At 53.7% G+C, this 104,627-nt stretch overlaps 6 protein-coding genes across 24 annotated transcripts in view; 3 read left to right on the top strand and 3 right to left on the bottom strand.

The window, feature by feature from the left end:
• Positions 1–16,470: 16,470 nt before the first annotated feature.
• On the bottom strand, positions 16,471–23,543 carry FSCN3 (fascin actin-bundling protein 3). Its single transcript, XM_081958661.1, has 8 exons — positions 23,250–23,543; positions 21,811–22,511; positions 21,505–21,631; positions 20,829–20,996; positions 19,946–20,105; positions 17,803–17,973; positions 17,290–17,505; positions 16,471–17,132 (listed from the first exon to the last, which is right to left on the bottom strand). The coding sequence occupies exons 1-7, from the start codon at positions 23,346–23,348 to the stop codon at positions 17,300–17,302; spliced, it is 1,632 nt and encodes a 543-aa protein (XP_081814787.1). The 5' UTR covers positions 23,349–23,543; the 3' UTR covers positions 16,471–17,132; positions 17,290–17,299.
• Positions 23,544–24,705: 1,162 nt separating this feature from the next.
• GCC1 (GRIP and coiled-coil domain containing 1) lies at positions 24,706–27,007 on the top strand. The gene is made up of 2 exons (XM_081958305.1): positions 24,706–25,308; positions 25,388–27,007. The coding sequence occupies exons 1-2, from the start codon at positions 24,730–24,732 to the stop codon at positions 26,690–26,692; spliced, it is 1,884 nt and encodes a 627-aa protein (XP_081814431.1). The 5' UTR covers positions 24,706–24,729; the 3' UTR covers positions 26,693–27,007.
• Positions 27,008–28,107: 1,100 nt separating this feature from the next.
• Positions 28,108–33,413, top strand: LOC309394704 (uncharacterized protein). Its single transcript, XM_081958206.1, has 8 exons — positions 28,108–28,247; positions 29,716–29,759; positions 30,343–30,406; positions 31,581–31,721; positions 32,013–32,096; positions 32,587–32,642; positions 32,740–32,871; positions 32,960–33,413. Exons 1-8 carry the CDS (start codon positions 28,203–28,205, stop codon positions 33,096–33,098), a joined length of 705 nt encoding a protein of 234 aa, XP_081814332.1. The 5' UTR covers positions 28,108–28,202; the 3' UTR covers positions 33,099–33,413.
• Positions 33,414–33,550: 137 nt separating this feature from the next.
• DENND6B (DENN domain containing 6B) lies at positions 33,551–44,773 on the bottom strand. The gene is made up of 21 exons (XM_081958205.1): positions 44,647–44,773; positions 44,533–44,571; positions 44,404–44,446; positions 44,189–44,298; positions 44,006–44,086; positions 43,740–43,845; positions 43,464–43,543; positions 43,284–43,346; positions 42,696–42,751; positions 42,253–42,375; positions 41,976–42,071; positions 41,801–41,895; positions 41,528–41,593; positions 41,304–41,368; positions 40,730–40,819; positions 40,522–40,575; positions 40,282–40,391; positions 39,813–39,915; positions 39,509–39,583; positions 36,590–36,699; positions 33,551–33,765 (listed from the first exon to the last, which is right to left on the bottom strand). Exons 1-21 carry the CDS (start codon positions 44,770–44,772, stop codon positions 33,600–33,602), a joined length of 1,857 nt encoding a protein of 618 aa, XP_081814331.1. The 5' UTR covers position 44,773; the 3' UTR covers positions 33,551–33,599.
• PPP6R2 (protein phosphatase 6 regulatory subunit 2) lies at positions 44,656–99,544 on the top strand. Of its 15 annotated transcripts, none has more exons than XR_014175771.1 (24): positions 44,656–44,949; positions 55,094–55,345; positions 58,894–59,080; positions 60,326–60,463; positions 61,075–61,140; positions 61,894–62,006; positions 62,755–62,868; positions 64,324–64,450; positions 66,210–66,362; positions 66,599–66,799; positions 67,686–67,750; positions 68,352–68,467; positions 76,514–76,599; positions 76,752–76,832; positions 77,845–77,942; positions 78,471–78,528; positions 79,671–79,810; positions 81,960–82,126; positions 83,744–83,906; positions 84,861–84,949; positions 85,695–85,902; positions 91,798–92,087; positions 95,652–95,804; positions 97,543–99,544. XR_014175771.1 is itself a non-coding variant. In XM_081958194.1 (22 exons), the coding sequence occupies exons 1-22, from the start codon at positions 44,792–44,794 to the stop codon at positions 91,847–91,849; spliced, it is 2,832 nt and encodes a 943-aa protein (XP_081814320.1). In that variant the 5' UTR covers positions 44,656–44,791; the 3' UTR covers positions 91,850–92,973. The 15 variants fall into 15 exon arrangements, 11 of the variants coding, with proteins under 11 accessions (XP_081814320.1, XP_081814327.1, XP_081814328.1 ...); XR_014175772.1 differs by having other exon boundaries at positions 91,798–92,327; XR_014175773.1 differs by lacking the exons at positions 95,652–95,804; positions 97,543–99,544 and adding an exon at positions 92,504–92,973.
• A 4,617-nt stretch (positions 99,545–104,161) lies between these two features.
• SBF1 (SET binding factor 1) overlaps positions 104,162–104,627 on the bottom strand; it is a 75,405-nt gene continuing 74,939 nt past the window's right edge. For all 5 annotated transcript variants that reach the window (XM_081958172.1, XM_081958174.1, XM_081958175.1 and 2 more), the window contains one exon: positions 104,162–104,627. This exon is cut by the window's right edge and continues 621 nt beyond it. The gene's annotated coding sequence lies outside the window, so the exon portion shown is untranslated.

Below are 104,627 nucleotides of genomic sequence, written 5' to 3'. Positions count from 1 at the left end.
TTCCGGGTCACCCTGCCAGAAGGACACGTAGGCAGCGAGCAGCACGTGGGAGACGGGCCACGTGGGAGGCGCGCCTGCGCCAAAGCCGACCGGAGGGAAGGGGGGGTTTCCTGCGGTGCACGTGGCTAGCGCGGGGGAAGGAGGCGGGTTGGCTCACTTCCCCTTCACGGCGGAGGCTGCCCTGGGGGAGCGGCGAGGAAGGGGGGGAATGTCCCCCCCCCGGCTCCCTCCTCCCGGGCCGTAGAGTAAGTGCGGAGCGATGACCCCCCCCGACCCTCCCTGGAGGCTCCGCCCTGCCCCTTTCCCCCCGTTTCGCTGGCTGTGCCTCCCCCTCCTCTCCCTGCAGCTGCGAGGGACCCTCGGGGGGCCCCAGGGTCCCTCGCAGGGCCCCGTGCTGGATCCCCCTGCAGTCGCGGTGGGGGGAGGGGGTTCGCACTGCTTCCATGGTTGCAGATCGGGGGCCTGTTGGCTTTCCTGCTCTTCGTGAGCCGCCCAGGGTCTCCGGGAGTGGAGTCGAAGTGCCAGTTTCCATTTTTTTAAAAATGGATGGATGAATTTTTTTTAATGTTGTCTTTTATGTTTAAAAATAAAATAAAAACATGTGGGAATGCCAGTTTCCCAGAGGAAGAAATGCTCCCGATGGCGCTAGTGGCAGCTGCCGACGCGCCTTCAGCAGCGCTTGCCGGCTGCCCCGTGTGGCTGGCGCGGCTGTTGGCCCTGCGGCGCCCCGAGGAGGGAGGGGGCAAAGAGATCGCTATGGGGGCGAGGCGAGGCGGGTCTTCGGGGGGTCCACATCGCAACCCTCCCCGCCGCCTGTTTCCGAGGAAAGCCCTGAACGGCACAACTCCAGGCTACCCGATGAACCGCCTGTGCCGCTGGGGCGGGGGCGCCATCCTCCCGCGGGTGATGCCGCCGGCCAAAGAAGTCCGAGCGTGCGGGATGCAGAAGAAGCGCCTCCCCTGGGAACATCCTATCCTGGGAGGGGGGGGGTGTCTGCTCTGCCAGTTGGGACCGAGTTTGGAGGGGGGGGGATTTCCACCCTGGAGGCGGCTGCTGAATTGACAGGAGTCTCCCACTCTCTTGCTCTCTTCTCTGCGCTCCACCCAACCATCTTTTCGTCCTATTGATATTTGCTTTCTATCTCATTCCCTAATCTATTATTTTACTACTGTTTTTGTCTTTTAATTAATTTATTTTTTATTGTAAGCCATATATAGTAGCCCCACCGGGAGCTAGGCACAAATAAACCTAACGAATAGACGAACCTCTTGGCTGAAGAGGCTTCTCTTCCCCAGTTCTTAAGCCAATGCAAATTGGGACCAGTATTGCTTCAAGAGGCAGCCCCCCCCCTCCCCAACGCAGTCTAGGACCGGCCTGGTGGTCTTGTTCCCAACAGTAAATCTCTGTAACCCAAATTGACCTGGAATCCTGGGTGCTCTCTCCAAGCCATTTCCTTACCCAACAGGGTAACATCATCAGTGTTCTGCAAGCCACTAGCAGCAAGAGGACACCACAGGAATCCTGCCCCTCCTTTCAAATGCCACCAGTCTGCAGAAACGTCTTGGGGCGCGGGGAGGAGGGACAGGGACATGGAGTGGGTGCGGGGGCCTAGGCTTTTCACAGGAGCGTGATACTGGCTCCCTAGCTCCGTTGGGGCGAGAGACTAGCACCATTCGCTCATCTGGGGATCATATCTGGGAGAGAACTGGCTGAACCTTCTGGCATCAGCCCCACAAAGCTTTCGGGAAGCCCCTTTCCTGCCCCCCACTCCCAAAGGCTGATTCCTAGTCTAAGGCAGTCTCCTAAACGCTCCAGTGGCTGGGGAGGCAAAGGCTGCTGACCAGGGAGGCCAGGCTGTGCCCCAGGAAGGAGGAGGTCTGCTGCTGTGACCTTCTTTCGTGGTCTCTCGCCGGCGCAGGAAGAGCAACGGTTGGGATGTTCTCTCCGTCCATCGGGCTCCCCGCTGCCCGCATTCCCTGCTGCGGCCACGGAAGCGACTTTCCTCCTTCCTTGGAATCCAACCGCCTCCGTGGTTGCTGGGCTGCGGGATGAAGACCGACCTCCACGGCAAGGTCCCGCGCTGGAGTCCGAGCTGGAGTCCGGCGACGCCAAATCGAAAAGCGGGTGGTCCCCAGACCCGCCAGGCTGGGAAACGTGAGCCGCAGATCGGACAGGATTCTCTGGCTTCTTGTCCAGTTCAGCGGGCCCCATCGGGGCCAGGGGAGGCCGGTCGGGGAAGCTGGTGGCTTGAACTGGCTTTCGACACATGAACACCTCCTTGCTGGATGACAGGCTGGAGCGGATTGAAAGGGGGCCGGCTTAGAAATCCCCACCCCCAAAATTGTGGCTCCTAAGAGAACTAGTGGTGGTGGGGGGGGGAAGAGCTGTGGAGCAACCGTTCTGAAAAGGAGACTCAAGGCGATCCCGGGCCAACAGAAAGGAGTGCTTATATAGGCAGCGCAAGTGGGTCTGGCAGGATACTCCCACTTCCCCAGGAAGGCTGAGGAGTGTCTCGGTACACTCTTGTTTCCCCTCTCCTGGGTCCAGGGCAACGGCAGCTGGAACAATAGGGCCAGAGGAAGGAAGGGGAGCTGTCCCCGCAGCTCCACTGAGACAATTGGGAATTCTTCCATTCTGGCTTCGGGGGGCCAAGGGGCAGTGCTCGAGAATTGGGCGCAGCCATTCCCCCCTCCCCAGCAAAGATCAACAAGAGCGTAGCTGCACCGATCCTCTTCCGTTCTTCTTTGCGCAGCTCCAGCGCTTTATAATAAAACGCGAACCACCCCCACTCCCCCATCTGGCGCCCAAAGAGCTTCCGAGGATGCTAGACGGGAGGAAGGCTCAGTTGTACTGCAACGATATCCTCCGGGCAAGTTTCTCCTCTCCCTGCGGCCAGGAAGCGCCTCCAAGGAGGGCAAGCGAGCCACCCGCCGCTTCACTTGGGTACCGGCTGCTGACGTTGGAGGGGGAGGCTCGTCTGACTGTTGCAAGGAAGAGCAACAGCATCTGGACCAGATTTGCAGACTAAGGAAAAGTTTTCCCGCTAGGAAGATCTGTCCAACGATGCAACTTCTCTCTGGGGAGGCGATGGGTCCTCTGTTCCGGGAGGCTTTTAAGGAGGGCTAGGCAATCCCTCTCCGGGGTGGTGTGATTTTCCCACATACTGCAAATTAAATTACCTTTGCGGTGATTTCAAGTGTACCACTGGATGAAAGTAAGAGATCAGGGGTTCCTTCTGATTCGGTGTCCCCTGGAAGCCCAAAAGCAGGGGACTCCTGTCGTTCGCGTTATCCGGTCAATGGGAAGTCTCCACAGAGAGTGAATCACTTGGAGGGTAGCTTCCCACCCCCCACCCCCAGTTTGCTGGCCTTTCCTACCGCTTGTGGTGGAAAAGTGTGAGTCTCCACCAGGGTGAAAGAATCGCCTTCCCAGTACCTGCCCTTGATCTTCCCACTCCCCAACAGCACAGGCTCCATTTCCTCAGGAAGACCCCAAAGCGCAGAATTGCAGCTGTAGGCACTGTGCCAAGCAGAAGGGAGGGGTCTCTTCTTTCCTCAATCAGAGCGTATCCCTTGGGTCTCTGCTTGCCCTGCTCGCTCCCTTCCCAAGAGCCTGGATTCAGTCCTCTCCCAGTCCTCTTCTTTCTTTCTTTCTTTCTTTCTTTCTTTCTTCCTTCCTTCCTTCCTTCCTTCCTTCCTTCCTTCCTTCCTTCTTTCCTTCCTTTCTTTCGGCTCCCGGACTCCCCCTCACTTCTCTGTTGGTTTCCCGTGCTTCACTCTTCTCTGCCTGCCAGATTCCGCCCACTTTCCCCTGCCAGGAATCCTCCAGGAGAGCACCCATCCGAGTTTGCTTACAGAGCGCACTTCTTTCCCCCACTGCTGGCTAAAGAGGCCGGCAGAAGGAGAGCTGAGCTGCAGCCTAAGGGGGAAAGGCTGCCTGAGGCGAGGGCCTTGTCTTTTAGGTGTGGGTTTTACGTCAGCTTTGCTGAGCCCGCCGCCCAGAGAGAGAGAGAAGCAGGGAGGCGCCTCCTGCTGGGCGCCCTAGAGACGCCTCAACGCCCGCCCGCCCGCCGGCGATTTTAGATCCCACCCTAGGAGAGGGGATGTTTCCAGCCCCATCTCGGGTTTGGATGCGGCGCAGGCTCAGCTCCTCTGAGGGAGACCACGGGAGCCTAAGGACAGAGCAACTTGGTCCTCCGACAGGCGAGGGAGAAGGCGCTCCAAGCGGTTGCCAACTGTGCTGGGCATCCTTGTGCGCGCTGGGCTCCCACGCTGTGCGGCTCCTCCGCTGCCCCCACGGCAAAAGAAGTGTGGGGGCTCCGAAGCTCGTGGTTGGTTGGGCCTACAACCTTCCCTCCGCACTCGTGTGGGTCCAAGGCGAGACAGAGACTGGAAGGTGCTGCGACTCTCGGCGGCCGTTGGGGATGGCGAGGCGGGAGGGTTCCATGGTTAATGTGTAATTGGGGCCAGATGGTCGCCTGGGAGGCAGCTTGTTCGGTGGAGATCCCTGGCGGGAGGGGCGGGAGGGGGCAGTAATGAGGGTCAATTGCTGGGCACCCGGGGCCGCAAGAGAGACTCCTGGCCCCACTATTTGCTCATCAAATATTTTCTCGGCCGGCTTGGCAGCGAGTTGATCCGTCGGCCGAGCCCGAAGCCATCTGGGCAAGTTCAACGGGGGCAGAACGCCCCCGCGCCAAATCAAAATTACCTCTGTTTGCACAAAGCAACCGCGGGTAGAGCTCGACAATAAAGGAACCTCGTCTTGGCTCTCCTGGGCCACCGCCGCGTTGAGGTCTCCGCGACAGTGCGGGGTGGCGCGGGTGAGTGTAGAGGGGGAACCCTGCCTCTCGGCCGCCCCAAGGGAGCGCACGCCGGAAGGTGGGTAAGGGCCAAAGGGCTGGCATCTGGTGGGCTCTCTGGGTCTTTGGCAGGCGAGGGGAGGCAGGAGGAAGGCCGTCTCCAGAAGCGACTGCTCCTGTTCAGGTGAGGCCTTCGGCCCTCGGGAGAAGGAAAGCCGCTGCGGCCGCAGCGCCTCAAAGAGCCGCGGATAAAGATGCCGGCGGGCCACGAAGGAGAAGGCGGCGGGGTTGCTGTCCGAGCCGCGCTGGTGCTGAAATGCCAACCGCCGCTCGCCCGGCGGAGCACCTCTGGGTGGCAGCAGGAGAGCAGTCTGGAGGCTTGGCGCAGAGCAGGAGGAAGGGAGGGAGGGGGCGCCTGGGGGCTTGAGGAGGCGGAGGCGCTCCCCTCACCTTCATCCAGAGGGAAGGCTCACCAACTGAAGTCCCAGGACCTCATCCTGTGAGGCGGGGAGGTCAAACTTTGCTCAGGATGGTGCCTCTCCACCTGCCTCTCCGCGTCCCATTTTCCCCTCGCAGCCTGGTTTGTTCTCCAGGGACTTCAGGGGCTCCCATCCCAAGCAGACGCTCCCGGTGAAGACGTCAGAGTGTCTCCCTTGGCTCCGTGGGAAGAAAGGGAGTTCAGAAAGGACCAGCACAGGTCAGTGGGCACGCTGGGGGGGGGGGGGAGAGATAAAAGTGCAAAGCTGGTGGAGACTATGGGCGACAGTGGTGCCCAACTGGTATCTAGGTACCACATCAGGAAAAGGCAAGAGGGACGCCAGTTTCTTGGTGCCCTCACCCTCAGACTCCTGGCAGCATGTGGGGACATGCCTGGAGTATTGATTCACCCTTCCTCTTGAAGGCCCAGCACCGATGGCCCAGTGGCATCTGGATGCCGTCCCACCCTGTGGTAAGCAATGTTTCTCTGACCAGTTGAAGCCCTTTGCTGTGCAGAAAAATGGGGAGCCTGCTTTGGCCTCTGGTAGGAGCAGCAGGGCTGATGCTCATGGCAGCCAGGAGGCAGATCAGGGAGGGGGGCTTTGGGGACAGATGGCTTCTCCCATCATTTCTTCACCCAGCAGTGAGTTTACTTTCTGGAGGAAGGATAGAGCAAGCGAGAATAGATAAATATCAAGGATTGGTAGAGGCAACAGCTGTCCAAGGTCTCTCAGGGCAGGACCTTCCCAAACCTGGCCGGACACATGGAGAGGAGCAGCTTGTCACCACAGCTGGGGCTTCAGAGGGGACCGATTCAGCTGCAGTTTGCACTGGCATTTAGGGACAGGTCCAACGCTGACCCCACAGCAACATAGCTTCATTCTCCAGGGGAAAGGCAAAGAACCCAGCCTGAACTACCATGCTTCAGTAGGCAGAGGAGAGTGTGGGAGAAGCCTGCATTTGGCTCTGGATGACCTCTGAGCTGGGCAGCATCTTTGGCCCAAGCGGGCTGGGGATGTGGTCTGACCTGGCTGCTCTCCTGCTGCTTGCAGAGCTCAGGAGAGTGAATCAGCTGGGTGGACTCTTTGTGACTGGATGCCCTCTGCCTGATGCCAAGAGGAGGAAGATTGTGGAGCTGTCCCTCTGTGGGCTGCGGGCTGCTGACATCTCACACCAGCTGAAGGTAGCACCGTGTAAGGGTGGGGGAGGAGGGCCAGGGTCCTCATGGGGGAGGGGGGGAGGCAGTGCAGACATAAAAGGAGAGAAGAGGCTGCAGAGAAGAAGAAGGCCAGATGGGGCAGCAACAGCGGGGGGGGGGGAGTGGTGGTACAACCCTCTTCTCTTCTGCCTGGTCCGAGTCTTCCTCCCCATTTCCTTCCTTTGACCTTCCCAATATGCCTCTGGGCAAAGGAACACTCAGGCCTGCCTCCTTCTCTTGACATGATCCAGGTCTCCAATGGGTGTGTCAGCAAGATTCTCAGCCGCTACTACAAGGTGGGCATTGTCCAGCCAAAGACAAGGGCAGGAAGTCGGCCCCAGATCACCACTCCTCAGCTGGTAGCTGGGATTGCCAAGCTGAAGCAGCAGCGGCCGTCGCTCTTTGCCCGGGAGATCAGGGAAAAACTGGAGGCAGCAGGCACCTGCGCTGCAAACGGCATACCCAGTGTGAGTTGTGGAGGGTGAATTGCTAGCTCGCTCTCTCTCTCTCTCTCTCTCTCTCTCTCTCTCTCTCTCTCTCTCTCTCTCTCTCTTTGTGTCCGTGTGTGTGCAACCAAGAGCAGGCATATGCAGTCATGCATCTATTTTGGGCAAAGAAAGAGGGAGCTGAACCCAGCTGCCTTTTTCTCCCCAGAAAACTTGCTTCACCTTCTCCCACCGATCACAGGCACCATCCTCCCCTTCCTCCTTCTATGCACTGCTGAAGCCAAGGTTGCTCCTGAGTGACAGTTCCTTTTGCCAGCACTGGCTGGGTGCCACTTTCGCTGGTCTTGCTCTCCACTGAAGAGGGAGCTAACCCCCCTCCCTTTCTGGAACAAGCTGATTGCTTTTAAGGAAAAGGGGGGGCAATGCTGGGGTGGGAGTGACAGAGCCTGCCTGGAGTGTGGAAAGTGCCCACCCGGTGAGGCTCAGTGGCTCTGCCAGTGTCTGCCTGGCTGCCACTTGTCCTCAAGGAGGGTCTTTGCCTGGTGTCTGATGATCCCCGTGAGGCTTCCTGAGCCCCAGAGAATTCAGCAAGTGGTTTGCAGCCAAGTAGAATTCTCTCCCTGGAGACCCAACACGCTTGGCAACATAGGGGTGGGGTGGGGGTGGGTTACAAAGAAATGCCTCAAGACAGTCGCAACCATTTATGGCCATTTTCTTCCTTCCTTCCATCTCCCTCTTTCTTTTTTTCCTCCCTTCTCTTTCATTCACTCACTGACTCACTCACTCACTCAGTCTCCATCCTTCCTATCCATCCCCCCATCCACATTCATTTTCAGACATTCATTGCCTTTAAAATCCACCAATGTACTGGTAGACACCCATGCACACACGCACACACACACAAACACCCACCCACACGCATTCACACGATATCCTTCCCATCCTTATTGCCAAAATTTCTTCCTTCTCCAGAAGGAAACTGGACTTTGGGGGCAACTTAGGACACTAGGCTGGATGAGAGTGACAGTACAACCCCACTCCCACATTTCCCCAGGGGCTCCTCCTTTCACCCCACCCCCACCCCAGCCATCAGAGGGATCTGCGGCGGGGGTGTGGAGCTGCCTTTTTGAGCTCTGAGTCCAGGCCTTCTGCTCGTGCTGCCTGGAGTGGAGCCCCATCACTCTGGGTGCAGCAGCTTCCTTCTGCCCGCTCCTGCTAAAGGTTGAGGGGCTCCAAAGTAAATTCCAGCAGCCACCAGCACCTGCCTTAACAGAATCTGGGTTTGTTATCCACTCCATTTTCTTCTGCTCCTCCAGGTCTCTTCCATCAACCGCATCCTCAGACACCTGGAAGCCCCAGGTGGGTCCCCCTTCCTGATGAAGCTCCCACAGCCAGGTAAGGGGGGGGAGACTTTGTTTGGGGGAGGAATCTTCTTTATCCTCCCTATGCAAAGGGGACTGTCTCCTCCTCCACCCCCATCACCCCATGACAGCCCTGAGGGGCACTGTCTCCCTGTGGGATCTGCTCCACAACCCAACCTGGAGGAGCTCCTGCTGGTCTTGAGGGACAGGAGCACTGGGAGTCCTCCCGCCTCGCACAAGAACTGCCCCACTGGCCCTCTTCTTGCTTGACCAAGAAAGGGCCAGGTCTCAGTTTTGGGTCTGACCATGTAAAACTTCTTGAGCCTCTTATTTGGAGTGGCAAGGAAATGTGGGCCCCACTTCATGAGTCACTGGGAGGGCACAGAGGCAATGAGGACCTCCAGTAAATGATGGTCCTGGAATGGCTTGAGTCCTGAAGGAATCTATCCCGAGGGCTAAAATCTCCCTTCCAGGAGCTCCCAGTCTGGATTCTCCCTCCCTCCCGTTTTGAGTGAGCAGCCTGGAGGCCCCGCTGCCACCTCTTTCTGCCTGGTCAGTGGCAGAGAGAGAATCTTGGCTCGCTCCTGGCAATGGGAAGGCAGTCCTGCCTGTGTAGCTTGCAGGTGTGGGATGACTCTTTCTTCCATTCTTGGACTAATCTCAACAGAGATGAGCAAATGTAAACTGTGTCAGAGAAAAACTATTTTTTTTCCAATCACTTGCACATTCAGAGGCAAATTTTCCATCTTACATTAGACACTAAAATGCAAAACTGCTGATAATCAGCAAATCACCACTAAAAAAATCAGAAATTTTGTTTTGCTCCAGACGAGCCACAAGGTGGTACTGATCTGCTATAGATCAGAGGGGAAAACTCTTTTTAAAGAAATGGGGATGGAATTCAAACTATCGCCCGTAGACTACAAGATTCTAGGGAAATATTGTAAGTTTATGAATACTGAGAAATATACCGTAAGACGGAGTTGATCCCAGCAGATTAAACAAAGATGAAATCCAATATTTATAGCAAGCTGTTTCAGGAAACAATTGGCTGTCCCCGGGGACTCTGGGCTTTTCCCCATTTGTACCCCGTGCTTCCCATGGTGCCTCCAGAGCTCTTCTTTGCCTTTAAAAGTCTCCAAACTCCACCCCCCCCCCCCAAAATCAATGGCTGGGATCCTTCAGGGGGGTTGTGACAAGATGCTGAAGAGGCAATTTTGCCAATTCTTGGGCAGATCCATCCTTTGCAACCACACAAACACACACACACACACACACACACACACCCCATCACCAGATCCATCTGTGTCCTCATCGTATGGAACCTGGTTTTAAGTCTATGTGTTTATGTATCATTTTCTCCAGCCACATGTGGATTATAGCCCAGTATCTTTTAGCTTCAGTACAAGTCCACCACATGTGGTAATATGTGCCCGGCGTCTGATGACATTTCCAGCATTTTTCGGATTTATTCTTAGACATTCTTGCTATTCTCGTTGGGGCTAAGTGCCACCTGTAAAACATCTTATACAAATTCTCTTTATATGCAGTTGACATTGTCATTTTATAGTTTTGAGTCCACAGTTTTTGCCATTTTTCTAAATCAATCTCATGTCCAAAGTTTTCCCCCCAAGCTAACATAGTTTCTTTGACTTGTTCTTCCTGTAATTTCACTTCTAATAGGTAGGCATAGAGTTTTTAAATTACTTTTTCATCATTACCTGTTAAGATTTTATCTAGTTGTCATTTTATCATAAAAACCCTCCTTTTTTCGATCTTCATTGTATCTAGAATGTATTTGCACATCTGAATACCAATTAACTTCAATACCTTCCTGTTTCAAGTCTTGTATAGATTTGAGTTCACCCTCTGTATTTAATAATTCAGTATATCTAACTGTTTGTTCCTTTTTATATTTTATTGAATATAATAAAGCTTCAGTGGTTGATATCCAGACTGGAATTTTTAAATAATGTAACCTCTTGACCGTCTCCCAGTTTAATAACAAACCCTCTCTTATATAATGCCTTCTAAAATAACCATGTGCTTTAGTTCCCTTATACCATAAAAATGCATGCCATCCCAACAACAAGTCATGACCCTCTAAGTTCAAAAGCCTAGCATTTCTTAACATTATCCATTCCTTGATCCACATCAGACTAGTTGCCTGATAATATAGCTCCCAGTCAGGTAAGCCCAACCCTCCTCTTGATTTAGCATCTTGCAGCGCTTTGCGTTTTATTCTTGCTTTTTCCCCCTGCCATATAAATTTCAATACCATTTTATTTAGATCTTCAAAATAGCCTTTCCTCAACCTAATTGGGATTGTCTGGAACAAGTATAGGATTCTAGATAAAATGTTCATTTTAATTGTTGAGATTCTCCCAATCATTGATAGTTGAAGATTTTCCCATTTCACCAAATCTGTTGCAATTTGTTGTTTCAATCTAAGATAATTGTTTTCTTTAAGGGTACTACATCTAGTTGTTAAGGAAATCCCCAAGTATTTAATCTTATTTGTAATTTGCATTTCCAAAATTTCCACCAATTCTTCTTTTTGTTTTGATGGTATATTTTTTGTCAAAATCTTTGTTTTATCTTTATTTATTTTCAAGCCTGCAACTTTTCCATACTCCTCGATTTTTCCTATCAATTTAGGTGCAGATTCAAGTGGCTCCTCAAGAATGAAGACTAAGTCATCTGCAAATGCTTGCAACTTATATTCTTCTTTTTAAATAGTCATTCCCTTTGTTTCTTCCTCTTCTCTGATCCTACTATTTAAAACTTCTAACGTAAAGACAAAGTAGCGGTGATAGTGGGCAGCCTTGTCTCGTACCTCTTTTTATTTCAATAGGATCTGTCAGTTCTCCATTTATCATTATCTTAGCTGTTTGCTTGTGATATATCATTTGCATAGCTTGAATTAAATTCTTGCCAAAGTTCATTTGTTCCATTTGTTGTATCATAAATAACCAGTTCACATTATCAAAGGCTTTCTGCACGTTGAGGAACATCAAAGCCATTTGCTTTTTAGGATGGGCCTCATAATATTCCAAGGTGTCCAAAATCGTTCTTATATTATCTCTAATTTGTCTCTTTGGTAGAAAACCATTTTGGCCGGGTGGATAAACCCATTTAAATATTTTTTTCAGTTTCTCTGCCAGTATAGATGCAAATAACTTATAATCTGAGTTTAACAAGGAAATAGGTCTATAGTTCTTAATTTGCGTATGGTCTGCCTCCTCTTTAGGTAGCAATGTAATGTATGCTTCCAGCCATGAGTTAGGTATTTTACTTTCAATCATTAGTTCGTTCCTAACTTATAACAGTGGAAGAGCCAAGGATTCCTCTAGTGTTTTGCAAAATTCCACAGGTAAGCCATCTGGTCCCCGGGCCCTCCAATTATTTTGTCTTTTAAGAGCTTCAGTTAACTCCATCAGTGTTATTTTACCTTCTAATATAGTTCTAATATCGTTTGATATTTGGGGGAGATTGGCATTTTGTAAGTATTGTTTAACTTCTTCCTCTTTTATATTATCTTGTTCATACAACTTAGCATAATAGTCCTGTATAATTTTCTTCTTTTCCGTATTTCCATAGTGCATTTGTCCTTATTCATCTCTTAGTTGTTGTATTTTCTTGGCCTCTCTCTCCTTTCTCAGTTTATATGTCAACCATCTACCTGGTTTGTTTGCATTTTCAAAATATTTCTGTTTAGCTCCTCTAATTTTTTGTGCCAGTTCCTCCTTTTCCAGTAAGTCCATTTTGTGTTTAACTAAGTCCTTAGATATTTGTCTTTTCTTTGAATTTCTCATTCTTGTATAGTCTATTATCAAACCTCTAGAAAAGACCTTCATTGTGTCCCAAAGGTTCTGCAAGGACGTATCTTCTTTTTTATTTTCTTTAAAGAAGAAAGTCAATTCTTTTTCCATTTTCTTTACAAAGTCTTTCTCTTTCAATATCATGTTGTTTAGGGTCCATCTAGATCTTGTTCTTTGCAGTCTCCATCTTATTGTCATTGGATTGTGGTCCGCCCAAATGCTTGGTTCAATTTCCACATCTTGTGCACTGCCAAATAAATCCGTTGAAGCCCAAATCATATCAATCCTAGAGAGTGATAAGTGTCTATTTGAATAGAAGGTATATTGTTTTTTGGTAGGATTTCTTTCTCTCCAGACATCTTTTAGATTTATTTCATCCATCATCCTGAAGAAGGATTTCGGGAGTGTTTTTCTATTTGATTTTATTGTTTTGTGGGTTTTATGATCCATGTTCTGATTTATAATGCCATTAAAGTCTCCCATCATACAAATATCAGCATAGTCTAAGTCAAAAATTTTCTAGTGGAGTTTTTTATAAAATTCATCCTGTTTTTCATTAGGTGCGTAGATTGCAATTAAGAGTATTTTCCTTGCATTATCCATAATTTCCACCATTAAAATTATTCCATCTTCATCTGTGTAAATTTGTTTCGCTGGAATTTTATCTTTAATATAAAAGGTCACTCCTCTTTTCTTACAGTCTGCCAAGGAAGTAAATTTTTTCCAAGTTTTGGTTGTACTAATAAGTGACCATTTCTTTGTTGAATATGTACTTCTTGTAAGCAAATTATGTCTAATTTTATCCTATGGAATCCATAGGTGCAACCAGGGCCATGGCCATGCACCTGAAGCATTGTTGCCTGTGATAAGCGGAGTTTCCTTGGTTGTAAAGGCACCCACTGTTGCCCTGCCTCTTCCCCACCCCCCACAGATCCCCTCTTGGCAGGAGAAGGGGAGAGGAGGGATTCGGCAGAGGCTCCCACCTGCTCATCTTCCTCCCGGTCAGCAGGGGCGGCTGGGCTTCCCAAAACTCGGCGCAGGACTGTCTTCTCTAAGGAGCAGCTGGAGGCCATGGAGAGTGGTGAGTCAGAAAGGCATCGAAGGAGGGGGATCCAGGGAGGGGGCAAAGGTTTGAGGGGAGCACTTTAGAAAGCCATCTTCTTTTGCTTGATTTCTAATGCTGCCATTGAAGCTCTCCCATAATAGGTAACAAAACACAGCAGACTAAAATAAGGAAATTGATTACTGCAAAGCCACAAAATAAAAGTCATTAAAATAATGGCTTTAGGCTAGATTAAAATAAATGTCCTGATGCCCTCTGACATCCCCAACCTCAAAGAACTGGGCCCTCTCACCTGGAGGTAAAGGCTTCTTTGATAAAGGCTCTTTTCACATGCCCAGGTGCTTCTGGAGATGGGGGAAGAAGATCTGGCAGGGTCTCTCAAACCAGATTAGTTGAATTTTGGGGAAGGGGGGGTAACGGCACTTGGTCATCCAGAAGCAGCACCTCAAAGGCAATTTTGGTCCTGTCATCTCAGGAAGAGCTTCATAGACATGTAAAATAGAGCAGCAGCCCTGAGATCATTTAAGGCAGGGGGTCTCCAAGCTTGGCAGCTTTAAGACTTGAGGACTGGCTGGGAGTTGAAGTCCACAAGCCTTAAAGTGGCCAAGCTTGGAGACCCCCTGCTTTTAAGGCATGGATGATGCAGATGGGAGAGAAGGAATCTTGCAAGGGATGCCATCACATCACATTTCTGTGGAGCCAAGAGTGATGTGGCCTCTGCAAACCTCTGGCCTCGGCCTTTGCAGCCGCTGGGCAGGACAAGGGCCCCTGGCTTGCTCGGGCCCCTGGCTGTTCTTTGACCTGCTCACTCCCTCTTCCAGCTTTCCAGAGAAGCCAGTACCCAGAAGCAGCCGCCCGGGCAAAACTGGCTGGGCAGTCTGGATTGCCTGAAGCCACCCTGAGGGTGAGTCAAGGAAGGCCCCTCCTGCACTGCTGAACTGGACAAGGGTCTCCTTTGGTTTGTGGGGGGGGGGCACATTTCCCAAGCAGGAAGAAGCCCTCATCTGATCCCCTTTGTCTTTATTTGGATTAGGTTTGGTTCTCCAATCGGAGAGCGAGATGGCGACGGGAAGCCACACGGGCACAGCAGGCGGGTTCTGGGCTGACACCTGCAACCCCAGGTACTTACTTAGGATTGCAACAAAGACCCACCAATCCTAGAAAGAGGCTGGTGCAGGACCCTACCCATAGGCCTGTGCCCCTGTCTGGAAAGAGAAGGTGGCACATGGACGGAGGACATGTCAGTTGCCACCAGCTGGCCAACAGCAACTGTTAGGAGCCTTAATGCCCACCCCAGGTGCTGCCACTGTCTGAGTCAATGCCCGTCTTGGAGGACAGTGGGTGGGAGGCCGCTTTTACTCTTTGCCCCATCACAGCCTTCAGTGGGACAGCACAGCTCCTTCTCCTCCTCCATCTCTTCCCAGGGGCTGCGTGTGAATGGCGGCTGCCCACCACGGCACCAAGTCTGCAGCCTCCTTGTAGCCCTCTGTGGCTAAGTAGGTGGGCACGAGCCACACCTGCTCCTCCAGCTGTGGATTGCTGACCCTGACGGGGCTGCCCTGGCACCCTCCCACCGATGGCCCTGGGCAAAAGCCTCTGACGGCTGGGTCACCGGCCGCTGCGAGGAGGTCCGGCCAAAGAAGAGAGAAGCCGAGTCTCTATTGGGTGCCGTTGAATGAAAGAGCGACGCGGAGCAACCGAAAGGCCGACCGTCTGAGAGGTTGTGGAGTTGAGGCGGGACAGCGGCGAGAGGCCTGAGCACGTTTTGGGAAAGCGGGGTGGGGTTAAAAGGGGGGGAGCATTTCTACCCCTGCAGCGGACGGAGGTGCCCGGCTTCCACCATCTGCCAACAGGGGTGGGGCGGGCGATCAAAGGCGGCGCGCTCCAGTAGAGGGAAGAGCCGCGCGAGAGCCGCAACCTCCCGGCGTCCGCCTCAGCTCCGGCTCTCCGTCCGCGACAAGGAGCCAGCCGCCGTCCTCCGCCGCCTGAGCAGGGGAAGCCCCTCGAAGAGGCCGCAAAGCAGGCTCGCCGCCCGAGCGCAGCGCTCCGCCGCCTTCTCTCCCGGAAGCAGCAGCCGGCCCAACTCCGCGGGGAGCGTTCGCACCTCTTGGACTGACCGCGAAGCTGGGCGGAGTCCCGCCTTCCCAGACCGCCCGCAGCCGCTCCCGGCTCCCAGGAAAGCCCTCGCACGCGGGTCCCCGCAGCGATTCCCCGGTGGGGCGCCTGAAGCGTTGGCATTTTAGCAGCTCGCTTCCTCCCTTCCAAAAGGAGGCCAGGCCTGTGCGCAGCGTCGCCCCTGCGGGCTGGGGGAAGCGGCGACCTTGGCGCGCGGGGGCTCTCGGCCGGCCTCGCGCCCTCCCTGCAAGGAGCTTCGGTGAGCAGGTCCTCCCAGGGCAGTCTTGACTTGAAGGGAGCCGCTTGGGCTTCTAAGGGACAGAATGAAAGCTACGGAGCTCATTTGATTTTTTTCTTCCAGAGAGGGAAGGGCAGACTGGGCTGTTCCAGGTTTCTGCCTCCCGATGGGAGAAGCCAAAACTTCCCTCCTCTGGCCTGGGGGTAGCAGGGAAAGCAAACCCATCCCAAGAGAGCCTCCGAGGAATTGTGGACAAAAAAACCCTCCATTCTTTGATTTTGAAGGCCTGGAGGAACATTTGCAGGAAGGTAAAATTGTAGGTTAATTTGGGTGCATACGGAATGATGTTTTCTGCTTATAGTGCAGAAAAGGCCATTTGGTCACCCGGAATATTCCAGAATTAGTAAAAATGGGGACTCTTGAATGAAAGTTCACTTAGAAAAGGGGAGTGAAGTCCGTTTATGCCCAACTAAAATCCCGCCTGATGGGGTTTTCCCAAAGGATGGAGCCCTGCACCGAAGGTGGGGCGGGCAGTTGCTGTGCAGTGTCCAGAAAGGGGTTGGGGGGAGATGAAGGGGGGAGGAGGAAAGGAGGCAGGCCCATTGGAAGGCCCATTGGAAGAGAAGCAGGAGGAGGCCCACCCAAAGGAGGGACAGAGGGAGGGTGGGGCAGCTCAAGACAAGAGGCGGTGGCTGCTGCATGGAGAGACAGGGAAAGAGGTTGGAGGGGCCTGAGGAAAGACAAACATGGGGAAATGACGGCAATGGTGGGAGACCCCCAGAGGAAGGAGAGCAACCCAGAGGGAATGAGAGGCCTGGATGGGGCCACTGGGAAGGCAAAGTCATGGGGTTTCTTAAGGCATGGAAACTGAGGGTGGGGAGGATCAGATTCTGCCAAACAGAAAAAACAAGCTAAAGGGGAGGGGGAGTGGACAACTGCCCCTAATCCCCTTCCCATGGGAAAAGGGGGAGAAAATGGGCCCCGCCCTTTCCAATAGTGCTCGTAGCCCTTGACCCTCCTTCCCAGGCCAGGAGAGAGGCCCAGCGGCTTCCTGGATGCCCTTCTCACCGCCCCGCCCCCCCCCCAAGCGCTGGGGAAGGCAAAGCCTAGGCGTCTGGGTAGGAGGCAGGGGGCCCTGCCCACACAGGATCCTTCCTTTCCTCCTCTGGACCAGCAGCACCCAAGCAGGCTGTAAAGCTGGGCTGGGAAGCGCAAGGCCTGGGGGCTTCCCAGTGTGGCCCTGCTTCCCAGGCAGAGCAACCAGCCTGGTTTGAATTCATTTACAGCCCCCTGGAAGCCCACCCACCCCCATGTAATCCCGGGGCAGAGGCCTCTGCCCCACTCCCCAAAGTCAGGAGGCAAAAAAGAAAACACAACAGGGGCCCAAAAGGGGTGAAGCCACTTCATTGGTGCAAAGAGCTCACAAGTGGCTCCCCACGGGATTTCGGAGGCACGTGGAGGGGGCCCCCTTGGCTCATGGGGAGAGCAACAAGCTCCTCCTCAGCCGCCAGGCAGCCTCCACTGAAGCATCAGGACAAATAGTGGCGGAGCGCCTAGAGGGTGTTCCCCGATAGACAGACAGCCGCTCGGCCGGGGCACTTCTTTCAGACAAGGCCTGTGGACAAGGAGGGAAAGTAAGCAATGCCCCACGGGTGAGGGAAGAGGGAAAGCAGGAGCTGCCCTGGAGGCCCCCCAGAGCAAGGTAGGCGGGCCACCGCTTCCTCTCCCTCCATCCCCACCCCCGTCCCAGGAACGTCCCTGGCCTTCCTTACCTTTCTTAGACTAGAACTCCCAAAGGCAGTCTGGGGCGACCTGCTCACTGTCAGCCACCAGGCAACCATCCCGGTCTCCCCGCACGTAGTAGCCATTGGGGGCTACGATGGCCAGCAGGTTGTTCCCCTGGATCTCCAGGTAGAAGTTCAAGGCAAACTTCCCCCAGGGACTGAAGGTCCTCTCTGGGGTCAGGGACCAAAAGCTCTTTCCTCGGCCTGTGGGAGAGAGCGGGGGGGGGGAGGGAGGGAGGGAGGGGAAGGGGCTGGTCTCCTGTCTCTCCCATCAGCAGCCTCTGGCTTCAAGGTGGGGGAGGCGGCAGGAAGGAGTGTATTTCTGAGACGCTTGTCCTGCGAGGGCTCCAAAAGAGACCAGGAGGGTTTCTGTGAGGAGGTGATCAGCCGGGGAGCAGCCAGACAGAAGGGAGCCCCCGAGGCTGGCCTGGCTTCTTTGGGGAGGAAGCCCCCCCCCGAGGGTTTCCCTGTGAAGCGGAGGGGGGACCCACCGCCACTTACTTTGGAGGTGGTAGACGCCGTGCTTGCAAGGCAGGATCTCCACAGGCTCCGGCTCCAGAAGATTGCCCTGCAGGGTCTCTCGGCAGGGGGAGCTGCCCACGTAGCCGTAGTGCCCACGCAGCACCAGGAAGGAGCGATTGGCAAAGCGCAGCACAAACTCCTCATTGGGCCCTGCGGCAGAAAAGGACTGCGGAGGCTCCCTCTGGCCTTCGGGGGGGGGGGGGGCGAGGGGAGGGGAGGGGGGGCTGGCACAGTGCCTGGGGGGGAGGGGGGGGGCTGGCACAGTGCCGGGGGGGAGGGGGGCACCCGGAAGCTCCCAGCAGCTCAGCTGCTGGTGCTGCATGTGGGCATCAAAAACACCCCCTCCCTCTCCGGCCTACACAGAATCCCCCCCCCCCCCCTCAGAAGATGGCTCCAAAATTTGCTAATGAAACAACAAATCACTTTATGGACAGCAAAGTGGGTGGCATATCAATTTAATAAATACAAACATTGTAAAAAAAAAACACCATTTCTTGTGCTGATGTTTGACTCTGCTTTCTTAATGTATACCTGAATTTTTAATACGGGTAGTCCTCGACCTACGACCACCATTGAGCCCAAATTACCACTGTTAAGGGAGACAGTCATTCAATGTGAGGTTTGCCCCACTTTACAATCTTGTTAAGTGAATCATTGCAGTTGTTAAGTTAGTAACCTGATTGTTAAGTGAATCTGACTTTCCCCAAGGACTTTGCTTGTCAGGAGGTCACAAAAGGGAATCAAGTGACCCCGGGGGCACGGCGACCGTCATATATGCGAGTAGCTGCCCAAGATTCTCGCTAAGAAATTCAAATTCAGCGGCTGGAGGGTCGTGCAGGGAGCCAGAGGGCAGAGTGGTGTTTGATTGATGGCTGCTGCGTGAGGCGATCTGTGCTGTGATTGGCCGCTGCGGGTGCGGTTCCCTGTTTTCCCGCCTTTTTACCACAGGGCGCTCGCCGGGCTCCCTTTGCCGCCGCCGCTGGCGCTGGGAGTGTGGCGGCATGGAAGACCTGCTTATTCAGGCAAAGCTAGGAGTTCCTGTCAGCGCCTATTCTGGCTTCCCTTGGATGCCTGCTGCCCAAATTCCCTGGCTCCCCCTGAAGTTCGATCGCGCAACGCTGAGATGCAGCAGCGCTTGTCGGGGTGGGGAGTCACAAGTCTCTCTTTTCTGTGCTGTTATAACTTTGAACGGTCACTAAACAAACCATGGTAAGTCAAGTCCATTAGAAGCTCAGGTGTTGCTGGAGCCATCTGGTAAGCAGAGACCCTGGAAATGGCGAGACGGAGGGCGGGTGTGTGTGTGTAACGATTCACAATGAAAGCGGGAGGGGAATATAGGTTGGTGAATCCTTTTCTTATATATACTGCAAGAAATATTAAAATAAGATAGATGATGCCATTAAGATATGTTACTATTTAATAGATTTACAATGATGTGACAGAGCATGTATATGAATTTAATCCTTAGAATACATGTTCAAAAGGAAGAAATTATAAGAGTAAATGGAATATATGATTTACAATGATAATCAATGTACTAATATATATTGGGCTAATAACTACGGATTCTATATGTAATTGAAAGCGGTGATGCACAAATGTTTGTCACCAAACGACATGCTAAATAGATATGTAACTGATGATATTTTTAAATGTATATTTTTGTTTGTTTTAAAATAAAAACTTTTTATTAAAAAAAAAAAAGAAAGCGGGAGGGGATTCCTCTCCTTGCTGCCTCCCCTCGCTTAGTGCCGCCACCTTCAACTGAATCCCACCACGGTTAGGCCAGGCGGCACCCTACCAGCTCCCCACGACCGGTCAGAGGAAAAATGCCGGGGGGGGGGGGGGGAGGCGGCGGCACTGAGGGTGCCAAGGGCGAGAGGGGTGGAATTGGCTGGGGAGGCTGTGTGAGAAGCAGGTTGGGGAGGGTGAGCGAGTGGGCCCCATGGAGCTGAGGAAGGCGGGTGGGAGTGATTGGGGCTGGGGCTACTGGAACCGGAGGGAGTTTGGAGGCCTTCCCTGGCCAAATTCTCCCCTCCCCTCCAAGGCCAAGAGGGGCCGCAGGAGCAGCCGGAAAGGGCATGCAGGTCTGGGCTTGCTTCAAGGCACAGGTCCTCCTTACCTGGGTGCGTGGCTCGAGCTATCAGCAGCCCCACCGGCAGAGTTCCCAGGTAGCGGCCCCCGGGAGCTCTCAGGAAGACTCTCCCGTAATGCCAGAGAACCTGGAACCTAGTCTCTGCCTCCTTGGCTGCCCCGTTGGCCAGCACGCTCCGGAACGGTCTCTGGGGAGGGGAAATGCCACGGTCAGGAGGGGACATGCTTACTGAAAGCTTTCCAGCAGCCCTGCCCCACTGGAGGGCAGCAGGCAGGATCTGCTCTCCCTCGGAGGGTGGCATCCGAGGACTCATTCCTGGGGCTGGCCTGGGCCAGGCAGGGCAGGTCCCACTGTGTGAGCAGAGGGAGATGGAGGGAGAAATTCCCCCCCACCCCGCAGCCAGTAAGAGAAGGGAGGCTTCTCCACAGATGTGCTAAGTGCTGAGTGGGGGACAGAAGCAACCCCATGGGAGCCAGGCAGGCTCTCCCAAAGCTGGCCTCAAAAGGTCAGGAACGGTTCCTCCCACCTCCCAAGACGGCCAAGGAGAGGCCGGAAACAGCCTGGATTATCATCAGGTTGCCTCGCTCCGTGTCAAGCCCAAGCAGGGCCGTCTAACTCTAGTCAACCTGAGGAAGCCCCTCTGCCCTAGGCGGACTATGTCTGCTCCTCCGCTATTCCTTCTCAGCCCAGCTCAACCCCCCACCCCCAATGACTCAGGCTGACTCCCCAGGGTGTCGCAAGTGGGGATGTTTTCTGGCCTAGCATTCATCCCCACTTGCTCGTGTTTGGTGGGTGGCTGCCAGGCCGGTCTCCGTCCCTGGCCCAGAGTCCAGTGCTGGATCTCCCTGGGGGTTTCATCCTGACCTCCCACTTGCTGTGGGGATGGGGCAGCGGCAGCAAGGGGACTGACCTGAGCCAGGTACTTGTGATGGACACCTTTTAACTGCACCGTTTGGGTGTTGGGATCCATTTCAAAGAGGAAGGTGGACATTGGGCTCAGCTGCTTAGGACCAGCGTAGACTTCGGAGTCTGAGGAGAGAGCGAGGGCGAATGAGAATCGTAAGGGGAAGGAGTTTTGCTAATCAACTACTCAGTTTGTTCCAAAAGCAACTGAGAACCACTGAATGAGAAGCCTTCCTTATTCATTTGTTTATTACATTTCTATGCTGCCCATCTCACTGATACAGCTACACTGGGTGGCTTACAATATAACGTTAACAAGTGCTTAAAAAAACCCAGTTAGGACGACTGAATAGATAAGTTAAAAGTTAAAAACTAAGATGACGGGCAGCCTGTGGGTGCAATTCTTCTCTATCCCAATATAGCAGACTTCTGGTAGGGCCCCAGGCCAGGTGGCGCAGCCAGATTTTCAGGCTCTTCCAGAAGGACAGGGGTGCGGAAGTGGACCTCCCCTCTGATGGAAAAATATTCCAAAGGATGGGGGCCACAGCAGAAAAGGCTCTTCTCCCGGACCCTGCCAACTGAAACTCCTTGGCCAGTGGGATCCAAAGTAGGCCCTTTCTGCTAGTGCAGGAGGTGACCCCACTGGGCTGAGCCAGTTTGGGTTTGATGAGCAGTGGTGTCACATGGGCCATCTGAGAGGCCCCATGAACTGTCCACTTCGCTGCATTCTCTACCAGCTGCAGCTTCCAAACCCTCCTCACGGGCAGCTCCCCTGCATGCCGGAAGGCAATGATGATAGCAGAGATATTTCTGGGGTCCCAGCAGCCAAACTCAAGGCAGAGCATTTGGGGGCAGGAGAGCCCTCCTCCTATCCTCACCTGAATTCTGAAGGGGCTCAGGTTTGTAGTGACCTGGCCAGGTAAGGGTGGGACGAGTCTCTGTTCTCCGAGCAGTTGTTTATTTCCTGGGCTGGAAAAGCAGGGATTTACTTGCCAGAAATGATGCTGACGAATCTATTGGCTCTCGTTCTCAGACTGACCCATGGTGGGCACCGCTTGATGACAAACCACTCCTCGCCCTCCTCTGGGTGGTCCCCAAGGCAGAGGAGCCCCCGGCTGCCCTGCGGGTATAAGATGTGGCCCTCCATGTCCGTGAGGAAGGCCAGGCAGCCGGGCTTCAGGTTCAGGTGGAAGGCCGTCTCCGTGGAGGGCACCGTGGCCAGCTTCTCTGCTCTGGAGACAAACTGGTGGGTGGAGGTCTCCAAGTGGCAGGTCCCCTTCCGGAACCGCAGGAGGAAGCCGCATTCCTCCAGATAGGGCACGGGCGCATCCACCCAGACCCGATTCAGTTCCGGGTCGGTCCGGGCGTAGAGCTGGCTGCTGGGGTTGAAGAGGACCACGTGCACATGCTCAGCCAGCTGAGGCATCCACAGGTGGTGAGCAGTCAGGCCTCGGGCCACACAGAAGACGTCCTCCCCATCAGACTCCAGGAACTTCTGGCTCTCCAGCTGCTGGAGGGTCCAGGCCCCACTCGGATGGACCTCCAGCAGAAACCGGCTCTGCTTTTGGGTCACTGGCTGTCCACAACGCACCGTGCCATCCGCTTCCACCAGGAGGGGCTGCCCTTGATGCCCAACCAGTGCCACCACGTCCTGCTTCCCTTGCTCTGTGGTCACCCACAGCTTCCAGGTCTGGGAGAACAAAAGTGGCCAGTCACCGGCCCCGCTGGGCAGCCAGCCAAAGCCCAATCGCTCTCCTCTTGTGGGTCTGCTGTTGAGGGTGGGGAACAAGCAGCAAAGGGGCTCCCAGCCGCCACCCAGCTGAGAGGAGAGTAGGCCTCTCCCAGCCCCCCTTGCTTTCGGCTCCAGCCCACGGCTGGCGCTCTTCCATCTTAGTTGCAGGTGAACTGGCTCCTCCTCCCAACCAGCTCAGCTCCATGGAAGCCCAAAGGGAGGGTCCCCTTCCCTGCATCTGCTTGGGGATGCCGGCCTCACAGTGCTGCTTGGGTGGGACTCTTCTAGCTCTACACCCCAAAATTGACCCAGGAGCCTCAAGGGTCTTCAGAGGAACCCCTCTGCCTATTGAGACGCCTGCCAGCAGCAGCAAGGCTCTCCCTGCCGTGAGGGTGGGCTGCGGGTGGGGGGGAGGGACAAACTTCAAGGCATCCATAGGAGGTCCCTAAGGAATGGAAAGCAGCTGTCTCCTCCCAATTCAAAATAATTAAATTCAACAAACGAAAATAAACATCCCCCCCTTTTAATTCCTCCGGTGGACGTTGGAGCAAAAGGGGCCAGGCAGTGGGGGTTGATGCCAGGCAGGGAGCAAGCATTGCTGCCAGGGAGGCTGCCTTCCCACTGCCGGAAGGAGCTCAGTCCTTCCCTCTGCCCCCAGGGCCAGCCATCAGGGCTGGCGGTTCCTTCACTCCGTACCTGTTTCTTTCCCAGCGAGCTCCCCAAGACACTGACACCATCCCCATAGCACTCGCAGGTGAGGTACCCCCCTGTCCAGTTGACGAGCCCAATCTGCATGAGGGAGAGCAGAGCAGGAATGGCAGATTCCCCGCCCCCGGGTCTCACTGGGTGCAGGCTCTGGCGCGTGGGCCCAGGCAAGCCCTCCGGGTGGCGCTTCCCAGCGTTCCAGGGCTAGAAGCCCCCGGCAGCTCTGCCCTTTGTGACCCCCTGGTTACCTCACAATGCGGGCACTGAAGAAGTGCCTGGCTTCCCACTGCCCTCCGCACTCCCAAACGGGATGCCCTCCCTCCCAGTGGAGCCCCTCCCCCCTCCCCAGAACCCCCAGGCTCATTAGCCGGCCTGCACTCTGGGGCCGAGGTGGCAGGGCAGTATCATTCAGTAATTCTACTCTGGGCCACGGGGCAAATCGGCACTTGTGGCCAGGCGGCCCTGGAATGGAAGGGAATCCAAAGATCCTGGATGCTTGCAGAGAAGGCCTGAGCTCTCCCAAGGAAGTCTGGCAGGCTGCCCAACTGACCCTCTCACTCGGGGCTGTCTGGAAATTCAGAAAATGGGCGAACTCAGCAACTGAACGGGGTTGAGTGGTGGTGGCTTCTGAGGAGACACGGAGGGTCCTTTTCCCGCTGGAGCTTCCACAGCTATTCCGCCTGGCGGCCCTTGGAGTACCTGAAGCTGGCGACGGGGCCTCCTCCGACGGCTCTCCAGCGCTGCTTCAGCCAGCAGCCCTGCGCTTCCAGCCTTCCTCCTCAGCTTCCATTTCCACTGTGCGATCCCCCGAGCCCCCCCCCACGCCTACTTCCCACCTCCTGCCCCCAGGAGAGCCGCCTCCGTACGCAGCTAGCATGCCCGAGGCGCCGCCCGAGCCCCGGAATCCCAGCTCCCTCGGGCCTTCTGCGCCGGCAGCGATGTTGCCCAGGCTCCGGCGCCTTCTCCGTCCTCCTGGCCCCCGCAGCGCCTAGGAAGGGAATTCTCTGCGGGTCACATTCCGGCTTGCCCGGGGCTTCCTGGAAGGTCGGACGCTACACCGGAGGGAGATGCGCTGGCCCAGCCGGGAGCGCATCTCCTGGGTCTCCTGCAGCTGCTGCCTCCCCTTCGGGCTCACGGGATGCCCGGGACCTCCTTGGCCGCTTCTCCGGCTCCCATCGCGCACCTGGTTCTCCCCGGCCCAGCTCTGCTGCCCGGCCTCGCCCCGCGGCAGGGACCGGGAGGGAGGTCGCTGCGCCCCACGTGCCGGGATGGGCGCCTCCCCCACTCCCCCGCTGGCTCCCAGCCCGAAGGTGGAACCAGCGGAGGGGCGGGGCGAGGAGAGGCGTCCCGTATCCCCGGTTACGTCACCGGCTTCACCCCGCCCCATTCCCTCCCGGCGGCCACCGCGCGCCAGGGGGCGGGCCCGCGCAGGCGCGTGAGGGCTCGCCGTGGGGGCCGTGGGGCGCGGGCGATGGAGGCGGCGGCGGAGGGTCCGGGGCGGCGGGAGCTGCTGGCGACGGTGGCGGCGCAGGAGGAGCAGCTGCGCGAGTACCGGGCGCGGCTGCGGGACCTCGTCCGCGCTCACAAGGGGCTGCTGGCGGAGCGGGCGGCGCTGGAGGCCGGCCTGGGGGCGCTGGCGGGGCCGGCGGCCGAGGGCACGGCGGGGGAGGCGGCGGCGGCGGAGGGCGAGGCGGCTGGGGGCGGCCCCGAGGCGCGGCTGGGGGCGGCGCTGGCCACGCTGGCGCGGGAGAAGGCGCGGCTGGAGGCCAGCTGGCAGGCGGAGCGGCGCGGGGCGCGGGCGGAGCGGGAGCGGCTGGAGGCCGAGGCCCAGGAGGCGCGGGGGCGGCTGGCGGCGCAGCAGCGAGACCGGGCGCAGGAGCAGGCCGACCACGCCGACATGCTCCGGGAGCTACAGCGGCTGCTGCAGGACGAGCGGGCGCGGCGGCACGAGGCGGAGCTGGGCCTGGAGGAAGAGCCGCGGGAGCTGCGGGCCGAGCTGGAGAGCTTGCGGGGCCACTTCCAGGCTCAGCTGCTGCAGGAGGCCGGCAAGGTGGGCGCGGCGGGGACCCCCTCCCCTCCCCTCCCCTCCCGCGGGCGGGAGTGACAGCCTTTCCTCCTTGCCCCCCCAGGCCGCCCAAGCCGACGAGCACCTCCGGATGGGAGAGCAGCGCCGGGCCGCCCTGGAGGCCCGGATTTCCGAGATGTCTGAGCTGCTGGGCGCCTACGAGAAGGCCAGGCAGAAGGACCAGGCTGCCATCCGGAAACTGAAGGACCGTGTTGTCCAGCTGGACCTCGAGAACAAGACCTTGGCCATCGCTGCCTCTGGCCACACCGCTGTGGGCCTCGCCCTGGAGGATAGCCACCTGGACGCCAACGTGCTGAGCGACAAAGTGGAGAAGCTGACGGAGCTGGCGCGAGTGGCCGCTGAACATGCCCCCTCTCTCGTGGGGGACGTTGAGGCTCTCTGCCTGGCTCAACCCCCGAAGGATGCAGAGTCTGGGGACGGTGAGAAGGCCACCGTGGGCTACTATCAACAGGAGCTCAAGCAGCTGAAGGAGGAGTTTGAGAGGTACAAGGTGAGGGCGCAGGTGGTCCTGAAAAGCAAATCGGCCAAGGATGGAAACCTGGCCAAGGAGCTGGAGGAGAGCCAGGAGCAGCTGTCAGAGCTGAAGGAGAAGTATGTTTCCCTTCGCCTGTCCTGCGAAGCGGAGGCCAAGCAGCACCAGGAGCAGCTGGAGGCCAAGCGGCGAGAAGTGGCTCTCCTCCAGCAGCTCCATCGCCAGGAGCTGGAGCAATGCCTGTCGGTGGGCCGGGAGAAGGCCCTCCGGCTGGAGGAGGAGATGCACAAGCAGCGTGACCGGGCCCTGGCCATCCTGGCAGAAAAGGACCAGGAGCTGCAACAACTGAGGGTCCTGGCCTTGCCCTTAGGGCTGCAGGCCCCCAAAGCAGCCACAGGGCCGGTTAATGGTGGCAGCGGCAGCGCCCACAGTGACAGTGGGGTGGGTGATGATGCTTTGGAGCCCCTGACCCTGCCTCTCCCTGCCCCCAATGAGCCCACCTTCCTGCTGTACACGGAGCAGCTGGCTCGGAAGGAAGTGGAGGTCTTGGCCCTGAAGAAGCAGAAGCACCAGCTGGAGATGGAGGCTCACCAGTTGCAGGAGAAGCTGCTGGAGGAAGGAGAGAAGCACCGAGAGGAGGTCTCTCTGCTCCAGGGACACATTCAGAAGACCTTCAGGGACCAGAGCAGAGAGGGAGCTAACCTGGAGTATCTCAAGAACATTTTCTACAGGTTCCTGACTTTGACAGATTTGCTAGGACGCCAGCAAACCCTGACAGCCATATTGACTATTTTGCATTTCAGCCCAGAAGAGAGACAGGTTGTCCTGAGCCACGTGGGCGGAAGCAGCAGCTGGTGGCTTTCAGGGAAGAGATGAAACACCCCCCCCCCCATGAGAGGGTTGGGTTCATAATGTGGCTGGCTTCCCCATTCTGGCCTCAGAGCAAGCAGTGGCCATTCCTAGCCGTTGGATGGGGAGGCCACAGCACCAGCCAGGGCTCCCAGGTCAGATTCCAGCCTGAATGTAGGGCCTCCCTGGGGCTGCAGGGATTCAATTTGAGGTCTTTGTTCTTTTTAAAGGGCTCCTTTCAGGAGTCTGGCCAGTGTTTGTTTCAATGTTTGTGCCAAATATGACGGGGGAAATCCTCTGGACTCTCGAGCTGGCCAATAAAGCATCGGCAGTTGAAGCCTCTCCTGTGAGTGCCTGGGCTTGAAACAGATCCCGGCCTTCAAACGGAGGCCCCAAGTGTTCCCTCAAGCACTGCTGTCCACCTCAGGGCATGGAGATGCCACAGTCCATGGAGGGGTTGGTGAGCTTCTCCAGCCACTCTGGGCCAGAAGATGCTAAGATTTCACATGACCTCGAGTGGGGCTAGGAGCAGGCGGTGGGGGGGACGGGACGACACGATCCAGAATCCCAGCTCTGCCTGCTTTCCCTGCCTCTCCATGCTCTCCCACCACCAGGCAGAGGTTTCCTCCCCCTGGGAGTGGCTTGTGCTTGGGTAGCCTGCCCTGTTGTCATCGCTCCCTGTCACCCGCCAGAGTGGAGCTGCTGCTAAGGCCCTCAGGCAAACCAGGACTGCCACTCAGCTGGTAGGCCTGTGTTGAAGGAGCTGCCCACTGGTGCCCTTGTGGCTGAGAGGGGTCACTTGGGGAAGGGGCCTCCTGAGGGAGGAGGGTGGGCTTAGGCTAACTCTGCACAGGTTTTAGGGCCCCTTCTGGTTGGCTCAGTTCGCATCCGGTATTTTCCAAAAGGCCTAGCGGGGAATGTGCTTGAATGGTTCCGTGGAAGTTCACCTGACGGCTGGTTACGCGGTGCCAAGACAGCCTGTGGCTGAATTGAAGCAGCGACCCATTGAGAGGGAGGGGTTGGCAGACTCCCCTCTCACCCATCGGGCTCAGGGGCCAAATGTGGGCACTGTTTCCCCCTCCCTCCCATTGGGGGGCTTTTTAACCTGACGGTTTAGCGCCAAAGGTGGGCCGGGCTGCAGCCTTGATCCAGAGGGTAGCTTGCCGGGCGTGTTCTTGATGGGACCAAACCCTGCCGAGGCCAGGCAGGGAGCCAGCCAGAGAGAGCCCTGAGTGTCTGCTGGAAAGAGTGGGGCCGGCGGAGGGGGTGGGGAGCCAGAGGAGGGTCAGCAGGGCAAGGCAGCTGAAGGCCGCAGGGACGCCTTGAGAAGCCCACCCCCTCCCCTTGTATTCGCTCAGGGACGTAGCCAGGTGAGGCCCTAGGGAAAGGGAGCAGCAAAGCTGTCATCAGGTGCCCTTGGGGCAGTCTTGGGGGGGCGGGGAGGGGGGTGCTTGCGCAAAACAGCTCAGCTGAGAGGGAGGAGTGCCCGAGCGGACAGGGCGAGGTCAGTAGCTGAAGCAGCAGCAGCAACAGCCCCATGGCCGAGGAAAGCAAACGTGGTTTGACCCTGCCGGCTGACCAGGTATGCCCTCCGGGGACTGAGCCCATTCCTAGGGAGAGGCAGCAGTTTGGGGGAGGGCAGAGGGCACCCATTTTGCCAAGTCTGGAAGATGCTGGCTTGGCCAAAGAAAGCCTAAGAACCGTGTGGATTTGTGCCTTTAGGATGTTTGGAATGCAGGTCACTCCACCCACCCACCCTGGCGTTGAATGGGGAGCCAGGCTGGCCTAGGCAGGGCCAGCCAGGGCACCCCTCACCTTACTGAGCTCCAAGACCTCCCCCGTCCACTGCGGGCAGGCAGAGCTCCTCCTCCCTTTCATTCACACAGCCTTTTCTCAGGCCAGGTTGCTACAAGACCTGCCCACTCGGCCAGCAGTTCCCTCCCTTTGGCTGCCAAGGTCAGCCAGGAGCCCACATCCACCCTGGCACTGCACGGGTGGGTGGGTGGGTGGGGGTGGGGAGGTTCTTCCAGGGCAGTCAGCTGGCCTCGCTGTGCCCAAGAGTGGAGGAGTTCTGGGGAAGGCAGGACCACCTTTCCAAAACGGCTGCCGCCTGCTGCTCCCTGCTCTCCACCAGTTTCCGTAGCTCTCAAAAACCCCGGGACCGTAAGAGCCAGGCAGCCGTGGGCCTCCAAAGGAAAGCAGGCTTTATTGCAGATCAGTTTGCAAACTAACCTGAATTTCCCCCCCTTTTTTTCTTTTAATTGGCTAAGCTGCCTTGTAGAGTATTGGAAGTAGACTCTGGAAGTGTTTGGTGAAGCACCCCGTGAGGTGCTGCTTAGCTAGCCGATGGAGTGCGCTGGCCATTAAGCAGAAAGTGTTGCTGACCCTAAGAGCCCGTCCCTCTGCTTCCCCCCTTGGGAAGAGGCACTGTCTCTTCCCATGGAGGACTGGGAGGGGAAAGGTTCTCTAGATCTGCTGGTGATGCAGAACCCAGTGAGAGAGCAGCCTAAAAGGCAATACTCAAAATGAGGTTCACAGGTTGGAGATAGGAACCTAATGCCAGATTTAGTTGAGAAAATGCCAAATTCTTCAGAAGGCATTCAGGGCGCAGGTGAGGGGAACCCTGGTGGTGGCACTTCAGAAGCCATGGATTTTCAGCGTGAAGTGGCTCCAGAGAGGAAAAGTGCAATTTTAGATGGCACCTTCATCAGTTGGACCCCACCGCCTCCTCGTGCAAGTCCAAATTCTTTACCAAGTTAGAAATGGGAAGAGGTTTTCAAAAGCCAGGATGATCCAGGCCCTAGGAAGGTGGGCTCCTGCGGGGAGATGGGGTGGCTGCGCAGCCTTGGGAAAGGCTTGCCAGGGTTGGTGTAGCCGGCCAGCAGACTTTGGGGAGAGGTAAACTGGATGATCCCGGCCTGTTCTCTGCCCGTGCCGAGGGGAACTCCCTGGGGCGCACCTGGCCCAGTTCTGGTGGGCCCTCTCTTCTGGGGTGGGGGCTTTGGTTTGGACTGGATGGCCGCTTCCTGAACTTTCTGCTTCTTCTCAAGATCCTGGTTCTGGTGTGCATCTACCTGGTGACCCTCTCCCTCAGGTGAGCAGAGGGGCTGGCTAAACTCCCCTGCCGGACTTCCAGGGGACAGGGGACTTCCTTGCTGGCTTCCCCGTCTCCAGCAGCCTCGAGAACCAATAAACCCCGGGTCTGAGTCTGGTCTGGTCCTGCCTTCTGTGTGGGAAGCATGGGACAAATTAACTTTCTCTCCTTCATCTGGCTCCCCTGCGAAGGAGGAGGGTGTGCGCCTGGGTGCGACCCAGCCAGCGGAGGCTTCCTGCTGTGGGAGGAGTGCCTAGTAGGGTCTAAGGTCAAAGGCATGGGCTGCAGGGCAGGGTTGGGAAGGAGGAAGGGTAGCGGGAGTCTTATCTCCTCACATCACTTGCGATTGACCCCCCACCCTTCCTGTGGGGTCTGTACCTGGGTAGGCCTCCTGGGGTGCAGGGCCGGAGGGAGATGGTTGATAGATGCTAAGTGGGGGTGGGGGTGGAAGAGGAAAGTCCTGGGACTTCTGCCTGCTCCCAAGGCAAACTTGACTGGAGGGAAGAGGGAGGGGAAAGCCCAGCTTGGGTGGATCTGCGGCGGCAGCCGAGCCCACTTTGATCCCGTTGGGTTTTTCTTTCAGCCTGCTTGGCAGTGGCTCCATTCTGGCCATGGCCGTCCGCCGAAGACAATGCTGCTGTGACCAGGTTTGATGGGTGACCCCCAATGGCCGCCCAGGGTTTGGTAACCTGCCTTATAGTTCACTCTTTCTCTGGGTCCCCACAGGGTACTGAGTTAGAAGACAAGCGGGCTGGGTTGATGCAAGATGTTAATACGCGCGCGCACACACACACACACACACACACACACACCAACCTCAATGAAGCCAAGTCTGGCAGGTGGTAGGTCTTTAACCAGGCTGGTGAAATGAGTTTTCCAGATAGCCTGTTACACTTCGGTTGACGTCTGAAAGTTCGATGCCAATCTCTGCCGTGGCCTCAACTGAATTGCCCTGGGAGGAAGCCACCCTGTCCCTGAGGGCCGCTGCCAAGGGCTGCCCGTTTTCCCTTCGCAGTCTTTCTCTCCTGCTGCTTCATTTACACAACTCTGATGCTGTGTGGTAAAACGCCATGAGGACCAAAAACGGAGGCCGAAGCCCTGCGATTAATGCACAAGCAATTCCACCTGGAGAGCTAATTTGTAGGGAAGGCCATCTGCAGAAATGCCTGCAAGGGCAACAGTGCCCGCTGTGCCCCCGGAGACAGACAGCCCCAATTCACTGCCAGGTATAGGGGAGTCAGACCAGCCGCGTGCCCAGGGCCTCTTTTGGGAATGGGTCCATTTTTATTAACCACGGGGCCATTCTGCCTCCGTGACTGAGCCAGCGCCAACCCTGACAGGCTGAGGCTGCTGCCCCAAGCTGAGTGACATGGCAGCCCTGGTTTTCTGCTAAAAGACTGGCACAGCTGGCTAGGACAGACACAGGGGCTCCTTGAAAAAATGGTGAGGTATCTTCACTTGAGAAAGGCATAAGGTATAAGGGCTCCTGCCTTGGGCGTGGGGGGTGGACTAGAAGGCCACCAAGGTCCCTTCCAGCCCTAGGGGAGTAGGGCAGGCTCCCCTGCAGATGTTTGCCTTGTCCAAATGTAGCTGCATTCCGCTCCCCCCTCCCGAGTGAGATTGAAACGGAAGCCCTGTCCATCCAGACCTGGGAGGCTGCCTCGGCTGTGGGAAAAGGCTGGAGCAGCTCGGGAAGCCCCGCTTTGGATGCCAAGAGTGAGCGCCCCTGGACAGAAGCTGTGCTGCAAGGGGCACAGAAAGGAGGGCGGCTCTGCCTGCTGGTTGGCTGGATGAGGCTTCTGATCTGTCTCTTGTCCACAGCTCCGGCCTCTCGTCGTCCTCTCACTCGCTGACTTCCTGGGTGCTGCGGTGCTGATCCCCACCATGGCCATCCACCTCCTCCCCAGCCAGCACTTTGGGGCGGCCCATGGCTTCTGCCTGTACGGGCGGATGTTTGGCATGGTAACTCTGGGGTGGCAGAGTTGGGGTGGCAGGTCTATATGTGTGGGGGGGGGGAACCCAGTCCGTGTTGGAGAGGGTGGCTGGTGGGTCAGTCCCGAGTCCTCCAGCCGGGCAGAGGGAAGATCCCTTTGCCTCCTCATACTGGGGCTGGACGGGTGGGGTGGGAGATTGGGGACCACTCCCTCCTCTCCTCTTTGGCCCCACCTAAGAGCCCGAAGCCTAGGGAAGAGAGGTTTCCGCAGGGAGCCGCCTCTGTTGCAGCTCACGTCTGCCTCCCCTCCTGCCCCTCAGATGTTCTACGCCATCTCTCTGCTGATGGTGCTGGTCTACGCCTGTGAAGTGAACTGGGCGGTCAGAGGCTGGAGAGTGACTCAGGTATGGGGGTCTCTGGGGTGCAGCCCCAGTACTCTTCCCCCTCCCACTTCCTTCGCCCTGCTGCTGCTGCTGCTGGAGCCCTGTGCCGACTTGCTACCTGAGGATGTGGATGGGCAGAGGCTGGAGAGGGAGTTTGAGAGCAGCTCTCTGCCCCCCCCCCCCAACCTCATCCAGATAGGACAGCCTAGGCAGGAGGGGGGCCCAGCCAGTCGGCCCCACCCTTGGGCAAAAGCCCTTGTGGCACCTGGGCTCCCTGCATCTCCAGTTCTGAAGTCCCTATTAAGGGTGTCTGTCTGTCCGCCTGTGTACATGCATGCACGTGTGTCTCCGAGGAACTGCCTGAGCCCCGCGGATGAGACTGTGCCTGGCATTCCAGTTTAGATGGGAGCTGGGTTGCCTCTGCCGCCTTTTCCCAAGGCCAACGCTCCTCTTCGCCATGCCCACAAGAGCATCCTTCTGTTGGTGCTCCAACTCTATTTCTCTTTCCCAGGAGGACAGCTCCTGCTGCCCCAGGTTCCAGCTGGCTCTGCCCTATACCCTGGCTTGGTAGGTAGAGTGCAAGGGAGCCTGCAGGATGGCCGGTGGGTGGTGGTGTCCCCGGCCCTCCAGGGCCCCTCCCCAGAGATTTCCCTTTGCCTCCCAGGTTGCTCCCTTGCCTGGTAGTTCTGGCCCTGATGGTCCTAAGCAGAGGGCCCCTGAGTGGCGAGGCTCTCCTCCAGCCTTGGCCCCAGGCAGGCCAGGACTCCTCGGGGGCCTCCAATCTCTCCTGTTCCAGGTGGGCATCTTCCCCTCCCCTGGGTCCCAGAGGGTTAGGGTGGGTCCTGGGCTGGAGACCCTTCTCACCTTCCTCCTTCCCCTTGCAGCTGCCTGATTCTCATCCACCTCTCCCATAACTCCTGCTCTAAGGTATGTCAGCCTTGGGCCATCTGTGTCCTCCACTCTCCCTCTGTGTTGAGCCGGGGTGGGGGTCTCAAAGCATCCCTGACCAATGATGGCCAGTGAAGGGCAGCCTCCATTGTCCCAGGCAGTTGGCGTCACTGGTTGGTTGCTGTTAATGAGCTGCAAATGCCTCCTCCTCCTCCTCCTCCTGGGACTTCTAAGTAAAACGGAGGCTGGGACTGATGGCAGGGGAGTGAGCAGCTGGCGAGTAGACCCACGTTTTGTAATTCCTCTCCGAGATGCCCCTCAGGGGGTCCAGGCAGTTGCAAGACGAGTCTCCAAGGGGTGGCCACCATGCTCAGATTGTGGCTGTTGCCTTTAAAGGACGCTGGGTTTCTTTCCTTCCTTTTCTACTCCCTCCCTTTTGGAAATGGTTCACTGCCTTTTAGCCATTACAAACTTTGCATCAACAAATTCCACAGCACTGGGAAAATTTCCTTCCATACTTAGCAAAATAATGTTTAAAGGCAATTTTGAGGAAATGAAATGTACAGGTTAACCTAGGTGGGTTGTTATCTCCTGACACCCTCAATGGTGACATTGAGGAGGGCTACATGTAGATTTTCACGGTAGATTTTCACGGGTATAGTTATGCAGGTCTTGGCGTATTTGGGTCTTTTCCCCTGTAAGATTGACAGTATCTTGGCGACATTTCGATGAGGTCACACTCGTCATCTTCAGGCTGGCTTCGTGCTTATGCGAGCAAAGCGTGATCGGAGCTGCCGTTTTTCTATAAATATAGATGTGTGTGTGTGGAATGTTGGCTTTGTTGCTTTAAATGGATTGGTTGGCTGTGTTTTCACATCTTGATTGGTTGATGAAATTGATGTTTGATGAGGGTGATTGGTGATGGTGTCCTGTGTTGTTCTGGGTCCGGTGTCGGTTTTCGTGGCTGGGACTCGTTTGTTGACTAGGGCTGGTTTCCAGATGTCTGGTAGGCAGGAGGTATCGTCACGTTTATTCATGTTTTGGGGGTGTTTCTCTATTTTGATAGCTTCCATAATTATACTCTTGTTGAAGTGTTCTGTTTTGGAGAGTAATTTGGTTCCTTCAAAATCAATTTAATGTCCTGTTGCTTTAAGGTTCTGGAAAAGGGAGGAAGTTTTTTCTTCTTTTCTGACTGTGTTCTTTGGGGTTTCTTAAGATGTTGGCTATAAAAACCTCCCACAAGACAGACACACACACACCAAAAAACTCCACAGACTAGAAAAACACCAGAAGCCAAACTCCCCTCCATAGCAACTCATGAAACAAAAAGTACACAACATATCAAACAGAACCCTCACCACAGCAGAAACCAATGTCCTTTCCAGAGAATTCAACTTTGCAGTAGCCCCTAAACACATCCCCACTGAAGACATCATATGTGGAGTTGAAGCTACACTCACCAAAATCAACCCAGATGAAACCAATAAAATCAGACTTGCAGTCAGCAACCTCTTTTGCTCCAGTAATCCACCCAGAAGCAACTTACAGCAACAAGAACAAAAGGCACCCACCAACCTGAGGAAAGACAACAACATAATCATTCTCCAAGCAGACAAAGGTAACGCCACAGTGGTGATGAACACATCTGACTACCAAGCCAAACTATCCAACCTACTCCAAGACCCTGCTTACAAACCTCTAAACACAGACCCCACCACCTACCTGGAAAAAACCACCAAAACCAAAATAAAAGCCTCTCCCATCAGTGAAGAGATCCAGCAAAGAATCATCCCCAGGGAGAAATCTTCCAGATGCCCCAAACTCTATGGCCTCCCCAAGATATACAAAGAAGGAACACCACTCAGACCCATTTTCAGCTCCATAGGCTCCCTTCTACAGAATCTTGCCAAATTCTTCGCCAAACAACTCCAACCCTACGCAGAATCCATCACCTCACACGTACAAAACTCACTCCACTTCATAAAAAACAATAAAGAAACAAAACCTACAACCCAGCGACCTACTTGTGAGCTTCGTGTCATATCCCTCTTCACCCAAGTGCCTATAAAAGAAGCCTTGACAGCTATCCAGCAGAAACACAACCCCCCCAAACACATCCTGAACCTGACCAACCACTGCCTAACCAACATATACTTCATCCATAATGGACAAAAATACAAACAGATAGAAGGAACACCCATGGGATCACCCCTCTCACCCGTCATCACAAACTTATACATGGAACATTTTGAAACTAACGCCTTAGATAAATCTGAACACAAACCCAAACTCTGGCTTATTAGATATGTTGATGACACTTTCGTGATTTGGCCACACGGGAAAGAAAAACTGGACAACTTCCTCACACATCTCAACAGCCTACACCCCAAAATACAATTCACCATGGAAATAGAAGCAAACAACCAAGTTCCCTTTCTGGATGTCCTAATCTACAAAAAACCCAATGCCTCCCTAGGACACACCATCTACCGGAAAAAAACACACACCAACTGCTACTTAAATGCACAATCCCATCACCACCCTGTACAGATCAACTCTGTAGCCAACACCCTCATCTCCAGAACCAAACGCCTAGCCGACAAAGACCACCTGAAAACTGAATTACACACTCTCACAACCGTATTAATCTCCAACGGATTCCAAAGAAAAACAATTATCAACCTAATCCAAAGGGAGACTCCCCCCATAAACCAAGACACAGAACAGGACAACGGCATTGCCCTCCTCCCTTACATCAAAGGCACCACAGATAAAATAAGCAAAATTCTTCACAAACAGAAGACAGCCTTCAATACTGACCAAAAAATAGCCAACATTTTAAGAAACCCCAAAGACAAAATCCAGCTAGAAAACCAAGCAGTCTACGAAATACCATGCAAAATCTGCCCTGCAACATACATAGGACAAACAAACAAGCAGGAGAATAAATGCACGCATCACAGAACACAAGAATGCAGTAAGAAAAAAAGAAAAAACTTCCTCCCTTTTCCAGCACCTTAAAGCTACAGGACATGAAATTAATTTTGAAGGAACCAAATTACTCTCCAAAACAGAACACTTCAACAAGAGTATAATTATGGAAGCCATCGAAATAGAGAAACACCCCCACAACATGAATAAACGTGATGATACCTCCTACCAGACATCTGATAAAAGTGATGATACCGCCTACCAGACATCTGGAAACCAGCCCTAGTCAACAAATGAGCCCCACCCACCACCCAGACCATTACAACACGAAACAACAATAGACACACAGCCAGCACCAATCAGCACCAATCTACCAATCATGATACAACCACACAACTAATCATTCCACTTACTGAAACAAAGCCAGCACTCCACCCCCCACCACCAAGATTTATAGAAAGACAGCAGCTCCGATCACACTTTAAGCCCAAAACCCAGCCTGAAGATGGCAAGTGAGACCTCGCTGAAAGGTTGCCAAGACAATCTCAAAAAAGACCCGAATACAACAAGACCAGCAGACGCGCACACACACACACACACACACAAGGGGAAAGCCATTTCTTGATGTATGTTCTCCTTTTACCATATTCCAATGCTGCTGCCCAGGCCCCCAGGCGCTCAGGCCCCCCTCTCACCCCTCAGCACTCCAGCAAGGAAAGCAGCATCTTCTTCCTGGCGTTTGTGGCCTTGGTTGTGTCTGCTTGCGTGGTAAGTGAGGCATGAGGCTGTCCTGTTCCGTGGACCTCTGGGGGTGAGAGAAACAAGATGGAGATAGATTGGGGAAGGGGCTTGCTTACTAAGCTAGAATCTGCCCAGACCCAACGAAGACAGAGAGCAGGCAGCTTTGCTTTTCCTGAAGCCCCAGGGGCTGACCGGAAGGGGCTGGATCCAGGGGCTGGGTTGACGCATCTGGCTGAGGCAGGGCTCCCCCTCCTTTAAAGGGCTGCTGGGAGGCCAGGCCAGCTCGCCCACCCACCCACCCTCCCTGAGCCCAAACCAAGCCAGTGGCAAAAGGGCTGCCACCTTGTCGCTGGCTTTATTTCAGGGCCAACGAAGCCATCCCTGGTGCCAAGAAAAGAAACTCGAGTCTATTGCGCTTAAAACGTTATTGCCTGGACTTAAATTTTGAGTTTGTTTTAGGGTGGAGCTTTACAATCCGTGGCAGAGCTCTGTCAGCAAGGCAGGTGGCTTTGTGGGAGACATCCTCCCTCTCCCCCCCATTGGCTGCCGGGGCGGGTGTGGAGGCTCTGGCTCCCCAAAGGCCCCACGGAGGTTGCCCTCTGCTCCCCCAGGATTGGATGTGGCCTTCCTGATGCCACTGCCCTTCCTGGACAGGTTCTCTACTGCAGGGTGAAGAGGTGGCAATGCCGGGACCGGCACGGGTTGCAGAGTGAGGGTCTTGCCGGCAGAAGCCGTGTCACCCGCAGCTTCCAGCTGGTCCTCGTGCTCTGCTGGATGCCAGGTCAGTGGCCTGTGCCCGTTTTCCAGCTGGCCTTCTCAGTCCAGCCTACCTGCTGCCAAGCGCTTCACCCACCATGTGGACAGGGGCCAGCAGGCTGAGCAGAGGCAGTGACCGGCCGCCTTTCTTGTCCACAGCTTGCCTCCTTGTGGTGCTATCATTCACCGGCCTGCAGCTCTCCAGCCTTTTCCCTCTCTTGGTGGCCACAGTGAGTAGGGGGAGGGGAGGAGAGGAACCTCCTCTAGTGGTCAGCAGAGACCCCTGCAAGGGAATCACGGCCAACTTCTCTGCCCTGCCCAGGCCCTGACTGCCCCCCTGCAGGGCTTCCTGCACAGCCTGGTCTACGGCTGGTTGAGGGGCAGCTTCCGCCAGGAAGTTGCGGGTGAGCGGCTCCCACTGTATTGTTCACCGGACCTGAAGGCTTCCTTCGATGACTCCTTGGCTGCATCTGTCTAGCCCCGAAAGCCTCTCCGGCTCCAGATGCACACGAGAGGCACCCCTTGAATAACAGAGCTGGAAGGGGCCTCAGAGGTCTTCTACTCCAACCCGCTGCATCAGCAGGAGGCCCTGCATCCTTTCAGGCAAACGGCTGTCCTTCTGCTCAATAAAATGTACACGGAACTTCACCCCACGGCCTCCCTTTAATGGGGGTGGGGGGCAGCCCTCTTGTTTTGAATCATGGCTGCAAAGTCTCGGGGCTGCTTGGCTCCAGCCAGCCAGGTCCCCCTTTGAGGACAAACAGTGCAGCCTGTTGGGGCCCCGAATGTGCCTTCCGCCCAGCACCACCCAGACCCTGAGGCCAGAGGCAGGGCTGCCCCGGCAGAGTCCCTGAAGCCCAGGTCCTCCCGTAACTTCAGACCTGTGGGCAGAGCCAAGCCTCCCTTCCGCCTTGAGGGGTATCCTGCTGCCTCTGAGACCCCTAAAAGGCTGAGGAGGTGGGAGAGCATCGACACAGTCCCCCCGCACCTTCCTTGTTCCAAGCCCTTGCTCCCTCCTGGCCTCTTGGGGGCCAGAACGAATCTTTGTGGTCAAGGCTGGGGGAGGGGGGCCTTTTCCTCCCCTAGCGGCTCAGCCAAGCAGCTGAAAGGCGGGGGGATGGGGGGGACGCTCCCGCAAAGGCCCTGGGGTCTTCCAGTTGCCCACGTGGGCTGGAGATGGGGAGAAAGAAAAACCCTTCGTGTCGCACAAGCATCCACTCCAGGCTTCCATCTGGCGAGCTTTTATTAGCCAACTCCCTGTTGACCCCCAGGCTTGCCCTGGGCGCTTTGCAGAGAGGGTTCTGCTGCCCTTCTCTGAAAAGACGGATTCCAGGAGTGGGAACTGTGTTGACATAAAAAGTGTAAGGAATCTCCCAAGGAAGCTCAGCGGAGGCCCCTGCTGATAATTCAGCTTTATTAGCTTCTCTAGAGGACACACAACCACCGTCCATCGCACAGCCACACATGTCAACTGCGCCATTCTGCTTCCACCCAGTCTTGGCACCTTCTCCATTCGAGTCTCAGGACCGATCCTCTGCTATAAAGGCCTCAAAGGGCCCTCTCCCCCCTGAATTGCCCACCCTCCTCGTGAGCTGCCCCCTTCAGCTGGCACTGGCTGTTTCCTGGCCACACAGAATGGCTCGGAGGTCCTCGGGCAGCGACTGGGCCACAAGGGCAATGTGCTGAACCACTCGCTGGAGCGTCTCCTCTCTGGCGGGGAGGCCTCGGTTCCTGGCTTGGACCTGCACGGAGGAACCAACCAGACAGCCATGCCCCTCCTCCCAGGCAGCGGTCCTGACAGGAGCCCTCTGGATGGAGGTCGACCGAAAAGGCTTCCCAATACTCTTGCCCCTCCCTCCCCAGTAGGGGAAGCCCCACCCAGTTGCTTTCCAGGCAACGGTTGCAGTTGCCTGGTGTGTGTGTGTGTGTGTGTGTGTGTGTGTGTGTGCACGTGTGCGCGGTCATCATACATACCGCCAATGAGTCCATTCCTGGAAAGGCTGAGATGCTACAAGCTACCTTGCACTCCCCTCCCCCTTTCTGGCTCCCCTGCAGAGTGACCAGCGGTCGGGGGTGGTAGTGGGGTAGCTGGGTGGGGCTGAGGGAAAGCCGCTTACCAGCTTCTCTTGGAGCTTCAGCACCAGGTCCACGGCCTCAGCCTCCGACTTGTCCATCATCCAGGCCCTGACATCCTAAAGGAAGAGGAGCAGAGACGGGACCCCTCCTGCTCTTGCTCTGCGCAGTTGGGCCAAGCAGGAAGGCCCGGACTGAGACCTCTGAGACTGGGGCGCTTCACCTCCCCCCCCCCCCCCGGCTGCTCTAGAGCCTTGCCCCAAATCGAGTGGACAGAGACCGGAGGCAGGGAGAGGCCCCTCACCCATTCAAGTGCCACCCCCCTCCCCAAGCAGTCTTCCCACCCACCGCTTCAGCGATGGCCTCCAGGTGCAGAGCTTCCAGCTTATGCCTCATCTCTCGGTGCCTCTGGCGAAACCAGCCATCGAAGTTGGGCGACTTAAAGAACCGCCTGTTGGGGGAGGTGAGGACAGGGAGGGAGGGTCAGCCCAGAGGAGCCTCACACTGGACAAGCTTGGCAGGAGCCGACTTGGGCCAATTTGAAACTGCAACCCGCTTGGGGACTCCCTTGTGCAGAGTCCGGTTCTTCCCTGGCGCAAGACCTTCGCTGGAGACGTGTGAATCCTGCCAGCGGAGCTTCTGTCTTCTTGTCCCAGGCAGAGGTGGGGATCAGGGAGCAAGGCGGGGTGGGGGTGAGGGCATCCCATCTCTGGGCGGAATCTCCCGGATGGAGGGGGGGGGTTGCTCTGTGCCCACAGGTCGGCCTCTTTGACCTAGAGGAGGAGGGGCTCTGAGGGGGCCTGGGCGACTCTTCTACCTGTAGAGGGCAAGCCAGTCTCCCTTGAGCGCACAGGTGAGCCGGGGCCCAGCCTCTTCCAAGCTCCTCAGGAAGTCCTCCTGATGGAAAGGGCGGATCCGAGGGGGAGTCTGAGGATGGGGGAGAGAGGGAGAAGCAGTCCTGCTGGGCAGCCAGAAAGCGAGCCCCACCCCCAGCACAGGCAGCCATTGCCCAAGGTCAGGGCTGTCCCTAAGACAGGGGAGCCGGGAAAGGCCTTACCTTCCATGGGGTGATGGTCCTCTGCAGAGGCATCAGGCTTGCCATGTACTGCTCCTAGGGAGGAGGAGGAGGAGGAGGTGGTGGCAGACGTCAGGTGGGGGTGGAGTTTCTCACGGGGGACAGTGGGGAGCTAGCTGTTCCTCCCTATTGCCTTGGCTCCTCCCAGCCACAGCCACCCACCTCCCCTCTCCCCCCCCCCCATACTTACCAGGGGGATGATGAAGCTCTGGGTGAGCTCCAAGAGCTGGCGCCTCAGCAGGACGCTCTGGGCCTCAGACGGGCGCTTCTTCTGGATGCCCTGTGGAGCATGGCAGGGCTCAGCCAAGATTCACCAGCCCTGCCCTGCCCTCTGCCCAGGGGGCGCCCAGGGTGGCTTCTCTTGCTCACTGGTTCAGAAACACCAGGGAGGGGGAAACCATGCAGGCCTCGCCTGTCCAGGGTGGGAGGGAATGGCCTGAGGAGCAGATGCTGCAAGGCAGGGAGGGTCAGCCCTACCCCTACCCCTCCTTTCAGGCCAGGCCGGGAAAGGCTCTGCTGGAAACCCTCCGACCCTCCCCCACCACCTTTGTTCCTGCAGAGATGCTGGGGGGGGGGGGCAGCCTTGGGCCCGAGGGGGCTGCGGTGGCCGACTGTCCCTAGAGGAAAGGGGAGCAGGTGTCCCCCTCCCCTCCTCCGGCAGGGCAGCCTCCCCCTGCCCCTTATGATTTCCTTGGGACTCTGCCAAGGGAGGAGGCCCAGGAGAGCTTGCAGGCCCAAAATTTCAGAATTCGGCTCAGACTCACTTTCAGGAGGGTCTTGATCAGCGTCTTGTCCTTGTGCAAAAATGCTTTGTATGATGTGTAAAGTCCTGAAATGGGGCCAGAAGAGCCAGCGAATCAGAGGAGAGGCGAAGCGGCAAGAGGGGGAAACACCCACCAAGCCAGCTGCAGAACAGGCCAGCTGCTTGGCTGAGGTTCCTGCCTGGGCCTCCCTATCCAGGGAAGAAAGAGGGTCAGCGGGAGCTCACCTGTCTTGGTGTCCAAGATTTTCAGCTTGGCAGGTTTCTTCAGCTTGACCTGCTTGGGCAAGTCCCCTGCATGGGAGTATCAAGACAAGGCAGTGCCAGGCTGGGCGGCCATTGCCGGACCCTTGCCCAGGCCCAATGTGGCAGCTTTCTGCCTGGCAGTGGAGAAGCCATTCCTCCTCCCGCCTCTAACCTCATGCTGAGCTGACTCCCATGCCCACGCTACGGGCAAGCTCTCTTAGGCACCCCCACCCAGAGGGCCCAGCCCTGCCTTACCAGCCATCCGGAGCTCCCCCAGGCGAAGGATGTGGGGCCAGTGCTGCAGCACCTTGATAAAGAAGGGGTTCGTGACGCCCAAGAGCACACTGGGGCTGAGGGGAGCAAGCAGAGGGGTGAGGAAGGGCTTCCTCCCTGGAGGCCCAAGAGGCACCCTGGGCGGGAGGAGACTTACGGGCCCTGGCGACGCGTCGTGTACTCTCTGAACTCGCTGTCGTGAATAGTGAAGTATGGGCGGAAATCGCAGCAGTACTTCAAGGGTGCCAGGCAGCTGTTGGCGGGGGGCGGGGGGGGAGAGGTTGAAGAAAGCAATTCCTGCTTGAGAGCAGCAGAGATGGGTTGGGCTATGGGGAGGCGGGGCTGCCTGGAGAGTGTCCCTTGGCCAGGGCCTCCCTATCGGCCACCGGCAGCTCTGCAGGGAGCAAGCAGGGGACCGCGTGTGAGTCTGGTACCTGGCTAGGGCAAGGACCACCTCGGAGGACATGGCGGGGGAAGGGGCCACCACCACCAGGGGCTCCCCGAGCAGGACGAGCTCCCACAGCAGCTGAACGTGGACCAGCACCGACTGAAAGCACCTGTTCCAAGAGCAGGAAAGGGAGGAGGGCACAGCTGGGCATCGAAGGTGGACACACCAAAGGCTGCCCTCCAGCACTGCACTCAACCACACAGCTCCCAGCCCCCTCTTGGGTCAGGCCCTAGGAACCTCACAAGCGTCCAGCTCCTCAGGTGTGGTGGAAACCCCATCTGGAGTGCTCACAGTCTCTCCCTCCTCCTTTGTGTTTCTGTGGCCGAGGCTTTGCCCCAGGCAGGTATCCTCCCCACCCCACCCCACCCCACAGGACCTGTTCTTGCAAGCAGCAGCAGCAGCAGCAGCAGCAGCAGGGAGAGCCCTCACCTGAAGAGGTCCAGTTCAGCAACACTGGGCAGGATGAGGGGAGCTGGCAGGAGGTTCTGGGCAGGAGAAAAGGAAGAGAAGGGGAAAAGGAGGAAGACAAAGCTGCCCTGTCCCACACGCTAGGAAGGCCTCCCACCTGCCAGCAAAGGGACCTCCCTGGGAAGGGGGGCCAGAGGGCTTGGTCAGCCACGGCAGGGCTTCAAGTGGGGTCTTTCCAAAGGCCCATCTGGTCCATGGGCAAGCCCAGGGGGAAGCCCTCCAGCCCCTGCAGGCTCAGTTTTACAGCCGCTGGCGTCAGGCAAAAGCCGGAAGAGGATGAGCTCGGAGGAAGGACCTCCCAGCAGTGCTGCCAACAGAAAGACGCGCCAGCCTTCCTGGGCAAGCTCCACAGGAGATGCGGCCAGAGAAGCAGCTTCTACTCTGGTGTAATGGACAGAATCTTGCCAATCGGAAGGCACAAACGTCCAGCCATGAGGTTCTTCCCCTGACCGCTGAGTTGCTGGAGGCTCCTCCTCTGAAAAGCCGCTTTTCCCTCCTCGTCCCAAGGTCACCCACAGGGGCCACTGCAGGAAGCCCGCTTTCCCTCACCTCCCAAATCAGCGGCTTGGCAGGGCAGGAGTCGGGCTTGTCCACCTGGGAAGGAATCTTCACCTGCACCACAAAAAGCAGAGGACCAAATGGAGGGCCCTCCCTCAACGCAGCTGTGCTCCGGGCAGGAGGCGGCCACGGAAAGTGGCACCTGGCAGGAAGCTTCCCCCCCCCCAATACCTGAATCACCACTCCCATCACCGGCAAGTTCAGCGTCTGGCCAGGCACTGGGGGCGGCCACTGGTCGATCTCACTGCAGACTGAAAGAAGGGCAAAGGGAAGGGCGGCTGAGGGTGTGTGTGTGTGTGCGTGTGCTGCGACTCTTTCCTTGCTTGGCCCCCTCAGGCCCAGGAGCCAAGAAACATGGGGGGGGAGACCCCCCAGCTTTCCCTCCCAAAGGGCCCCAGGCTGGTGCACAGCCAGCCAGAGGCGTCCCAGCCTCCTGGTGATCCTCACCTGCCTCCAGGCATGGGTCCAGCTTCTCGAAGTACTCGGGGGCGACCAGGTGCAGCAGCGAGTGGAAGAGGGTCACGTAGGGCAGCCGAGTCACCAGGACCAGCGACTGGAGCGAAAGGCAGAGACCCTGAACCCTCCCCCGGGGCGCACCCCCCTCCCTCCCTCCCCACAAGGGGGGCAGCGCTCCTTCCAGGAGGGGAGGGGGGCGTAGGAGCCCCCTCGGCTGGGGCAGCCCCCCCTCCCCTTCCTCCCTCCCCACCGCTGACCTTCTGGAAGTAACCCCTCTGCACGGAGCGGTCGCGGACTTGCCGGAAGAAGACGTAGCCGAAGAGGTGCGCCGGCTCCGGCTGGGGAGAAACAGGGCAGCCCCCTCACCTCCGCCCCGGCAGGGAAAGCGCAGGCGGAGCCCCCCCTCCCCTCCCTTCCGGACGAGGCCTCCCCCGACCCACCTGCAGGCCCGGCGGGGCTTCCCGGCTGCACCACCACTCGCCCGCCGCCTCCCGTCTTCGCCCCGCCGACCGTCGGAAGCGGAAGGTGAACTGAGTGTCCCCGAGGCTCCCTGGAGGCGCAAGCGGCGGTGGGGAGGGTCAGCGTGGGGGCCGCTCCAGCCCCTCCCCCCTCTCCCGCCTGGCTGGCTGGCTGGCGGACTGACGGTCGGACTTACCGGAGTAGGAGTCGGGGAAGGCCAGGTAGCAGACGCTCGTCCTCTGCGGGGGGAGGGGGGGAGAGGGACGTCAGAGGGGGCGAGGGGGGGTCCGAACGCCCCCTCCCCGCCCCCTTCCCCCGCCCGTACCTCCTTCTCGGTCAGGCGTCCCTCCGGCGGGTAGATGCGCTGCGGGAAGAGCAGAGCGACCGTCAGTTCCCTCCCCGGACAGGAGAGACCGTCCCCCGACCCCCCGCGACTCACCTCCAGGGCCTGCCCCAGCTCCAGGTCGAAGGTCACCGCGCAGACGCACTCCAGCCAGGCCGACAGCCGCCCCCACGGCAGTACCACTAGCGGGGAAGGGCCGCCGCCGCCGTCCGGGGCCGCCATTGCCGCCGGCGGAGCACGCATGCGCAGATTGGGCTGGCGGTCCCTCGGTAGGCCGTCCCGCGCGTGCGCGCTTAAACCCCCCCCATCCAGGCCGCCATCTTGCTTCCGGAGCGGCGGCGGCGGGGAAGGAGCGAGCGAGGCGGCCGGTCCGTCAGAGCTGAAGGAGCCGCCTGGCCGGTGAGGGCGCGTCCCTGGCCCCTGTTTGCCCCGGCCTCGTGCAGGTCAGACCGGGTGGGGTGGAGGCGGCCTTCCCCGCGGGCCTCGGAGGGAGGCCGGAGCCCCCCCGTGCCCCGCTCTCCCTGGCCGGCCTCCCGCTCGGCGGCTTTGCTTTCCGGCCCGGGCGCGGCCGGCGTGAGAGGAGGCAGCCGCGGCTGGGGCTTCCGTCGCCCTCCCGGGGGAGCCCGGCTCTGCGTCCGTCCCGCCAAGCCCGTTGGCAGGGGGAGCCCCCGTCCCGCCTCCCGTGGGGGGAGGGCCGCCCGGTTGCACCCCCTCCCACGCCGGAGGGAAACCCCTGGTCCTGGCGTGACCTCTGGGTGGAGGCAGGGTGCCTGGTGGGGTTGCCGGGGGCGAGGCCAGTTCGGGTTGGGGGCGGGCATTGCCGTGTGGGCCGCCTGGGTGCCTCCCCCCCACCCCCTTTCTCTTTATCCCCCCCCCCCCCCAAATCTCCTCCTCCTCTTCCCTGGCAGCCTCCGCTCTCCCCGCCCCCCGCCCCTTTCCCCCGCCCCTCGGCCTTCTTGGCATGAATCCTCACTTCCTTCCATTTCCCAGGAGAGGATAAGAGGCCCCTCGCTTCCCCCCCCCTCCCCCAGGAAGCCTTCTCCCTCTCCCCCCCAAGCCAAGCTCTCTGCTTAAGCGGGAAACCCCATGTGTCTCTGCCTGCAGCAAAGGTCTGCCTGGAAAGACAAAGGGCTGGTCTGGATGAGTCCATGGAACTCTTCACCGGGATGCTCAGGCAGGAGAAGGGGGGCCCTCCGCCTTGTGTTATCGCCTGGGGTCCTAGGAGAACCGACCTCTTGACTCTGAATTTCAGGAGGGCTGGGAGGCTGAACGTGCTCTTCTTCCACTTCCAAGCTTGAGGCCTTTTTTTTTTTTTTTTTGTAATTGTGGAAATTGGAAGCCGGGATGTTTTTAGGTGAAATACTGGAGCGGTGCTTTTGTAAATCCTGGGCCATTGGTCGCCATAAAAGAGTCGTGTTGCCTGCTTTGTTTTCTTAGGCTGGTTACAATTTAGAACTTCCATTAGGTCTGTTTGCGGTTGCAGAGGCGACTTTGAAATAGATAGAAAAATCAAAGGGTCTCGAGCAATACTGGAATTTCCTCTTCTTCTAAACGGGAACCTGATTTTGTCCTCAGTACCGTATTTTTCAGAGTATAAGATGCACCGGAGCATAAGACGCACCAAGATTTTAGAGGAGGAAAACAAGGAAAAACGTATTCTGAACCAAATAGTGTAGTAATATATTATTTAATAAAATGCCAATATAGTAGAATTTTTACAACCATGTGTACTTTTTACAACCATGTGTACTTTTTGCAACAATGTGTACTTTTTGCAATTCTGTAAAGACAACAGCGGTATTAAGAACCATCATCGCTGTCATTAACAAAAGAGGAGAGACTTGAAGATTCAAGCACTCCTCTAATTTTCTGGAAACACCAAGAACTCTTCATCGTCGCTGGTGTCAGAATTTAGGAAGCTCAAGTTGCTCACGATCTCTTCTTCGCTACCTTCATAAATGATATCATCTTCAGTTCCATCTAAGGCATTGCTAATGCCACATTTTTTGAAGGATTGTGTAACAGTTTCATCTTTCACTGACTTCCAGGAGGTTTTCACCCATTCACAAACTTGAGTGATAGTGAGCCTCCTCGTTAGTCCAGAGGGTGTCAGAGCATGATTACCAGCAGCCATCCATTTGTTCCACTCTTCTCGCATGTAAACTTTGAATGGCTTGTTGATGGAAACATCAAGAGGTTGCAACTGGCTGGTAAGACACTCCCCCCCCTCCCCCCGGAATTACAGCTGGCGGGTCTTCACTTCTTTGAATCTTTTCTTAGTGTCGTCAGCAATACGTGCTCTAAACTGGTCAAGCACTAATAAAGCTGGTTTATTTCAGAAGCCCTTCAGGACGTTTGGACCACACTTTTTCAATCCATACTTTCATGCCATGCTCGTCCATCCATCCTTTTTCATGGACATGCACAACAACACCTCTTGGAATCACTTCTTTTGGGAAAGTTTTCCTTTTAAATATTAACATTGGTGCCAATTTGGTGCCATATGCACAGCAAGACAACACAACTGTGTAATGCGTCTTCTCACGTCCTGTAGTTTTTAGAGTTATGCTTTGGGCACCTTTGACATCAACAGCACATCAAAAGTTAGCGGGACTTCATCCATATTCCCAATCTGGCCAATCTCAAAATTATTTCTCCTCCTGGAATCTATCACAAAAGTATGAAAAGACAGAATCTTAGCCTCATACTCTTGGCATTCTTTGTGCAATTCTAGTTTTGGTGCCACATCGCCTCATAAATCGGAAGCACCACGATGGTGTTCCACTAAAATCCCGAATGCCTTTTTCCGTGTAGCAATGGGTTTGGCTTCATACATCACCATTTTTGTGGTGACTGCAAAGCCACTGTTCCGGTGACCTGTGACCCAGTCTCTCATTTCCTCCTCTGATTGTGGCCACTTTGCAGGAAGCCCACAAAAGTTGTGCTTGCTTTTATCTTTTACCTTTTGCAGCTTATCCACCTGTTTCTTCCACTCTCTTATCATCTTTTCAGTTGGAGTCGGTCCAAAATGTTTCTCTGCTGCTCTGTTTCCATGTTCCTCAGCGTATTTCAAGACTTCCAGCTTGAAAGAGATTGTATATGCCTGCCTTTTTGGCTTTGACATTTTTCTGCAAGAAAGAACAATAATGTGTCATTTATAACAATACAGTGCACTGTAGCTGAAACCACATTCCCACACACACATTAGATCATTACACCCTCCCCCCTAAATACAAATGCCTTAGCCTTAACCCTAACCCCAACATGCAAACAGGCAATAAGCCTTAAACCTTAAAACAATAAGCCAAACCCATTGCAAAAGTGCTGACAGCTTTAAGACCTGTGGACTTCAACTCCCAGAATTCCTCCTCCAGTCATGTTACCTCAGGATTGCTGGAACTTACCGGTAAAGTCCACAAGTCTTACAGCTGCCACGTTTGAAGACCCTTGCCACCCCTAACCAGTGCTTACCTGTATGGTGTCAGAGGAGCAGGTGGCAGGCTTCTCCAGGCAGCGTTGTCTGGGGCAGGAAGCAGGTGAGGCAGGCGGCTTATCCAGGCAGCGGTGGGGCAGTGGCTTTGATTTTGCCCAGGAGCAGGTCAGGCTCCTTGGGCAGCAGCGAGGTGGCGGTGGCAGCGGTGGCTTTAATTTAGCCCAGGAGCGGCAGGGCAGCTCGAGTGGTAGGTCATCCTACCTACTTTTGCCACCGTTGCTGCCATTGCTGCCACTCCTGCCACCATACCTCTCATTCCCCCCTCCCATCTGGTATGGCTTATGCTACATTCGGAGTATAAGACGCACCCAGATTTTCAGCCTCTTTTTGGAGGCAAAAAGGTGCGTCTTATACTCCGAAAAATACGGTAATTACAAAAATGAAAGGACAAGACAAGAAAAAGAAAGGGGAAAAAAGCATAAGTCTTACATTTGGGGTTAATGATCCATGTGTAATTTAAAGAAATGGAAAATATTTTGAACATCTATATCCCATAGCTCTATCAATTGTAAATGTTTAACAAACTGTCTCTGACTATGTCTCAAAAAGGCAGTTTGTGTTTACTTGGACAATACCATTCATTAAACATTACTTCAGGACTCTTTGTTTCTTTATTAATTTTTTAGTCCAGTGCTATTTGGCAAACTTACAAATATAATTTATCCAAAGCAAGATAGCTTTTTTGCTATTCAATCTACCCGGTAACCGAACGACTGAAGTTATAACACAGAATAACAGAGATGGAAGGGTTCTGGGGGTCCTCAAGTCCAGCCCCCTGCTCTTATGGCACATCATTTTGTTAGTCTTGGGAAATGCGGGCCACAGATTTACAGTGGATTTCATAAGGAAAGGTTTTAAACCAGTCCTCCAATTTTCTCAAAAATTGACCCAGATAAAGAACAGACATTCTGATTTAGAGAATATTTACCAGTGGGATGTCCCAGCAGGTGAGCAACCTGCAAAAGTTAAGTATAATGCTATTTCATAAAATTAAACTACTTTACCAATGTTTATTTTATTAAATATTTTCTTGCAGATTTAAAAATACAAAAAATATAGAAAAGTGAAAAGTTATAGAAAGAAAAAATAACAGAATAAGGGAAGAGAAGATGAACATATAGATCCAGAAAAAAAGGGTAGCTAAAGAAGTGTCCTCGAATCTTCTTTGCAGCAGTTGCAAACAATAATACAGATTTTGCCCTCCCAAATAACACAGCAGTTCCCTTCTTCTACAAATAGCCCTGGACTTAGGACCCTTTGTTGTTCGAAGATATGCAACGGTGCTAAAAAAAAACCCAGCCTCCGAACAGCCGTCGCAGCGGGACACATGTGCAGTGATCATCAGGGCATCTCTAACAGTTGCTCCTTCTCAGCTGGCTCCCTGCCAGCACAGTCAGTGCGTGGGGAAGATTGCAAGTCGTGGTCATGTGATGTGTCTTTTTCTCCCCTCCCCCCCCCCAATAATTTTATTTATTATATTAAACAGATAAAGTTAAACACATATATGGATGTATACATACCCACGTATATGAAAAAGTGCAAAAAAATGAAAATAATCGCCCCACCCGTAAGAGAGATAGAAAATGAACCTTCATCTCCGACAACATTAACCATTTATTGCTGTTTCTTACATTGCAACCAGTTACAACTTCATTCCATGTGTCACCACTTTTTCTAAATCTCATCTCTAAATCTTTAGCTCTCGATGCTGATCAACAAAGATCCAATAAAAATTGACGTAATATATTGCCAGAGATTGAAAGCAAAATTACACAAAAGAGGCTATAGAGCCAAGCTATGAAAATGTGAGCCAAATGTGTGATATCTTTGTATCATGACAGAAACTTGAAAACGCTGCCGCAGTTTCAAAACCAGGGCCAGAAGTAGAACAGTTACATGAAAAGTGAGGTCAAGTGGATGGGCCAGCATACGTAGGACCGTAGAGGGGGGTGCTTCTTTTCAAGCATTTCCTCCATGTGGGGTAGCTGGAGCCAAGCACTGCTTGGCAGGAAGACCCCAGATGGAGGACCCTTTCCGTGTAACAAGGAACCTTCCCTGGGTGGGAAGGAGGACGGGCCTCTGGCTGGGCGGTTGCTCCGATCCGGCCAGTGGCTCTTCTTGCTCTTCTTGAAGGGCTGAGAGCCTGAGCCTGTCAGGTTATCTTCCTCATTTATTTATTTATCTTGGCAACCCACCAGGTCTCCCCAGTTTAGCAGCCTAGTGATTTCTCTGCTATGTATGGGAAAGTCTTGAGTGTATCTCCAGGCCTTGAGTTGTGCGGCTTCGTTGTCTTGCTTTTGTCTCTGCTGGTGGTGTTCCTTTCAAGGGATGTTATCCACTGACTGGGCTTTATTGTTGACTTTGCAGTTTTTCTATATGTTTAGCTGCTCAGCAGAGTCATTTGAAGTTGGACAACCTAGAAATCATATTAATAAATAAATGTTGCTGCATTGCAAAATAAGATAATAATAAATGGGGAACTCATCAAATTTGCAGATGACACCAAGCTGCCAGGAATAGCCAACACTCCAGAAGATAGGCTAAAAGATACAGAAGGATCTTGACAAACATGAACATTGGGCACTATCTAATAAAATGAAATTCAATGGTGAAAAGAGTAAGGTTCTACATTTAGGCAACAAAAATGGAATGCACAGGTACAGTATAGGTGGTACCTTGCTCAACAGTAGTAACTGTGAAAGGGATCTTGGAGTCCTAGTGGATGACCATTTAAATATGAGCCAGCAGTGTGCAGCAGCTGCCAAAAAAGCCAACACAGTCCTAGGCTGCATCAACAGAGGGATAGAATCAAGATCACGTGATGTGTTAATACCACTTTATAATGCCTTGGTAAGGCCACACTTGGAATACTGCATTCAGTTCTGGTCGCCACGATGTAAAAAAGATGCTGAGACTCTAGAAAGAGTGCAGAGAAGAGCAACAAAGATGATTAGGGGACTGGAGACTAAAACATGAAGAAGGGTTGCAGGAACTGGGTATGTTTAGCTTAAGAGAAAGAAGGACTAGGGGAGACATGATAGCAGTCTTCCAATATCTCAGGGGTTGCCACAAAGAAGAGGGAGTCAAACTATTCTCCAAGGCACCTGAGGGCAGAACAAGAAGCAATGGGTGGAAACTAATCAAGGAGAGAAGCAACTTAGAACTGAGGGGAAACTTCCTGACAGTTAGAACAATTAACCAGTGGAACAGAATTTGCCTCCAGAAGTTGTGAATGCCCCAACACTGGAAGTCTTTAAGAAGATGTTGGATATCTATTTGTCTGAAACGGTATAGGGTTTCCTGCCTAGGCAGGGGGTTGGACTAGAAGACCTCCAAGGTCCCTTCCAACTCTACTATTGTATTGTATTGTATTGTATTGTATTGTATTAAGACTTCCATGGCCCATTATTAATCAATTTTGCAATTTTCAGCTGAAGATAAAAAAAAGAATCATAGAGATAATAAAATTTTAAATTAATCTGTATGTATATTTGTACAGTCTTATTTCCAGAGTAGTCTGGCGGGTGGGTGGCCATATAGAATGAGTCAATCAATCAATGAGAATATTTGTAGCTCAGGGTTGGTCTCTAAGCTTGGTTGTTTTCTTGCAGACATTTCATTACCCAGACTAGGTAACATCATCAGTACCAGTGAGTGAGGTCCAGCTGCATATAATTTTTAAAGGATGACCCCTGGAAACAACAGATATTTTAAATCTTAAATGTCTTTTTTTCCCGTTCTAAGCTGGGAAGCCATGGCTAATAGCTAATTGGCTGGGAGCTGGCAGTGGAGAGGTGGGGGGGGGGGAATTATTGGCAGGCTGCCTGGGTGCTACCTGCAGGGGCAGTCACAACTCAAGCGTGAAAGGATGGATAGGTGCTGTGTCCAAAGTGATGCTTCCTTCTCTGGTGATTCATGCATTCTTTGCCAGTAGAGAGTCCGTTGTTAAGCCACCAGGCAAGAGAATATATTATTTTACAACTGGGCTCTCATGCCAAATTTAGACATGGTTTTGTTCATCCTAGTTGCCTGCATTTATCCCTTAATGTTAGTCATAAACTTTATTTACAAACCATTCTCCATTGTGTTTCGTTTAAACGGGGGGGGGGGGGGGTTCAGCATCCAGTTTATCTCTAGGCTCGGAAAGGTGGAAGTCTGGCTGGTTCCCTTGATGTGCCGGGGAGATGGCTGCTCTCCTGGTGAAGGAGAAACACATAGATGTTCTGCAAACCTCTTCCTGCCCATCTCTCAGAAGCCCATCAAGTCCACTAAGTGGAGATGGAGATCTGGAGGCATCTGGAGAGATGGCTGCCCAGCTTCAGCTTCATGCCTCTGGTGGGAAGGGGCTTTGCCGCTGCTGAGGAATTCCTGCTTTTAACCTTTTGTCAAGTGTTGGATTGGAAAATCCCAGCCTTGGGACTCAAATCCATCGCCCCGTCCTTGAGAAGAACAGAAAAGGGCAGGGCTTGAGGTGTCCAAGGTCCTTCTGGGGATTCTGTGTTAGCCTTGGCAAGTTGAAAGGTTCTTCATTCCTTCCGTTTTGTTTTGTACGGTTGGGTTCCTAATCTCATGATGATTATTCTTACTGCTTTTCACTCAAAAGCAGATGATTAATTAATTGATGAAGAAAAAAGACTTCCCCTGTCCAGTTGTGACCCATTCTAGGCTAGCAGGTGGTGTTCATCTCCTCCGTTTCTTGCCAAGGGAGCCACCTAGTCAGCAGACCCTTTTCTGGTCATGTGGCCAGCATGGCTGTATGCCAACTCCCACGGAATGCCTTTATTTATGTCCCGCCTTTCTTGTTTTTTACAAATAATTTCTCCAATATACCTCCTTCCTGTTTTCCCTACAACCATAACCCTGTGAGCTGAGTTGAGGGATCATGAGTGGCCCAAGGTTACCCCGCCGTCTTTCATGGCCAAGGCAGGAGTTGAAATCCCAGCCTTCAGCTTTCTAGGCTGCTGCCTTAACCTCACCTTGTTCCTCTATTAGAGGAACATGATTAAAAAGACTCTAAATGTTTTACAGAACTTCATTTAGAACAGCAGTAAAAATTCATGGCACGTTTAGATCAGAAAACAAAAGTAGAAAAAGAATTTAAATTCTTACCATATGTGCAGGTTAATTAACCCATGGCATCACTTCAGACTCCCAAGGGGCTTCTGGGATGGTTCAGTGTTTAATAATGTAAGCAAGGGGATTGAATTTGGAATTCAATAGGACAATGAAGGCCTCTTTCCCCCTCCCACCTTAGCGGGGAACCGTTAGCCCTTTCGGCCAGGAAATGAAATTCAGCAGGTTTGAAACCAATTGGACTGTCCCGCAAGCCCCTCCCTAAAGGGACTTTACAGCCCACCCTTGGAATTGCCCTGGGAATTCCCCTTCAGAACCTCTTCTTGAGGGGGTTTTCTGAACATGCAGCTTCCGTTGAAAGATCAGGTGTGTCCGTTTAACAGGAAGGACTTGGTACACATTCATCTTTTGTACCAGTTGCACCCTGGGGTGGTGTGTGGTGTGTGTGTGGTGTGTGTCCAGACTGTCACTCCCATCCTCCTGATCTTGTGGGGGGCTGCTTTGAAGACCACCACTTGGGAGCCAAAACCTCTCCCCAGACTTCCGCATGGCTAAAATGGCTTGGCTATTTTTCGAGAAGTCTTTGAAAAGGCAGCTCCCCCCCCCCCCCCCCCAGGGTGAGGGTGAGGCTTTCTTCTGAGAGGCCCATTTCTCTTCTCCTCCTTTTAGCTTTTACTGTGTTGAATGTTGTGCACTGCCCAGGATCCGCCTTAGGCAGCGAGACAGATCTCTCCATTCAGTCCATTCAGTCAGTGTGAAGTGGAGTAGCATCTGGGGGGGGGGGGTGTCCTTTCACCCAAGAATGTGGGGCCCTTTTGCAGGCTCATATGTTGCATTCAGGTATGTGTGTGTGTGTGTGTGTGTGTGAGTGTCAGAGACAGAGACAGAAGAGAGAAAGGGATGAGAGATGGAGAACATCATCTTACGTTATGTACGCTATTTGTACATCTTTTTTGTGCCATGTTTATCAGATTGCAAAAAGTTTAGTCAGAAGTTAGCGCTGCCCCAGAATATCTTTCAGTGTTTTTTTATTCTAAAACCCTCCACAATGTGTTGAATGGTAGGAAAAGTCCGTCTTAAATGACAGAAGGATGCGGAGAGGCTGCTGTTCCGTCACCTGTCATCTGCAGAGCAGAACCTGCTCTAGGCCCAGCCTTGATTTTTCCACATTCATTTCAGGTGACAAACGGGAATCCCATTGTAAAGAGAGCCCCGCCCCCTGCCTGAGGAGTCAGCCCCCCCCCCCCCCCCGTGAAATAGGCAGGCTGCCCAGCACCCCCACCTCCACCAGGCCCTGGGCTGAGGGCAGCTGAGCTCCCTTTAACTGGCCGGGAGCCCCTCAGCAGCACTGATTGACTAGGGGCACCTTGACTTACAATGCTTCATTTAGCGACCATTGCAAAGTTACAACGGCACTGAAAAAAGTGACCAATGATGGTTTTTCACAGTTACAACCTTTGCACTATCCCCATGCTCATGGGATCCAAATTCAGATGCTCAGCAACCGATTCATACTTATGGCCATTGCCGTGTTCCAGGGTCATGTGATCACATTTTGCAACCTTCTTTCATGAAAATCAATGGGGAAACCACATTCACTTAACAACCTGGTTACTAACTTATCAACTGAAGTGATTCACTTAACTGTGGCAAGAAATGTCGTAAAACGGGGCAAAGCTCACATAACAAATGTCTCACTTAACAACAGAAACTTGAGTTCAATTGTCATAAGTTGAGGAGTACCTATATTAAACCCCCAACTGCTTTGTTCTCAGTAATCCGAGAGGGGGGGTGGGATGCGCTGGGTTCCTGCCCAGTTAGCCAGAGATGGGGGTTTTTCCAGGGATAAATCCATCTGCTCTACCCGGTGTTTCCTGTGAGAAGCCAGAAGGCAGCGGAGTGCGGGGGATGCGTTGGTATCGGCAGAGCAGGGATAACGCCGTGTCCTCTCCCTCCTTCCCCCCCCTGGTCAGGTAGGTGTGAGTGCAGGCCCATCCCCGTCATGTTTTGGAAGTTCGATCTGAACACAACGTCCCACGTGGACAAACTGCTGGAGAAAGAGGATGTGACCCTGCGTGAGTTGATGGACGAAGACGACGTCCTGCAGGAGTGCAAAGCCCAGAACCGGAAGCTGGTGGACTTCCTCTGCCGGCAGCCGTGCATGGAGGAGCTGGTGCAGCTGATCACCCACCAGCCTCCGCTGGACGTGGATGAGAAGGTTCGCTTCAAGTACGTATCCCCCTTCCGGCCAGTCCGAGTTAGAGGCGGGGGAGGTCCCAGGCGTGTGGCTGGCCACTTCTGCAGGGAGACCCAGCAGGCCGCCCCTCCTCCTTGTGCTGAAGTGCTCGGAAGGCGCCTCTTGACCTCTGAGCACCCAGAAGGGTTAGAAAGGACCCACCCACAGTCCTAAGGAAAAGGAAGGACCCCCTCCCCGCTAGTGAAACCTTTGCCTTTACAACATGCCTCACTGAGCAGAAATCTCATCCTTTCACAATAGGGACAGGTAATGGGGTATGACAAATATCAGGCACTATTTACACTTGGTATTCTATTGGGCAATTTAGACATAAATGCAGATTTTGCATGTGGACAAAAGAAGGGACGCTCTGGGCTCTTAACCCTGGCTTCAGCCCCTCTGGAAGAAATGACCTCAGGGAGGCCTTCCTTATGACCGTCTCCATGTCCCTGAGGTCGATGGAGGCCCTGCTTCAGTTGGGGGGGGGGGGGCTTTGAGGCCTTTCTCTCCCCACCACCACCAATCTTGATGGGACTCAGATCTGGGCTTTGACCACCACCACCCCAGCCGCTCCAAGGCCTTCCATTTCTCCCTCTTTTTTTCAGCCATTCCTTGGTGGGCTTAGTGGAATGTTTTGGTCATTTTGCAAGGTCCAAGCTTCCGCCTTCTGGCAGACGGCCTCAGGTTCTCCTCCAGACCCCCTCTGGTCCAGGCAAGGGCGCGTCCTGCTTTCTGTGAACTGCCCAGAGATAGTGAAGCAGCTCCAAGCCCTTAACATTCTCCTGTCCCCAGGCTTTGCAGGGGCTTCCCTGGTGAGACGCCGTCTTGGGTGTTTGCTAAACGTTGCCTTGGCCTTGTCTGTCAGGTCACACTGTCCGGAGGCCCCGGCCTTTGCCTGGGGAGGGGTGGTGGTGTCATTGCTGGACTGCTAAGGGCTCCTCCTGGCACACCTCCCGCGTGGATCTGGTCTGTGCAGCTTCTTTCTAATGGCCGAGTCTGCCCTTTGACCTCGGTCATGGCATGAGCTGCCTGTGGGTTAAGGGGGCGAAATTCTCCGAGAGACTCTTCCAGCATCCTGGCTTCTGCTCTCAGGGATGGGCTGGCTTGGGCCAGCTGGCAAGTCGTTGGAAGCCTTCTCCATGTCTAGCAAATCTCCCAGTGGGTGGCCTGATTAATGTCCGGCGTTTCCCAACCCCTTGCCGGACCCGGAGGCACCTCTAGCCTTCTTTCCCAGGCCTCGCTCTAGGCACACGGGGGCGGCACCCGCTTCAACCCCAAAGAGCAGACCCAGCTGAGCGCCTACGATTTCTCTCCTAGATCCCCTCCCTTAGTGATCGACTCTGATTTGAGCCCTTTGAGCCATTGACCAAGCGAGTGGACTGAGGTTGTACTCAAATGACACAAGGGGCTGCAAAATGAAAACGGTGCCTGGTACTCCCTTCAGTTTTTTCTTTTTTTTTAATTGAAAAAGTTTTATACAAACATATTTTCCCCTTTTAACCCCCCCACCATACAGTGTAAATCCCATACAGATACTATACCCCCTCCCCTCCCCCCAGCTCCCCCTAGAAAAAGGAAATTCAAATATTATACCAATTATTTTACCCCCTCCCCTCCCCCTGTCTAAAAGTAGATTGCTCATGCACATATTGTTCCCCCTCTCTTCCCAACAATCACAATACAAATTTCTCTTGGAATAATAATAGCCCATCAATCCCTTCTTCTAAACTAATTTAACATATATAAATCATAATATAAATTTGTCTTAAAATAATATTTCATTAATCCCATCTTCTAGTATATTTATACATATATATTACCCCACCCTCCCTTCAGTTTTCTTCCCCTGTCCACCATGCTGTGGAAGATCCCTGGGAACGTCCGCATGTTGACAGCTGCCTTGAAGAAGTCAGGGGCTTCAGTGGGGCGAGCTTCCTCCCCTCCCCCCGTCGCCCCCCCCCCCCCCCCCGGTGCTCAGGGGTATAAAGAGGAAAGTGGCGGAAGGCTGGCCACTGGCGGGGAGGAGCCCAGCTGGGAAGGGGAGAAGGGCGGAGAAGGTTCTGAAGGAGGATAAGCGGTGCAAAGAAAGCGGAGAAGGGATTGTGACGGGTCGCTTGGCAAGCATTCAAAATTATGCTGGGCCATACAAAACGTACTTGTGACCCAGTTCTGAAGCCCCTGCAGTGCCACGGCTGCCTTTCCAGCCCTTGGCAACCAGCAGCTACACTGAGGGCCTTTTTCAGCTTGACCACGGCCACAATTTATGACCTTTTGCTGCTTTATGACTTGTGTTCGCTTAACGACTCTGGCAAAGGAGGTTGTAAAGTTTATCCAGTCACATGACAACTGCTCTACAACCATTATGACTTGCAACCAAAACGGGCAGGTTCCATGATGGTCATAAGTCGAGGACTGTCTCTGCTCTTTCCATTTTTTAAACTCGTCCTTTTTGTGGGGTTCTTGGTGTTCTCTGAGGTTGGTTAGTTTCTTATGGACATTTCATTACCAGGCTAGGTGACGGCATCAGTCTCGCTCTTGGTGCTCTTTCTCTCTGGTATTGTTTGGGTGAGCATATCGAATCTCTCGGGTTTTTTTTACAATTTCTCAGTCTCCCTGAACTGAAGGATCTTCCATCCATGGAATCTCTTCCCCTTTGCTTATTGAGGTCCACTCCCTTGAAATCTCAAACCCTGAGCTGGCTCTGAGGAGGTCCTGTCCCGCCTGCAGTGCGAGCACCCCCACCCCACCCCCTTTTTTTCTGCGTGAAGGGTTTGATGTTACCCAAAGCTGTTCTGGAAACCCCAAAGGCCTTTGGTCAAAATGGGGAGACGCCTTGTCTCTCCAGCAATTCAGACACGGAAGAGTTGGAGAAAGGTCAGGGGGTCAGCCTGGAGAGAGAAAGAACTGGGAAAGCAGATGGAGAGGTTGGGGCAGCCCAACCTGCCCCCTCCTCTCCTTCCACCTGGCCAAGGAGGGCGCAGGGGGTCTCAGTCCCAGTCAGGCTGTGGTCTGTTTCATAGGCCAATCGGAGCGGTTGGGAGTCGTTCTGTTTGGCACTCTGCGCGTGTGCCTGTGTGTGTTGGGGGGAGAGGGGGGGAGATTAAGGAGGAAGCAGCCAGCTGAAGGAACGTCTTTCAAATTAGTTCTTTTTTCCCCTTCTCTTAACCCTGGATATGTACAATAAAACATTTTCATTTCTTTTCCTTGAATCGGCCTGCTTGTTCTCAAAATATTCTCCTCTTGTTAAAACTTCCTGCTGAGAGAGAGAAATCCCCACCCCCCCACCCCCAGTGACTGAGTGGGAAGGATTATGAGACACACACCCCGCCGCCCCCAATTCTCCCCACGCCTGGCATTGGTGTCTACGAATGCCCCATTGCCAGAACTCAGTGCCGCCTCTGCGTTGCCCGAACGTGTTCTTGCCATGTTTCATGTGGCCTTGTGGGTAGTGGGCCTCGGCAGTCCCCCCCTCGCCTGCTCTTAGGGAGACCAGACGAGGCCCCTCTTCACCTCTGCCTCGGCTTTGCTTCTGCTCCTGCAGGTACCCAAATACGGCCTGTGAGCTGCTGACCTCGGACGTGCCCCAGATCAGTGACCGGCTGGGGGGAGACGAGGCCCTGTGGGACGTCCTCTACGGCTTCTTGGACCAGGAGCCTCCCTTGAACCCCTTGCTGGCCAGTTTCTTCAGCAAGACCATCGGCAGCCTCATCGCTAGGAAAGCAGAGCAGGTGAAAGGGCTCTTTCCTCCCCCCCCCCCACCGGCTCCCTTTAAGAGCCCCCCCCCCACTCTCCCACTGAGCCTCTGATGGTTGAGGGCAGAAGGGATTCTCTTTCTCTTCCTCACCGAGTGAAAAGGCCATTGTTGTACACTGCCCTTGCATTCATTCACTGTGGCCAGAGCCTCTGCTTGTGCCTCGCTGCCCTCTGCAGGCTGGGCTGGAGAGAGAGGGAGGGAGGGAGGGAGGGAGGGAGGGGGAGAGAGAGGGAGAGAGAGGGAGAGAGAGGGAGAGAGAGAGAGAGAGAGAGAGAGAGAGAGAGAAAGAGCTCTGGGCGCCCAAGGCCTTGGGGCAGGGATTCCGAATGGACCCTGCCTCCGTCTGCTCTGTTGATGCTTTTCCTAAGAGGCCCTGTCAGTCAGTCGCCCCGTGTGGCTGATTTAAAAAAGAACAACCGCGCGATCGAACTGGATCAGACCCAAAGGAGCCGGGAGGTGGGATGCGGAAGGTTCTGCCTCTGTAGCTCAGCCTTTCCCTGCCGATCCCTGGGAACAGCCTGAAGCTGCTGGAGCTGAGGAGGCAGGCAGGGCCCTTCGGCCTGGGAGCTCAGCTGCCGACGCTCTTCAGCTCCCAGGGGTTGAAGCAGCCCCAGAGGTGGTGTGGTGTGGGTGAGTGGGCTCTGGTGGTGGTAGGGAAAGGCTTCCTTGAGTGAGGGGGTTCTTCCTTTGCTTCTTGAGGAAGCTTTGTTTTGCCCCCTCCTCAAGAAGCCCTTGCTAGGCCATTTCTCTCCGCTTTTTAACCTCCCCTTTCTGGGGGAGGTGGTTGAGAAAGAGATGGCACTGCTGCAGCCTCAGGAGGCCTTAAATGAAAGAGAGAGTCTGGACCAAGACCCGCAGCCAGACGACACCGCCCCCCCCCCCGCCCCACGGTGGCACGTTTGGATGATCTCTAGCAAGGCGGGGTGGAGATTGTGCTTCCGCCCTTGCGCCTAGTGATCTTATGGTAGCTTTTGATATCGTCGTCCCAGGATCCGCCCAGAGGACCGGGGGGGGGGGCACCGGGGGGGGGGGCTGCTTCGCCCCCTCCTTCCGGTGCCGATTCCGGTTGGTGGGGGTTCCAGCCATTGGCCCCAGTTGGGGCGGGGGGGGGCGGGGGGGGCTTCAGATCCTCTGCGAATGTTAGCTGGAAGGTGCACTTGCTTAAAGTCAAAAGAGCTTTTTTAATGAGCAGCTCGGCTGTCGTGGTGGTTTTTCCCAGGTGATTTCATTCCTCAGGAAGAAAGCCGAGTTTGTCGACCTGGTGCTGAAGCATCTTGAGACGTCCGCCATGATGGACCTGCTGTTGCGACTGGTCAGCTGCGTGGAGCCGGCTCCCCTTCGCCAGGAAGTGCTGCAGGTCAGGCCTGCTCCTCTGCTTTCCCTTCGCCTGAGGGGCCATGGAGAGTCTGTGGCTGGGCATTGGGAGATTGCCCCCTTGAAAGAGGCCAGGCCCTTGCTCTGCGCCCCGGCGAGCCTGGGTGGGCCGGAGGCTGGGGGATTCTTCCCCTCTGGCGTTCAGGAGGGCACAGGACCCCCCGGGGTTTGGACTGGGGCCTCCTTCGCTTGGATGGAGGAGATGGGACCGGAGGGAGACGCTCCATAGCAGGGGCTTTCTCCGTGTAGGGTGATTCCCCTTTGCTGGCCGCCTTCAGCCTGATTGCTGGGAGTGACTGTGCTTGTGTGTGTGTGTGTGTGTGTGTGTGTGTGTGTGTGTGTGTGTGTGTTGGCTTTCTTGCACGGCTCAGTGTGAGTTGCTGAGAGCCCCTTTTCTCCCAGCAGATCAGGAGACTTGGCTGGAGATGGCTTTGCTGGGGCTGGGGTGGGGCAGGGAGAGGGGCGGGAAGGCCTTCTTATGTGGAGCCTCTGGGAAGAACGCCTGCGAGGGCTCTGTGGCCGTGGGGGTTAAGGTGGGGCATCAGGAAACGAGTTGCGCTTGCTTGTTTTTTCTCCCCTCCTTTTGTCCTGCAGTGGCTGAACGACGCAAAGCTTGTCCAGAGGCTGCTGGAGCTGATCCGCCCTCATCAGGATGAAGATGTGAGTGTCCCTTGACCAGCGGTCAAGGAAGGAGACTGGCCCCGTGGCCCTCTCGCCAGAAGAGAGGTGGGAGGCCAGCCTTCTGGGAAAAAAGACCCCAGGGAGCCTCATTCCTCCCACTCTGAGACCCCGAGGGCCCCTTCACAGGGGGTCCTGCTTGGTAGAGCCTCTGGCAGATGGGAGATGGGAGGACTCCAGCTCCTTCCCTGGCTGGATGCGTCTCTCTTCTTCCCCCGGGCCTTGAGAGGGGGCCCCTCGTCTCCTTTGGGTGCCACTTTCCCTTCTCACACGAAAGCATTCCTGGTCTTACAGTGGTTTGCTGAGCAAGCCCACATCGGCTTGGTTCACGCAACAAAGGACGGCTGTTATTGAGCTTAAACACTTCTGTTGAATAATAAGGAGATACCAATTGATGAATACAGAAATGCAAAATTGACATATTTAAAAGGCAGGTGTAAGGAAATGGTAGAATACCAACCGGTATTCTACTACAATAGAGAGAGGGAAAGCACCAGAGGCTACAATTCATTGTTAAATTTATCAGAATGAACTAAGGCGTAGCATAACGGAGGAAGGTAGGGCCAGTTCAGAAGGGAGCCTCCTGTTGTTCAAAGGGGTGAGGATTTTGGTGCAACTCTGGAGGGGACCTGCTGCTCTCCCCGCACTCGCCTCCCATTGCCAAGGGGTTGGGGGGAATTGCTCAGGCCTTTGAGGGACCCTCTTGCCAGGAATGACTTGTTGCCCGGTTTGCAGAGACAATCCAATGCTTCTCAAACCTTGTGTGATATCATCAGGCTGAGCAGAGATCAGACCAACCAGCTGCAGGAGGTGGCTCACCTGGACCCTCTGCTGGCATCCCTCGAGTCGTGAGTTCCTGAGAAGGCGGCAGCGGCTGGGCAGGAGGGGGAACGGGGGAGGGGGGGATGCAGCTGGGCTAAGGTGGGCCTTCTGGGATGGGTTGGGAGGGAGCTTTGGGGGGGGGTGTGTGACGTGGGTTTTGGGTTGGTGCTGATACCCCTCGCGTCAGCCAGCCTCACCCCACCAGGTGGTTGTGGGGCGGGAGAGGAGGGGAATGCCTTGGAGCTCCTGGGGAGAAAGGCGGTGCCGGAGATGGGCAGGGCGGGAGGGAGAGGGGTGGGGGTTTGTGTGACCTATGTCTTGTGTGTGGATGGCCTGTCCAAGCACCTTCCCGCTCCACACAGCCAGCCGGGGCTGGAAGCCAAGGCGATGGGAGTCAACAGGGTGGGGGTGGGGGTGGGAGTGGGATTGCTTGCTGAGAGACTGGAAAATAAACTTCGATCCATTCAGCAGGCTGCCTGCACCCAGATTACAGGAAGTCCTCCGTTTACGACCATTCACAATTGTGACAATGCTGGAGGAAGGGACTTGTACCACTTGTACCAGAGGTTGCCCCCTGGGTATCGCGTCACTTAGCAGTGGAACCTCTGGCCCCATCTGAGCTCCTAAGTCCAGGGTCCCTCTGGGGTTCCAGCTGGGAGTGCCACCGTGGCCGTCCCGAATCGGCGTGATCACATGGCGTCACCTGGGTCATTTAGCTACAGAGTGGCCAGCCCCAATTTCTCCCGTGGTGCTGATTCGCATTTGGTGTCTCAGGCAGGAGTGTGTGGAGCAGCTTCTGAAGAACGTGTTTGATGAGGGATTGACGGAGACTTGCATTGTGAACGGGACCCAGGTTTTGCTGACGTTGCTGGAGCCGAGGAGAGCTGGGTAAGCGGAAGGGCTCTGCAAGGCTCCACTGGGCTCCTTCTGGTCCGACTGGCTTTGCGGTCGACCCCTTCCTTCCTTCCTTCCTTCCTTCCTTCCTTCCTTCCTTCCTTCCTTCCTTCCTTCCTTCCATTGGGCCCAATGCCACCTGACGAAGCCCTAAGGGGGTTTCTTGCTTGTGTTACGTGTGAGCAGGGCAGCCAAGTTCTGCTGGATTCCGTTTAGGGGGAAGGCCCCTGGCGTGAGCCAAGGCTTTGGGTCATGCAGGGCAATAGGGAAAGGAGGAAGAATTTCCTGACAGAGGAGTTAAATCAGTGGAACAGAGTTGCGGTTGCTCCATCGCTGGAGGGTTTCACGAATAGACCGGACAGCTGTTTGTCCGGGATGGTATAAGGACTCCTGCCTTGGGCCGCAGGATGGACTAGAAGATCTCCCAGGTCCCTTCCAGCTGTGATTCTAGGCACAGCCATCCCCCTGTTGGAATCCAGTGGCCTCATTCCCTGGAACCCTTGGCAGCCTTAAGCTGCTGCATGCCTTTCATGGAACCCTGATCCTCAGGAAGCCCCTGGGAGCCCCCTGGAATGGTGCGGGGGTGGGGGTGGAGGCTGCACAGAAAAGGGATAGGAAGGAGGGAGGCAGGCAGGCAGGCAGTTGTATGTCTGGGAGGAGCCCAGCCTGTTGGGTGACTACCGTTTCCTCTTCTACTCCCCTCCAGCGGATGGCCCGCCCCAGAGGGCCCTGGCCTTGCTCAGACCGGCCCTTCCGGGCTGCTTAGGCCACAGTCGTAGAGAGGAGCGGCTGAAACCAGGGCTGCCGCCTCTGGGCTACTGACTGTATTTGGTCTCAGGAGATCCATGAATTGGAGGAGGTACTTTGGGCTATCCTCCTCCCCCCCCTCCATTGCCCCTGGCCTTCTCTGTGGCCTATCCGGCTGGCTTCCAAACCAGCTCTGGGCTCTCCTGCACTTGATCGGCCGCCCTCGGGTGCGGCTTTCCCCTCTGTCCAAAGGAGCACCTTCATTGGATGGCAGGGAAACACCGTGGCTGGTTTGACACCGTATTTTAATTGACGATGTTGTCTTTAGCTCCACCCAAAAGGTGGGAAGGAAGGCAGGGCCTAGTGGAATGGGTAAAAGTAGGCATCCCCTGGGTAGAAATGGGCCATGGGCCTCCCTTCAAAGGCTGGGACCTGTTGGGGCGAAGGGTGGACTTTTCCGGCAGAGCAGGGTCTGGAAGAAGCATTGCAGAGGAAATGGGAAGATCTGAACCCTCTCTCTGTTTCTGCTTTCCTGTTTCTCCTTTTAATTATCCTGCACCGTGCGGCTTTCTCCCCTAGGTGAGAAATTGAACTACATCAACTTGGGACACTGAAGCAGGCCTGTTCTCAGGCACCAGCCGTGGCTCTAGTACGGTCAGAACATGTTTTGTTTGTGATGTTGGCTTATTTTTCTACCCACAGCTTGGAATCCCTTTCTGACTCCTTCTCCCAGGGGTTTGAAAAGTTCCACCCTGTCAGTAGCAGCATCTTGCAGGGCATCGAGCCACGCCTGAAGGACTTCCACCAGCTGCTGCTTCAGCCCCCCAAGGTAAGGGGTTTCCCCTCCTCTCTCTCTCTCTCTCTCTCTCTCTCTCGGGGCTAATACCTGCACGCTGGCTTGGGTGCGGGGACAGGGAGCACTCAGCAAGCAGGGGGTGGGGTGGGGTGGGGTGGGGTGGAAGGGCGGGCACCAGGACCCAGAAGGAAGGGGGTGAGGAAAAAGATGGAAAAAAAGAGATGGATAGACAGAATGAAGAGGAGATATCCTAGCTGATAGAGAAATATTGGAGAATAAAGGAATAAAGGATTATAAGATAGAGGTGGCTGTCAGAAGGGAAACATAAATAACAAATCGAAATTGGGGAAAAAAGGTGAGCTAGAACTTATTTTTGGATTTATCGAAGAAGTTTTATTGAGATGGGAGAAAATTTGTATTCGATACTATGACAACAGCTTGAAGAATTAAAGATTGTTAGACATAAAAGAAAAGAACTTAAAGTTGCCTTGTTCGATCAGGGTTAAAATATAGAACATTATTATAAAATTCTGTAAACCCTTTATGGACCTTTGAATGACATTTGGAGAGAAAAGACCATAGTTGTTGTCTCTGGGAGGGGATGAGGTGGGGGGGGGAGGGGCAGGCCTGACCTGCAGCACTTATAAGGGAGGTAGGGGTGGGGAATGATTGCTTTGCCTATGCTTCTGGCGAGGAAGATCAGGAGCCATTTTTAAAAAAAAATCTTTTTTCTATTTTTTTCCCCCTTCTCCTTTTTGCATGTTGTGTTTCTTTTCTCTATTATTTTCTTTTTTTCCTGACCAGTATTAGCTGTTAGGATTATCGAGTTCCTTAATTAAACAAGAGCTCCTAATTTTTTAAAAAGGAAGTTGACTGGCTCTGGATGAGATTGTGCCAGGGCCGAGGCCAATTGTGGAGAAGCGGAGGGAGATTGGGCATGTTGTGGCCCGGCAGTGGCCAGCAGACCTGGCAGCAGATTCGGACAGTGAGGAGATTGGGGAGGAACATGGGCCAGTCCTGGAGTCTGGGGAAGACTCTGACGAGGGCTCTGTGTCGGAGGCAGAGAGGGGGCCAGAGCCGTATGCCAGTTACCAGCTGCCTTCAGACATCAGTGAGGCAGACAAACAGCTGGAGCCTGTTCCCAGTGTGCGCATGCGCAGAGTTGCCAGACAAAGGGAACAGCTAAAGGATGGGTCGACTAGGGAGTAAAGCCACAGGTGGGCGATGAATTGCCCCTCCCAGAGGAAATAAAAGAGGAGCGAAAGGGGAATGGAGTTTGCAGAAGATAATTAGTTCGCTTAATTGACTCGTGAAATCTCCGAGGCTCCTTGCCAAGTTTTGCAGATCTCAGCCTGTCAGCTCTCCACGCCAGATAAGGTCTGTGACTGTCAATCCTCCCTCGAAAGACTTTGCTGGAGGTGAAGGAGCAGAATTCACAGGAAATTAATAGAAGGGGGTTTTGTCGGGACCAGGAGTTTCTTCAGGCTGTTGGGAAGCCTCGGTCAGAACAGGGCCAGGAGGGCCTTTCCCAGGGGTTTTTGCTGGTGTGTCTCGCAGAGCCTTCTGCAGTGCAGGCTGCTCTCCGGCTGCCCTCCCGCCATATGGATTAATGGTGGCTGGCTCGGCTCACGGGACAGGTCGCATTGAGAACGGGGCCTGCCTCTCGGGCGGTGGTCTTCCGCAGCCCCCTTGGCAACGGGCGGCAGGGGAAAGGAGGTGCAGGTGCTCTCTCTGCTCGGCCTTTGTGGGGAGCCAGCTTGAAACGCTGGTTTTCCTGTCTTGATGGTGGCAGGTGGCTCCTACCCTGACGACCATTGGGATCCTGGAGGAGCCCCTCGGCAATGCGCGTCTTCATGGCGCCCGCTTGGTTGCCGCCCTTCTTCACACCAACACGCCCAGCATTAATCAGGAGCTGTGCCGGCTTAATACTATGGACCTGCTGCTGGTGAGTGAGTGAGGTGGGGGGCTGGGCCTGCCACCGGGGCACCTAGAAAGAGGGTTTTCTGGGGATAAGACGTCAGCAGGCCTTTGTTTCCCTACCGGAGAAAGCGTAGCAGCAGGCTTAGGGGAGTCTTGGGGTGCTTGCTGAACCTTGAAAAGGAGGCTCCGTGTGCCTCCTTTGCCCTGGCATGGCGGCTTACTACTGATGGCAATGAAGCTCCCTCCTCTGCTTTGTTTCAGGACCTGTTTTTCAAATACACGTGGAATAACTTCTTGCATTTCCAAGTGGAACTGTGTATCAAAGCCATCCTGATGCACACCGTGCCCGGAACCAAGCTGCTCACGGAAAACGAGGAGGAGGAGGAGGAGGAGGAGGAGGAGGAGGAGGGAAACGTCTCCTGGGAAAATGCGGAAGCGCCAGAGCCCCCCCTACTGACTCATGTAAGCGTCCTTGGGCCTTGACGGAGTCTTCTGAAGGGAGGCGGCTCTTCAGGCCCTCAGTCAGCTTCCGTCCTTGGCAAAGAGCGATGGAGGAAGCAGCCGGAGGGGCGTTTCTAGTCCTTCTTGGGGCTTCTGGCTCCCTGGCTGTCCTTGGAAGTGCTAAGGGGAAATGGGCGGGGTGGGGTGGGGGTGGGGGGCTCTCCTTCTCTGGTGCCCCCTGGGGCTTCCTCTGGCAGCCCCGTCTCAGTGGGTGACGATGAAGGCAGGCAAAGCCAGGCCAAGGGGGAGGGGGGAGGGGGGAGGGCAGTGCTTAAGCTTCTCTCTCTGCCTTGGCGTGAGAGGAGCCCAAATCTACATTGTGCTTTTTCATGGATAAAAGGCGTTGTTGTCAGAAATGTCAACATTGAATGTGACCGTTTTGTGGCAAAATGTTATTAAATGTTATACGATGACAACTCCCTTATAGCCTGAAGTCTTAATTCATCGGTGCTACTCTTGGGAGCTATAACTGGGAGGTCAAACCCTGCAGCCCAGCAGGGGCCAAAATGACCTCAGTCCCCATGGGAGGCTGAAGCAAATGCCCCGTTCACACTCTGCCACCCGCAAATTTGTGTTGCCTCCTTTGGTCTTAGGGTGTTTTTTTTTTAAATGGAGAGCTGCACTTTCAAACGAAAGGCAGCCCTTGAGGTGACGGTTTTTTTTTTTTTCCATTTTTCAGTATGAATGAGACTTGTGGAAGTGTCAACCCACTGAGGCCAACTTTGGTCTCACCCTGGGATTTGGCTGCTCCCTCCGCCTCCCCCCCCCCCGGTCGCATTCTTTTATCCATGCTAGAAAGACGTTTCCCCTACTGGTCCTGAGACGCTTCTCCTGCTTCCTCTTTCAGCTCTTTCAAAAGTGCTGCTTGGTCCAGAGGATCCTGGATGCCTGGGAGACCAACGACCAAATCCAGTAAGTCTCTTGAGGTCCCCCGGCTTCTTGCCAGGCTCCCAGGGACCCCGTGGCTCACCTGGGCTTCCCCAGGCCTTTCCTGCACAGGTTGGGCTCAGCTCACTTGAATGGGGAAAGACAGGCAACGCGTTCAGCCTGGAACACAGCCAGAAGGAAACTGCGTCATCCGAATCGCTTGATATCCTCTTAGAGTTCCCAGCCTGTCCTCTTTTCCTTGCTCAGTTCTGCTGTTGATTTCCAGCCGGCTCTTTTGAGGAGCGATAGAAAGGAGCGGGAGCTGGAGAAAGAGGACGGCTGGTGGGGGCCCCAAGCCCTCCTGTCCTCTCTTAGAGCCCTTGGAGGGAGATGGCTTTCTCCTGAGTCAAGCAGCACTGGGGCCCTTTGGCTGACAGCTGGGGCTCTCTGGGGAGGCCTCCCCCCGCCCCCCACTGGCCAGAGGGCAGCTGAGGTTCCTCATTGCTGTGGCCTGGTCTGCCCTGAGTCCGTTGCCCCCCTCCCCCCCTCCGCAGAGACCAGAGGCGAGCCAGGCCAGCATCCTCCCGGGTGAATGCCACTTGGGCTTCGGTTTTTCAGTTGCTGCTCCTCGCTTTGACTTTTTCAGGGCAGAAGGAGGAATGAGGCGTGGCAACATGGGCCACCTGACCCGAATCGCCAACACCGTTGTGCGAACTGTGGAGAAAGGTCCCGGGCAGAGCCAGATCAGGGAGTTTATCAGAGGTAGGAGTGCTCCTGGCCCATCCTCTGCCTAGGGCAGCTGGTGCCAAAACTACTCGACCCAAGCCAGGAGGGGCAGGAGGCCCCGTGTGCCTGAGTAGGGAGAGGAATGGCGCCTCCTCTCGAGTGAGGCCTTTGGGCAGGGAGGGCCTGGGGGGGGAGGCATGTTCTGTGTGGGGGGGGGGGAATGCTGCCCTTGCCACCCAGGCCCCCATGTCCAGGGTTACAGCACTGCTGCACGAGCTGCTTCCGGGTGCCATTCAAGGTGTTAGCTTCGAAGCCCTGCAGGGGGGCCCTGGGCCCAGGTTATCTGAGGAACATTCTCACCTCAGCGGGACTGGCCCACCCCACTCATCCTGGCAGAGGAAGCCTCCCATGGGTCCCGCCAGTCAGGGGGTTTCAGCTGGAGGAGTTGGGACGGAGGTGTGTGTGTGTGTGTCCAGGATAACTGAGCTTCCGGAAGGGCTTGAAGTGCTGCCTCTGCCAGGGGGAGCTCAAAGTGGGGGAGTGTCAGCCTCTGTTTTGCTTGCTACGCTTGCTTGCTATCGGCTACCATAGGAACGGGGGGTGGGGGTGCCTTAGGGAGTTGCAGATTGGACAATGAGTTGGGGAATTGGGGGGAGGGTGCTGGGTAAAGGTTTGATATGTGTATGTCCTCGCTCAGATCTTGCTTTCCTTTAGCTGTTTTCACTTCATATCTAGTAAAAGTACTTTATCTGTATTAAAATGGGAGTTGAGGTTTTCCTTTCTTGGATATTGAAGGAGGCATGCTTGACATTAAGCAAGATCTCCCTTCGCACCCATCCCGGAGTTAAAAGCTTCCGTGGGGGGAGCACCCAAATGTCAAACCCCTGCTCGGCTAATTCACTCTCCCTTTCAGTGAGACTTACAGGGACGCGCCGTCGTTCCCAAGCCTCCTGAAGAAAGTGTAAAGCATGGATCATCATGGGATCCTCTCTTTCAGCTGCCTGCCAGCCATCCTCTGGTTTTCAGCTGGTTGTGACCTTTGCTATCATCTTCCCCCCTGCCACTCATGAAGGATATGTTGGCCCACTTGGGCAAGGGGAAGATTTTCACAAAGTTGGACCTAAGAGAAGCCTACTACAGGGTCAGAATCAAGGAGGGAGATGAGTGGAAAACTGCTTTCAACTGCCCTTTGGGATGCTTCCAGTTCAGAGTTCTCCCGTTTGGACTGTAGGGGGCGCCGGCAGTTTTCATGCAGTTAATAAATGAAGTTTTGCATGAGCACCTGTACAAAGGCATGTTAGTCTACCTTGACGACATCCTTATCTACACGGAAACACGTGAGGAACACGTGATGTTGGTGCGCTCAGCCCTCAAGAAACTCCCGGCCACTGAACTTTATGCCAAATTATCTAAATGTGAATTTCATCAGGAGAAGATCGATTACCTAGGGTACCTTATCTCCCACAAAGGCGTCGAGATGGACCCAGCAAAAGTCCAGGCTGTTACTGATTGGGCACCTCCGAGCACCCGCAAGCAATTGCAAAGTTTTCTGGGATTTGCAAATTTTTATCGCCAATTTATTCCCTCGTTCACTAGCATCGCTCTGCCCATTACGAATCTTCTTAAATCTAAAGGAGAAATAAAACCGAAGCCGGGGAAGCCTCTGAACTGGACTATGGAGTGTCAAGCCGCTTTCGAGAAATTAAAGCAACTCTTTGCAGCAGAACTGGCTTTGAAACACCGTGATATGGATGCGCCATTTGTGGTACAGGCTGATGCCAGTGACGTAGTGGTGGGAGCAGTATTACTTCAAACAAACGCTGAGGGTAAATTGCAACCATGCGCTTACACCTCACGTAAGCTTACAGAGACAGAGAGGAGATGGGCCATATGGGAAAAGGAAGCTTTTGCTGTCAGATGGGCTTTGATGACCTGGCGACACTTCCTAGAGGGGGCGAAACACCCTTTTGAAGTATGGACTGATCATAATAATTTAGAAGCCTTGAAAACCCCGTGTAAACTGTCACCTAAACAAGTGCGTTGGGCACAAAACTTCAACCGTTTACCCTGAAATACATCGGGGGGGAGGGGGGAGGACTTTATGGCTGATGCCTTGTCCAGGCTTTCCCAGTACAACAGCTCCAAACTGAGTGTGGTTCATCCAGTCATCCCAGCTAAGAATCTGGCTGCCCCAATGGTTGTTACTAGAAGCCAGAACCCAGCGGACTTGGACGTGAATACTGACCTAATGAACAAACTCAAGGAGGGTTTTGAATCCGATGATTGGTTCAAGAAACATTCTGATGAATGTACCATGAAGGATGGCCTGGCCTGGGTGGGGGCTAAACTTTATGTTCCTGCTAACCTGAAACCTGTTGTTCTTCAACGGGCCCCCTCGATTCGAGAATGGTGGGCCATTTTGGATTTGTAAAGACACTGCATTAGATTAAGAGGCAATTTTGGTGGCCTTCATTGAAAAAAGACATTGAGTCCTACATAGCCAGTTGTCCCATCTGTGTTTGTTTGTTTGTTTTATTGGATTTATATGCCGCTCTTCTCCCAAAGGACAGGGCGGCGTACAACATTAAAAAACACACATCCCAAAAGTTAAAAAGAAATTAAATACATATCCAAAAAACAAACCCAATTCATAGGACAATACATTTAAAACATGAGATAACATTAACAGGCCAGGCCGGCTTGCTGGAAAAGCCAACTTTTTAGGGTGCATCGGAAGGACCAGAGGTCAGGGATTATGCGAAGCTCCGAGGGCAGCTCATTCCAGAGGGAAGGCGCTCCCACTGAGAAGGCTTTCCCCTTGGGGGTCACCAGCCGACACTGTCTGGCCGACGGCACCCTGAGGAGGCCAACTCTGTGGGATCGTACTGGATGGTGGGAGGCTACTGGTGGCAGTAGGTGGTCTCGCAGGTACCCTGTGCCTAAGCTATGGAGCGCTTTAAAGGTCATAATTAATACCTTGAATCGCACCCAGAAAACAACCGGCAACCAGTGCAGGCGCCTAAAAGGGGTGTAACATGGGAGCACCTAGGTACCCCCATGATAACCCGCGCGCCCGCATTCTGGACCAGCTGAAGCCTCCGGGTGCTCTTCAAGGGCAGCACCATGTAGAGAGCATTGCAGTAGTCCAGGCGAGAAAGGACAAGGGCATGAGTGACTGTGCACAGAGCATCCCGATCCAGGAAGGGGCGCAACTGACATACCAGGCGAACCTGGTAAAAGGCCCCCCTGGTCACGGCCGTCAGTTGTTCTTCTAAACTAAGCCGCGTATCCAGGAGGACTCCCAGATTGCGAGCCTTCTCTGAGAGGGCTAAAATTTCTCCCCCTATCATCAAAGATGGAACAAGATGCACAAATTGGGATGACGGAAACCACAGCCACTCAGTCTTGAGGGATTGAGCTTCAGCCTGTTCCTCCCCATCCAGATCCGCACAGCCTCCAGGCATCGGGACATCACATTGAGAGCATCGTTTGGGTGGTTTGGGGTAGAGATGAAAAGTTGGGTATCATCAGCATATTGATGATACCGTACCCCAAAACCACGGATGATCTCGCCCAGCGGTTTCATATATATGTTGAACAGGAGGGGTGAGAGAACCGACCCCTGGGACACCGCACAAGTGACGCGCCTGGGGGTCGATCTCTGCCCTCCAGTCAACACAAAACTGCGACCGATCCAACAGGTAGGAGGAGAACCACCGTAAAACGGTGCCCCCCATTCCCAGCCCCCCGAGTCGTCGCAGTAGGATACCATGGTCGATGGTATCGAAAGCTGCCGAGAGGTCTAATAGGACCAGGACAGAGGAGCAGCCCCTGTCCCGGGCCCGCCAGAGATCATCGACCAACGCAACCAATGCCGTCTCCATGCTGTACCCGGGCCTGAAACCCAACTGAAATGGATCCAGGTAGACAGCTTCAGCCAGGTACTGGGGAATCTGATGTGCTACCACACTCTCGACAACCTTTGCTACAAAGTGAAGGTTGGAGACCGGACGATAGTTGGCTAAAGAAGCTGGGTCCAGGGAAGGCTTCTTAAGGAGGGGCCTCACCACCACCTCCTTCAAGGCGGTGGGAAAGAACCCCTCTCTCAATGAAGCATTGGTAATCGTCTGGAGCCAGCCTCGTGTCACCTCCTGGGAAGCCAAAACTAACCAAGAGGGACACGGGTCCAGCACATAAGTGGCAGCACTGAGTCTCCCCATCCCAGATTGTCCCCACAAGATTCATCCCCGTCGACTCATCCGAATCTACCCAGTCAGAGTCCAAGCCTGTCCGGATCTGAGCAATTTTATCCTGCAGATACTGAACAAATTCTACAGCCCTACCCTGCAAGGGGTCTTCCCCAGTTCCTTGGTTAAATAAGGAGCGGGTCACCCTAAACAGGGCGGCTGGGCGGTTATCTGCGGACGCGATAAGAGCGGAAAAATGTTGCCGTTTTGCTGCTTCTATCACCACTAAGTAGGATTTAATATGAATTCTTACTAATGTTTGATCAGATTCGGACCGGCTGGCCCTCCAGCCACTCTCTAGGCGTCTTTTCCAGCATTTCATCTCCCGGAGCTCCCTGGTAAACCAGGGAGCCACCCGGGATCGACACCAGGTCAGAGGCCACAAAGGCACAACGTGATCCAAGGCCCCAGCGGCCGCCCTATCCCAGGCTTCCACTAGGGCTTCGGTCGAGTTGTGAGCAAGGGATTCAGGAAAAGTCCCAAGTTCCATCAGGAACCTTTCGGGGTCCATCAGGTGCCTGGGGCAGAACCATCTAGTCAGTTCCACCTCCCTGCGGCGAGGGGTAGCGGTATGGAAGTCAAGCCTGATGAGGAAATGATCGGACCATGACAAGGGTTGAATAGAAATATCCCCTAAATCTAGATAATTCATCCACTGCCCAGAGACAAAAATCAGGTCGAGCGTGTGTCCCCCATTATGGGTGGGGTCTTGAATTAACTGAGCTAGGTCCATAGCTGTCATGGAAGCCATGAACTCCCGAGCTGACTCGGATGTCTCGCCAATGGAAGGCAGATTGAAATCCCCCAGGACCATAAGCCTGGGGAAATCAACCGCCAATCCAGCTAACACATCCAGCAGCTCCGGCAAGGCCGATGAAACATAGCAGGGAGACAGGTACGTAACAAAAAGGCCCACCTGAGCTCCAAGGCCCCACTTCACAAAGAGGGACTCACACCCGCCTATCTGAGGCACAGTGACCTCCTGAGGTCTGAGACTTTCCCTAATAACCACCGCCACCCCCCTGCCCCTGCCCTGGGCTCTTGGCTGGTGAAACGCCCGGAAACCTGGTGGGCATAGTTCACTAAGGGGCACATGCCCCCCTCATGGCCCAACCAGGTGTCCGTAATGCACGCCAGGTCTGCTCTACCCTCTTGTATGAGGTCGTAAATGAGGGGAGCCTTATGTACCACGGACCTGGCGTTAAGCGACACCAGCCGGAGACCAGGGTCCTGTTATCCCGAGCACCCGGGGGTGCGAGAAGGGCGATGAGGGTCGGAATGCGCGATCGCTCTTAAACAGCAAACCCGCGTCCTCCGAACATCATTTGGCCCTCGGCCCCCACCATATCTGCCTCTCCCACAAACAGTAGAGATGGTGAACCCTCCCAATGGAATGGCTTAATGTCTCCCCCGGAATCCCAACCCTTCCTAGCCCTCCCAACCCGCGCCCATTAGTTAGCTCTGGCCTGTGCCCTGGCAGACCCCCCCCCAAGCCTGTCATCCAAATCAAACCCCCCGCCCCCCCTTAAAATTTGGTTTAAAAGCCCCTGTAAAAAACCCTTAAGAAGTCTCTTCTTCGCATGCCTGTGTGGCCGCGAAAAGACCACCAGGAAAGCCCCAGGGTTTCCTTCAAAGTGTCACCCGCTCTGGAGCCCCATGGAAGGAGATCTCAATGGACTTTGTTGTTGAACTACCGGAAAGTCTGGGATATACCGTTATTTGGGTTATCACCGATTTGTTTTCCAAACAGGTTCATTTTGTGCCTTGCTCCAAGATCCCGTCAGCGAAGTCTTTTGCTAAGTTGTTTATTTCACATGTATATAGGTTACATGGTGTCCCTGAACGCATAATTTCAGACGGGGTTCAATTCACCTCCCTCTTTTGGAAAGAGTTCCTGAAATTGATTGGCTCCGCCCAGGGGCTAAACTCCGCCCACCATCCTCAGACTAACAGAGTTTGTGAACAGACTCGGTTTTGGAGCAGTACCTCCAATGTTCCATCAATTATCAACAGGATAATTGGGCGGAACTGTTGCCACATGCAGAGGTGGCGTACAACTTTTAAAGTAGTGTTTGGTCAGGCCTTTGTGCCGATTCCTTAATTGCCTCAGGAGAAACCACAAATTTTATCCTTATCTGAATGGAGTGATCAACTTTGGCACTTTTGGCCCATGACCCGCAAAGCATTAGATGCGGCTCACGAAGCTCACAAAAAACAAGCGGATAAGAAAAGGACAAAGCCTAAAGAGGGTGTTTTTGTCCACTAAGTTCCTTCAAACCACACAAAAATTGAAGAAGTTGGACCCAAAGTACATAGGTCCGTTCCCCATGTGAAAATTATAAATCCTGTACGGTGAAATTGGAGTTGCCGAAGAACCTTAGCAGAATTTATCCTGTGTTTCATGTGAACCTGTTAAAACCGGAGCACACCTTTTCATTTCCTGCACCTCAACCTTCACGTCCGGTCCCTATTCTTATTGAGGAAGAGCAACATTTTGAAGTTAAAAGAAATCTTGGACTCCAGAAAACAGAGGTCCCATTCAGTATTTGGTCTCCTGGAAACATTTTCCCCCTTCCCAAGCTGAATGGATTGACAAATCTCATGTTAGGGCCCCCAGACTTTTGGGGCAGTTCTACGCCAGCTATCCTGATAAGCCTTGATTTTATGATAGATGTATATACTATGTTGTTATTTTGTATTGTTTTCCCCCTCTCTTTTCCTGCAGGGGTGATATCTCTTTCTGAAGGAGGGCCGGATGTCAGCCTCTGTTTTGCTTGCTACGCTTGCTTGCTATTGGCTGCCATAGGAATGGGGGGCGGAGGTGCATAGTATTAGGGAAGGGAATTATATTGTACTGGAGGAGTCTTGTTCTCGCCATCTTCTGCGCATGCTGGTGACTTATGTTTGGACTTGGTCAAGGCCAACTGTTCCGCATACCAACTTGATGAGGCACCCCACATGACACCTTAGGGAGTTGCAGATTGGACAATGAGTTGGGGAATTGGGGGGAGGGTGCTGGGTAAACGTTTGATATGTATATGTTCCTGCCTTTCTGGCTCAGATCTTGCTTTCCTTTAGCTGTTTTCACTTCATATCTAGTAAAAGTATTTTATCTCTATTAAAATGGAGTTGAGGTTTTCCTTTCTTGGATATTGAAGGAGGCATGCTTGACAGGGAGCTTCCCACTTGGGGTGCTTGATGGATGAAGATAAATCCCCCCCCCTTTCCCCCACCCGCACGCATGCTCTTCCCTCCTTCCTCATCTGTTATTTGCAAATGGAGTGGATTGTAATTCTATTTTTGTATTGTTTTAGAATTATTTATTTTGTGTGGTTTTATTGCTTTTACTATTGTAAGATGACCAGAGTTGCTTCAAAGAAAGATGGGTGAAAAATTAATTTAACAAATAAATGAGGGGGAGGTGTCTGGATGTCAGCCAGCAACTTGGGGAGGCAGAATCCTGTTCAGGTGGGTTGCTCTCGTGCCTGACCCGAGTGCCCAGATTTTCCTGCTTTCAGTCAGCGGGAGGGCTAGATGTAAGCGACTAGGGAGCTTTCAGCGCCTCTGAGCAGCCAGCAGATCCTGGCTAAACCAGAGCGCCCGGAGGGAGGATGCTAGAGTTTAAACCCCGGTGCCCAGATGGCTGCAGAGCGTTGGCACCTCTGTGCACCTCAGAGCCAGCCGGCTTCTCTCTGTTTTCCCCCTTCACGCTTCCTTCCCAAGAGCAGATGCCGCTGGGCCCCTCCACACCCACGCAGCCGCTCTGATCCTGGTCCACCTGAGGCTCTTGGCTCTTTCTGAGTCTCTGACCCCTGCGGCCTCTGCTTCCTTGCAGGTCTTCCTGAAGATTGCAGAGGCCGCTGGGAGAGCTTCGTGGAGGAGACTCTGGTGGAAGCCAACCGAAGGAACACGGTGGATTTGGTGAGATGGTCTGGTCTTCTGTCATTTTGAACCGGGGGTGGGGGTGGTGGAGCTGAGGAAATGTAATGGAAGCTGCCCCAAGAGGCGGCGAGAGAAGGAAGAGGTGGCCCGAAGGGACATTGGAGTCCATCCGTGGTTTCTCCTCTGCACAGGTGACGGCTCACCACCTGCACTCCTCCAGCGAAGACGAAGAGGCCAAGGCTGCCTTCCCCAGCGAAGTCTCTCTCCAGCAGGTAGGCCTCTCTGGGACTGCAAACTCCCTTGGCCAGTTTCTCTGGTTGGCTGGCTCCTTAGGCCATTCCAGGGCAGCCGTAGTTAAATGTTAGTTAATGGCTTTGTGAAGAGCGAGTGGGGTCAGGATCAGGAGGAAGGCTGTTTCGCAGGAGGTTGCCAGCGGCTGCTTGGAAGATTTAGTGAGTCAGTTCGTGTGTGGAAGGTAAAAGATTGGGGAGGGGGGGGGGGAGACAGGTGGACCAGGGGGTTCATTCTGGGCCCTTTGTGATCCACCAAAGCCTTGGGTGTGACCCCTGCAGTATCATTCCCACCGCCTTTTCAAGGTCACTTGCAGCCTTTTGAAGGAGGGAAATTGAGCTGAGGTTCTCCCGTTTGCTGGGGACGGGCTGCCTCTGGGGCTGAGCCTAGAGAAGTGGGACCTTTGGAAGCAGATGGGGCACCTTGCATGGAGGGCGCCGCTCACTTTAGGCTTGACCCATGGATGGATTTGGTGGTTGATTGACACCTATTTGAGGAAGGGCATGGTTGCCTCCAGCTGCTTTAGGCGGTAGTTGGTGGATGTCTCTGATTTTAACCCCAATGGGGGAGATTTTAGAGAAGGCTCCCATCCCCCTTCTGGTCTGGATTCTGTCCTGGGCATGGGAGGGAGACCCCGTCGGTCCCTCTGCAGGAGGCAGGGGCTCATCCCACAGAAACAACAGCTACTTCAGCAAGACTATCCCACTGCTGTAATTTTGTTTCTTTGCTTCCTTATTTACTTATGATTTGTGTCCTGCCTTTACTGTCCGCCCTTCAGAGGCCCCCAACCCTCTGCTGTGCCAGCCTCGAGGGGTGCTTGGGATGCCCGTTTGTGCATCGTTCACGGGGGGGAGGCAGGGTTGGATTTCCACCAGACGATTCTATTGGGTCTGGATGGAAGGGCCCGGATGGCTTCCTACCAGCAGACCCATCGCCCGTCTTGGTGAGTGCAAATCGTGAGTTCTCCTCCTCCTCCTCCTCCTCCTGTCTCAGGCATTCTCCGAGTACCAGGTTCAGCAGATGACGGCCATTTTCATGGATCAGTTCGGCTTTAACGACGAAGAGTTTGCTGATCAGGACAACAACATCAAGTGAATCTCTCCCCCCTCCTCCCCCCACCCTTTGAGCAAGATCCTCCTCTGAGCTCCCTTGACCTCATCGGGGAAGCTCCCTTCGGCCGCTTCTGTGCTTGCTCTCTCATCTGGGACCCTCATGGGACCCTCTCCTTCGCTCTCATGAGGATAAGCGTGCGTGACCTTCCCCTGGAGAGAGGGAACTGGGCACCCGCAGGGCAAACATCATTCCCCTGGCGAGTGTTAAGGCCCGTTCTCAGAAAAACCTCCCTCCAGAGTCGGGGCGATGCACAAGGGAACCGTCCACTGGCAAAACGGGCAGTTCCCCGTCTTTGGGAGCTCTGCCTACAGGCCGGATGGCTGCCATCCTCATTGTTTTACTGGCGCTTTGGAGGAAGGGGAAGTAGGAGACTGCCGTGGCCTTTTCCACCTTCCCAACCCTCCTACGGTTCTCCCTGGAGCTTCCGCCCTCGTCACGGGTTTCTCACAGGCAATTCCGGAAGCAGCCCCCCCCCCCCTCATGGCCTTTTTCCCCATCTGTTCCAGCGCCCCTTTCGACCGGATCGCAGAGATAAACTTCAGCATTGATGTAGAGGATGACAGTGTAAGTAGTCCAGCACTCCAGCCCCTTGGGGGTTGCAGATCCTGGCCGAGAGGCACGAAAGCGGCACCGACCCATTTTAAGATCCCTTCGACTCCAGGGAAGGTGCTGGGAGGCAGCAGGCTGGAGGTCGGGCAGAAAGGCCTGGGGCACGCTTGCCTCCTTGTGCTCCCTGTTTGCGGCCCTTCTGTTCCTGAGGGGTTGAGTGGGCTTCCTTTCCTCTGTGGATCCAGAAGTGAGAAAGCCCATTGCCCCCCCTCCCCACTGCCTTGCAGAGTGGCGGAAGGAGTGGCGTATTGTTTATCCTGCCAAGAAAGGGCGGGGTGGGGGGAGAGGGCTCCTTGTCTGAGCCCGCTTGCTCAGGATTGTTCATACACGAAGGAAACAGGCCCAACCTCTTGTGGCGACTCTGGGCAGTACACAGCAAAAGATGCCAGGGTTACGCAGGGCAAAGCCTTGTGCTCTCTTCTTCTGGGCAAAGCCTTGAAGGAGAGAACTAGCCGAAGGTTGCTCTTTGCACACCTGGCCTCTTCAAATGATTCTCAGAGGTGAGTTCAGGTAGCCCTCAACTTTGGATCAGGGACCGCTTCAAGTTATTATGGGTAGCCCTGGACAAATGGTGTCAGAGGGAGTTCCAGCCCCTCCCAGCACTCTGGCAGTCAGCTGAGGGTGCCCCTTCACAGGTATGACCGAGTATCATGTGGTCACCACCATTTGCAAGCTTCCTCGTTGCTTCCAGCCGCCTAAAAAGGCGTCTCCGCTCTTAGTCTCCAGTCGAGAGCAGAGCAGAGCAGTTTTGTGCGACGGGTGCGCCGAGAATTCTTTGGCGCAGCCCTGAAGATAAACCTTTATGGAGTCCCCGCAGGTAGCACCGGAGCACAGCAAGAGCAGAGAAAGGGCCAAACGTTTTGGCTGCTCATTTTCCTGGTGCGACACCGATGATTGATTGGCTTCGTCCCTCCTCTTCCTCTCTTGGCCATTTTCAGTTCCCCTGGGAACTAGGGGGAGCTGTGGGGCAAGAGAGGCAGCAGGGGCTCGATCTTCTCCAGCAGCTCCAGCAGCTCTGTGTCCCAGGCCGGGTCTGCCCTCGGTTGCTGCCAAAGGAAAGATATCCCGGCCTGAGCTGTGGTTCGTCTTTGCTCTAGGCCGGTGCATCCCTCTTTGAAACCTGCTGCAGCGAACACATCCAGCAATTCGATGACAGCGAGGAGGAGGAGGAGGAGGAGGAAGATATTTGGGAGGAGAATGACACAAACTACGCCACCCAAGCCAAGTCAAGGTCGCGGTAAGATGAAAACTCTCAATTGCCCCGTGCCAGCTGGAAGAAGAAGAGAAGAGGGCCTTTGGGTCTGGGGGGGGGGGGGGGAGGAGAGGGGAGGGGTTGCTTGGTATAGCCTGCCCGTCTCCCTGCAGCAACTTCGGGGGGTTGGGGTGGAGGAAATAGAATTGAAGAATAAGAACCATGGAAAAAAGATGGCATTTCACTAAAAGGCAGTTATGCCAAGGATAGAAGAATTAAAGGTTAAAAAAAACGGTCGTGGGGAAGAGGCCTTGCAGGCCCTAACAAGCCCCAGGGGAGTTGGCAGAACCAGGTCTTCAAACTCTGCTGGGACAGCGGGGGGGGGGGCAGGGGGGAGGATGGACGGACAGAGAAGAGAGGCTCCCTTTCTGGATCCAGTGGGGTCCGAATTCTTCAGCTGATGTGATCTGCAGCCCCCCCCCCCGCCTGATAAGAGTGGGGCAAGGCAACGTCCCCGTGTAAATGTCAATCAGATCAATACTGGGAGATGATTTATAGTCCTGTGAAGGGAATGAATGAAAATGCAGGTTTTTGAAGAGAAAAAAGGCTGGTTGAGAGGAAAGAGAAGGGCGAGAAGGGTCTGACTGGGGGAAGTCGAATGAGATCCTAAGAAAGAAGAAGATGGTGGGAAATTTAATGTTCCTTTAAACCGCTCAGAGTCCCTTTTGCTTAGGCAGCGGAGGAGGCAGGCAGGCAGGCTCCCTGGCCCCAGGACAGAGGAGTCCACGCCCGTTTCTGCCCTTTGGGGCAGACCTTGAAGGGATGTTAAAGGAACACCATGCAAAGTGGAACTCTGCCAAAGAAAGCTGCCTGTGGCTGCCCCACTTCCAACTGTGGAGCTCTGCAGCCCTGCCTCTCTCTCTCTCTCTGCGGCTTCTGAACTCCCCCCCCAGTTGCTCTGGCAGATCTGTGGGTTGGAAACTCAAGACCTAAGCAGGGAGCTGGAGGCTCCTAGCCGTGCTTGCCCATAGAAAAGAATGGAATGGGAATAGAATAGAAGAGTTGAAAGGGTCCTTGGAGGTCTTCTAGTCCAACCCCCCTGCTCAGGCAAGAAACCCTATACCTGTGAGGGCGAACCTATGGCATGCGTGGCAAGAGGTGGCACGCAGCGCCCTCTCTGGTGGCATGTGAGCCGTCGCCCCAGTTTAGCTCCATCGCACATGTGCTTGCGCCTCCCTCCCTCCCTCCCGCCAGCTGTTTCTTTGGGTCTCTGTTTCATGTCCGCAGGGTGTGAGGGGCATGCTGGGGGGGGGGTGCATGTGTGGGAGGTGGGTGCATGCAGGTGGCCGCACATGCATGGGGCGGCGGCGCATGAGGGGCCTCGCGTATGGGGGTGCGTGGTACATGTGCGGGGCCACACGCACATTGCATTTAGGTGGTTCAGGCACGCTTTAGGCACTCAGTCCGGAATAGGTTAGCCATCCCTGCCCGAGACCATTTCAGACAAATGGCTTTCCAGTCTCCTCTTAAAGACTTCCAGCATTGGAGCATTCACAACTTCTGGAGGCAAGACGTTCCACTGGGTTAATTGTTCTCTCTGTCAGGAAATTTCTTCCTAGAATTTTTCAGATTGCTTTTCTCAGTTAGTTTCCCCCCATTGCTTCTTGTCCTGCCCTCAGGTGCTTTGGAGAATAGCCTGACTCCCTCTTCTTTGGGGCAGCCCCTGAGATAAGGGAACACTGCAATTATGTCACCCCTAGTCCTTCTAGACATACCCAATTCCAGTTCTTTATGATTTAGCCTCCAGTTCCCTAATCACCTTCGTTGCTCTTCTTTGCACTCTTTTTAGAGTCTCCACATATTTTTTTACCTTGTGGTGACCACTTTTTTCACCGTTGAATTTCATTTTGTTAGATAGCGCCCAATATTCAAGCTTGCCTAAATCCTTCTGTATCTTAAGCCTATCTTCCGGAGTGTTGGCTATTCCTGCCAGATTGATGTTGTCTGCAAATTTGATGAGTTCCCCATTTATCCCCTTGTCGAAATCATTGATGAAGATGTTGAAGAGTACCAGGCCTAAAACAGAGCCTTGGGGTACTCCACTGCATCCCTCCCTCCCTCCCTCCCTGTAGATGCCCTTCCATACAGGCCTGTGCATTTCCTCCATTGCCCTTTTGTTTCCGGGTGACTTTAGTTTTGGAGGACTTTGTTCTGTGGAAGGTTCAAGCAAAGGTAGCCTAGAAAACGGGGAACATGATGGCTGTGTGGACTCTGGGGAAGAGGAGACTGAGAAGGAGACGGCTGCCCATTCTGAGGACCCCTGGAAGGCAGAAAACCAGGCCACGGATCCCTCGTCTGCAGGTAATGAGATTTTCAGGATTGTAGCCAGATCTCCGGGGCGTTTGCTACACGCTCAAAATGGCTGCACCCCACAGATCCTTACTGTGGCTGTACAGGACTCCTGTTCCTGCCAGGTTGAAGGCTTTTGAGGGTGGGATCCCAGAACTCTCCACTGCTGAGCAAAGCGACCCCCCCCCCCTCCGCACCCCCCTCCCTTCATTCAGTTCTTCTGAATTCCCCAAGCAGGGCTTTCTGCTTGTTGTGTCTAGATGGGAGACCAGTGGACACTGGTGCAGGGACTGAGCTGCGTGGGGCTTGTGCACACAGGGCCACCCCAGGCCCTCGATGGAGATGCCGGCCCCTTGCAGTCCCTAGACAGGAGCTGTGGCCTCCGGAGGGTTTTGTCTGAGCTGGCCTGCCCGTTCAGCATGGAAGCCGCTTTCTCACCAGTCAGTGGGCAACCGTTGATCCCTAGCGGTTAGTGCCCCTGGAGTGCTGTGCTTGCCCGCCTTCCTTTACAGGCTTCAGAAAACTGGGAAAATCCCTTTTTCTGCCAGCGGGAAGCCTGGGTTTGGGCTTAATTGTGAGGCGCTTTCTAAGAAAGAGTGAAGCCAAGAGCTGTCTCAAAAGAAGCAGATCGTTTTCAAGATCCCAGAAGTGCTTTTCCAAAAGGCAACTGGACTTTCTCGGTTTTTTCTTTGAAAAGGTTTCGCTTCTCATCCGAGGACAACTGAAGAAGCTTCTAGAATGAGAAGCGAAACGTCTTCAAGGCAAGAAACCAAGAACCTCCCGTTGCCTTTGGGAAAAGCTCCTTTGGGGCCAGCATGACCCAGATGAGGGGGAATCTCCACCCCATTTGGCCCTGTGCCCTTTGCCACGAACGCCCTTCGAGTGGTGCGGAAGTATGAACGGTTTTCAAGGCATTTGTTACGAACCCTAAGAAAGCCGCTGTGTAAAACACGTCCAGCCAACTCCTGACGCCCCCTGGCCTCACCATTGAGCTCCCCGTCTTTGCCCGTCCCTTGTTCACAATCGGCCAGGTGGGGCTGCTTTCTTCCTCAGAGGTAAGCACGGAGGAGGCCCTTGGCCAGAGTCTTGCGAGCCAGACAGGGGGCTCACATCCTGGCCAAAGAGCATCCCGAGGGACGGGCTCCAGCCGGCACCAGAGAGCGCATGAACTAAGCGGCCCAAAAGGCTGCGCAGACCAGCGAAGGGTGAAGAGTGAGGCAAGAGGTCTGCAAAGGAGCTTGCCTGGCCTCCCACATTCCAGAGTGGGGGAGAGCTCCGTATCTGCTTCTGTGTGTCAGCATTTGAAAGTAGCCAGAGAACGGCCCCGGGTGCAGTTGGGTACTTGGGGGAAGGGTGCGGGGGGGGGGGGGGTGCATCGCCCATCCCAGCAATGCCAGAGGAGGAAATTGCAGGAGGGCCGTCATGGGAGCCCCCTCCGTGAACCTCCTCGCCTGCTTCCTTCTCCTCCTCGCTTGACAGCTGCTGTGTCTGTGAGACGGGCAGAGCCCCGGCCTCTCATCGGAAGGCAGCTGTGGGCGGAGGGGTGGGGGGCCCTTTCTGGCAATGAGCTCTCCGGGGCTGCCCAGTGGAGCCCCTGCATGGCAGCCCTGCGGCCTTTGTGTCTTGCAGGGTCTGGGTGGAGAACGGCCGCTGAGCCTGTGAAGTCCAAGCCTCCGGCCGCTTGGGTGGCCACAGACATCGGGTCCAGCGTGTGGGATTGCGTAATGCCCGGCACAAAGGCTCCCAAAGAGCGAGGCTGGGCCAAGTTCCCGGACTTCCAACCCTTCTGCTGGTAAGAGGACCCAGGGGGACACCCGCTTGGCAGGCCCGGAAGGCTCAGGCCGGGAAGGTTCGAGGGGCGCAGAGGTTTGTCCTCTGAAAGGAAACCAGGGGTGCTCCGAACTGAGGAGGGGTACGGTGTGGAGGCCCCTCCATCCTTCTTTGTGGCAGCCCAGACGGAGCACCGTATTCTGAAATGTTGGGCGGCTCTGGGTGTTAGCTAAGAAATGGCACCTTCGGGGCCAACCCTGGCCGGGATCCGTTTTGTGGGGACTTGTGTGAAAGTCTGGAGGCAGCTAGAAAAGCGGATCTCTTTGGGCTGCCCCTCCTCTGAAAGAGTCCAAAGGATGATGGCATTGGGGCAGCTGATGATTCAAAGGAAGGGGGAGCCCAATGTGTGGCCCCCCCCCGGCCCCAATTAAGAAATGCCTCCACCCATTTCTAGCCTTTGCCTCTCCCGACCGCCGCCCCCCCCCCGCCCCCGCGGCTTTCTCTCCCCTTCCTCTGGGCATTTCCCTCCATCCACGGGGGGGGGGGGTTGGTTCCAGGGAAGTCTCTGGATTTCAGCAGCTGTTCAGGCAAGGGAGGAAGCGTGAACTAGCGTTCCTTGCCACCCGTGGACGCTCCTTTCCTCTCTGGGTGGGGCAGGTGAGGGCAACTGGGACAAAGAGAGGAGGGGGCTGAAGATATGGAAGCAAGCACAGCCCCATTGCTCTCGTAGGGGGCTTCCTGATAGATGCCCTTAGCTGAGGGCCCAGCAGCCGCCTCGGCTCTTCCCTTCCAGTGGCTGCCCTGTCAGCAGACTCTCACTTGGGGCAAAACAACCGGGGGAGGAGGAGGAGGCATTTGGTTCCCCAAGGCTGCCCAGAGGGCCTCACCCGGAGCTGCTGCCGGGTTGGGACCAAGGGGGCCGTGCGCAGGGCTAGAAACCCTCGGCCCGAGCGAGAGACCGGCTTTTCCCTTCCAGCTCCGAAGCGGCTCCCAGGTGCAGCTCCCCTGTGGACAACGACAGCCACGGTTGCGAGGGAAGGGCCAGGCAGAGCCAGGAAGAGAACTGTAAGTGGCCGCGGTGCCCCCCTTTCCTCCCTCCAGCAAGGAAGGAGGGAAGGGGAATTCTGCAGGCCTTTTTTGGGGGGGGGCGGGGTGAGTGGGGTTTACCCTGTGCCACACGAGATGCTCCTGGGGGATTTGGTCTTTCTGATGACAAAGCCTTCTGGACTTGGGAAAGGCCCTGCCTCCCTCCCTGGGAGTTCCCTCCTTCCTTCCCCACCGCCAGCTTTGCCTGCCGGCCAGCCTTTCTCCCCCGGGCCTGTTGCCTGTTGCAGGAGGCAAGGGGCCTACCTGAGCTATCATAGCCCTTTGCCTTCCCCAGCTGGCAGCTCAGGAATTTGAGCCACGTTTTGGAACACTGATGCAGATTTAATCAAGGTGTGGCAGAAATTTAGACCTCTGCCCGTGTCCCCCAGGAAAGGCCTCCATGGAGTGGAAGGAAAGGAAATGGCTTGGAAAGAAGGCCAAGGCAATTGGAAGGGAGACCTAGCCCGCCCCCTCCCCCCTGTCATTGGGCACCCAGCTTGCCTCAGCCCCACCGAGACGGCTCCCTTACGGCTGTCGACGCTGCTGGCCCTGCCGTCTCTCTCTGAGGCTCAAGCGCCCCCGTTTCTTCGGAGGTTTTGAGATCGTCAGCTGGCAAAGGGGTCTCCCTCATTTTAAGGCCCTGGGCACAAGCGGTCTGGTGCGCTGACCTGCTGCGGGAGAAAGGCTCGCATGACGGGGGCCTTGCGTGCTTCTCCTTGTACAGCAAGCGCTGCCTCCCCTTGCGCCTGGAACGTCTGCATGGCACGGAAGGCCCCCTTGGTCGCCTCAGACAGCAGCTCCTCTGGCGGCTCAGACAGCGAGGAAGAGGAAGAGGCGGTCAGTGTGGTCACAGACACCGCCAGCACGGGTTCAGGCCAGGAAACCCTCCTGCCCACCGTGGACGCTAAGAGCGAAAAGGCCCTCTTCACCAGGTGCGCAAGTGGTTAGGAGGGGACTGGGTACGAGTGCCCAAGGATGCCCTCCGGATGCCTGGGCAGTGGCACAGAGAAGCCAGGGAGGACGGGGGTAGGCAAGCCCCCCAGAGCAGGAGGAGGGGAGGGTGCCTGGGGGGGGGGGATCACCTGGCGGCAGAGGCGCCCTTACAGGCAAAGCCTCGTTTTGCCAAGGGGGGGGCAGTTGAACGAAGAATGTCGCCCAGCAGCCTCAATGCTCTTCAGAGTCATTTGTGACCCTGGAAGGACTTGGGGACTCCATTTCTTCCCCCTTACCTTTCATACATAAAATGCCTACAACTGGGAGGAGATGCGCAGACTGTTCTCAGGTCCAAAGTGGAGGTGGAACCCCAGGAGGATATGGAGAAGCCCCTCCCCCCCACCCCACCCCCAGTCTAACCTCCCTTCCATCCTTCCTCTCCACAGGGAGCGTTGCCATGGCAGCCTCCAACTCTTTCTGGAAGAAGGGGGTGGCCACGTGGATGGGTGGGGGACATCCCTGGAGTAGTTTGATGAAGGGGCTGCAGTTGGGTGGAGGCCATTCAATGGCTCTGCTTCTCATGGGCCCCAAAAGAGGAAGGGGCTTCCGGGGAGAACTGGTTGACTTCCTGAGCTGCTCTGATCTGATCCCCTGGCTCAAGAGGGCTTGTAGGCGGCCTCTGGGCCAGCCCAGGCGGGGCAGTCAGGCCATGAAGGGGGAGGGGAAAGAGTCTTCCTTCTTTTGAGTGTCGCCTGGCCTGTCAGTCGGAGGGAGAGAGGGCGGGGGAGGAGAGGGAGAGAGCTCTCCTGTTGGATGCTGAACCGGGAGCTTTTCCTTGGGGGCCTGGCAGACCGTCCCTCACAGAAGGCTCCCTTTCCAGGATAGGCTCCTGTATCTGAAGGGGCCAGAAATGGGGCTTTGCAGTCATTTTGGCTCTTCCCCCCCCCTCCCTTTCTCTCAGAAGAATCAGGCCTGCAGCTGGAGGGCAGGAATACTGGCCACTCAGCAGGCTCCCAAAGACCCTCTTGACAATGGTCCCCTCCTTTAAGGACCAAGATTTGCAGTGGTGGCTGAAACCCTCAAACAAAGCTCAAGAGGGCTCAGTGCCCGATGCTCTTGGGCATTGGCCGACGGAGCAGCCTGTGGCATGCAGGACGCAGCCAAGTGCACCCTTGGCCGTGTGCTGCAGCCCATGGGTGGAATTGGCCCCCTGCTTGACATGGGGCAGGCCTTCCGTGTTCCCCCTCACACACCACATTGCATCGCATAATAAAGGACAGGAAATTGGCCTCTCTTCACCCGTAGTTTGCTCTAAGACTGATTTTACCTGTGAAAACAAGTTGTCAAGAGGAGAATAGACTTCACAATAGTATGGTCTCTGATTAGAATGCTTTCTTCCCTGCGAAACCAGTGGGTATCCCTCTCCCGTTCCCTTCGGCTGGAAGGGAGTTGGATGCTTCTGTCCAACCTCAGCTTGCTTTGCAGAGCATGTGCCCTCCCCCCTCCTCCTCGCCTTAGGGGGTGACCCCAACGTGGTGGATCTCGATGGCTGTTTCCCTTCTTTTTCCTTTATTTTCTCTCTCCCACCCATCCCCCTGGCATCACACCTAAAGGACAGAAAGCCATCGTGGATGTTGAAGGTTTCTCTCCCACCCCTCCTCTGGAGACGTTGGCCAGAGCTGCCCATAAAGAGACTGGCCACAAAGCTGGTGACCTGGACGGAGGCTGCTTCTCTAGGGACAGATGCCCAGCGCCCACCCTCCCCCTCCACCCCCGTCTTGGCTCCCCCCAAGTGAATTGGGCTGCGAGGTGATGTGGGGGGGGAATGGAGGCACCGAGGTCTGCCTTCCTGAACTGTGCCTCAAGGCACTGCCTGGGGAGCCAGTCAATTCCGCAAGCAAGGGATGCCCAGCCCCCACCCGGCACCTCCTCCAAAGACCCACAAGGGACCAGGCAGAGGCGAAGAAGCAGACCAGCAACTGTCTCCCCCCTTTCCCCCACCCCACCCCCCCGATGGTTCTTCTGAGAGTTAGTTTCCCACCAGCTTTTTAGGAAGTTAGGAAGCCTCAAGGCATCCAAGCTGCTTGGCCCCATGGATGGGCCATGACACCCACCATGCGTTGCCTCCTCCTCCTCCTCCTCCTCCTCCTCCTCCTCCTCCTCCTCCTCCTCAGAAAATGCAGCAATGGGGGCAGAATTGGGGTCTCTGGAGCAATGAAGGGAGACACCACCACCACCAACACCACCACTCGGCTGTCCTTTCTCCCATCTTTTACTGATTTTTAGTAATCAAGCCTGTCTCACTACTACGGTGGTGGTGACTCTGGGCAAATGGCCTCGGCCCCTCCCTCCCTGGCAGGAGCGTATTAGATCAGGACTGCCAACATCAGCCGAATAAAAACGCCATCAGGTGGCAGAGGTCGAGCGGTCAGAGTGCTCCTTCTCGCAGGGTCTTCCTCACCACCTCGGATCCCGCAGGCACTTTTACTCAAGCTCAGCGTATCTGGAGGGGATGAGGAGGAGGAGGAGGCTGCTGCGAAAGAGCCTGGCATCCACGCTGCTCTTCACCGTGCTTGGTTCTTGGTGAAAGGCGCGATGGCCATCAGAAGGCCCCAGTGGCTGAAGAACGGCCCCGTGGTCCCCAAGGCAGCCCGGCCCTGGCATGTGTTCAGAGGGGGCCAGTTTTGAACAAGGGAGCCCTTAGCTGAGCTGCTCCTGAAGACCAAGGGGAAAAAAGGAAGCAACACCTTGAACCAATGAATGCCGGGCAAGGTGAGTGGCACCTGAGGCTGAGCTTGCTTTCACCTGTGAGCACAACGCTGGGACCTCCGAAAGCAGAGACCCTCTGGGGGAAAGGCCTGAGAAGCCGCTGCCCTGTGGGTGGGAGGCTAAGGCAGGCTGTGCCTTCATCGCCCTGCTTAGCCTGGCTGTAGTGCAGGATTCTCGCCAGCCTTACCTCATTCCGTCCATTGGTCTCACGATGGACCAAAGTAGCCCGGGTTGGCCTGGCTGGTCACAAGAGGCAAGAAATCCTTTGAGGCGTGTATTCTTATATTCTTCATGGCTTCAAAGAGGAACGTGAAACGGTGCCTAATCCTGAATCCGAAGTGAGCGTGTGATGCCAGAGGGGGATCTGAGATCCATTTTAGGAAGCTTCCAGGAAAAAGATTCTCTCGCGAGCCTCAGTGGTTCAATGCTCCTCCAATCCCCCCCCCTCCCGGACATTCCGAATGTCTCCACGTCTGGACTCTCGCAGATGAAGATTCTCCCATTCCGTCAATCCTCAAACTATTCATGAAGACAGTGGTGCTGAGGGCAGTCCATCTTGGATCCGAGGGAATCTCTCCTACACCTCTACCAGGGTGCCCACTAAGCCAACTCTCCTGGATCAAGTAAGGAAGAAGGGTAACAGTCCTGCAAGGTAAGGCTTCTGTGGACCCGGGGTTGTTTGTTGAACGCAAAGGCCTCCTCCAACCCACAGAGAGGTTATAAGACCTCGGCGCCCTCCCAGACGTGGGAAGTGGCCTAGTCTCCATGCAGCTCTTGTCAGAATTCCAGACCGGACACTCGGACACCCTGATACTCACCCCGTCTCCAGCCCCAATGCTTTGGCCTCTTGCTTCGTGCTTTACCAATGTCTCTGACGGGTGATCCTTCAGCCTGTTTGAAGAGGTACAGAACATCCCCCCACCCCCCAGGCTCCTACTCAAGACAGGAAACGTCCCAATATGTCTCCCTCCTCCTGGTTTCCCCACAATCACCCACCCTGTGAGGTGAGCTGTCACCAAGGAGGCTACCTAAGGCAGAACTAGAAATCCTCCTCTCCTGGTTTCTGGGCCAGCATCAGACTGGTTCTACTTATCTAAGGTCACCTCACCCCAATGCATGGCAAGGTAGAAATTCTACCCTCGCGAGCGGCAGGTGAGTCCCCTTCAAGCCCAACACCCATTCTGAAAATGGCAGGCCTTCCGCTGGTCTTTGTGGACTGACAGCTTCCTTCACCGCCTATCCTAGACTTTGGTTGCCGCTTGAGTGCCTTCCGGTCGATGCGTCTCCCCTTCTTCTTCCAGAGCTCAGTCACCTTGGATTTCTTGAGTTTGACGACCTGGATTTACCAGATGAGCCTCCGAAGAAGCTTCCTTCCCGGTGACCCCTGGAAGTTTTTCCCAAGAGCTGGGACCTCTGCTCCTCCTTTGACTCGGTCCATGCCAGTGTGAGGAGTGGGGGCAGGGTCTGGGCCAAGGGAAGAAGGAGGCCTCCCAAAAGTCATAGAACCAAGCAGCATACTCGCTCCGGCTGCGTGGTCAAGATGTCCTCGCCTAGGCCTCCGGTCCTCCAGAGCCCACATCTCTCTCTCTCTCTCTCTCTCTCTCTCTCTCTCTCTCTCTCTCTCTCTCTCTCTCTCTCTCTCTCTCTCTCTCTCTCTCTCTCTCTCTCTCTCTCTCTCTCTCTCTCTCTCTCTCTCTCTCTCTCGAGGGGGCGGTCTATAAATTTAATAAAATAAAATTAAAATAAATCTCTCTCTCTCTCCCTCCCTCCCTCCCTCTCTCCCTCCCCTCATGAGTTTTAATTTTTAAAGTCCATTTCAATTGTCTTCAAAGGAGTTTGTTCACCTTTGATACCAAGATGAGTTTGCACGCTGAAGCTCTTCACCAGCCCCCAGATCAGATCTCCCTTTTGGAGGGACCCTCGTGTGCTCTAGTCACCGGCTGTCAGAGGCTGGTTTTGCATTGCAGTGTAAACAAAAGAGGCATTTCCCTCCAGAGGGTCCATCTCATTAGCTTCTACGCCTTCCTTTCAACCAACACTTACAAAGCCTTCCTATCTGAAGTCTAAAGCCTTGGCTGTATATTGCAAAAGGTCCCCTCCTGCCCAGAGAGCTTTCAGAGCTGAAAAGGCACTGAAGGGAAACTCACCCAGTAGCTTGTAGGCTTGATGATTCCCAGGGTTTTTCTATCTCAGAGGCAGCAAGAAAGAAAGGAAAGGAAACTCCAAAGTGACTGGAAAGGTGGGGTTTGGGGAAGGCTGGAGTCCACGAGGGTCCCCTTGACAACTCAGGGCATGTCAGAACTCAGGACTCCAGCCAACCACAAGTGGCTGCGGGAACCAAGGCTTCTGCTGCTGCTGCTGCTGCCGCCGCCACTGCTCTCAGAAGTCCCCGGGGGGAATGGCTCAATTCTGCAGCCTCCGCATCCCAGGCTCTTCCAGGGAGAGTTTGGGCAGCTTGGATCTAGCAGGCTGCTGCTTGTTGGGTTGCAATGCCTCTGCAGCCAGCCCAGAGCAGGGGAAAGGCAGGCCCCGGCTTGCTTGCCCTCACTGGAGGCCGAGGGCTTCACCTTGGGGTCACATTTCATCTGCATCAGAGTAAACGGTGGGTCAAGCCCGTTCCCTTCCCTCCAGGGAGCTGGCCCTGTGACCTCTTCGGACAGGCCCCGGGGGAGGCCCCAAGTCCTTTCCCAGGGGCTGGCAGCCTTGTGAATTCCAGTGCTGACCCTGAGAGGCCCCAGGGGGCTTCCGTGGGGCGCTGGCAAGGGCCTGGCTGTCAGGAGACGGGAAGCTTCTCAGGGTGGTCTGGTTCCACACCTGGGCATCCCTGGGACCGAGAGAGACCCTCCCTGAGCTGAAGGCTGGAGAGGTGGCAGGGTGTGAATTTCAGGCAGGGCTCTGTCCGCCTCATCCCTCAGAGGGTAAGTGCCTGGTGTGGCTTCCGTGTCAAGCTGGTGTTTCGCTGCACATGAGAAAGTTATGGTGATGTCTTGGGTCAAAGAGTTGGGTCTGCAGGAAGAGAGACAGCCTGGCCGAAGTAGCCTGCCAGGAGGATTCAGACAGATGGAGAAAAGCCACCTTGGTAACAGCTGTTAACCTGTCTTCCCTCCCCTCCCACTTTTCTGCAGGAATGAGGAGCCCCACCCGGGAACAGAGGCCCCACTGAAAGGCCCAGCTTGACGGGGGACAGCCCGGAAAGTGCCTGACTGCAGCTGGGCTGCCCAGGTGTCCATTGTGATCCAGGCTGCCTTTGAAGAGGAGAGAGTGTGGAGAGCAGGTCCCTCTTCAGCCGTGGCTCGAGTGCAGCATGTGCTCCTCTTCCTCCAGCCCCTCCCCCTGAGCTCCATCCATCCAGTCATGACTGACCTGCACTGGTGCCCACTCTTGGCTTGGCTCTTGCGGGCAAAAGGGATGAATGGTCCGTGATCTCCCAGTCTTGCTTCCGGGACCTTCTGCTCTCCAGGAAAACCCTGGACTGGCCCAGTGGGGTTGGGAAGAAGCTGGCGCTGGAACTTGTCTGCCAGCTTTTTATCAAGCAATAATGTCTTATCAGGAATGAGGCTGCTACGTGAGAAGGTTTGGGGAGGGGAGCAAAGGCAGCTGGTCTCCTGAAGGACGGAATTTCTTGCCACTCTTGGGAGGAAGAAAGGAAAAGAAGGTAGGCAGGCCAGCGAAGGGACTTAGGTCAGCCAGCATCACCCTTGGGAACAAAGGTGACCTTGCAAGGAAGGAGGTCCTGGAGCGTTTCTGGGGTGGGGGTGGGGTCTCTGGAGACTTCCCTTTCACGTCGAGTTTGATTTTTCCTTTTGTTTAATTTTGTAAAAATTTTAATAGAAACAAGAACTGCAACACTTTGCACTTTGGATCTCATGCCAACCTTGAAAGTTGGATGAGACATTTGAGGAAGCCATGCCAGTATGGCCTGGCAATGCCTGAGAAGCATGAGCCGTGCCCTAGAAGAGATGTGGACTCCAGGGTAGCCCGAAAGACTCTGTGTGGTGGGGCAGCCTCCCTCCGTCCCCCAGCACAAGAATGAGCTGCTGCAGAATCGAGACTCTGAATTTGGCCCTGGAGCCGTTGGATGGAAGGGGCTCCTTTTGCCCTCCTGGTGTTCCCAGGCTCCGTGCAGCCACCAGATCCTTGCCAAACCTCAGTGAGACTTGATGATGCTCATCAGTGGCATATGAAAGGGGGGGGGGGGATCAGATACTTCGGAATCGAAATCTTTTTTGGAGCAGGTGAAGAAAACTGGTTTAAATCTGGCACAGTTACAGTCCACCCCCCCCCCCCCCGCCCAAACATAACAGTGCTCTTGTTTTTAGAAAAAACTCAACCATGTCTCTGTGGTCCCATGTTTACTGCAAATTAAAGGGTTGGCCAGAAGCCTTTGAGGAGCCAAGGCCAGCCCACTTTTCTCCCACTGTGTGAACTGTGGTTTGTGGTCAGGGAACTGGTGAGCGGAGGCCATGTCCTGGGTGTGTCATTTACTGGGGTGAAAATTAATTTTTGGACTGCTTTTTTCAGGGGTTCTAAAAATATGTGTTTTTACACCAAACATTCAAATCTGTTATTTTTGCAATTGCACAAGATTTAGCTTGATATGGTATAAATCCACCTCTGATCATACAACAAACAAAAGTATTTTGTAATCCAAATACTGTTAACTTTATCTTCTCAAAATTACACTTTGTGCTACAAAAATTAAGGATTTTTTTCTGCATGAATCTTACTAGCTAAGCAAAAAAAGTAATCCATGCAATCATAAACTAACAGAAAGGAATTATCTGAGTTACAAAAAAATTTAAGTGAGTTTCATCCAGTCTTATTTTGATTCATTTGACCTCAGCCACTGACTTGCTTCTTGGCCTCTGATGTAACCCGCACGTTTCTCCTGTGCCTGCACTCTGTTTGCTGCCTCTGTGACCTGTTACCACATCCCTCTGTTGATTGGGCGTGATGGGGCCACTGTGGCACTTGCATTTGTTTGTCAATGAACTACTTTAGTTCTGTAAACTGTAGTCAGTTTGTACATCATATACACCTTCAGACCAATTGGTCGGCTCCAGCAGAGTGGATGCTCTGGCGTTGATTAAAGGCGTTTTTCTTGCACGTTCAGAAAAATCTCCCATTGCGGTGGCGTTTGCACCCCTCAAATCAATGATCTTTTGCACACCAGCTTTCCTCTCTTGAATGTCACCTGAACACAAGAGTGCCTGAATTATCATTTCACTGAAAGAGTACCATACTGGGCGCTGAATGGTTGGGGAAACAGCAACTACTACAGCCGCCATTTGCAATCTTGACTTGCTGCAGCTGGAACAACATATGACACAGGCTTTCAATCCAGGAACGTTTTACTTTGATGTTGAATCAGCAAGGGTAGTGCACACCAACAACTTATTCCACTACCTGTCATGATCCTGACTAACGAACTCAAACAAATCAGATCTCTGAGGCTGAGGACTTCCTCTAAGGACTTCTTTATTGGGTACATCATTGGCACGATCAAATGGAAAACCAACTTTGTTTCCCGTGGTTTCAGTGTAATTACAACAGGAAATAACTCCCCAAAAGTCATGGCCAATTAGGTAAATTGGTGGGCTCTCCAGGCACCTCTCCTCATCTCTATTCACCACCTGTAGAGATGACTTTGCTTCCCACAAGAAAGTTCTGTGTTTTGTATAGCAATGTATTTTGTTCTCCTTCCCCCTTTCCCCATGTGGCAACTGAGCAGTAGAAAAAATGGCTTCTCGATTCTTAGTTGGCACTACCATTCTTAAGTTTTAGAGAGTTTTGCATTTAAAGCCATGTTTTGAAACCCATAATTGGCACAGCCTGTGTTCAGTTCAGTTCTATTTTCAACCAGTGTGGTTTATGGGACCAATTTCCAGAAGAGCCAGATCTGTGGTAAGTTCTCCTGTCGTTATTGCCTGTGTGATCCTATATGCGTACACTCAGTCAGTAGAGAGATCCTTTACAACAATCGCTCAGTGAAATGAGAGGCTCACCAATTGAAACTGATGAATGAAGGATCAGTGTCTAGCATGTTGCCAGTTTTACCAGCCCATTTGTTACACAAGGTCTTCCCATCCAATTTTGGGTTTGTCATAGAGGTAACTCCTTGCTGTGGAGTGCATACCAGCAACCAGATCAACTTCCGGTCAAGCTTGACCTCTGTCCAGTGCATGGCACCACCTTCACAGGCAGTATTTAACATTTGTAGAATCTCCTCCAGTGGCCTTCAAGCTTTTGTCAATGCCTTCTTCATGAAATACACCAGAATATCTGCCATCACTTGAGCAGCTTTTCCTAGTTTTGAGTCTTTCTCTGGAGTGAAATGATAAAAATTCCACCCAGCTCAATGCACACAGAATAATCTTTGATGGTTCTGGGGAATTGCTGGTCTGAATTGTTTGCTTTCAGCATAACTTTAGTTGCATCTATACAGCCATAGAAGAAGATGCATTCTATTTCGCCTTCTTACAGAGCTCATCAAATTGATCTAGGGAACTTCATAATTTTTTTCCTGGCCTCTTGACTTTATTGTGGTCAACTAGAAGTCTCTGGTCTTCTTCGGTGATCAAGCCAGCATCTATGAAAGTGGCTGTGGCAATGGCAGCGGTAGCACATAGACCCAACACTGTGTCTTATGCTGTCTACTGATCAGGCATATGGATATAGCAACATTTGATATTTCTAACCTATTGTATTCTGCCTTTTCTTTTGGAATTGAGGGCACTTGTGTTTGGTCTTAAGACCTCTTCATAACTTCCATCACATTCCTCTTCTTTGGTCATCTGTCCATTTTCATCGTAACAGATATTTGTCAGAATCAAAATGTCTGGAATATTCTGCTTATATGGCTCATTGTCTTGCTGTTTTTGCCTTGTTGTTTCTGCTTGGGCCCATCTGGCAAACTAATCTAATGTGATTCAATCTTGTCTCTGACTTTTAACGAAAGCAAGTTCCTTTGTCTCCTTAGGGCTGGTACAGTTAATGGGAGCTTTTTTGCAGCGAGCAAGGCAGCCGAATTCAGCACACAGAACAATTTGACACTTGCAGTTGAGGATGTCAAACAGTTGGTCAAGTTTCACAGTGAAAGTCTCTTTGACATCTAGCTTTCCTCTACCAAGAGGTATGTTTTTGGCTTGATCCCAGCTCTCTTGGATCTTGTCGAAGAGTGTCACTCGTGAATTTATAACAGAGATCACAAAATGTTTACTCGTTCCCACTTTTCAAGCACTTTTGGATATAGGTCTCTTGCAAGACTGGCTAGCATCAATACTACTTTGTTCTCTTAACAGTAAGTCATATCTGAGAATGTTCAGGAGTTCAGATGGAAACAAGTTTACCAGGGGAACAGGAGAGTGGTGGCTGAGCTCCTTGGGGCTGCTACCTCCCTTTTCCATGGTTATTCCCTCCATAAGTCATTCCACCCAGTGGAAGGAACAATGTATATGAGGGCAAATGGAGTCACTCCACAGTAATAGGCCTGGCCTGGCTTGATAAAGAGGGGCCCAGTGATAAAGTGGGGGGGGGAGTTTGCCGACACCTGCAGATAGAGGTTGGTCCTAATCCAACACCAAGTGAAACAACCATACCCCCGGGAAAAGGGGGATCAGAAAGGGGTGCTATGGAGAGAGAACCAACGGCTTTCCCTGCCATATTACAGGGACTTGAAGGAAGTATTTAGAGAAAAGGAGTATGATACACTTCCTCCCCACCGTCCCATGGACTGTGATAGAGATACTGCAGCGGGCCAGTTTACCGAAGCCCAAAATGTAATCAATGACCCCTAAAGAGTTAGAAGAGATGAGGAAATACATAGATGAAAACTTGAAATGGGGGTTCATACAACCGGCCAGATCCTGGATAGGGGCCCCAGTCCTCTTTTGGGAAAAGAAAGATGGAGGCTTGTGTTTATGCGTTGACTTCCGAGGGACCAATGCAGTATTTGTTGAACATATGTACCCCCTCAACTCATGAAGGACATGCTGGCCCGATTAGCAGAAGGCCACGTCTTTACAGAATTAGATATATGGGAAGCATATTATAGAGTTAGAATCAAAGCCGGAGATGAATGGAAGACCTCCTTCAATTGTTAATTAGGGAGTTACCAATTTAAGGTCATACCATTTGGGTTACAAGGGGTCCTAGCTGTTTTCATGCAGCTCATTAATGAGATCCTACAGAAACATCTGTATAAAGGAGTACTCGTCTATTTAGACGACATTCTAATATATACTAAAACGCTAAAAGAACATGTCAGCCTGGTGTGTCAAATTTTAAGCAAACTAAATTGCAAAACTATATGTAAAATTATCTAAATGTGATAAAACACAACCAGACTATCTGGGATTCTGAATGTCAGTGAAGGGAATAGAAATGGACCTACTAAGGTGAAAGCGGTATTGGACTGGCAGGCCCCCAAAACACGCAAATAGTTTTCTGGAGTTTTCTAATTTTTATCATTGATTTATCCCTTCTTTTGTTTGAGTGGCTCTCCTGTTAATGGATCTCCTACAGAATAAACATCTGGCTGGTAAGCCACGCCCTGGACATCCAGCGCAATGGACATTAGCATGTCAGCAAGCATTTGAACAGCTGAAAACATTGTTTGCCAGAAAGCTGGTGCTAAAACACCCAGACACCACCAAACCATTTGTAGTACAAGCAGATGCTAGCAATGTGGTGGTAGGAGCATGAACAAATGGGGGGGGGGGATGACTTACAACCTTGTGCCTACACGTCCCATAAGCTAAATGACACCAACGCAAATGGGCGATATGGGACAAGGAAGCATTTGTGGTTCAATGGGCTCTAATGACCTGGAGACACCTACTGCAATGTGTGTTTTGTTTTTTGTTTTTTAGCATTTGAAGTTTGGACAGATCATAAAAGTCTAGAAGCTCTCCAAAACCCACAAAGATTATCACCCAAACAAGTCCAGTGGGCGTTGTACTTTAGGCATGTCAATTTCAAGCTGAAATATATACCAGGTGAAAAGAATTTTTTAGCGGATGCCTTATTCCAGAAACCACAATACACTAGCGAACAAGACAAAATCAAGCCATGATACTAACATTGTGTCTTTTAGCACAAGCAATTCACCAAACACCAGAAACAACCTGACAGAAAGAGCAAAAAGGAGACATACCCAGTTCCGTCCAAGCCTCGCTTCTGAATGATCCATGGTTCCAGGAAAACCAACATAAACTCACACAAGATGACCTAGCGTGGAAGGGGTCCAAGATTTATGTACCCAGTGCTTCCGTCTGGTCATGTTCCGATGCTGTCACGACGTCCGCTCAGCCAGGCACTTCAGGTTTCTAGAGACTTTACATCTAACAAACTGGCAGTTCTGGTGGCCTCATACGAAGAAGGATGTGGAGGACTATGTATGGAACTACATTATATGCAACACCATGAAAAAGAGGCAAGGAAAACCTCCTGCACTTATACAACCAGTGGCAAATCCTGTAAGACCATGGGAGGAGATAGCCATGGACTTTATAGTGGACCTACCAGAGAGCCAAGGAAACATGGTGAACTGGATGGTCATAGACCTTTTTTCAAACAAAAACTTTGTGGTTTGTTCCGGCCTCCTGTCAGCAGAAAGCTGATTAAACCATTAATTACTAATATATACCAACTACATGGCGTACTGAGGTGAATTGTATTCGATTGAAGGGTACAATTTACCGCTAAATTTTGGCAGCAGTTCCTGACTCTGATAGTATCATCCCAAGGCCTCAGCTCAGTATTCCACCCAACTACTAACGGAGCTGCTGAGAACACTAACGCAATGATAGAGCAGTATCTATGCTGCTATATAAAGCAGCAGCAGTCAGACTGGGTGGAATTACTACCATTTGCCAACGTAGCCTATAACACTGAGGTGCATAGTAGCACCGAGTTCACCCCTTTCCAGGTTATGAATGTGGTGGAATTTATGCCCATACTGGAGTGTCCCTGAGAGAACTCCAAGGAGGTTGACCTTAAAGAGTGGATAGCTAAGATGAAAATATTGTGGGGCAGTGAAACAGGCATTAGAGAAATCAACAGAGAACTATAAAAGACAGGCAGACAAAAAATGAAGTCCACAAACCCGATTCCATATCAGGCAACAGGTCTACCTGTCTTAAATACTTTAAGTTAAAGATACCATGCAAAAAATCTAGCCCATAAGTTTATTGGCCTATTCCCAATTGTGAAACTCATTAACCCAGTTACAGTGCATCTCCCGCGCCTATTAGAGAAGACTGACCTGGTTTTGCATTGTAGCTTGTTACGTCCAGTTCGGACCACCCCCTTTTGGAGACCTCCACAGGAAAAACAGAGACAAACCAAGGAACCAGGGTAGGGAGCCAAGTAGAAATGGAACCATCTCATTGTATCTTTTGTTTTCCAGGTGCCGTCTCCATGGTAGGGGGGGCGCATGTCAGACCTGGTATGCCTGGCAACCCAGGGCTGCCATTTCGTTGAGAAAACGAGAAGCAGAGATTATCTTTTACGTAGGGACACAGCCACCCTGAAGCTAAACCCACTGAACCGCAGAGCCTAAATCACACCTATCACCACTGCTGACATTAACACTGAACAGTTGATGGGCGGCCAAGTGGTTGAAAACAAAATGGAAGATTGAGGCATGCGAACTGAGTGTGGCTGATGGTGGAACTCTGCTGGCTTCCCTGCTAAATGGCTACTGACTTGGCTTAGGGAAAACTAGAGGGTGAGTTAGGGAACAGTTTTAAAAGGTGGGATAGTTACTGGATGGTTAGTCCTGACTTTGAATTGCCTATTAATGGATGTCAGTTCGTGCTGGTGTTTGTGAGGAAGATAAAATAAAACACAATTCATAACTGTGGAGTTTTTTTTTGGGGGGGGGGGTCCTCACTTTTACATTGGAACCTAACATCTGCTTTTTACTATGCTATCTAGATTTGCCATAGCTTTCCTCCCCAGGAGCAAGCATATTTTACTTTCTTGGCTGTAATCCCCATCTGCGGTGATCTTGGAGCCAAGGAAAACAAAATCTGTCACTAACTCCATTTTCCCCCCAATTGTTTGCTCTGTCTGTTTTCTTTCTTTGGGACCTGGGGATGGGGGGCATCTTGCTTTTAATACTATGCTATAAAATCTTTTGCCTTCCAGACAGAGTTGAGACTATGTCTTTCTCCCAGGTAGTTCACCACCAATCCGGCTGGGATCTCCCATCTGTATTGAATCTGGCAATTTCTAAGTTCATCCACTAGAAATACATAGTCCTTTCTAGATCTCAACATTTTGGGGGGGAGATTTCCTTCAATACTATCACATCTTGACCTGCCACTTGCAGTTTGTTTTTATAGGTTGCTTGAAATATTTCATTCCTAATTTTCCTGGTGACAAAATAAATTACAATATCTCTTGGCAGTTGTCTTTGTCTGGCAATCCATGAATTAACGCGGTAAATTTTATCGATTTGCCAGGCACATTCGGCCTTTGGTTCCCCAGTTAATTAAGCGAAAGCGGCTGCAAAAATCTCTCTTAAATTTTCTTGGTTATGTTCTTTCAAACCCCTTATCCTCAGGGCAAATTTCATTGTTCTATATTGTATCATTGTAAGCTCCGCCTCCGTCTTATCAATTGTACTTTGTGCCTCCATAAGTTTATTGTCCAACTTTATATTATACTCATTAATTTCTTCCACCTTCTCATCGAGAGATGTTACGTAACCAAATAATCCTTTAAATGCTTTAACTATATCCTCCCTTATCCTTGGTTACGCGTTTGGATTAAATCCTTAATTCCAGATATTTCATCAGAGACATCTTTAAAGGCACTTGCAATTTTCCCCTCCAGGACAACTGCCTGTTCTTTTAATGCATTTTATAAATTATTTTGTAGAGCCTCCAGTGTCAAGGTTTGTGTTTGTGTTTCCACCGGAGGTAGTAAAGATTGCAGCTTTTGTGTTGCACTGGCAAACTGCCAGCACTTTTTGAAACATTGAATTTTGCTTGCTTTGAACCCATTTCAAAGTATTCAAATCAAGCTTTTTAGCAACCAATTTATTCAGTCCAGAAAATCCACCTATTCTCTCAAGTCTTCCAACAACACTAACAAGCATTTAACAAGTGCTAATCAGCTTTCCGCTTCACTCTCGTTTTCACCACACTCTTTATTGTTCCGGCGCCATGTTTTTTAAAGTCCCTTACAGAAGGAGATATAATCTACGGAGTTAAGGCTTGTACTTGCATTATGTTGACTTCCTGATTTGCTCTGCCTGCGTCTTGTTCAGATGTAGAATAAACGTTGGAACAGCAGGAGTGGGCGCTGCCTTTTGTTTCTGCAAAGGCAGAAGCGTCCCAAGATGAGATTGTCGGGCTTCCTGGGGAGTTCACACCCTTCATGCCACAGAATTGCTTCTGGGGCCACTGGGGACCTCTACCCTATGCCAGACAGCTCACCTCTCCCTCTTTTCCTGAGGGGGGTTTCAAACCGCTGGACAGCTGATTTATGCTATCCTAGCAGCTTGTTACTCAAACACGGGGCTGGCGTTCCCGAGGAAACGTCCTCCAAGGCCAGCGGCGCCACCGGAAGTCCCGTCATTTCAATTTTTGAATATTTCAGCTGGAATACTGTCACCTCCACTAGCTTTGTTGTTACTCAGACTTCCTATGGCCCACTTGACTTTATATTCCAGGATGTCTGGTTCAAGGTCAGTGACCACCCCATCATGGTGAATCGGACGTTAAGGTCATTCTTCGGTGTAATTTTGCCACCTCTTTCTTAAACCCCTCCGGTTTGCCACTTCTTTTTAAACTCTTCTGCCTCTGTTAGGTCCCTGCCAGTTTGGTCCTTTATCATACCCTTCTTTGCATGAAACATTCCCTTCATATCTCCAATTTTCTTGAAGAGGTCTCTGGTCCTCCCTATTCCTTTGCTTTCTTCTATTTCTTTGTACTGTTCAAGAAGACATTCTTATCTCTTCTAGCTGTTCTCTGGAATTCTGCATTCAATTGGGTGTTTCTTTCTCTTTCTCCTTTGCCTTTCACTTCTCTGCTTTCCTCAGCTATTTGTAAAGCTTCCTCAGACAGCCATTTTGTTTTCTTGCATTTCTTTTTCTTTGGGATGGTTTTAGTTGCTACCTCTAGTACAATGTTGCAAACCTCCATCCATAGTTCAGGCATTCTGTCTATCAGAACTAGTTCCTTAAATCTAGTTGTCATCTCTACTGTACATTCACCAGGAATATTATTTAGTTCATACCTGAGTAGTCTAGTGCTTTCCCCTACTTTCTTCAATTTAAGCCTAAATTTTGCAATGAGAGAGCCACAGCCAGCTCCTCTTTTTTTACTGCCTGTATAGAGCTTCTCCATCTTTGGCTGCAGAGCACATAGTCAATCTGATTTCTGTGTTGACTGTCTGGTGATGTCCATGTGTAGAGTAGTCTCTTGGGTTGTTGGAAAAGAGTGTTTGCTATGACCATCGTATTCTCTTGGCAAAATTCTACCAGCCTGTGCCCTGCTTTATTTTGTATTCCAAGGCCAAACTTGCCTGCTATTCCGGTTATCGTTTGGCTTCCTACTTTAGTATTCCAATTCTCCATGATGACGAGATCATTTTTAGTGTTAATTCTAGAAGGTGTTGTGGAGCTTCATACAACCGGTCAACTTCATCCTCTTCAGCACCAGTGGTTGAGGCCTAGACTTTAACTACTGTGATGTTGAATGGTTTGCCTTGGATTCGAACTGAGATCATTGTCATTTTGGGGACTGTGTCCCAGTACTGCTTTTCCTGCTCTTTTATTGACTATTCAGTCTACTCATAGGGATTCTTGCCCTCAGTAGTATACCTGATAGTCATCTGAATTAAATTCACTCATTCCTGTCCATTTTAGTTCACTGATTCCTAAGACGTCGATGTTCAGTCTTGTCATCTCGTTTGACCACGTCCAACTTGCCTTAATTCATGGATCTTACATTCCAGGTTCCTATAATCTTTACCACATCGGACTTTCCTTTCACCACCAGATACATCCACAGCTGAGTGCCCTTTCAGTTTTGGCCTAACCGCTTCACTCTCTCTGGCGCCAGTACTACTAGCCCTCTGCTCTTCCCCAGTAGTATATTGGACACTTTCCGACCTGAGGGGCCCATCTTCCAGTGTCTTATCTTTTTGCCTTTTGGTACTGTCCATGGGGTTTTCATGGCAAAGATACTGGAGTGGGTTGCCAATTCCTTTTCCAGTGGATCACATTTTGTCAGAGATCTCTGCCTTGGGTGGCCCTGCATGGCATAGCTCATAGTTTCATTGAGCTACGCAAGCCCCTTCCCCACGACAAGGCAATTGATCCATGAAGGGGCTGCTCTTATAGGAAGGGGCAATTCAAAAAAGTTAAACCCACAGAGAATAGAACCCCAAGCTATTTAGGTAACGAGCATCACCTTGAGTTTAACCCAAGAAGCAGCTCACTAAACAGAGGGTGCCACATGAGTGCTTCAAGATGTGCTCATAACACTTACCTGAAGTCTGGAACAGCTGCAGCATCAGGTGGTGTTGAAGGTCAGGGCACATCAGAACAATCCAACAAGAAATGGTGAAAGCATGAATGATGGTCAGTCTCCCAGTCCAGGAAAGAGCGCAACTGGTATGTGGGGAGGAATCTGTACCATTTGATCTTTTAGCAAGAATCCAGAAAGACTACCCAAAAAGTGCACCGATTCCCTCTGGGGAAGCAAAACCCCATCGAGAACTAAAGGTGGCCGATTTCTGGGCACAGCTCTACTGAACCCAAAGCCACCCAATCTTGTTAGGGTTGGACTGAGGAGCCTCTGGTGCTGGGCTCTAACAGCCTCCAGGCCCTGAGAGAGCAGATGGACAGCACGACGGTGCGGCAGGCGTTGTGAGACACCAGCAAATTCATGCTGCACCACCTTCCTGCTGGTGGACACACAGCCAGGGAGGTGTGCATGAAGGAAGAAGCTCTGGGCTGGCTTAGCAGTCCCCAAACTGGAACTTCCGGAGCCACCACAACAGCTGTCGCACAAGCCTTCCTTTCTGTAAATCGTCTACACGTATGATGAAGATTGCCATTCATTGTCAATTGCAAATCCAGGAAATGTATGAACAGGTATTTTAATGTATCAGAAAAAGAAAACAAATACATTATCAAATTAATATATCTTTTAAAATATTTCATTTTTTAGCTTCATTCTTTTAATACAATAAAGCGCATCAACATTTGTGCATGTTGAACAAAATCATCCTTTGGTGTGCAAGACATGGCCTGGAGGAAGAAGCCATCTTGCGATTATTTAAAACTCGTCCGCTTCCGGGTTCTGGACACCCACCTCCAAAGGACGCCCCCCCCCTCCCCAAAGTCAGAGTACATTGCCTTGGAAGGTCTCTGAAATGGACCTTAAAAGAGCCTCCAGACCAAACTCATCTGTGGCAGGAAGGCCACAGAAACCCCGCAGAGAGGCAGAAAGTCACATCTAGCCAAACCTGTGATGTTTTTATTTATTTATTAAATTCCATTAGTTTTTTTCTCTTCATATATATTTTTCCTCTAAGCACAATACAATACAAGAACTCTTTAGGTCTGACACAATGTACAGAAACTTCAATAATCTACAACTGCTCAAGAAGTTACAAAACCCCCAAATTCACACCAGCCACAGCCTTTATGGTACCAACAGAAAAGTAGGAGGGGGAGGGGACTCCGTACTGTAGAGAGGTCTAGGGTTTCTCCCGCCTCCTGTTCGAAAGGAGAACAGAATGGAGAGGGCTGCAGCCTGGGATTGGGGGTGGGTGGGGTGCAGGAGCAGAGACCAAGTCACATGATTTGCTCGGGGGGGGGGGAAACGGAGGCCATTAGCTGACCTGCACTCCAGGGCTAGCCCTGAGGATGCTGGGAGAAAAGCAAGGGCTGGGAAGTAAGAACCGGTGTGTATGTGTGTGTGTGTGTGTCGGT

Source organism: Natrix helvetica (assembly GCF_964273705.1).
Source record: "Natrix helvetica genome assembly, chromosome: 6".
In the NCBI taxonomy this organism is placed as follows: domain Eukaryota; kingdom Metazoa; phylum Chordata; class Lepidosauria; order Squamata; family Natricidae; genus Natrix; species Natrix helvetica.
Note: the sequence above shows the minus strand (reverse complement) of the source record. Positions and strands in the feature narration are given on the sequence as shown.

Excerpts from the sequence above, each read along its gene's own strand:
- FSCN3 (XM_081958661.1), bottom strand. The coding sequence starts at position 23,348 with ATGCAGATTGGGCTCGTCAACTGGACAGGGGGGTACCTCACCTGCGAG. Across the intron at positions 21,632-21,810 it reads GTCAGCATCATTTCTGGCAA|AAATATCTCTGCTATCATCA; the intron begins GTAAATCCCTGC and ends CTGGGACCCCAG. Across the intron at positions 20,106-20,828 it reads ATCACAAGTACCTGGCTCAG|AGACCGTTCCGGAGCGTGCT; the intron begins GTCAGTCCCCTT and ends TCCCCTCCCCAG.
- GCC1 (XM_081958305.1), top strand. The coding sequence starts at position 24,730 with ATGGAGGCGGCGGCGGAGGGTCCGGGGCGGCGGGAGCTGCTGGCGACG. Across the intron at positions 25,309-25,387 it reads TGCTGCAGGAGGCCGGCAAG|GCCGCCCAAGCCGACGAGCA; the intron begins GTGGGCGCGGCG and ends TTGCCCCCCCAG.
- LOC309394704 (XM_081958206.1), top strand. The coding sequence starts at position 28,203 with ATGGCCGAGGAAAGCAAACGTGGTTTGACCCTGCCGGCTGACCAG. Across the intron at positions 29,760-30,342 it reads CTGGTGACCCTCTCCCTCAG|CCTGCTTGGCAGTGGCTCCA; the intron begins GTGAGCAGAGGG and ends TTTTTCTTTCAG. Across the intron at positions 32,872-32,959 it reads TCCAATCTCTCCTGTTCCAG|CTGCCTGATTCTCATCCACC; the intron begins GTGGGCATCTTC and ends TTCCCCTTGCAG.
- DENND6B (XM_081958205.1), bottom strand. The coding sequence starts at position 44,772 with ATGGCGGCCCCGGACGGCGGCGGCGGCCCTTCCCCGCTAGTGGTACTG. Across the intron at positions 44,572-44,646 it reads AGCTGGGGCAGGCCCTGGAG|CGCATCTACCCGCCGGAGGG; the intron begins GTGAGTCGCGGG and ends CTCTTCCCGCAG. Across the intron at positions 43,347-43,463 it reads TGATGGGAGTGGTGATTCAG|GTGAAGATTCCTTCCCAGGT; the intron begins GTATTGGGGGGG and ends TTTGTGGTGCAG.
- PPP6R2 (XM_081958194.1), top strand. The coding sequence starts at position 44,792 with ATGCGCAGATTGGGCTGGCGGTCCCTCGGTAGGCCGTCCCGCGCGTGC. Across the intron at positions 76,600-76,751 it reads GAAGGAACACGGTGGATTTG|GTGACGGCTCACCACCTGCA; the intron begins GTGAGATGGTCT and ends TCCTCTGCACAG. Across the intron at positions 82,127-83,743 it reads CACGGATCCCTCGTCTGCAG|GGTCTGGGTGGAGAACGGCC; the intron begins GTAATGAGATTT and ends TGTGTCTTGCAG.